Source organism: Drosophila persimilis, unplaced genomic scaffold (assembly GCF_003286085.1).
Source record: "Drosophila persimilis strain 14011-0111.01,24,50 unplaced genomic scaffold, DperRS2 tig00000732-arrow-arrow-pilon, whole genome shotgun sequence".
Lineage (NCBI taxonomy): Eukaryota > Metazoa > Arthropoda > Insecta > Diptera > Drosophilidae > Drosophila > Drosophila persimilis.
Genome location: NW_020825345.1, coordinates 153,275 through 264,645, shown reverse-complemented (window position 1 = coordinate 264,645; position 111,371 = coordinate 153,275). Strand labels below are relative to the sequence as shown.

The 111,371-nt window shown below is 49.3% G+C and overlaps 4 protein-coding genes across 4 annotated transcripts; 1 reads left to right on the top strand and 3 right to left on the bottom strand.

Annotated features, from left to right (window-relative positions):
- Positions 1 to 24,229: 24,229 nt before the first annotated feature.
- Positions 24,230 to 24,502, bottom strand: LOC113566505 (NADH dehydrogenase [ubiquinone] 1 alpha subcomplex subunit 7; the record flags this gene model as incomplete). Its single annotated transcript, XM_026992414.1, has 1 exon — positions 24,230 to 24,502. A coding segment is annotated over exon 1 (273 nt), but the record flags the coding sequence as incomplete, so codon positions are not given.
- A 22,555-nt stretch (positions 24,503 to 47,057) lies between these two features.
- On the top strand, positions 47,058 to 109,805 carry LOC6603267 (myb-like protein AA). The gene is made up of 3 exons (XM_026992390.1): positions 47,058 to 47,154; positions 52,232 to 52,582; positions 109,770 to 109,805. Exons 1-3 carry the CDS (start codon positions 47,058 to 47,060, stop codon positions 109,784 to 109,786), a joined length of 465 nt encoding a protein of 154 aa, XP_026848191.1. The 3' UTR covers positions 109,787 to 109,805.
- LOC6603262 (thioredoxin reductase 2, mitochondrial) lies at positions 73,573 to 75,168 on the bottom strand. Its single transcript, XM_002028200.2, has one exon. The coding sequence runs from the start codon at positions 75,156 to 75,158 to the stop codon at positions 73,620 to 73,622; it is 1,539 nt and encodes a 512-aa protein (XP_002028236.1). The 5' UTR covers positions 75,159 to 75,168; the 3' UTR covers positions 73,573 to 73,619.
- Positions 76,524 to 77,198, bottom strand: LOC6603263. The gene is made up of 3 exons (XM_026992372.1): positions 77,056 to 77,198; positions 76,835 to 76,995; positions 76,524 to 76,769 (listed from the first exon to the last, which is right to left on the bottom strand). The coding sequence occupies exons 1-3, from the start codon at positions 77,135 to 77,137 to the stop codon at positions 76,554 to 76,556; spliced, it is 459 nt and encodes a 152-aa protein (XP_026848173.1). The 5' UTR covers positions 77,138 to 77,198; the 3' UTR covers positions 76,524 to 76,553.
- Positions 109,806 to 111,371: the final 1,566 nt, after the last annotated feature.

Here is a 111,371-nt window from a genome sequence, read left to right as displayed (position 1 = left end):
TCCTGTTTTCTGTTTTTTTTTTTTTTGGGCCAGCCCGCCTCTTGGGATGTCTGTAATTGCTGGTGTCTTTTGTCGAGGATGTGCTCACCGTGAAGAGAGAGCCACTGAATCCCGAGTGAAGCGAGAACTTTATTTGTATTCCCTTTACAGCCCCTGGACTCCAGGATGTGGAGTGTGGCGCGTTTTAGGGGGCAGGATTCCCCTTGCCATTCCCATTCCCATTCCCATATGCAGCCCCCTCGATCAATTTGTCATTGCAATTGCCTTTCCTAATTAACAATTTAAATAAATCGCACGGCGTTGCCAGCTTTTCCGTCGAACCAAAATGTTGCAAAGTGAATGCAATTTAATTGGAAATTTAATTGCTTTTGTGGTTGGAATGTGACATGAGCGCCCAGCTTTTTCTACCTGTGCATGGGCCCCTCTTTACACTCCTACACTCCTACACTCCACTCTCCATCCTCCAGCCTCCACTCTCCACCACTCCACGTGGATTTTTTACCGCCGTTGAGGCTCTTAATTTAGACGTGTCCATTGCTGTCCATTGCTGTCGCTTGGCTTTTGTTGTTTTAATTATTTGCGGTTATATTTATTTAAATATTTACCAATTCAATTAGGGTGACAGTTTTTGTGCCTGCCCCCAGCGACTGGCCCAGCGACTGGCCCAGCGACTGGCCCAGCGTTGTTGCATGCCACACATCATCATAATGGAGCTTTCTCTGGGATTGAGCTGCTTTGAAGCGGGCCCCACAAATAATTTCAATTAATATAATGTCATATCTGACAAATAGTATCTGCAGACATCGCTCCCAGAGATCTGTTGGGGGGTGGAGGGTGGTGGGCAGGGGGCAAAACCTTGCAGACAGTTTGAGCTTTTCTTTTTCTATCTTTCTCTTTGGAAGGTAGTTTTTCTTTTGGCTGGCTGCGTGCCAATTATAAAAGTGATTTCGCTGTAAGCTGCACGACCCAAGGCGCAGACACAAGACTGAGGCCAGGACCCAAACTCAGACTCAGACTGAGACTGAGACTGAGACTGAGACCCCGACCCCGACGTGGGGCACACATGAAGCTCACTTCCGTCAACGGGAAGTCATAAGACGTATGAACTTGTCGCCATTGCCAGGAGAAAGAAGCCAAAAGCAGAGCTGGAGCTGGAGCTAAAACTGGAGTTACAGCCAAGATGAAGTTGAAGTCTCTCCCTCTCGCTCTCCCTCTCGCTGTCTCTGGCTGTCTCTCTGACAGATTCCTCTGTTTGGTTTGGGCCAAAGAAATGCGATAAATTGAATGACTGACGACGCAGTAAATACTTTTCAGACATGCCCGGGATGGGTAGGAAAATCACTTGGATCAATTTCCACTTCCACATCCACATCCACGTCCACAGCCACGTCCACGTCCACACACGACGCGACACGACAAATTGCGCGTGGTTAGATTTTTCTTTCTCAGCTCTCGTCCTCTATATCCTTTCTAGTTTGACATGTGTACCCATCCCTGCCCCCGCGAGAGGGCGGGATCCGGGGAGAACCGGATCCCTGACGAGGTGTGAATGGCTAAGCTGTCAGCTTGGCTGGCAGGGAAGGGCAAATCATGTCTCGATTACCGGGACAGTGCAGCCCTCAAAAGCGCCTCTCAAATCCCAAATTTGGCTTCCTCAAAAGAACAACATAATTACGCCTATCTCTGGAGAGCTGCCTCCTCGTTCTCTTGTGTGCCACACACACATTTCAATTTGCCGCAGATCCGCTGCACTCATCCGCTTATGGACGCACCGCGGCGGCCTGTCTGCACAAGGAACACACTAATTTAAATGCATAAAAACTTACTCAAGCGTTGATTGTGTTTGCCCAGAGTCTCGTTTCATAATTTTTGCACAAATTGCGGTTTTGCAGGCAACGAAAAGCGAACGGCAGCACCAGCACCAGCAACCGCCAAATGCTTTGCCAACTAATAACATATGGGAGTTCCCTGGGTCGGTGTTCCAACACGACCTTAAGATACCCCTTGCCCTGTAACCTCCATTTATTGTGCCTAATGATCCGTGGGGTCCTTCAAAACAGCACAGACTCTTTGGAAACTAGCGGGAATCGCTATAGATTTTTTTGGTGGATTGGTTTATAATATTTCCATCTATAATTAGAAAAATGGCTTACTTAAGACTAACACATCCACATTTAAATTTAACGTTTGGTTTTTAAATACAAGCATTGGGAAATTAAACATAATTTACTTTATTTTTATATTTATACATTTTTTCTATATTATATTCTATATTTCAATATAAGTGCATTAAAAGTGCATTATTTTTAAATACGACCCATATTCAATCTATCAGCCTTGCTCTGGTTATCGAAAATCCCAAAAAGTTGCGAATTGGCTGTGGAATCCAATCCCAAAAGTGCGTGCTTCGGTTTTCGCAAATCTTAAGCCTGCGATAGCACAAAAATAAACATTTTTATTAGCGGATAATAAATATAAACATATTCGCTGGTGTTTTGAGTTTATATGTTTGGAATTTTATTTATTGGAAATTTAAATTCAATTTCTTAATACGTTCAAAGTATTTATTTCTAATCACATCTCAAATAAACCAAAACCATAACAACTGAAATATTTTAATTTTCAAAAGAAAAATCAGATTTTTTCATCAAGTGAAATATTGCCAAACAATTCGGGAATGAAACATTATAGATAGAAAAGAGTTTCGAGGCCAGGAACGTACAGATTTCAGTTCGTATGAATTTTTTGAAAATCGCAACAAAAGCGGATCATGGCATATACAGCCATAGAACACTGTAAAATAAATATAATACAATATTATTTGCAGATTAATATTTTTTATATTTTTTTTAAAATTATTTTGCTTTGTATATTGAATATGAATTGAATTACCAAATATATTAATGTCGGTGCAAATGCATTGTTATAAATATATAAATCCAAGAGTCTCTATTGGGCCTTTTATGGCGTCGAAGTGGCTTATGAGGCGATATACCCGCATGCTCTCCACGGGGGTACCGGGTATCGAAATGAGCAACTCTAGCCCCGCACTGCCCCTGGCAGCTCTCAACTTCTATACATGTGTAAAATTTTACACCACATCGAGGGGGCCAGTGGGGCGGGGGGATGCGCGTCATTCGTTAGCCAGACGAGGAGGCTGCAGAGTGCAGGGAGATGCGGGAGCGGGAGCGGGTCAGTCGTTGGCCATTTTTGTTGCCAACTCGACATATTTCAATCACGTAAATATATTACGTAAACATTTGCTTTGCTTTTCGCACACAATTACGGAGGGCGTCGACGGCAAAGGGGGGCAGGGCGGGGCCAGCCACCGCAGGAGCGCCAGGGGCAGCAGCAGCAACAGTGGCAGGAACACAAATTTCAATTTCAATCTTTTTATGCATCACACACTCCACGGTCCAGGGTCCACGGTCCATAGTCCACTCCCTAACCCTGATCCTGGCCCTGGGTAGGCGAAGGGCCAACACCACCCCGCCCCAACCGCCTGCCGCACTGCCTTTTACTCTCCCGTAATATTCATAATGGATTTACCAATATGGTGAGCAATTTTTATTAATGCAACCGACGGAGGCAGCCTGTGCCGAGTGGTCAGCGGTGGCGACCCCATCTACTCGGATGGAGACCTCTCTATCAACACGAAAGGAGGCGGCGGCTGTTTGACCATGGCCCGAACACATGTCTGCATGAGTGTCTATCCATGTGTGTGTGGGTGTGTGTGTGTGTGTGTGTGTAGGTGTGTGTGGGTGTGCTTGGGTGTGTGTGGGTTAAATGGGCTTTTGGCTTTTTGATCTTTAAATGTTTGTACAACGCTTTGATGTTCATATGGTGACCTGCAATCTGCTTTCGGCCTTCTCTGCTCTCTGCTTTTTACGCTTCTCTTTTTTTTTTTTGCCTTCTTTCTGCTTTTCCTGTGTACAATTTTCTTTGGTTTTCCTGCGGGCTGCTGGTTGCAACAGTTGGGGTGAAGGCAGCTTTAAAATAGACACAAAATCCATTGAAAACTCGTAGAGACGGGGGGACGGGGGGACGGGGGACGGGGAATGGCGGAATCTTTGCCAACAATATTTACACCTCCATTACACCCAATCAACGGGGATGCCGGGGAGGGAAACAGCAAGGCATTCAGCAAAACTGAATAATGATCAATTGATGGCGTCAAACTTTGCCCACAGCATCCGCACGGCATCCCGACAGAATCCTCACAGAATCCTCACAAAGGAGGCTAAGGACTGGCTTTTGAAATTAAGTGGATTTCTTGGGCCCCGCTGACAGCTAGACTTCATAATAATCAATGCGGGGACAGATAAGGCGATAATAAGTTTGCCGTGACGCTTACGCAGACGCTGACGGGGATAAGGACGAGCACCTGCCCGGCCGCAGGATGGCCTCGCCTTGATGTGGGTTGGCAGGCGCTGAAATTTGCCCGGCAAGCGCCAGGCCGGGGCATTAAAGAGCAAATTGGAGAGCGACTGTCCCGTTCCGGCATTTAATAATTGAAATATTTGCATAATTATTAAGAGAGTTCCAGGAGAAATTTCATTAAATTTTCGGATTGGATCCACGAAATTCTATAAAAATCAGACAGGCGTATAATCTCCCTGGAAAGCGGGAAAATGAAAAGTTTCTAGCTCTTGAGAGCCCCGGGAGAGGGGTGTACGGGCATGGGAAAAAGAAATAAATAAAACTATAAAAGAAGGAGCAGAGCTGTCGGATGGTTTCGTGTGGGAGTCGCCACGGACTCCTCGTAGACCCAGAGCCAGCGCCAGAGCCAAAGCCATAGCCAGACCCAGACCCAGAGTCGGGAGTCAAGAGCAACGTCGTCGGCGTCGGCAAGGCATATGAACATACAAAATATTCCCTACAAAGGAGTTGATTACACAAAGGAAAATTACGACGAATCATTTCCGCTGCTTGGCTGCTTACACGCCCAGCGAGTGTACCGTCCGGACCCCTTTTCCCCCCTTTCCCTCCTTTGCCTTCGTTTCCTCCGTTTCCTCGTTTCGTTTCCCCGCCACCCACTTCCCTGTCGGGCGGAGTAGGGTCGAGCCATTTGTTAAACGGCTGCAAAAACAAAGCCCCCAACAGTCGCAGCCGAAAGTGAGATAGCTGAAAAAAAGAAGGCCCAGAAGAAAAGCCTAGCTTCAGGGGCCGAGGCTTTAGATACCTTTTAACGATGGCATTCGGCCCCAAAAGTCCCAGGATAAGCGTAAGCGATTAGTATTAGCAGATTATCCCACGTCCCAGTGTTTTCTCCGAAGAGGTTCCACGGGGAAAAGAGGGGAACTGACTCCGAAATATCATACAGAAATGTTTCAACTTTATATGGAATGCCTCTTTACTGTTGGATTTTGTGTAGTTTAACTAACAGATCACATAGTGGCTGCAGGAAGCGCTTTAAGCGATAGCTCGGTCATCGGCTATCGTGGTGTTCCAGCTCCTCGATATTTGGCCTCCCGCCAGGGGGCTGGTAGTCCAACGACAGCCAACAAAATGGCAGACAAAAAGAGAAAAGAGTCAAGCGCGCAGGAGTAGGGCCCCATTGGTTTTGGCCAAAGCACACCGAGCAGCGTACTGTGCCCCAGAACCAGATCGAGGCCGCGACTTCTACAGTTCCCAAAGAGTCAGTCATGGAAGTCGGGCGACTTGAAGACCTCAGTGATCATCGGGCTCTCGCACTGAGGGCCGAGAGAGCGTAGCAGCCAGGCCTGTTGGACGGGCTCCAGTCCTAGGAGACAGGCGAAGAAGACTGCCCTCCCGCCATTCCGCGAGGCAACTAGAGGTGTCCCATCTAGAGCTGTGGGTGTGTAACGTGCAAATTAATGGTCCAGGAATGCACTCAAATGCAGGCTTACCTGGTCCCGGTGATCGTTTTCTCGGGCAGAGGCAAAGAGTCCCGACTCATTGATGTCCCTGCAACTTGCAACTTCTGGACTCCCGCGACAGGTTGAAAACTTACCCAGCCGACACTGAGAGCTCTTCGTCTGGATTTGGCCACAGGACCTCCTAGTCGCGATTGGTGATCGGTGGCCCTTGTGTTTCTGAGTGTCTCTGGGTCTTGTTTCGCCTCTTCAGACCTCTGGCTTTCTGGGAAGTCCAGGATGGGGCTTCACTCTTTCGCTTCCTGGCCTGCCATTGGGTTGGCTTTCTTCGGGCCACCAGCAGGGGCCTAGACTAGGTCTAACTTTCACCAAATGTTATCCAAAAATGAACTGAGTTTTTGACGAATATTTTCCCTCAAACTCAAATCAACTAAAATATATTGTAAATGTGACAAAAATCTCTTTCAGTTCAGCTGGAATGTACTAGTATTTTCTCCAGTTACTTTTCTTTATTCCATTTTTTTTCGGTCCAGGTCGGCCGGACTTAAAGTCGGTCTTGGTCTTTGCTCCTGCGGCTTCTGCGTGGCGTCACATCAACGTTGACAACATTTTGGGGCCCACATAAATTATATTTAATTGAAATTCTTTCGGAAGCCAGCGAGAGGGGTGTGGGGTGGGTGGTGGGAGGGGAAAATTAGCGGCAGAGAGGCCGAAACAGACAGCGCACAACTTTCTTAAACTCATAAATTGCTCGGGTGTCAGGGCATTAGCAGGAGGAGAAGGAGGAGGAGGAGGGGGAGGAGGTCGGTCGGCGGGTCAGGCTCCAACGTTCGCGGACTTGTAAACGTCAACGATCGTCTAATGTTTCCATGCGTCATAAATTTCATTGAAAAGCGCTTCCGTTGCGCCATTTTCAGACGTTTTCCACCTGTCCTGTCCTGTCCTGTCCTGTCCCGCCCCAGTCCGCCGTGGCTTCGTGCCTGCCTTTGGCTTTTCCTTCTGGGGCGCACACATCCTTGTACTCGTACTATAAAATGCATAAGGGAAATGAATTGCTTTACGAGCAACCGCAGTCCCAAACGACGCTTCGTCGAGTAGGAGCCTTCGTCTCCGTCTCAGTCTCCGTCTCAGTCTCCGTCTCCGTCTAAGGAATATGCCACTGTAAATCAACACCCAGGACACACACACACACACATACACACAGCTACTCGAGCACACACCCACACGTACATAAATAGTTGCGGGCGTCCGTGTCGGTGTCCGTGTACGGGTCTGGGTCTGAGTCTGGGTACGGGTCCGGGTCCGGGTCCGGGCCTCGCATTCCGTAGGCGTTTATAAGCTGTCGAAAGTAGTTAAGCGTTTTTCATAATTTATTTATGACCGCCCCCGTGGAAAAGGGAATCGCATTTAAGCATGTTTCATATTAAGTGCGCACAGTTTATGGCTCAGTCGGCCATAAAGAGGGATTAGGCCAGCGATGGAGCCCAGCAGTGGCACACTATGCAAATCGGGGCCGGGACCCATAAAGAGCCTCTCACACGAGACTCTCTCTCCGATGAGACTTTGGCCGGAGTTTTCCCTGAGATTTCGCACACAATTAGAGCACTGCAGCGCCACTCATTGGCAAACAGTGATCCACAATCCGCAATCCACAATCCACAGTCCGCAACTTTTGGCTACTAACACGATTATAACATTTGCTGCAAATAAAACTCCGGCAGAAACAAACTTGCCCCGAAAACGGAAAACTTTAGCCGGGAAACTACTTACGGGTGCGAGTACGGGTATGGGTACGGGTATTGGTGGAAACTTCCACCTAACCGACTGCCAATTGGAGTTGTTAATGAAATAATTTCTTACAAGTTGCCCACGAAAGTGAAACTCAGCGTTTAAGTTGTGCGGCTGCCAGGGTTGCCAGGGCGCCCAGGGCAGCCGATAATTTTGGCATAGATTCGTACTCGAGCCGTGCCTGGACTCCACCTAGAGAACAACACTCGAGAGCTTTTGGCCACATTTATTGTGTAAAATGTAGCCTGGCCCCCGGTCGCCCGCTCTCTTGGAGTCCTTGGAGTCCTTTGTGCATTTGTGCTTCATTATGCGCAACTCGTTTTTGTTTGACTTGGCCAGAGACGGGGGACTGGGCTTGGGCGGGCTCGGGCTCCGGCTCGGGCCAGAAAGTCTAAACAAATTTTCTTTTCTTGCCCTGCACTCAGGCTGTCCGTCCGTCCGTCCGTCCGTCCGTCCGTCCATTCGCACTCATCAGTAGGGCAGGGACTGGGAAAGGGACAGGGACAGGGACAGGGGCTCTCAAGTCTGCCGTTTCGTGCCATTGTGCGCTTTGTTTAATGTTATGTAAACTTTTGCTCTATGGACGCCACTTCTTCCCTGGTGTTTCTATCTATTCAGCCATTCATTTCAGCTCTGACTGCTCCTTTTTTTGGGCCGTAGCTGGAGCCGTAGCCGGAGCAGGACCTTCGGTACATCACTCCAAAAACCACCTACACTTAAAGGCTCTTAAAGTTGTCTGCAAATTGAGTCATTTGCCTGCACTTGTGGACCCCAAACCGAACCGAACGGGGCGGGGACATGGGAATGGGAATGGGAGATCCTGTTGTCAGGCTTCAAGCCTCCGCAATTTCTGCCAAACTGACAAATTTTTCAGTCCGCTGATTCCGCCAGGCCAAATGATTGATGACTTTTCAATATGGCAACCGCATCAGCCACAAATGTAAATATTTCCCCCTGGGGAACACGGCCCCTTATCGCGTTCCGGGCCGTGGTCCTGGTCCTGGCCCTCGTCCTGGCCCTCGTCCTGGCCCTCGTCCTGGCCCCAGTACTGGCATCAACTTGAGCACTCAATCGTGGATTACATGCGTTTTATTTATGATTTTCTTCGCTGGTATTACAGAATGTTTTCCCTTTGGCTTATTTTTATTGTCATTTACTGTTGGTTTTTGGATCAGGATGAGAGGGGGAGAGATTCCCCCCTCCTTTGGGGTGGGATTTCGGTTTCGATTTTGTTGCCTTTACTTTTTCCCCGCTCCTCGCTCCTCCTTTCTCCTTTCTCCTTCCGCCTGACGTATTTTTCGTTCCAACTTTCCGTTGGGGCAACTTTTCTATGCGCAACTTTTGGCTGCTGCCGCTGCCGCTGCCGCTGCCGAGTGGCAACATTTAATTGCTCAGAAAAATATTCTCCGAAAAAAAAGAGAAAAGAAAAAACGATGGAGACGAAATACATAATAAAAATGTTGTCAATTGTTGTATTTTATGATGTTGCTTAAAAGTTCTGGCCAGGGAGGGAGAGAGCTCAGAGCTCGGACCCAGCACTTGAACAATTTGTTGTATTTTCCATTTTGTTGTCAGCTGAAGTTTAGTTGAAAACTTTTTACACTTTCCAGGGACCGTGGGGGGGGCTTTTCAGAGGAGTCTGCGATGGAGCAGAGCGGGAGAGCAGGGCTCTGATCGGATGAGATGTACATACTTTGCATAAGCCGCCCAAAATTAAAGCATTCATTCGGAATGCAGGTCACCGATGAAAGCATGTGTTGGCTCTAGGCCTTCTGCACTTTCCTTTTGTGCACAGTTTATCCAACCACCGGCCAAAAAAGAATGTATACCAGTGCTGTGGATAAGTGCCTCGACAGCCAGATACCCAGTAGCACAGTGGCGGAGCTGCAGGGCCAGAGAGAGAGCTGCTCAGACTGTGTCTGGGATCTGGGATCTGCCTCTAGGCAGGCATAATGAACATCAAATGAAATGGAATGCTTTGTGAACAAAAATTACCATTTGACCCAACGCTCCCTGGCATGTGTGCCAGACAATCTGCGGGCACAAAAAACGCGGAGAAAAACTCCTTATGGCCGCTTAAAGCGCATTAAAGCCCATTCCATTCTCATTTTCATTTTCATTTTCATTTTCAGTCGCGCTTTCCCGGAGAAAGAGCGCGCCCGCTGCTTTAGATTCTCATTTGTTGTCGCTGTCTGTTTTCGCGGACGGCGATTGCTACACTGATATTTGTTGTTTGCTCGCTGCACTTAATGTAATTAATTTTAATTAAAATCCAACGGGAGCATGCAACAAAAAAATTCCCCACAGTAATGAGCACAAAAGTCTCTCTTCTCTGTGGGTGCCTGTCTGTCTATCCGTCTATCCGTCTGTCCGTCTGTTTGTCCCTCCGTCCGTCCGTCTGTCGAATGGTGAACTTGCCACTGCCTCTCGCTTTGCCCCTGCATCTTGCTTTGCTACCCTCTCCTTTGGTGGCATATCTTTTCGCGCCTGCAACGGAGTCGCGGGATAAAAAACGTAGAGTTCCTTTCAGCGTGCGCCCGCCTGCCCGCCTTCCCGCCCGCCTGCCTGCCTGCCTGCCTGCCCGTCGGTGGGCTAGGCGCAAATAGAAACAGACACAGATGGGGAGTCCTAGTGTGAGAGTGTGAGAGTGTGTTTGGTTAGCTGCTGGCCCGTAAACTCCCGTTACAACTACGATGAAGCGTTTGGCAAACATTTTAAAGTTGCCATTTAAATGATGTAGCACTCGGCTCTCGGAGCGCCCTCCGGAGCGGCCTGCATCCGGGGGCCAGATCGAGAGCAGCCGGCCAAACACAGGCAAATGTATGCAAATAGTTGAGCAAATATGATTGCGGATTATGAAACACTGTCAATATGGCCAATAATTGTGGAAAATAATTTCCCAACAAGAGCTAAATCAATGAGACTCGAGGAAAATCCCATCTAGCGAAGAATAAATGCAATTTCATTCATTTCAAATGTCATTAAAGCCATATCCACTGGTCCTACATATTGTACATACACTCAAGGAATGGAAATTCCAAATAGTTGATCAAATATAAATTATCTCTGGTTTATCAGCCATAAAAATAATACTTCTGAGGGAACACTTTCACGTAGAAACAAATTAGACTTTCAGAAAAAAAAACCGCCACGAATAGGCAATAATTTTTCTTCTTGGGAAAATTCAGGATTTGTTTAGTAATGTCCTTGAAAATGCACTTAAGGAATAATTGTTTTTTTTTTATTTATCTATTTTTGTATTTATTTATTTTTTTATTTATTAGTTTTTTATTATTTTTCTTATTTTTATTTTTTTTAAATTTATTTTTTTGAAATGGTCTTTTTGATTGGATATTTTTAAACACACTGCCTTGTTCCGACACCAAGATTGAAAACATTTCTCTATTCTGAAATTCTGTTGAGTGCAGATATCAATCGGCGTTAAAGTATTGTAGGTTTTGCCCACCGTCTGGAAAATAGTGAGCTATCAAATTCAAAATTAATCATAAATTACAATATATATTGTATCGAAGTTGTGGCTTTAAAACCCCCTTATATTGTTTTTGCACTCTCGTTCCCGCGTCGGGGTCACATACCCTGTATGGTGTGTCTAGGCGCCAGTTGTCCCGTTAGAACTGTCGGAGCCACGATTCCCACAGATCTAACCTCTGCTTGCCTTCTGAAACTACAGGTTCTAAAGGGTTCCTAGAGGGTTCTAAGAGAAGCTTATAAAGTTCAGCCCAGATTTCAACCAGCAGTACTCCAAGGCCACCTTTAAGAATACAAACGAATTCTTGGAGGAATGGTAATACTTTTCCATTGCATTTTCCCCTCGGGACAAAAGCGCAACAAATTCTTTTCACTTTTTACACAATTTACGGCAAGGAAAACTGATTACAAGGACCCCAAAGACACACACACACACACACATGCACAGAGGCGCCCACATGTGCGACAGACAGAGAAAGAGACAGAGAGAAAGAGAGACAGACACACAATAGAGACTTTTTCTACGCCCTATTTTGACAATGAGGCAGGTCCTAAAATCCAGCCTCTTCTTTCGCTTCTTTCGCTTCTTTTAGCCGGCAGCTGCGTTGCACTTTTGAGCGCCGCTTTCTGTGCTATAAACAAATAAAAAGCTGCCTGCCCCGCCCCTGACGCCCGCCTGCCGCCCCAACCTGGACCGGTATATGCACATATATACTGGGAGCCTTTATTTTTCAGTGTGTTTGCCTAGACATTGCATTTTTACCTCCCATATACCGATTCACGCGCTGTTGCACAAAGCAAAGTCGGCGTTTCCTGCCTCAGAAGGAGGCAACCTTCTGTTGGGGCCTCAATTGCTGGGCCACGTTTCGCTGGCTTCTCGAGTTTTTCCCCATTTCGCCATGTGGGTAGAAGCGGCGCGTCAAATAAATAGAAAAATGTTGCACGTGGCTGGTAAAAATTTAAATAAATCAGAGCCGGAGCGAGCGAGTGTGCCAGACAAAGGCGGGGCAGGCAGGAGAGGCCAAGAAAAAGTTGAAAAAGATTCAAGTCTGCATTTTGGTGCAGTTTTTAAAGCAGCAACCGGCAATGGCTACGAGGACAGAGAAGCCGCAACAGAGGCGACAGCTAAAGCGACTCCTCAAATCCTGTTAACGAGACAGCAACAGCACAAACACAGATACAGATACAGATACAGACAGACACACACAAATGGAGGGCAGAAGGAGCAAACGCACATCACATCCGTCACAGCGCAGACACAAACCCACCGCAGGCGTTAACTAGCGTGGACACAAACACGCAGCAGCACACCACCAACAACGAGGGCCAGGAGCCCGGAGCCCGGAGCCGGCCACGTCCTTCGAGTACCCTGGACGTCCCAGCAGGAAGGGCTCTGGGCTCTGCAGAGTCATCATACCCTGCCCGCCTGCAGGGTACCACAACAACGGGAATAGTTTAAGCTGCCGCTGCCGTTGCAGCTGTGGCGAGAGATGATAGGTGGAGGAGGTCTAAAAACTGAAGAGTTTATAAAATTAACATCGTCATGACATTCAAGCAGACGTCGGCACCGGCTCTGGCACTGGCTCTGCACACGACGCCGCTTGGCAGGAGTCCTGGAAAATCCTTTGAGCACGTTGTTGCTGCTGTTGCTGCTGTTGTCGCTTTGCATTTGCATGGGAGCTGGTCTGATTTGTGTGTATGTCTCGTGTCGTGTTGGCATTTGTCGTTACAAACTTAATTAATGTTATGCAGAGGAGGAGGCCACCCTCCACCCCCCAGCCTCCACTCCGGCTTGGGTGCTCTTGACTTTTGTCAAGCCAGGCAAAAATGTGCAGCCACGATGAGGCCACTGCCAACTGCAGTTCTAAGGACACGCTGTCAGCATCAGCTGACGTTTGGGGCTGGGTTTCCCTTTTTGGGACGGGACGGGGGACGGTGGGGAGGGGGATTGGGGGGTGGCGATTAATCGGTGGTGGAACCACAATTGATGTATCATTTTACATCGTTTTCGATCGGCTCCAAAATCCATCGCCTGGCAACGCCACGGCAGTCGCCCCTTGGCAATCCTCTGCAGCTTATGACAACTTCAGGGCCTTCGCAAAGTTCACTCCAGAGCCGGGAAGAGCCTCTTTGGGCTGCAATTTCGTTAATGCTCATGCTGCTTGCCCGATTTTCAGTTTACAGTTTACAGTTTACGGTTATTGTTGACAGGACTCTCAGGAAAGAGCCAGCCAGCTTGCCAGCCTGCAAGCCTTGATTGTTTACCCGTGCCGGTGCTCGTGCTCGTGCTCTTGCTCTTGCTCTGCTCCTATCCACTTGTTTGCTATTTGACTTAATTTAATGAAAATGTTGCAACCTGCAATTTACAAAACTAACGCCAACAAAACTTGAGATTGTTTACCCGGAGGGTCCCTCGTTCTTCGTCTTGATGATGATGATGATGATGCTTCTGGCACTAGAACGTCTTCGGCAGCTTCTTCGACTGGGCTTCTGGGATGCGGGCTCTCAGTTCTAAGTACACATTCCATCCGGAATGCTGCTGCTGCTGGCTGGCAGGATGAAGAGAAGTCAAACAAACGAATGCAAAAGGTTTTTTAACTGCCCCAAGTAGTCGTCGAAAAATGTGCTTAAGTGGCAAAAGACCAAGACGGAGGCGGACCCTTAATTATGCTGATTGCATTGCAGGAATATACATACATATGTCCTTGAGTGGCTCGTATATCAAACGCATAACACAACTCAATCGACAATCGTCAATCGTTCAATCGTCAATCGTAAAGCTGATCATTCATTCCCTTCCTCTTTCAGGTCTCCCTGCCGGTGGTCGTTGCGCTGCTTCACTGAAGCGCTGGGCTCTCATCCCCCACATCCTACATATATGCGTCACTAATTTGCAATGATGAGTTATCAGAAGGGTAAGTTACCTGTGCCTGTCCAGGACACATGCCAAATGGCTGGCCATTTGCTGTAGAACCTTCCAGGACCACCACCACCACCACCACCACCACCACCCGCACAAATGCAAGGCCTGCCCCTGGGCCTTCGGGTCAATCAATTTATAAAATATAGTATATACCATAGTATGTGTGTGTGTCTACACTCTATGCTCGATGGCCGGTAATTCTTTATGGGATTGGCCCCAAACCAAATCTCTGCCACAATACAATTTACAGTAAATCAAGTAGAAAGCGAATTTACGCGGGTCATTCTCAAACAATTTGCTAGAGCTGCCCGGACAACGGACAACCGACAACAAAAGATAAAAGTGCGTTCAAGCATTAAAAAAAAGAGCCCAAAACAGACCGAAATACAGATACAGATACTACAGACAGACACAGCAGTCGGGTAGTCGGGAAAAGTTGCACTAACAAGCTGAGGAAACATTTAGAGGGTTCATGGAGCGATAGAATCGAACAAAGGAAAATGCTGCATACTTTTTGGGGGTTGGCCAGTCTGCCGCCTAATGAGCTGCCATGAATCGGCATGAATTGGCGGCACCATTGAGCCCGGAGAATGGGGCATGGGGCATGGGGCATGGGGCATGGGGCATGGGCTCGGGATTGGGCTTGGGCTCGAGCTTGGGCGGATGCGGGAGATGATGCCCTGCCAACTAGTTTCAAAATTAATTGCCACCAGTTTTTGTGTGTTGTGTTGGCCAGTCGAAAAACGCGGCCAGTGGCTTAGGCCAGGCGTTGAGTTGACTGTCGGAACAATGTTGTTTTGCTGCTGCTGTTGCGCCGTTCAATTAACTTGTGCGACAATCCAATCAAAAGTGTATTAAAGGCCCGTTTACGGCCATTGCCGGATCCGAGATGCGGCCACGAGGCCATTTTCCAGAGCCCGTTGCTGTCGATAACAGCAATTACATAAATGTTTTTATGGCAATAGGCGTGTGGGGGAGGTGTGGAGGTTCGGAGCTGGCTTGCACTGCCTACAGAGCCCCATCCATGCCCACAATCGGCTAACCAAATGCGATTTAATGGGCCTCCGTCGAAACAGCTGCAGTTCATTGTGGCGGGGCAAGCGGCAGGCGGCAAGCGGCAAGCGGGTGTAGTGGTATTTTTCCCATCGAAATATCCGCTGTAAAGGACTTTGCAATTAAGGCATAAATTCACATTATCACGCATACGACATGTCGGACAGAGCCCTGCGGAAAAGAGGGCCAAGTGGGATAGAAACCAGCAGGAACCGATGAAAACTGTGGACAGAATTCAACTCGCTGTAAATGCACCAAAATTGGCAATGAAGGCCCTTTCTTTATTAATCGATTAGTCGGAAACCTTTGAATGACTTCAAAACCCAAAAAGTAAACGCTGAATGTTTCTTGCCAGCTCCAGAAACTGATTGAGATCTTCTTCCCAGCATTCCTGCCATAAACATCTCCAGGCAACGCTGCCTTATTCCTGGTCTAATTTATTTATCTACTTGTAATATTTAATAAAAATGCCCCAATTGGTTCTGGAGACACACATACGCATGGCTGGAGCACAGGTCCTTCGCCTCGATTCGGGCAATCAGAATTTTTATTTACATGATTGTGCGAAGCCTAGGGCCACGCCTCGTCTCCGTCTTCGGGCGGGACACGTGCTTGGCTGGCAGCCCCTCGACACGAACTATATAAATAAAGAAATCCCATCCTCCGTCGCCATTCCCCTTTCCCCCTTCGGAGACTGGTAAAACTTTTCCAATTTTCCCCTTTTTATCGTAAATTACGCACAATTCAATATTTGGCCTTTTTACTGGTGGTTCCCCGTCTCCCCCTCTCCCAGGTCTCTTGTGCCATGTCTCTGCTGTTGTCTGCCTTTTTTCTGCCTGAATGGTTCCACCGTCTGGCAAGAGGGGGATTACCGGGTGGATGGGGATGGGGATGGGGCAAGACAATTTCTTTTCTTTGTTTTTGCTATTTTGCTATTTTTTGTGTGTCTCTTTATCGTAAATAAGAAATCTCATACGTGCCTAGGCCTGGGCACAGAGAGGGAGAGAAAGAGAGACCTCCAACCACCTCCCCCTTGGCCGCCACTCATTTGCTTTATGAATGGAGCAAAAGTTAGTTTCACTTTTGTTCCCTGCCTAATCGAAATTGGTTTCCTTGGCCCGGCCCGGCTCACAAGTGTAATGATTGTTTTTCTATGCGTGTGGTAATTTATTTAGCATTATTTATACTCGAATCCAGAGAAAGGGATGCGATGCGATGCGATGGCCAGGGAAAGTTTTCGCAAAACTATTGTGCTCGTATTTATCATGGCTCAGCGAAAGTTGTGCCTGAGTTCAGTGAGGTCGAAAGGTATTTAGCTGGATTGGCAATGGCAATGGAACAAAGGAGCCAAGGAGCAAAGGGAGTGTAGTCAAAGATGGGAAATTGATTTGAAAATGGATCTTCAATTGATCTAAGCTGAAGGACTGCAGGGATGCAGGACTGCAGGGCTGCAAGATTGTCATGGCTGTTGCATACAAAATCAGTGCCTGACAACGACCTCAACACGTCTCTGCAGCACAGACAACCCTAGAGCGAGGGTCTGTGTGCGCCCAATTGTATGCAACGGCCCGGCCTTTGTGTCAAGATTTTTATGCCGTTCATGGCACGCAAACGTGTTCACAAAAAAAAGGAAGATAGGAAGGAAGGAAGGAAAAGCGAGAGTCTAGAGTAGACCCGAAAAAACACAGGCACGAAGGGCACGGGAGGGGGGGGGCTAGTAAATTGAAAGACACCGAGGCCACACAGAGACGACAGAGGCGTACTCTACTCGTCCTAGACGGACCAAACTGATTCAATTAAATCAGTCCAATTGAAGCCACTGACGAAATGTGCGGAGAGAGCCGATGCGATGTGTGCGTGTGTGCATGGAATACTTAAGCTGCAGACAGGCCGCATTTACTGCAGTGTGTTGTCCCCAGACTCTTGTTTAAATTTCAGCTTAAAGACTGGGCGAAACTTCATCATTATCGTCTGAAGGGGGGCGGGGTGGCGGCTCCAACCTCCAACTCCAAACTCTTTACGGCCAAATGTTGCCCTGCTTGCGCGCAAAAAGTTGTCGCAACGCATTTTATACAAATAACTGAACATTTTGTTTGTGCCACACTTGCGCGCACACAATTTTTTAATGTCTCGACGGTTTTTGCCACATGTTCGCATCGAATCGGAGTGGAATCAGCGAACCGGCCAACAACACCAGCAGCAGGGGCAGTGGCAGGGGCAGCAGGAGGGGCAGCAGGGGCAGCAGTGGCAGAGGCATCAGCGGCAGGGGCAATTGGAGCTTTTCCCTGCCGGGATCCCGGATCCTGTGACTTTTGTCGCGTATCGTATTAATATCTCAATTTATAGCAATTTATAAAAATATGAAAAACGTTCAAGCGGGTGGAAAAATCTGTATGCGATTGTGGGCTGCCCGGAAATACAATTTAAATGAGCCTTTTTTTTTTTTTTTTTTTTGGTTTTTGTTGTTTTTGGTTTTTGTTGTTTTTGCCAACGATGCTAACGAAGCCAATGGTCGAAGCGGTTACACCCGGGGGAGTGCATCGGCTCGCTCCCAATTTAAATGGGGTTTCAACTTTAATATAGATTGCCATTCAAATAACGTTAGATACTCCACATTTTAGGAAATTATTCAGCCTGGTGCGGGCCGGGGCGGGACGGGGGCGGGGCCGGGGCCCACTGTGCGGAAGAGGGAAAACTTTTTGGCACCCAAGCATTTTGCTCTGTGTGAAAATCACTCAAAATTGTGTTTAACTAAGCGTAAAAATTATAAGCAAATTAATTTGCACAAATCACAGCAACAACAACAGCAACAACAACAACAACAACAATAGTTGCCTGCCTTGCTGCAGAAAAGTTTTATGAAACAATCAGGCAAAGGCAGCTCTCTCCGACACTCTGGTTAGGTCTGGCCCCGGATCCGGTCCGGCTCCATCTCCATCGCCATCGCCATCGCCATCTCGTGTTCCTCCTCCTAAGCCCTTGGCCTGGCCCAAAACAACTGACGCGGCAGCAAAGGCAACCAAACGAAACGTTCAGGAGGTTTGCAGGGGGGAACGGTTCTGGTTCCTGGTTCCTGGGTCTGGTTCCTCGGTCTGGGTCTGGGTCTGGGCCTGGGCCTGGTTCGGGGGCGAGAATATAACCGACAATTTATCTGCATAAAAGCGCAGTGTGCAACTTTGACGTGGATGTCTGTCCTGATGGGGATTGATGGGTGTGGGCTCGGAAAAACTTTGCTGCCTCCTCCCCCCTCTCCCCCATCTGTGTCGCCCTGGTGGGAAATTTAATGCCCGTCGAGATACGTATTCGAATTAAAGACTCGACGATCAGCCGACACGGGGTGCCACTTGCAGCAAATAAATATTTCAATCAATTATTTTATTAAGTTGGGCAAATCGCCAAGTCCCCGCCAAGTCAACCGCAATATTTCCAACCCCTCACCATCGGACAGACACAATTAAAACTTAGAAACAACACAAATGAAACACCCTCCACCCTCCAGTGCACGAAACAAAGGCCTGTCGACCCCAAAGATATCCCTCACTTGGATGGGGTCTAGCCTTAAAGACAGGTCTGAAATGTGGCTGTAGAGCTCCAAAGGTTCCAAAGGATTTTCTTTAATGGGTAGCATCTTTCTCTCTCTCTCTCTCTGTCTTTTTGGTATCACTGTTGGCCAAAGGTATAGATTGATTTGTTGGGTATTTTGGTCATCTCTTTCAACTTTTTCTGGCTTTTTTTGAGGAGAGTTGGAAAGATCCTCTTTCCTTTCTTTTTTTAATGAGAATTTAATAATATTTTCTAGCTATTTCCATGCCGCACCGCTCTCTCTCTCTCTATCTCCCTCTCTGTACAAACCGTTTTGGAACCCAAAACTCCCCCGATATTCTGCGATTGCTGGGCATACTTAATCATTGCCGTCATTAATTTGCATACAACAAAAGGCGCTAACGGCAAGAGATGTCCTCTTGAAAAGGGTCTCTCTCTCTCTCTCTCTCTCTCTCTCTTGCTCTCTCTCTCTCGGTCAGCCCCTGGGGGTGGTGCCGCGGCTACTGCCAGACTGCAGAGAGGTGGAGAATCTTTTGGAAATTTTTAATTGCCATCAAACGAGTAACATTCGAAGGAAAACTTGCTGGATTTTCCAAGTCAATTGTTGGTTTTCCATTTAGAAAAATCAACAATGAGGCGCTGGAGGAAGTCACATGTGGCAGGGATTTCTGACGGATGGACGGACAGAAGCGCCCCAGGCGTAGGCAGAAGCACCCAAAATTTCCCAAATTTCTGAAATTTCACAAATTTATGCCTTGACTTGGCAGCAGCCTCATTAGAGGCAGGAAAGGGGGGGAAGTGGGGTGGGGGGGCTGGGGCGGAAGCGTTGCCATTTGCATTTTGTAAATTGTTGCCAACACAGGGCTGAAATATTTGACAAGGGAGGCGTGGCCGGCGCACAATGCCGCCTGGCATTGTCTGCGTTTAATTATGGGCACAAATAAATGTCTATCATTTTGGGTTGTGTGGTCCAGATGCCCCCTGGCCCGTCTTGAGTTATGCGGAGAGTTTTAATGAGCTATTGACATTGCGGGTGGGCGGATGGGGCGGTGGGGCGGTGGGTGTCGGTTGGGTTATCCTCTGGAATCTTTGACAGTTCTGCAACTAATCAAAGCTTGGCTATAAGTTCCAGGACCTGCTTGGGCATCGATTAATCTGGCTTTAACGAGGGCTTAGCCCAGCCCGCCCTTGAATTGGGTGGAGGGCCACCCCAATTAACGCCCCAATAATTAAACTCAATTAATGACCGAATGACCAGTCATCTGGAGCAGTGAGAACACATCAAAGCCAACAGCCAGGCAACTGCATCTGTCTCTAGCTCTCTCTGGGGCCGCCACCCGCTAACAACTTCATTTGTCTCCTGTTAAGTCCCCGTCTCCGTCTCCGCCTCCGTCCACGTCTCCGTCCACGTCCACGTCCACGGGCTTAGCAACGCAAAACTCCACTCCCTGACAAACTCCTTTTCCGCCTCTGAGAAGAACCCTTATCCAAGGATGAGGAGGAGCAACCACACGCTGTGTTGTCCTTATCTTGACAGCAAACATTTACAAAAAGAAAACACGGTGGGAGACCCAACCAACAGCCAGCACCCAACGCCAAACAACACGTCTTTATCGCACCCAAACAACGCATTTTCCAATTTTCCTTTTGGCTTGCTTCTCTGTCTCCGTCCCCGTCCCCGTCTCCTTCTCCGTCTCCGTCTGGGAGTAGTACTGGCTTTTAAATACTCCCGAGGTAGATTAATCATTCCCTGACTCAATCTTCAACTCCGAAGGATCGAAGGAAGGACTTCTTGTGGCGCTACCTGCCCGCAACATGCGATGGCAACTTCCTCCAAATCCAATTATAATTGCGCTTATCAAAAATAAGTTTTCGATACTTGCCGGAGGAGAGAGAGCGAGCCCTGGAGAGTCCTGGAGAGCCGGTGAGCCGGAGTGGAGCGAAGCGGAGTCGCACTGTACTTCTACAGGGGGGGAGTACAGAATGGAGTGACGCCGTGTCTCTGCCAATTTCGCCAATATGGCAATTTAATCCACACAATCAGTTTAAGGCATCGCCATTTATCTCTTCAGAGACTAGTCGGGAAGGGGGGGGGAGGGGGGAGGGGGCTGGGACTTCCCCACCTTCCGCACTCACCCTGTGGTTACCCGAATGGGGATTTCCTTCCCTGTCAATTACCTCAAGTTTAATTGAAGGTGAAATTATGTCAGAGCGGAAAAGTTGATGTGGTCAACGGTGCACCGTTTCGGGGCAGAAGTTCTCCCAATGAAAGATGATATTTGACAGAAATCAGAGGGTGGATTAGTGCAGATACTAAATAGTTTGGAAGTCACTCCACCGATGGACTCTGAATATTAAGTACTGGCCGTGATAGACTGTGCTCTGGAAGGGTCCAGAAGGAGTCTCCTGCTTAAAGAATTATTCATTATTATTTATATTAAATAGTAGCTTTTGGAACTCATTTTTAGAACATTTATTTCGGGTCGTATCTGTTCAAGTCGCAGTGGAAATATTCCGGTAACCCATTTGGTTTGGTGCCATGGTTCTATGCCATGGATCATCAGAACTGGGCCTCGTGCCGGCAATATTCGTTCGCTGATAAGCATAATTGGCACTTTCCTCCTTTGAGGGATCTCTGGCAGTGTCCCGCTTAATTATATTCGAAGGACTGGGGAACACTTTTCATTTCATTTTAGGGCAAAATAATAATAAATTCTCTCTTAAAATTCATTTCATTAAACACTCGCCATGAGCTACTTGCCAGCCAGGAGGAGGACAAAAGCCGGGGCCGTGGCAAGGAAGTCTTTTGTTTATACTCGAGTTCCGTTGCCCCCGCCACTCTGCGCCCCGTGGCACGCACCCCGGACTTGGCCAAATTAAGCAAGCTGACAATTTTCTCTCTCTAAACTGTACAACAACTTAATGAGCCTGCATAACTTTGCGACAGCAGAGAGAGAGGGAGGGAGGGAGGGTAGAGAGGGAGAGAGTGGAAAGGAAACCAAAAGCTAAGGACCTTCCCCCGAATTCCGAGAGGGCGACAGATAAAAAAGCACGTAAACTTGGCCCGGAGGCAGCTCACTCACACAGTCCTTAGTCGGCAGTCCGTGGTCCGTAGTCCCCAGTCCGTGGCCCGACGAACGGTGGCAAAAGTCATTATTCACTGTACCAGCGGCAAGGTGGCCCCACACCCCACACCACCCCCCGTTCCGATCTCTACTGCTGAAAAATAATCAACTTTTACACGACTGTCACACGCTCCCCATACCCGACCCCATTCCGACACTCGTTGGTGGCAAGTTTGGCGCAAAGTTTCGGGCCCAGCGTGGAGACAACTTCCGTGTTGCCTCCGGGCCAATGTTGCATATGGCCAAAGTCCTGGTCAGGCTCGGCTTCCCTTACAAATGACGCATTAATGAAGTGATTTTTCCATGGAGCATTTGAATTTTTAGATTTTCCTACTCCCCTTCCCTCCCCCCACCAAAAGCGAACGAAACGGAGATGAACGCGTGACACGCTTCGGACTCACACGAGGGGTTTGCCAACCCTTAAGAGACAGATCTTTCGTTTAGCTGGCCGATAGTCGCGGCTTCGGTATCCCTGGGGTAGTGTCACGCACTCATCTCCAGACGCCCCAGCCAGCGCTCATTAACTTCCGCTTGAAGCTCTCGGTGGTCGGTCCCCCTTCCCGGCTTCGGCTTGGGCTTGGGGCCCCTTCCCTGTTTGTTGCTTTATGCAAATGTTTTTCTTGTTATTATTGCCCGAACGCGATTCCCGCTGATGTTGTTGTTTGTTGCTTTGGTTTTGGTTTTGCTTTTGGTTTTGCTTTTGGTTTTATAGGAAAACACGCAAAGCAAACAGAGCTCGGGCTGCTCCGCTCTTCCCCTGTTCCCCTGTTCCCCTCTCTGTTTTTCTTACATGAGAGTTTTTCCCCCGTCACGGGGCTCCGGTCTGTTTGTACATATTTTAATTACGCGTCTCTGATTGGGAAACATTTTGCGGAGAGAGGAGAGCGTTGACATTCGACGACTCCGCGGCACAGCTGTCGCCATATCCCAAGCAATTTTTCGGCGACTCCTAGGGCACCACCGGGCGAGGGGTGGGTTGAAAGGGTGCTGCGAAAGTGTTTGCTTGGCGGGCATCAGTTTTGTGTGTTTTTGAATATTTATTTTTTAAAGTGGTTCGCCTCCCCCCCCCCGGCCTGTCCCCCCCTGGCCACTTGGGCGGGCGTAATTGTAGCCAAGAAATTAGCATTTCTGATTGCCAATCTTGACCAGAACGGAGTCCCATACATAAATTGGCCAGAGTATTCATACTATTCATATGAGGTAATAACACAAATCAGCTCAAGCACCCACGCACATTCTGCCACACACACACACACACACACACACACACACACACACACACACACACACACGCGTGTATACTTGAAATATGAAATGCGGATAAGAGACGCAGAAAAGTGTGCTACAGTCTCATATTTCGCCAACTGCTGGCTGCCTGGCTGCTGGCGGATGAAGAGCCCGGCAACATGTTGACTTGACAGCCCCCACCCCCCATACCCCTCCCCTCCCCCATTGCCCATGAGTTTCCAGGCAATTGACACCCTTTTTCAATCTGACACTCCAGCTGCGGGAAACGGGGCTGGGGGCAGGGGCAGGGGCAGGGGGGAACAGGCCAAGTCAACCCTCCGCTTCGATCTGGGTCTCTCTGGGCTCTTCTCGAGTATAAGGGTAATTTCAATACTCGTAAATTGAGCGAGGGATATTTCTTTTTCTTTTTCCTTCTTTTTTTTTTGCATAACACCCAAAATCTGATTATGTTTTCTTTTCTGTTTGAATGATGGCGGCATGGCCTCGACTGAGAGAAGGGATCAAAACTTCAATCAATAAATCGATGGGCGAAAGTCATCAGCATAAATTTCGCAGCCTCCCAGACGACAGACGACAGACGACAGTCGACAGACGACAATTAACAATCGACCTGCAATCATCATTAACAATTTCCCATAATCCACTCAACGTCCAGCAAATTGCCTCGCTTTAAATTGTAAATATACATTTTGATGGCATTAAATGTTATTAAGTTCGCATATTTATTGTTATGGCTTTACGTCCGTCCGTCCGTCCGTCCGTACCCTTTTGGCCCTCACTGTCCCTCCGGCCGTCCGCCCGTCCGCCGCTTCGTCCGATAATTGTGTGTGCGCTTAATTAAATTTTCATGCAGGTGCAATAAATGATTTTCCAGAGCGGACATTTAATTAGATTTACATTTTTTATGACCCGCCGCATTGTGAGCCGATTGTCCCGTCGATTCCGTCTCCCCCAGCGCCTAAGATTCCGTAATTAAGTCCGAGTGGAGACGGGAACTCAATTAGATTTCAGCAGGAATTTCTATAGTTTGCCGATCTGTCCCAGGCATGCATCTTTCCGGGTGTGGGGGGGGTCTTGAAAGCGGAGTCGGAATCGCCACCTGCCTTTGGTGGGCTTGGGGGCTTCGGCGGTGGGGGTGTGGGTGTGGGTGGCGGAGGCTTCCCTCCCGGCTGTGCTGGCGCTGCCTTGGGTGCCTCGGCCGCTGCCTCGGCCGCTGCTTTGGCCGCAGCCTTGGCCTTTGCCTTGGCTGCCAGCATGTCCTTTCGCTGCTGGACAACATCGATGGTGGGCCTCACGCCACTCCGTGCATCCCTCGTGTAGTAATAGTTGCCGAACAGACGTCGAAACGGGCCGGACGGAATGTCCGGCTGGGGCTGAGTGCGCGGCGATATCGTGTCCGCGAAGCGGTGGGCCGTCTTGTGTCTGCGGCCCAGGAGAAAGTCACGAATCTTGCTCAGAAACTGGGCCACATCGCGGTGCTTGGGGCTGGGAGGCATTTCCTATGAATTTATGTAGTTCGAGAGTGTCTGAGAGCTGAGAATTTGGATAGAGTGTGAGGTATTTTGGAGTGACAACAGAGTCAAAAGCTGTTATACTCGTCGTTTCTCCCACTGCCAAAACGCTCTTTCCTTCCGCTTCTTCCACACGAGTTGGTGCAACAGTTGCTGCGTCAGATTTTGAGTGGTGCCACCCTCTGGATGGGCGGATGGATGGCTGGATGGATGATCAGTGGATGAGTCAATTCAATAAGCGTCAATCTCTCCACGCGCTCGGCTGTCAATCAATTTGGCAACGAAATCTGCCAGCGATGAATTTCAATTATGGCCACAGAAACGAAACAAAGCAGCGGAAATACCCTCCACCCCCGCCGGGGCCACGGGCCGGCCCGAACTTGACCAGAAATGAAACATTCGCAATACCATCGAAGACAGTGCAAAAAGTCGACTTTGGAATTAATAAAAACACTTCAATTTCCGATGCCAATCAGTGCGGAGATCCCTGTCTCCCAGTCTCTCCGTCTCTCCGTCTCCCTGCCCCAACTGCCTCTGCGAGTGTGACAGGAGCACGCGTCGGGCCTTACTGTACTTAGAGTGGTTCAGCACGTTTCCTTCTGACGCCCGCGCTGTCATCCTGACAGGACAGGCCCATGCAACGGCCCAGCCCCTGCCCAGGCCGGATGTCTGCTCTGTGAACATGAGCGAAAGATGTTAATCATGGACGGAGATCCTTGCAACTCTGCTCACATTTCATCAGATAAGCAGCTTGTCGAGATTTACGAAATCGAGCTGATTATGTCTTTGTGAGTGCCAGGACCAGGACCCGGACCAGGACCCAGACCCAGACCCGGACCCGGACCTGGACCTGGGACGCGTGTCAAAGGGTGAGCCGGGCCGAGCGCCGCTCCTGACGTGTTTACCTTTTGGCTTTTCGGGCGGGGGCTGGGGGGTTGTTATGCCCGTGTTGAGCACAACTGAGGGATCTGCACGGGCTGGCTGGCTGGCCATACTTATAGGAAATGCATAAATCAGCTTGACTCTCTCCCAATTTGATTATAATTTACGGCGCACGCGGAAATCGTTTGCGATAAGCCGTAAGAGCTAAATATCAGGTTAACATTTATGGAAAGCGGAGCAAAACGGGGAAAATTGATTCAATGTGTGAGAAAAAAAACTGGTTCGTTCTGACGATGAAAACAGTTTTGTTCGGGACTGGATTGAATGCGAGATAAGATTCAAATGAGAATTCCAAACAAAGCCCAAGAAATGCTCGTGGGAGAGGTGATTGGGGCACATTCGGGGTGTCTCAAGAAAAAACAGCAGATCGTGAAGGAAAGAGACACATTCGAAGGGTCATTTGTTCGAAGAAAAGACAGGCATCCCGTACTCCAATTCGATCACAGCCTGCCTAGGGATAAAGCCTACTCGCTTACCCTTCTGTAGGTGGAACCTGAACCATTTAGGGTATATAAATATGGTATTTATCTTGATCTGTAAAACTGTATACTTTTCCTTTCTACCGCTGGTTCAAAGTAAATTAGAAACTAATAAATAAATCAATTAGAAACAAAGAAATGTATGCGAGTTTGTGTTCTACAGATAGGGGAGAGATAGGACTCTACCAAGATATCGTTTCGTTCTCTTTTCCTACATTTTTGGGTATTTGTCCCACTTTTTTGTTGATCCTTTAGGTTGTTTTTGACACGAAACAGGGAGAAGATGGGAAGTGGGCTCGTATATAGATCGTTTGGAATTGGTTTTAATGTGTGTTTGCGATGATCAATCTGTTGAGGGTTAACTGCAACACTGTCTAAGGGCCAGCCAAGTGGTTGGCCGCCAGCGGCAGCCTTTTGAACGCCCCTGCCCATCCAGTGCGAATCAATATCCTTCAACTTTTCCATTTCGAACACGAAACCCGAGACGAGTTCATCTACGCGTATTTACCTAAGCTGTTGCCCAAATTTTTCACCCAGGCGTCATATTGCAGGGACCTGGGACCTGGGACCCTGACCCCCGACCCCCGACCCACGACCCACACACACGCACAATACATCAAACTAATTGATATAATTTTTTAAAAAACTGTGGGGCGGAGGGTGGCTGCTTCGGTTTGCTTTGGTTTACCTTGTTTCCTTTGCTGATTGTATTTTTGTGTCGCTTTCGTTGGTGGAAAACAGCGGACGCGAGCCGGGAAAACCTTTAAAATGAGAGCTCAGGGGTGGGTGCGAGGCCTGGGGGTTGCTACGCCAGGGGGTGGCACATGCGGTTGATGTGTGTTCGCCTTCTGATTGAACTAATTGACACATACGAGAAGGAATCCACCAAAATATCGGTTTGGGATTTGGTAATACGAGCCAAGGCCAAGACCAGAGACCAGAGGAGGCCCGACCTGGCCTGGCATGGCATGGCCTGGCTCCCTGAACTTTCTCTCTCTCTCGAGCATGCTCCTCGCTTGTAATGCGATATGTCAACAGTGTCCTGGGGTCGCAGGAAAGTTTAAAAGAAGCAGCCGAAGGGAGCTCCTTGGGCGGCGGCTGGCTCTGCGGAGGATGAAAGTAAAAGTAGCGAAGGTCAACATCATCAAAATGTCTGTCTGGCCAAAGAGGACAAACATCTGAAGCACACACATGCTGCCAGGATCTCCAGCAGGATGGCCGCCTGCCCGTCGTCGCCCCATCGTCCCATCGTACCGTCTCGTAGTGAAAATGATAATGTTAAAGTTTTACAACTTAAGTCGTCAAAGTCAAACACACTCTAGGGAAATTACAAACACATTCGAGACAGGAATGTGAAGCACGAAAGAGTCGTTCGTTGGATGTTGGCTAGGTGGTGGTGGCACGGTGGCACGGTGGCACGACTGATGGGGGATGCGGGATGGGGATGGGGATGGGGAGGTCAAGAGCTGCTCGAACTTTCGGGTCCTGTGTGATGAAATATACTTACATTGCACATCCTTGGAAGTTTACCTGCTCCAATCTTAAGCTCAGTATCCCTTGTTGTTTGGCTTTCAATGCTTTTACAGTGCTTCGGGGTAGAATTAGCGGCAAGCACCACTGCCTGCCCCCGGCCCCGCCCCCACCGCCATTAGCATAAATAAACGCTTCTAAGTACGCCCCATAAAGGTGTAAATGCCCTGGTATTATTAGCCAAAGGCGAGCCAGCAGACAGCGGAGAGGGCAGAAGGCAGAAGCTCTTTGGAGACTTTTGCTAGCGCTAAAATTGTATAGCCTCCAACACACACACACACACACACACACATAAAATGTGTGCTCCACCGCTCCAACAAGGAAAGCGAGTGAGATTGCGAGTATTTCATAAAATTTTGTTGCAGCTCTTGGAACGGACTCTGGCCAGGATGATGCTTTGATGCGCGACTTTTGTTGTCTTTCCTCACGGGCAGGAATGAAATTTTATTAAACGACTCTCAAGCTTTTGGCTCTTGAAATTATCACCGATTGGGGGGCGTCTCCACCGATTTTTGGCTGACTGGGCAAATGGGTCAGGCTTAAAGAGTGGCCATGGGGGGTAGCCCTGATGCAGCTCATATTTCAGCCTCAGCTAGGGGACTCCTGGGTTAACCGAGTCCTTACCCAGTTACGAGTATCTTTTGGGGAAAAGTTTTGCTCTTTGGAATACTTGAAATTGTTTTTTCGGGGACAAAAGTTTGCACCTCTCCGGCAGTCGAGTGGGGTGGAACCTATCAATGAGTCAGTGACTCCCCCAAAAAACACTCATTAAAATGTGGCAAACGTTCTGTTTATGCACCACTCCTGGGGGGTAGGGGGTAGGGGGAGCAGATACAGCCAGCCAGCCAGCCACCGCCTATCTATCCATTCATTTCACTGTTAACTGAACAAAAATGTACGTTCGTTCGTTCGTTTTATTCGTTTTATTCGTTTCATGCCCACGTTTATTGTTTTCCAAGTCATTTTCAGCATCTTATCAATTTGACTCTGAGGCACAGGCAATAAAAGAGTAACCATTGTTTGCAGCCCTTCCCCACCGTCCCACCGACCCGCCCCCCCTCTCTTTTCCGTTTGTTCCTGTCATTGATAATGAAGACAGCAACAACATTGTCTTTGCCACACCCACCAGCCCCAGCCCCAGCCCCGGCCCCGGCCACGGCCACGGCTGGCACCAGAACGTGACTCTCTTATCAATGCGATTCGTATTGCCAAGACGCAGCCGCCTGCCTGCCTGCCTCGAGTCCTGTGCGTCCTGCCACGCCCCGAGTCCTCCTTCGCTATCGCTGAAGCAATTAAAATTTGTAGCCATCGAAGGAGTCGAGTAGAATTCGATTTCTTTGGCCTCGTCGTCCTTGCAAATCATTTCACAATTGCTTAAGAATGGGCACACTCTCCCTTCCCCCATCCCCCATGCCCTGGAATGGAATGGGGTATTCCTCTGTGGGTGCCCCGCCCCTTGGCTCATTTTTCATACTGACAGCCCCCAATGGGCGTTAATTGCGTGGGTTTGGTTAAGGTTACGGCCGCGCCAGATAAGCGCGCGTGATTTTTCCACGAATTCCATGCCCAACGGGCACCCTGTCCACCCCTCTGAGGGGTACGTCGCGGCCTTCGGGGGGGATGAAATTTTGACTTGTTATTTGGCGCAATTCATATTTCTCCCCCATTCGACGGTTTAAATGGGGGATTTCTTCGACTTGGTTTGCATTTTGCGGCCCATTCGATGTGGCAGGCGGCGATAAGAAGAAGACGCTGTGCCTTGGTGGGGGCGGGGGGGGGTGGGTGGGCCGAAGAGTATACATTTCTTTTTTTTGAATTGGAAAAACGTGCAGCAAATGGCTTAATTACGTCTGGAGAGATGAGCTTTGATCTTGAGGGCTTCTTCCAGCCGAGCAGCAGATAGACAGCCGCACAAAAGTGCACACGAGTGTGCGCCCTGCAATCAATATGCCTCCAGGTGTGCCTACCCCCCTCCCGCCTCCCCGCTACCCTCCGCTTTCATTCACATTTAAATGCGCATATTTCACAGTTAACATGACTTCACAACAACATGGCTTGTTGGCTCTCTTCTTTGGCCTGGTCTAAATATGCAAACAAATAGTTTTGGCAATTGCCAAGTGGGGCATGTCAGACGCCACCGAATCGCTCCAGCCCCCCCCTCACCGCCAGCACAGGTCACCCTGCCCTCCCACAGCCCTGCCGTCCAGTACTGCATGTTGTGGCATGCGGTTGTGCAACGGCAACAACTTTTGCAACATGCAACCAACGAACCAGACGAGCTCTGGCTCCCGCTCCAGCTCCTATTCCGTTCCACCTCTGCTGCGTGGATGGCAAAATAAACGAGGCCTTAAATCGAACTCTGGACACGGGTTGGGGTCCGGGTCCGGGTCCAGGTCCAGGTCCGGGTCCGGGTCCAGGTCGGGCTGGGTCGCAGGGCCCGGGATCGTCCCGTCTCGTTTGAGGTTAACATAATTTAAGGCAGCAGGAGTGGGGGCCACGGCCAGGACTAGGCCCAGGACCAGCAGCAGGAGCAGGACCTCGGCTGTCCATTTAACATGCTGCCAACATGCGTGCGTGTGGCAATTTCGCAAATTATAAATTTTCCACCTGCACAATATGCTGGGCGCCTGCTACTGCTCCTCCCACCTTCCTGTTGTGCTTCCGGTGCTCCCAGTCAACAATCCGACAATTGATCGCTGTTTCCGGCTCTCCAGCTCTCCTGTGCCCCTCTGCTTATGCGTGTTGCAGCCTGCTCCTGGTTCTGTGGAAATTAAGTCGACACCGAACACAAGCCCTCACAAGTCAGATAGTTTCGGCACCGACCGACATCCCCCGCTTGAGGGGGGGTAAACGAGGGGGGGGGGCCTCGTTTGGCATAAATTCCCGACTTGAGGGGCAACTTTGTTTGGGGAACTTGGTTTTCTTCAGCCAGAGCCAGGCGGAGAGTCATAAATTGTAAAGTTCTCGTCGATTCGTCGATTAGGGAAAGTGAAGGAAAACAAATTGAAAAAATTCCACCTAAATTCCATGCGATTTAAAGTGCGGCAAAAGAAATTTAACAAAAACGAAATCGCAAAAATAAACGAATTTTCAGCTTTTTATGGAGTATGGTGTACACAAACCAATTTACTTTACTCTCGTATTTACTTAAAATTTCAATTTAAAATATACTACACATATTTATGGAGTGGCAGGAGAGCAGAGGAGAGGAGAGGAGAGGAGAGTAGTGGCATGTTGTGCAGCCGACAAAAAGAGTGCGTGTCCGAGGGGACGGGACACAGACACAGACACAGCTGAGAAAATTTGCATAGAACAAAACGTAAATGGCAACAATTTGTGTAAGAGCAAATTAAATATTGTAACTGGGAAATGAATTCGATATGGATGCGGATGCGAGGAGGCTCCAAAAGGTCAACAGAGGCAGAGAGCAGGCAGCCAGTGTCTCTGCCGATTGCATATCCAAAAGACAGCAAAAGCATGACCTCTGGGTCGATTGTGTTGATACTCTTGTAGATCCAGGGACATACGGATCGATACACGGGTATTTGGCTCAATGGGAGGCCAAAATATAGTCAAAATTCATGGAAACCATTGCAAGGGTATAAAAAACACAGGCTGAAACCGAAGTAGAAGCAGAGCCAGAAGCAAAAATAGAAACAGAAACAGGGACTGGAAAAGAAATAAACAATATGCAAAACACGACGAAGGCGTGCAGAGATTGCATATCAAGTATACGCAGTGGAGAGCTCCAGCTACATGGCTTTGCATATTGGCGAGGAGACAACCCCCCCAATCCGCCCGAAGAAGCACCCAATACAACAAGGTCAGTCCGCATCATTTCGACATCAAATGTCCATAAATCCCTGGCCCCCGCATCAGAGCTCACTTTGTGCATAAATGTTCAAATAAATGTCGCAGGATAAATATTTAATAAACATAAGCGAGAGACGCAAATATCGAGCAAGGAATACACTGATAAATATTGAAATAAAATGGGGGGCAATAAAGCAGCTCTCTCCTCTCCTCTCCTCTCCATCTCCCCCTTGCCCTCTCCCCAATCCACCCCCCAAGTTTATGTCTCAATTGCGTCATCAATTTGCATTTGATGGGGGAAAAAAGAGCGAAATTAGAGCGACGAGGCTGCTGTGGCTCCTCTGCTTTATTGATCGCCCGATTGACATTGCATCAATATCGTGAAAAAGTTAACAAGCAGCAGGCAATATACATATATACATACATATGTACATATATACTTCAATATATACGTATATCAACTTTATATTTAAAAGCTTTTCTGTGCTTCTCCTTCGCCGTTTGTTTGTCTTTCGCCCTCTGTTTGTCTTCACGTCGCAGCTCTGCAGACAAATTGAAATGTTGCATTCATTATGCTACCCTTGAGGGGGGTATCCCGATTGCTTCGACATTCTAACCAGGCTAAGAAGGAACCTACACGAATGCCGGAATGCCGCTGGATCATTCTTGATCAGCAGAAAAGGCCCTTTTTTGTCGGTAATTTGCACTAATTTGTTCCACAAAATCTTTATTTTTTCGGAATTTATTATTTAAATTAATAATTAATTAAGATTTTGTGGCCCTAAGGTGAGGAAAGATCGTGTTAGTGTACGAAAGATCCCCTGGGATGGGTTTAAAAATGGTTTTGGGGTTGGAACTATGCAAAAAAGGAAGATGGATAGGAATAGCTGCCAAAAAGCCAATTCTGAATAGTCGAATGCAGAAAGTAAGGAAAGATTTGGTCAGATTTGCTTGCCTTCTCGGTCTCCAGCCATAGAGGATTCCTGTATATCCAATCAGAAGATTTCTTTGCTTTTATTGAAACCGAATTCGATGGACAGTTTCCCGGGGAATTGCCTTCCCATCAGGCATTTATCATGTACGCCATTAATATCCAATTAATATTCTATATTTTGAGCAACTTTTCTATACAATTAATTTAATTTCCGCCACCGCCAGCGCCCTCGCCTCCGCCCCCGCCTCCGCCTCCGCCTCGACCCGGGGGTAACACATTTTTGTGTCACATCAGCGCAAATTGCCATCCATCGATGCTGCCTATGCACACTCATTAACACAACAATGCTCGTACTCGTATTCGTACTCGTAAAATGCAAACCGAACCCCGATCTGCCCCTGCCACCGCCACTGCCACTGCCACTGCCCCTGCCACTGCCGCTGGGGGGCGTGGACAATTAATGTGACTGACACACATGCAGATTTTGCCGACGCTCGTTCGCGTTGTCATATTTGATTTACAGTTGCAATTTACGCACTTTCCCAGGGAGGAGGCCGGGAGGACTCCGATCGGGAGAGTAGGAGTAGGCCGGCCGACAGCTGTCCACGTCAGCATCCGGCCTCTGTTTGATGTTGTTAATTGATTTTCAAAGTCAACTGCTCGGGGACGAGCTCTACAGAGAGAGAGGGGGTGATGGGGAGGGGCCGCTTTCGCTTTCGCCCCACTCGGAGATTAGCAGGGCAGTGTAAAATGCATCTCCATTGAGGCGCAAGCGACATAAAACCAATTCCCAATCCGCATTCGCTGGACAATTTACAGACTCTGGATATCCTGTGGCTCCCCAGCAGCCAGCCCCCAAGCCCCCAATCACCCAATCCCTTGCCCCGCCCCCCCGCACACTCTCTGATGTGCATTGTAAGTGCAACGAAGCGCATTTGCAGCTGCAATGTTCAAGTGGATTTCGGAGTTGTTCCGTGCATCCAGATGGGGCAGGGAGTGCGAGTGCGAGTGCCACCAGGGAGAAGGGAGCGGAGTGGGATTGGGCAACGTGTTTGTTTTATGTGTGGCCATTGTCCAGTGTCCCCCGGACGGGGCGACTGTACTGTATTTGTTGTCTGCCCGTCCGGGCATGCGGTTCAATCAAAGCGATTTCCAATGTCCACAAAATTGCGCAAAAGGACATTTTGGTAATTTCAACGATGTCGCCCACCCCCGGTCCAGGAGCGGATTCGTAAGAGCATCCACCTCTCCGCAAACAGAGAGAGAGTCCTGCGAGAAGGTCCTCCAATCTCTTGGGAACGACGGAAGTCAGGCGCCCAATGCCCTCTCGCTGGCCGGTCCGCTCCTGCGCTTGTTGTTGGTAATGAGTTTGGTTTTACTGTTTAAATTTAAACGTGTCCATCAGCCAGGAGGAGGACCAGCAGCAGATGCAGGAGCAGGGGGAGGGGCAGGGGCAGGGCCAGGAGGCAGCGGCTGCGGTCGGCTACAGTTCTAAAGTGTATTTGCATTTAACGCTAAATGCATTCCGACAGGGTTGGGCAGCGGGCAGGGGGAAGGGGGCCAGAGGAGTGGAGTCCTGGCCTGCCTGCGGGAGGAAAAACATGACAGTTGCATTAATTTTGATTGCGTAAATATTTCAAGTGTGCGAATTGAGAGGGAGAGGGAGAGGGAGGGAGAGAGCAAAAATGTTTGCCCAGGGCCCATGGTCCATGATCCGTGGCACGGCGGGCGGTGGGCGGAGGGCGGTGGGCGGAGTGCGGCGGGGGGGCCAAGAGCAGCAAGTGGCAGCGAATTAAGTGATTGCCATTGAGATGAGCTGATTGCAGCACTGGCTCCTAGTGGCTCCTCTGATTCCTGGGAGGGCAATGCATATTTAAAGTTTGTTGAAGGACCTGCAGCTAATGGCGGAGCCCCTCACAGCCCCCGCCACAGTTCAATGAACCCCACTCAGACTCTGAAGAGAGCGAGAGAGAGAGTGCCGCGGCAACTTTTCTAATTAAAGCAACAACAACCAGAGTAAGAGAAAGAAGCACTCCATTTCCCCAGTCCCCAGTCCCAATCCCAATCCCAATCCCAGTCCCAGTCCCACTCCTAGTCCCAGTCCCACTCCCAATCCCACTCCTAGTCCCACTCCTAGTCCCATTCGCAGGCCCAAAGCCAGGGCTAATTTTAGAGGCCAGTAAAATGATTCAACCCACAAATGTTTCAGTGCGAAAAGTGCATCGAAATTTATGAGCACGTAGCTGTCATAAAACTTTCGGCGCTCCACTCCACTCCCCCCAGGCCTTCCCGCATGACGTGATAATTTACTTAACTGCCTATCCCCCCCTATCCCCTATCCCCCCGCACCAACAACTACATAACTCGATCCGGGGACCATTTACAAGATGCAAACATCAAATTTTATGACGTCTAGGCCATAATTATGCGAGATTTGTTGTCGTGCGGCTGCAGATGATAAGAGATGAAAGAGGGTTAGGCCTAGAGCTCGTTAACTCCAACAGTTTTGTGTGTCGCTGAATATTTATGGCCAGAGTTCATAAAAGTTTATCAAATCTCCGAGATTAGGCATTCGAATCGTGATTTCTGGTGACAATCAAACAGTTTGTTGGCTTCATTCCGCAACTGAAGCTCCTTTAGTGTATTAAATTCTCCTTTTAAGTGTTTGGGAGCTGGTCCTCCTCCCTCCTGCCCCCTCCCTCCTGCCCCCTGCCGTCTGACCTCAGCAGCTCGACTGCAATTAAACCCTAACCGCATTATCGCCGTCTGTGCCCCATCCGAGCAGCTACTGCTCATCAGAAGTGCTCTGTTTTTGGGCTACCAATACCGCAATGTCTGCGGCATGTGGAGAATTTTCCCATAAGACTGCAATTTTATCCTTGTATACGCTTTCCAAAGGGCATAGGACCCTTGGAGCTCCGCCAGGGGTACTCCTCTACTGCCACACGTTCTGCAGGGCATTCATTGCCTCCACAAGCCCCGCTTGGACGTGGGTTTTTTCCTCTCCAACGGCTAGACATCATTTAGACCATCAAGAGCACAGAGAGGGAACAAAGAGCCGAGCTGTCGACTGCTTTGCGGTGATAACTGGGAATTAATTAAATGTCGCGGCGAATGAAATTAAAATAAAAATACCAAAAGCTTCCTTTGGGACTACTTAAGGCGCATGGCGGGAGGAGGTTGGGGGGGAGAGGACTCCAGAAGGCCTCTGCTTATCAGCGGCCCATTAATAAGGGACTAAGCCAAAGATGTATGCATCGAGGCAGGACTTCTGGCAGAGCGACTTTTAGTTTAAGCAACTCTTTGGCCCGTTCTTCCTCTCCGTCCGACGTTCGTTTCCGGCCCCGGGCCCGGCCCCGGCCCCGGCCCCGGTTGGGGTTGCTCTTGTTGCATAAACAATAAATGCTTGCAACAATGACAGGGCACGGCACGGGCGGGGGGCACTTCCTTTCGCTGCAAAACAATTGCAGCAGAAAAATTGCAACTTTTGACTTCCGCTCTAAAAGTTTAAATTCATTTCCGGCCCCAAGCTTAGATTTGAGATTTGAGGCGAGAAATTAATTAGAAGTTTGCTCAGACACGCGACCGGGCCCCTATCACCCCTATTTCCCCGCTCGTCCCTCCCGTCGCAGGACAGTGCGGTGGGGTGCTATCTGCGCCTTTCGATCCGATCCGATACGTTGTTTGTTCGCCCTTGCCTTTGTCCTGCCTCTGCCCCTCATTTCCTGCGATTTATTGGCCAATTGGCAGACATTTTCCTTTGCTTTTCTTTGTTTTTCTTTGTTTTTTTTCGGCAATTTCCAGCTATTTGCTGCAAGTGTTTCCGTTGGCAGATCGGAGCAGGATTTATGATATATTTTTCGATGCAGCTTTGAACTGCAATTAGTGGCAATTAATTTCGGTTAACATTTGATGGGTGCCCCCCCGGAGGAATGCAACGTGTGGGCGGGGGAATGGGGATAGACAGACAAACAGCTTGCACTCGGAAGGGAGTGACAGAGATTAATGGGAACCGAACAGAGCGGAGCAGAGAAGCTGGCTTCTAATCGAATTACCCTCTGTCTTTGCAGGCCTCAAGGATCCAAACGTGGACAGGCATACCACCAAAGGTAAGTCCTTCCGCCAGTACGATACGATCCAATCCGATCCAATCCGATCAAAAATTAATTAAGAAGCCACTAGAAATGTAAATTGTCTGGAATGATTTCAAACCGTAAACCGAAAACCGAATATTCTCCAAAGCACAAAGTAACCAAAACAAAGGGTTATCCAACTACAACTACAAGGCACAGACGCCACCACAGCACCCCCTCCCAAGCCCTCCCCCCCAGTTTCCACCACAATAACTATAAATTTCTCGGGCCCAAGGCAACCACAGGGCCTTTTCGGATCCCCTTCTCCGACGAGGCATAAACCAAGCGGCTCTTTAAAACGCAATCAAGCTGAAAATTAATTAAAATTTTCAAGCGGCAAGCGGGATATGAAATTAATGCGCCATGCCCCCGCATTTCGGGAAGGTAAAGGCAAGGTTTAAATTAAAACACACTTGTTACTGTCTAAGACGATGGCTGTTTGGGATCGTCGTCGTCGTCGTCGTCGTCGTCGTCTCCGTTGGAAGTCGTCTCAATTTCATTAAAAATGTTTTTATGCTCGCATTATCCTTTCACTGTGGCTCTGACTGAGACTTGGGCAGGGTTTGCCCTGCCCCCCCCCGTTCAGGTAGCAATTTAATTTGACTATGAAACGCTTGCCGCATCCTTGACACTTTCACTTTCGCCCACCCTGCCACCCAAAAATCACCTTGGCTTACCACGTTCCACGTTCCACGTTCCACGCTCCGCCACCCTACCCCTTTCTCCACGGGGAAATGGCTTGTTTTAAGCAGCTTAAGCTTGTCGTTGACGTTGTCGCTTGTCGTTTGTCGTGTTGTTGTTGGTGCTGTAAAGGTGCTCATAATTTCACGGTAACTGAACACACACGCGTCCTCTTAGCCAGCCATTCGTGCCGTGCCGTGCCTTGCCTGCTCTTGGCCCACACTTGAAGCCTTTCCCACCAGCTCTCCGTTTGGCTCTGAATCAGTGGCCTCAAACGCGGAGTCGGAGAGCAGACAAGACATCTCCGGCAAATCCAATAAAGTTGAGTGCGGCGGAGTCGCTGAAAGCCTCGGATGTATCAGATGTATCGGGTGTGTGGCTTTTGGTCATTGCTTTTATAGAACTTTACCATTGTTTGGATAGTTTTTAAAAGGGGGGAGAAGTTTTTTTAATAGTGAAGAATCGAGCAACTTCGATCCGTGCCCCATCCCACATACAGGGTCCGCCAGAGTTGTCTTTATTAGATTTTGATGAATGTTTTTGATGACTGGAAAAAAATCAAGTAAAAATGATATACTCATTGCATGCTCGGCAACCATTGAATGGATTCATTTCGGTGTATTCATATGCTTTTAAGCGAATTAGTCTGGACAGCAAATGTGATAAATGGGGAGAGCTACACAGAGAGAGAGATAGGGAGGAGGGAGAGAGCAGAGCAGAGCTTGCTAAAGAGTGCCTTGTCTGGTGAACCCTTCATAATTATCCTTCAGCTGCAAGTCATGCCATAGGCAGGAAAACTCATCTATTTTAGCTCTTTCCCCAAGACTGCTTCCTCCGCTCCCGCTCCCACTCCTACACCATCCAGGAAAACCCACTTTAATCTCATAAATCACAAGCCAAAAGAAAACAGAAGCATCAACTGGGTTACGGGGGGAGGCAGGGGCAAGCTAGGGGCATACCGCACATATCATAACATTTAACATATTTCACTTAGGCAAACATTTAATCCGGCAACTTGTCTGGCATCCACCTCCAACGACGGCCTCCTTTGGCTGGCACCGGCGCATAGGACGTGTTCCTTGTGGCAGGGACAGGGACTGGGTCGGGAGAGGGGCAGGGGGAGGGGGGACGAGGCCACATTTTCATTTCCGTTGGCGTTTTTATTTTTATTTCATATTGCACGTTATCAAATAATGAATATCAAATGTAATGCTTATCATTTATTTGCAAAGAGCCGAAACCGAAACCAAGCGGCTAGATGGGGAGAGCTCCCCCTCAGCCCAGCCCGCCTGCCTGCCAGGTGGCAACATATTATAATATTTACTTAATTTTCATTTCTAATTCGGTCTCTCTTTGGGTGGGGTGGGGGAGGGGGGAGGCAGAAGCAGGAACCGAACCACGAGCGGACCAAGACCGAGACCTTGGCCCTGGTCCTAGCATAAGGAAAACTCGAAGAAAGAACGAATGAAAGCAGCCTGCATAATCAGCGAGTCTCATAGCCAAAACTTTGTTGTTTGTGGGCGGCAGAGTCAAGTGATTGGGTGGGTGGGTCGGTGGGTGGTCGCGAGTCGTTCTGTTGGTGCTTCTAGTGGCTTTGGCTGGGGGGCATGGGAGGCGATGTTGATGCTTGCAGGTGGCTTAAGCTGCGTCTAAAGCGATAACGTCAAGTATTTGAATTTTTAATAAAATGAAATGCGAATCCCTCTTTCCGTGAACGGCAGCCCCGCCGAATGCCAGGTACTCTATCCCGGCAGAACCTTCTGTTGCTGCGCAAAGTCTGGATACCCGGAGAGCAGGGCAGGGCAGGGCAGGGCAGAGCAGGGCAGAGCAGAGCAGTAGATGTATTCAAATACGATTCGTGGCCGCCATTTTCCTGTCACTGGCTGTGAAAATTCACAGCTTTTCCTCGCTGGCTTTCCCCGGGCTAATCTTTTGGTCAGCTAGCCACTCCGGTCGCCCTCCCGCCCCTCGGATGTCTGTCGCCTTGTTGTCTATTCGTTTTTGAAATTCCAATTTGAATGCTTCGTGGTTTCTTTCTCTGGCGTCTGGGAGTGGGGCCAGGAGGGACCAGCAACCAATATTATATTATTCAAGCCATCGCATTTGTCTGTTCCACCGTTCCCCGTTCCCCGTTCCCTGCTCCCTCTCTCTTTGCTGTACTTGAAAATCGTAATTAGAATTGGTAATGTATTCAAATTGACTTTCATTTCCGCTCGTTCGTTTGCTCGCTCGTTGATTCCTTCATTTGTTTTACGTTTTGTGTGGATTTCTTCATCAGGCAGATGAGATTTTTGCGCTTTTCGCGGCCTGCCCTGTCGAGAGATGAGATGAGATGAGAGGAGAGAAGATACCGCCACTAGGATATCCACTTTAAATGCCACTGCCACCGAATGATCAACTGCCCAGACAACGGACCCCGGCCGCACAAAGGAACTTTCGATTATCGAGACCCAAAGACTCGCTCGCTTACTTTTTCATCCATATTTCAAAATCTCTGAACGTGAAAGTTTTCTCTTCAGTGGGTGTGGTGGGCGGAGGGAGGGGCGTGGGGCGTGGGCAAAGAAACTGAAACTTTTACTGGCTGGAACGCAGTGAAACCGTAAAGAATTCAACTAATAAAAATCAGGCATTCAAGTGCGAAAAAATCGCGAAAAGCATCATCAAATAATGTGCCACTCAAACTGAACCCCGTCCACGCCCATGCCCCATGCCGCATGCCTCCATTGGAGTTGAATCCACCGAAAGACAAATAGGAAAAGAAAAGAAAAGTAAAAGGCAACTTTGGAACAAAATAAAACTATGCGAAGATGCAGAGAACGAGAGGGAGAAGGAGGAGGAGAAGGAGAGAGAGAGATACAGATAAAGGAAGAAGTGCAAAAGTTTCTCTAACCCGAAAACCGAAAATAATAGAGGACTCTAGAGATGGCAGCGTGCGGATGAGGCGCACTATAATGTCAGCTGTTTGCCGCTGGAATTCGAATGTAATTCCAGATCTGCGGGGGAGGAAGTCGTGGCACGAGCCCATGCCTCGCCCAGCCCCGGACCAGGGCGAGGGCGAGGGCCATACGTCATCGGGGAAAACTTCGATAGGTGGCCCGAGAAGGCGGCGTGTCTGGGCGAGGATTGGATGCGTCTTTGCCGGCCACATATTTCCTCTGCCACGAAGCGTGCGAAGTATTTTCCCTCTCCTGTGTGCCTGTGTGAGTGTGTGTGTCTGCGTAGCGGAAAAGCAATTTTCCTTTGTGTCGTGCACAGGTTTTCACTTGGCATTGTCTTCCTTCCGCACTGAGCTGGCAAATTTGTTGCAACCGAAATAAACACTTTATTAAATGCATTGGAATAAGCGCCAGGCATTTGAGAAGCCAAAGGAAAGGAAAACTCTTCGCGATTTTCCTTTATTTTTTTTTTGTTCTGCCCGCACATGTGACTCCAGTGGCTCCAAAAAGGATAAAGGATAAACTTTGAGCCAAGTGTATTTGGTGCTAAGCCAGAGCAGGAGCAGGGGCAAGGGCAGGAGCAGGGGCAGTGGCAGGGGTCTCGATGTGAGCAGAAAGTGGATTGCTAATGCACTCGAAAGGGGGTAAATGCCCAAAGAAAAAAGAAAAGATCCGACATAAGTATCCCATTTGAACAGGCAAAGGCCCTTACAAATTATTACTTATTTATTTTCTGGTTTCTTTGCATCTCCCTCTCCCTCTCTCTCTCTCTCTCTCTCTCTGTCTCTCTCTTCATTTTGCCCCCCAGTTCCTGTTTCGTGGAGTCGGGAAAACCTCGCTCGGATAATCGAAGCCAGGAATCAAATTATGCTAGAATTGAGATTGATTTTTTATTCAATTTTAATGCGACAAATGCAGGCAGATAAACAGACGAGGACTCGCACACACACACACATGGCCCGAAGCTCCTGGCCCTAAACAGGGCTGGGGCTGGGGGGTGGGGGTGGGGCACCAAACCTCAGCAAACACGTGGATGGATCCTGGCCTGGCCTGGCTTTGTGGCGGGGGCGGGGGCGGCAGAAATTATAACAACGATGGCACACGGGGGAGTCGCACTGGATTAGGTCGTCCTTCGAGATCCTTATGGGGAACTTTTTGAATATTACAACATAAATCGATTAGCTTCTAGCAGTCTGTGCTTCATCTCACCCTCATGCAAGCACATACACGTGTGTGTGTGTGTGTGTGTGTATCTATGTGTGTGCCTGTGTGGGAGGAGGGTGTCTGTGTTGTCACTGATTGACACTTGAAGCGAAATTTTTTTGCTTGCTGCTGTTTGCTGTTTGCTGTTCCTCTTCTACCATATCTCGCCATTGATATGCGTCCCATCCACTTGACTCTGTGCAACGACAGCGACGGCGACGGCGACGGCGACAAGGATACGAGGACCAGGATGAACGTCGAGGCCAGGCTTCATCTAATAAGCATCCCCACACATAACACATATCTCCACTCTGGCGGTGCTCCAGCGACGAGTTGGCAGCTCATCAATACACAGCTTCATCATCAGCTCCGGATCGGGGCTGGCAAATTGGCTTTCAGCTCCTGGCCCTGGCCTGGCCCGGCCCTGCCCTGGCTTGGCTTGGCTTGGCTTGGCCCGATTTCTAGCATAAATTGAAAGGAAATTAAACATTGAGTGGGCGGGGGAATCTTGCTCGCTTTGAGCTCCAGGGGAAATTGTTATGTGATAATTGTTTGGGTCTTCTTCCCCACCGGGGATTGCATTTTTGTTATCGATTTGCACCCAAAACACGGTGGGAAAGTGGAAGTGTGTCAAAGGTAAGGACATCTATGGGTCCAAAGTTTAGCTGTTTGTCGAATGGCTTATGGCGTTTCCTGTTTGTGCAGTAAATTACATTTCAATTTAGATCATCAACTGAAACGGGAATGGGAATGGGAATGGGAACGGGATCTGGACCAGTCGAAGGCCGACACAAATCTGCTGAGCAAATACTCAACGCCTTAACCTCAGAATCGGGCCAAACACAACTGAACAAACTGCAATTAGCGCACACAAGGGTAAATATGACAAATTTCAAACACAGTAGAGGGGAGGGGCGGTGCGACTAGCTAGGGGTGGATTCAGATTCGGGTTCGACACGAGCGGAGCATAAGGTATAATTTAACACAAATCAAAGGGAAAATGCGTCGCGAATTCGGAATCGGAATCGGAATCGAACTCATAGATACTCGGTACCACACGTGAGAGGCAAAGGGGTTCGTCCTGGGCGATAGATGAGTTATGGGGCAGATGAAATCAATTGTCTTGGCAACAGACGTGGCAGGCAGGCAGGCAGGCAGCCATCCTGCCATCCTGCCATTCCGGCAGGGCTTTAAAGCGAAAGAATTCCGCAATGCCACTCCTCCGCCTCTTGCTGCTTTGTAGTCCAATTAAAAGGGTTTGTCGTTTGTCGTTTGCCGTTTGTCGTTTGTCGTTTGTCGCTGAAAGGATTCACTTTATTATCATTGAGGGGATTTGGCTTAGGGGATATTCCATTTTTGTAGTTGCTCTGCCAGCCATCCTCCCATCCTCCCATCCTCCATTCAGCCTCCACTCTGTCCCCTCGGCTAGTACCTGAAGATACATCCGAGTCGAGTTTCATGCTTCGGTCGTTCGGCAATTTGTTGTCGCGGCTGTTGACTTTGTCATTTCACTTTTTCCCTTTTCATTTTCCGCTTTCGGACCGCTTTTCGACCTTAAGCTTTAGTTGCATGACTTTCCCCTGCAGGGGTGTGGCGGGGGGGGTGCCATGATTTTCCGTAGCTGCTTGCAACGCAGACAAAAGCCAACTTATGCCATGGGAAACGAAGGATCTGCCAGGGTATCCACTACGTCGGCTATCCTAATTTGCTGTTTTTTTCCTTTTTTTTTTTGTTGTTTTTGTTGTTCTGTTATTCAGGAGCCACCCACTCATCGTGACAAAGTGGGTTTGGCTTTGTTTTTGAAGCTCCTTCTCGTGGGAAACTTTTCCAAGAACATGTCAAGTTCTCATCATCATCATCGTCGTCGTGGCCTCATCCCGCGCTCTTTTTGCTGCCCGAGCAGCGTTGTCTGGTTGTAATTATCACGCTAATGAATCAAGTGTACTCGCTTGTAACTAATTGATATGAGAAAATGACATTGGCTTTTCATTGTTCACAGAACTGGTCCACAGAGAGCGCTGAGCGTGGAGAGCGGAGCACGGAGCAGGGGTTGGTTCGATGGAAATCACAGCGAAAGAAAACTTCTGCCGCGTGTGTGCTTTAGGGTCAGGGGCGGGGGTTGTGCATTGCCCAAGCGGGTGGTGCGGTGTTCCCCATTGATTTGCATGTGAATTTTCCATATTAGCGGGAAAACTAATGATCAAACGAATCCACATCCCATCCCCCAGCTACACTCAGAGAAAAGTGTTTAATATTTGGATTACATATGCGGTTTTTAAGCACAAAATTAAATAGAATTTAGTTTTATTTAATATACAATATTTTATTACAAAATATAAATATATAGCACATTAAAATATATCTAATATATTCAATTTGTAACTTATTGGGTTTCATATTTCTATGAAATATTTAATTTAAATGTGGAAAATATTTTAAATTGATTTTAAATATATTTCATATTTATATTAAATGAATTAATTAATATGAATTAATAAAATATTAATGAATTAATATGAAAACTATTTTTAATTGATTTTGAATATATTTCATATTTATATTAAATTATTATTATTATTTTGTTTTTGTTATTTATTATATTTTATTATATTATTATTATTATTATTATTGCTATTTTTATTATTATATTATATTTTAAATATATTTAACATAAATATGAAATATTTTCGTATTGATATAAAAAATGGAAGTCCACTCTCTGGCCAAATCCATTGGTGCTGTTTTCTCTGGTTGTAACCGCTGGAGTGTTTGAGTAAAGGAAACAAAAAAAACGGGAGACTTGATTAGAAATAAAAATGCTGCTTCGGTAATTGTCTTGAACTTTAGTGCCTGAAATATGTAAACTTTTCCAAATGAATTTTCACGATTTCATTGCTTGACTTTCTCCGTTTTACTTTTGTGCGCCGGCCCCGCGCAACTCTCCGGGGATTTCCCGCCGGGAGCTTGTTAAGCGATTTTCCCTTCAGGTGAAGCTTGGCATGGCGATGGCGATGGCGATGGTGATGATGATGGGTTCTGTGCCTCCGTTGATGACTTTCGGCTCCCTGGAGTATTTTGCGCCCCCAGTAATAACTGCGATTGTATTTATATTTATTGTTATTTAGCATAAACAACTTTCCTCAAATTGCACAAGGAGAACCTCACAGGACGGGCATGGGATGGAGGCGGGGGGGAGGGGGTTGGGGGGCAAAAACTTTGCATAAGCCGAACCGAGCCGAGCTGCGGCGGCAATCAATTTCAATTTTTAAGCCCTTTACCGAGGACAACATTTTTAATTAATCGTCGGATTACCAGGAGCTGCAGGACTATGGACGTGGCTGCAGCCCTGGCCAGCGGTTTACTGTTCCTCGTCCTTCCACATCCCATCGCATCGCATCGCATCCCGTCCTACCGCATCACATTTCATCCCATCCAGCTGTCCATTTTTTTCCATTATCTGTGCCATTTATTCTATTTTTGTCGCACAACTCAACTAAACGAGCGACAAATTGCCAGCGAACGTCGACCAAGTGCCCGGCAGCGGCATTGGCATCGGCATCATCCTGGGTCCTGGGTCCTGCTCCGTTTGCCGTTCTCCGTCCTGCGGCCATGATGAACTTTCATTGTCTACTTCTCTGCGCTCCTCTCCGCTCCGCTCCGCTCCGCGGCGGCTTAATCCTTCCACGCTTTGTGTCATCAATGCGTCCGTGCCACTTGTGATGGATTTCGGAGCGATAGTTGGGCATTGGGCATTCCGGCCATATGGTCAGAAGTGTCATGGCAACATTCAGAGCGGATTGCGGATTGGCGATTGCGGAGGAGGGCTGCAAAAAGATTGCATTCACTTCGTTTTACTCGCATTGTGGTTTTGGTCTCTGGCGCCCCGAAAATCTGTTTTGAAAACCAATAAATCTGATTTATTGGCTGCCTCTCCGTCCCTCCGTATCTCCGTCTCTCGACTCCATCTATCCCTGTGTCCCTTCATTTGTGATTTAAGCTGCAGCTCTCTCTCTGTTTTTGCGATGTGGGCAATGATGAAGTGTTGTAGGAAGGTTAACACTGGGGCTGTGTCAATAGCTCACGAGAATTTACCGAAAAGCTGATGATTAAAAGCTGATCAAAACAGACAAAAGCTAATGCATAGCCCCAAAACTGTGGCCGGAGCCCCATTAGCTGGCATCCAGGCATAGGCATCCTCCCCCCCACCCAATTATCATCATCAAAGTCCGTCAGAGCAGAAGAAGCTAAGGTCGTAAATTACAGAAGGTGCCATGAGCCAAACAGCACGGAAAAATTGTTAAAAATAATGACACATTTCCCACATCTCTCCATTGGGTCATCATTGATGGGAGGGAAATGGCCATGGCTTTGAGGGTGGGGGGCGGTGGCGGTGGCGGTGGCAGTAACCCGTCGACGTTGTCATCATCATCGTTAGAGAGGCGCAAATCTGCGCTCTGGGCAATGTTATTGTTACAATCGACACCCGACGCGTTAAAAACACACACCACACGATACACACAGACACACAGGCAGACACACAGATACACACACACAGAGAGAGATATCCCCGTAAACGAGCCAACGAGTGGGAATGGGAGTGGTTCGGCGTATGACCCGTGGCGTATTTCGGTTTTGACCAACGCTATATTCCCAATCCCCTGTGCAGTCCCCTGCCCACACACTCATGCCATTCGCATTGCCACATCTCTCAACGGGGGTGTTGACAATTCAAACGCAATAATTGCGACTGCGAACCGCACGACGCTCGACGCTCGACGTTCGACGTTCGACGTTCGACGCTCGACGGGATTCGGCAGTCGGGATTCGGTTTTGGCGAAAGGTGTGGCTCTCGCTGCTCTCGTCCGCTCGTTATGCCGTGTTTGACACAATGTCAACTTTTTGTAATAAGTTTTTGCCCTGCCCAGCCCTGCTTTGGCCATAAAAAGCGGAATACGATGTAGCATTTCGATGTAGTACGTACGTACGAGGCGATGCTAATGGCAGTTGCAGTTTGCTTTGATCTCCGCACCCGGGGGTAGTTCAATCTTCAGTCTGCACCCCGTGTCAGACGAGACGCAGTTTTAATGAACCCTCTAGCCCTCTGCTGGGTCTGCGCCTGGACCTGGGCCCGGACCTGGGTCTGGGTCTGGGTTGTTCTCTTGTTGCTGATTTTTGATCCTGTTACCCATTGTGGCCATTGTTCTCGCACTCTAGCATTCATCATTCGCCCTGGTCCTGGGCCTGTCCCTCGTCCTGGCTTCTTTTTGTCGGTTATTTTCTCTCGTTTTTTTTTGTTGTTGTTGTTGTTGTTGACTGGGTGTTTATTATTAGCCTGGCAAATACATCCGCACGGCAGCCGGCGATCCTTTTTTGCCTTTTCAGCTCCGTTCTATTCAGTTGAGTTCCCCGGCATTGTGTCGCGGGCACAGCGCTGAATGTTGGTTTAATGAGTTGAATATGTCAATGGTCTCGTCTCCCCTCGGTGGCAGGCTGTGCGGCAACGGCAGGGGCAGGCAAATGTAGTCATTAGCATTTGAATATTACGCAAAATATTTTCGGGAAAAATGGAAACATGCAAAGAAAACGCATTTTTAGTGGTGCGGCAGCCCCAGGCGGGATTTCAAGTAAATGTGACTGAAGAATACAAGCACAATAAATGTCAAAGTATTGGTGAGCTTTGGAAGCTCTGTCTGATCTCCGTAGATAAAGCTTTTCCCTGCATCCGTGAGCTGTGTGCATGTGAAAGCTTGCCCCTGATTTGCATTCACTTTCAATTTTAAACGACACATTTAATTGTGGCATATGTTCAAGGACCTGAGCCCGGGTCCCGCAGAGCTCAGCCATTGAATGCCCACAGAAGCCGCCAGAAACACGGTGACATATTGCGCAATGGAAGTGGTGGAAGCGGTGGAAGCGGTGGACGTGGTGGATCAGGATGAGTACCGAGCGGGACTCTACTTATCGGAGCGTTATCTTTACGCTGGCGGTGCTCAGCAAACCGCGAAATCGAATCCATAGATCAAGCGAGCGAACGAGCGAGCGAGCGGGTGAAAAAGTAAAACCGATTCAGCTCTCGCGATTCATCTGATAAATGAATGGCAGCCCCCGAATGTTTGCAATTGCTTTGACATGTTGGACAACAATGGAGGAGAGCAGACGGTGGGCAGACGGAGGGCAGACGGAGAGGGCACGGCCGCCTCGGGGAGCGGCTGATGGGTGGCGCAGCGCGACTTAAGCCGCTGACAAATGCGATTGCCTATTGAAATTGAAAAAGACCCGAAATGGAAGCAGTACGAGCAGTAGAGCAACCCTTGAGGTCCAGATATCCTTTTGTGGGCATCCTGCTCTGGGCATTTGCATTGATTTCAATTAATTTGCTTGTTGTTGTCCCTGATCCGTCGCCGTGTTGTTCCGATTGCGTGATTGTAATTGATATTTGGTTTGGGTTGGGTTTTTGGGCTGGTGCGAGTCAAGTGCTTGCAACCCCCTCCCCTCCCCTGCCCTCCCCTCCCCTGCCCGTCCATCGGTCCGCCCGTCCAATGGGAATTATGTAAATGCCAAACATGCATTAGAGAACGGACGGGAGCTGGCTCCTTGGCCCACCTCTAAGCCTTCCCGGAATTATTCAGGCAGATAACTTCTGTCCCTTCTTCATCAGTCCTCAGCTGTGCGAATTTTCCATTCCATTCCGTGGAGAGACGCCCGTACTGCTGGTCCTGGGGCGAGGGTGACAACAGCCAACTGTCATTGACAGCTTCGTTGGCTTCATCTTCATCCTTCAGCCAGGGACAACAAGGTGTTGTCCCCCCTACGCCCGTAGTCCGTGCTCCGTCCTTTGGCTTTGTCTTTTCCGGAAGAGAATGAGTCAGCGGCATTTCGCATTTCACATTTCCTATTTTCCTATCCCCATTTGCTTTTAGTTTTGTGAATTTCAAATGCCAGGACATCTGTTCAAGTGTTCCAGGTCTCAGGCCCAATCCTGCCACGATGCTAATGCGTTTAGTCCATCTCGAGGAGTTGACGGTGGAGGGGGAGGGGAATGGAATCGTGTGGACTGGGGAAGAGCTTAAAGAACCCGTAACCCTCTTATGCAGCTCGTCTCAGCACTTAATTTCGCCCCTAATTGCTGCAATTTGAATGTTTAATGCAATCCAAAATTATAGAGGGTAATTATTATTAGTTGTGCCCGACCCCCTGCCCCCTGCCTCCTGCCCCCACGTTTGAATCGTGCGTGTGAAAACCAATTGGTTCCATCGCCTGCTGCCTGCTGCCTGCTGCCTGACGGACATAAATAGTTGATTTGGGGATCGATGGGGGTGTGTCCTTGGAATATGTATATTTGGAGGCTTTCAAATATTTATGGGGGATTTAGCATTTATTTATAAAATTTGTTCAGCTCGGGTGAATCGCGGGTGGTAACTTTTCCCTCGCTGTACAAAGTTTTCCCCACCAAGCAACCAAGCAACTTTCCCTGCCCTCCCCCCTTTTTCGAGGGGTGGGGCTTTCCTTTAATTGTTAATTGGCTGCATCGATTGTTAATTGTTCCGGAGACCTGATTGCGGGCATTGTGAGTGGAAACTTTTTCAAGTGCTTTCGTCTGGGCAAAGTTTGGAAAGCGAAACAAAAGGTGCGCTGCTCCTCCGATTGCGGATTGCCCGATTGATTGGTTGCTGAATTAATTACGTGGATTACATAATCCTCCCCCCATCCACCACCCCACCCTAGCGGCAGTCCATCATCCTCCCCCCCGCCCCATGAGCCCATCGCCAGTTGAACTTTAAGTTTTCTCCGTGACGAGGCTTCGTTGATGGGCCGTTGATAATTCGGTAGCATAACAGCCCATTCCAAGTGTCGCCAGATCCATTCCCAGTCCCATTACCATTTTCACTTCTATTTCCAGCCATTGCCCATTTTTTATTTATTTTATTATTATTTTTTTTTTTTTTTTGAACAAAATTTTGGCAAATTTACACTTGGCTAACAAAAGCGGTAACAGCAGCAACAACAACAAAAGGCACACAACTAACAATACCCCCCACCCGATGCCAATCCCCCCATTTTCCATTTTCTAGGGTTGCCTGATTGCGCAATGGTGCCCCCAAATGCCTCCCGGGGTACAGTCCCAGTCCCAGTCCCAGCCAGTGCCATAAATAAGGGCCACATTCAATGCAAATTGGACTATTTACGCAAATTTTATTGCCACACAATTTTTATATATTTATCTTCTTTCTGTTGTTGCTAGTTTTCTTACACACACACACACACACACACACACACTCGTGTATATAGAATGCTTTATTCCTTTGTTGTTGCTAATATTTTTCCATCCCCTCCGTGGAGATTTGGCTGCTGCCCCCAAGCGTCTACTAAATCAGGCAATTTGAATGTTGCTTCCTTGACTTTCACTTTGACATTTTGGCACTTTGGTTTTCTGTTTCCCCAATAGCCTCCGCATCGGTGCGGGAAAACCCTTTTCCCGCTCGTCGAATTATGCGATTTTGTGTCATTATTTCGTCGCTAAACGAAGCGAATTTCTCCCCATGCTCCCGAAAATCCAGAAAATCGTTGGGTAGCCGAATGTGTTTTTTATTGACATTTAGACGCGTCGCAGATTTGGCCCCGGCATCAACGGGTTGAGTCTGAGCTTCCTGTCCGGACGTGGGCCTTAGTCTGGGCCTGGTCCTGGTCCTGGCCCTGGTCCTGGGCCTGGGCATGGCCTTGCCTATGGCGGCTCTGTGTCATAAAGCGGGGGGGGATTTACCAATAAATTCGTTCTAGTGAAAATTTATTGACATTGCTTTTTAAACCGCGACGCGTGTTGTGCCTCCGCACTTTTATCGCCGGGAAATTGACATTGAAGTCTTGTTTTGGGCCTGAATGGAACTGACCTTTAAAGCGGAAGATATTGGAATATCGATAGGCAAATCGAGCAGAGGTAATGGCAGGATAACGGGGAGGAGTGGATGAGCAAAGAGGGATGCCCCTTGGACGCCAAAAGCATCATAGCCGCGTAATTTGTTTTCCATCGGAAGGCATATATCTCGATCGGGAAAAATCAGTTGAGACTTGGAGCTGCGGGCCGACAGATAGGTGTGGAGGCCATCCTGCTCCCAATCGCTGCCGCCAGGGTCCCGGCTCATTAATGTCCCTGGAACTTGGCCACCTCGAAGAAGGGTATCAGTTCTTGGCCAATACGCAAACAGAAAACAATCGACGGGAAGGAACTGTGACTCTCCGGGTCGTCGAACCAATAACTACAGATCGTCGGCAATGTCAAAGGGATTCGAATGATTCTGGACTGCCGCGGCAAGTGAAAAACTTATCCAGCTGTCACTGAGAGCTCTTCATCTGGATTTGGGCACATGAAATCCTTTCAAACTGCCACAGAACCTCATAGTCGTGAATGGTGGTCGGTGGCTCTTGTGTTTCTGAGTGTGTCTGGGTCTTGTTAAGCCGCTTTCCTCCTTTGGCTTCCTTGGAAGGAGGTAAAGTCTGATTTGGTCTGTTAAGGAGACTTCCTTCTCCCTGATGTCCTGCCAAAAGGCATCCCTGAGTTCTAGATACATACATACGCCGGCGTGTATCTTATTTTTTCATTGAATTGCTCAAGATCTATCTCTAAAGGCACAATAAGACGAAAGCTGTCTTTAATTGGTTCGTATCTTTCTGGTGGGATCCTCCTTGGAGATCCCTGAATGTTTGTGCAGGGGACAACAGTCTGCGAACTTCTGGGGCCGATCAGTTGATAGATGCCACTGGGGGTCGCCGCCAACTGGTGACTCCATTCTGTGGCATGATAGCCGCACGCTTGTACATTGCCGGCTGCTGTCATGACGGATATTTTGATCAAATCGGGCCATTATTGTAGGCGGATCTCAGTCTCTTCCTGGCGGATTGAGCGTGATATAAAGGAATGGAAACAGATCCCCCCGTCACGACTGGTTTTCGGCTGTTTTCAGCGAACAGATCGCATTATTTCCACCGCCCTCTGCCGTTCCTGCCGCTCCCTGCCCGCTTCCTCTTTGATCCTATCCGATCCGGGCCAAAGCCACATTCAGGCAGACACAAAAGAGCCAAAAATTAAGTGAGTTATTAGCTCGTTATCTTTCGCACTTAATATTTACACAGTTGGGGCTACTGCCGAACAAATCGGAGTGTGAAAGGCCCCAAAGGGAGACTGTGGACTCCACCTCCGTTCGCTGGCAGTCAGTTTACCCCTAATTTTGTCGCTTGTGTTGCTTAAAATTCAAACAATGTGTTGATGCCTTCACACCAACCGAAAACATGCATAATTAATATGCAAAAAGCGGTAGCAGGCAGCATCAACAACAACAACAACAACAGCAACAGCAACCTCGTTCTCGGAAAGGCAAGGAGCAACTTTTCCGAGCGGGCTGCTTGTGGAAAATTGAAAGGGTTAGCATAATTTTTTCGGGCATGAGGGGAGCAGAGGGAGAGCGAGAGAGAGCGAGAGAGAGAGAGGTGACATTTTGCTTTTTGCCTGCTTCATTATCACAGCTTTCGCGTCAACATTATTTCCGCAGAACGGGAGGAGCGAGGGCATCGGGTGTATACCCTCAAAGAGGGTACTGCGACTTCAGCAGCGAAGTGAGCACTTCCAAGGGTCTTCCTCTGCCATAGATCGGGCGAATTCAATCCGCATTGGAGTGGAGCTGCCAGGGTATCAAGAGCTTCGGCTGCATGCGGCTCGGGCTGTCAGTGCCATGCATAATTCATATGAGAAAAGCAACAATAGGCGGCTACGATGAGCGGAGGAAATGTGAAAGCCCCAAACCTTTCCGAGCAGAGCAGCGAAAATGCTTTAATTGAAGCAAACGAAGACAGACACACACAGCCACACATGCCACATGCCGCATGCCCCTTGGACTCATTTGCATATTTCAATGCATGCAATTAGGCGTAAGGAGTGGCTGGCGAGGGGCACGGTGTGGCACGGAGCGGGTACCAACTGTGATGACAAGAAAAAAAAGTTTTCTTTTGCTTTTTCTTTTGTAAGCTTCCATTTTTTAACCGTATTCTCTCTGCCGTGCTCTTCTTTTCAGCCAAATCACGGCATTTTACGGTGAACGGTCTGAGCGCCAATAACACGCTTCAGCAACAGCAACAATACAACCTGCAACCATCGAACGACACTCGCAACATCTACAACAATCCCTATATACCACCCCAACAGCAACAGCAACAACAGCAACAGCAACAACAGCAGCAGCAGACCCAACAGCAACGCACTGCTCACCTGTTCAAGGCCCTGGCCGCCTCTACTGCCGGCGGAAGTAATAGTCTAAGCCATCCCTACGACTTCTCCAACTCATCCTCGTCGTCGAACGCCAATAATGAGCACCAAGGATCATCGTCTTCGGAGGCAGAGAACGCTTTTCTAACTCATAATAACGGTAAGTGCGGGCCATGCTATATGGGAGGAGGGGAGCCGATGGAGCCTGTGGTCAATATTCAACCATAAACAGTAGTCTTCTGCTCCGCCGCAGAGTGGCTTCCGGTCGGGGAAGATGCATAAAATGCATAGCCGGAAATTGAATTAAAACTCGAGCAATTAAAAACACAACTTTCCGGGTCCTAAGTAATATTTCCTCTTCCGCAATGAACCAGGAAAACAACGGGGCAAAAAAAACTTGCCCACCTGCCACCGGTTGGCTGGCAGCTTGCCATAATTTGCACGCAATTTGCATTTCAAGTGGCCAATTCCCTGCCGTAGCAGCCGTAACAGCCGTAGTCCTGCTCTCCCATCATCTTAAGTTGGTGGCCAGTAGCCCAGACTCCTTCCTCCCGTGCTCCTCTCTGTGATTTCCCTTCTAATTACGAGCTCACAAAAAGGTGCTCATAGCTCACAGTCCCCGAGTCTCCGAGTCTCCGAGTCTCTGGCTCAGACTGGCAGCCAAACTTGGCTTGGCACCCACTGGGACGGCAGCGGCGGCGGCAGCGACGGCAGCAGTAAGTGAAATTTATGTGAGTGCTTATAATTTGTAAAAGTAAACGAACCAGGTAGAGCTACAGCATTGTCGAGGGGCGGGTAAATGAGAGTTTGCTTAGCAACAAATTACAACGAGGATCGCTCGGCAAGGGGTGGTGTGGTGGCAGATACACAGAGACATGGGAATCCCAACTATTGAGGGAGCTACTATGACGGAATCACAGTATTTGTGGGGAGATGGACCTGTCCCCGCACGGGGATTACAGCCGGAACCAGGGATAACAGAGGGAAATGTAGAACTGATCCGATCCTAGTCTATTCTTAAAGCTCTTCCTGGAGCGCTTCTCCTGTCTGGCCCTGCCTTGCCAAGCCCAACGGGCAGTAACAACAAATCACGACTCTGGCTTTTCTTTGCTCCATTGTTGGCTTCCTTCTTGGGGGGGCTGGCCATAAAATGTGGCAAAGTGCAATTGCCTGGCCGGGGTCGTGGTCGTGGTCGTGCCCGGCCCGCCCGGTCCTTATTGGGCGTAGGTCGAGAAGGACGCCGCCAGTTATGCAATAAAAATCATTAAAAATATAAAAATGAAAGCGGGAAACTTAACAAGCAGTCAGGCTCCTGGCTCCTGCCTCCCGCCAGCCTCCTGCAGACGCTGCGGCTGATGAAGCCATGAGAAAGGAATTGAAAAAAATCCTCAGACGCTGCAAGGAGATGCATCGTTGTTGTAGCAAGTAACAGGAAACTAAACGAGCACCCAGCGCCATAAACTTAAATCACGATTAAAAGTGTGATTATCCTTGTGGCGCTACAAATCGCCGCTGCAGCTGACAACACACACACACACACACACACAGACAGAGGACGAGGACGAGGACATAACAACCGCCTGTCCTGCCGTCTTGCTATCCTGTCCTGTCCTGCTCCGCACTGCCTCCTCCTTCGGGGGCCTCTTGTAGTTCTGTTGTTGCAGTTGTCTGATTTTATATCTTTACAACCAGGCGCGGCTGTGGATGAGTAGACAGAGTGGCAGTGGCAGTGGCAGTGGCAGTGGCAGTGGCAGTGCCGGTCGCCGTCGATGTTGTAGTCTGGGTCTGGGTCTCGGTCTGGAGTCCCAGCAGGTCCCGAGGTCGGAGGAGTCCTTTGTGTGTTGGGTTCTGTTTTGTTTTGACTTGTGTATGGCCCGTGGCTACATAGTTTCGCCCCAGCCCCCCTCCTGATATCGGCGTAGATGCACGCAAGATGCTGAGAGCTAACTACACACGTACGTAGTGCCTGCTGGCGAGTGTTGCTCTGGCTTAAAGAGTTGCATCGAAATAGTTTCCATATTTAATTGCCCTTCAATACATTGAGAAGCCCAGTTCTGCAAATGAAAGTAAAGGAAATTGTGGGCCTAAAAAGACTACGGCCCAAGCCTGTGAGGAGAGATCGGGCTTGCCTCCTTTTTTCCTGTTGTTTGTAGCAGCAGATTGTGCGGGTTTGTCGAGGGTTATTCGCGAGCACTTCTAATTATTCCCCCTTACGCATGTTCCACTCGGCAAATTCATTGCCCAGCGATTGAAATGCCAAATTTTGCCATCGGACAAAGGAATTAGAGAAGGGGTGGGGGTGGTGGTGGTGGTGGGGGTGGGGGTTAACGCTTTCATTCGTTGCGAAGACCTACAAATAAAGACTACGAATAAGCTGGGAATTAAATCCTTTTTTTTTATTTTGCCCAATCTTGGCATTCGCCGGGATTCGGTCCGGCCCTTCGCATATGTCCAGAATGTCCATCCAGGCTGTCCATCAATTGCGAGGGGCTTTTTGCCGGGGCTTTCCGCCCTAAACTGTCAATTGTTCGATAGATATTTGCCAATTTTACAGTCGTCCTGCCTCGATTTCACTGCAAACAGAAACAAAGCCGAATGCAAATAAACGCAGGCGGGCCCAGAAGTGGCAGGGCCTAGAACAAAGCAGCCAGCCCCGTCCACGTCCCCATCCGGGGGTGGCCATTCGGACATTCGGCTTATCACAATTGACCCATCACACGAACGAGTAGACAGACGATGTCGGCCCTCTGTCTGTCTGTCTGGCAGTGTGGCAGTCTGGACATTGGTTTAAGCGCCCCATCTCTCTTCGGAGCGGGACAATTGACTCTCGTATTTCACTGATGAACTTAACTTATGTCAAAATATGCGATAAGTAATCCTTTTTGGCTTCGACAGTCGGCTTCCTGTGTGGGTGTGGGTCGTACACTTGTCCGCCCGTGCCTCTGTGGGTCTACGGGACCTTTCGCCTGTGTAAATATTTTCTTTCCAGTGATAATTCCGCACGCAGCAGGGCAGGAATGGTTTGGCTTTCGGCTTCGGGTCTCCGAGTTGATGGAAAATGCCATTTCTGTACATTTGTCACGAAATCTAAAACAAAAAGTTTATTTATGTTTTCTTTTGCCTCGAATTGAGAGCTCGTAATGAATTGTGACAGGAGATTGGGGGAGAAAGTGGTCAAGATTGGGCCTTGTTTGAGCTTCATTTGGTCTGCCTCAAAGGGGGTGGAGGACACAGTGGAAACAGGCGATAGTTTGTGCCCTCCTTTTAGTGGCACTTCTACCCCCCAATTTCTACCAGTGTACTCCACTTTTGATTGCGACAATTTCATGCTTCCGCCTCATCTATAGATCCTGATCCAGATCCATCCCGAGACCCCGAGACAGACATAGAGACATCTATCTATCCATTTGGGCAGTGCCCCTGTCATGGGGGCATCAACCCCAGCGCCAGCCCTTCGCAGAGGGCAGAGGGCAACGGCAACGGCAACCCCTCCAAGCTTAACGCCGAGATTCTCAATTAGGATAATCTCCGAATGACTACGCAAATATTGGCAAAATTCGAAAATTCGTTGCGGACTCTGGACTCTTCGTTCTGGACAGAACAACGGATTCGATTGGACACGAGGTGAAGTCATTGCCTGGTGCCTGGTGCCAGGTCTCAGATCCCAGTTCCTGGTCTTTGGTTCCTGGTTCCTGTAGGGCTGTTTTTCCTGGCCTCGTAAAATTTTGCGCATTGTCAGATGAAATGCGTCTCCTGGGGGTCCGTTGGCCTGCATGATTGGGCGTGTGTGTGTGTGTGTGTGGGGGGGGAGGGAGCTCTGCCGCCCTGCCAGTGCTCCGAGGGCTCCGAGGGTGCAGCCCTCTATTATATGCACATAAAAATAAATTCCAAGACTTTATTATGCCCATGTACTTGTCATTGTCGATGTGTGTGCAATGGACTGTGTTTTGTGCGGGGGGGGATGGTGGGGACCCCCACAGCAACATCCTACATATCCTGTCCTGCAATTGCAATTGTTGTTAATTCTACGAATGTACGGGTGTGGGTCAAAGTTGGGCTTCCGAGTGGATTTTGCATTTGTTTTGTGGACCGAGCGGACTGGCTGGCTGCAGACTGTGTTTAATTTTTCGCAAATGTCCAATTGAATAACATGGGATAAGCGAACGCTTCATTGCATTCGCAGTGCGCTGTAACGAAGGACCAAACCCTCACCCCCACTGCCTCTCGCACCCCCTTCATCCATGTTCTCCTCCGTTTTGTCATGCTATTGTGTGTGATTTCTATTTGGTTAGTCAATTTTGGATTATTGTGGACAGTTTGGCAGGGATTCTCCCAGAGAGAGACAGAAAGTTGGCGGACAAATTGAATTGGAAGCAAAACCTGCGATTTCTTTTTGTTAAAGTTTCCCCCGAAAACTTGCGAAAGGCAATCTCCAATCATGTGTTACCTACGCCAGCGTTTTTGCTCTGTCGATTCGGCAAAGTTTATTGGAGCACAGCCGATCGGCCCCACGGCGGAGTCCCGCAAACAAAATGACAGTTTGATGCACTCGAGGCGGGTAATGGACAAAAAGTGCAGCCGCCTTTTAGGCGCTACGAAAGAAGACGTGGGAGTCTGCATAGAACGGCAGGGAATGCCAGGGAATGCCAGGGAATGCCAGGGAATGGCAGCCAAAGTGCCAGCCATGAAAAAGTTTCCCCTCCAGCGCCAGCGCCAGCGCCAGCGCCATAGTTTGGTTATTGATAACCCGAAAGCGACTTCTGGCCCTAAGTGCGCCTAAGTGTATGCCTTGAATGTTGTGCAACTGTAATTTGGTAATCTCAAGTATGCCACAAACACACACATACATGGAGATAGAAAGCGGGGGGCATCGAGAGTGGGGGAGACCCTTGCACAAAGTGAGTTTTCAATCTCCATTGAGATGACAAAATTTTCCTTTCAACTGCTGCCCAGGCGAGCACTTGAGCATGTCTTTTGGCCATTGTCGAGTGGGAAATTGTGGTCAGGCCATTATAACTTATAACTGGAGCTGCTCTCCGCCCTGTCCGCCCTGTCCGCTCTGTCCCCTTTTTGGGCATTCCATTTTGCAAATGAAATTCAAACTGACTTCGTATCAATTTAAATCAAATGAAGTGCACTTTTTGCCAGGCATTCTTCCAAGAAAGAGACGAGAGTGGAGCCAGCACTCGAGACCCACTGAAATATTGAGGGCTTCAAAGAGTTGAAAGTGCTTAGGGCAAAGCAATCGAGCGTTAAGTCGAGTTCCGGCCCAAAAGCCTCCCCCCCCCTACCCCACCCCCACAACAAACTTTAGCACAGTTTCTAAGCCCCGACTTTTGGACTCCGGGATGGTTACATTTCGACTGCAGTTGACATAGTTACGGCGGGACACGGCCAGACACGGCCAGGACACGGGCACAGCTCGGGCACGTGCTGGTGCGAAAGTTGTCCATTGCTCGTTACGTGGTCAGCAGGTTAAACGAGGTGAGAAGTTGTCTGCAAATTAGAATTTTTGCCCCGAAATAGTTTAAGTAGGCGGCAAGCAGAAAGCCCTTGAACGGAGTCGCACAGGACTCGCCCGTGAAAGATGAGTGCGTGGAAAGGGGGGCTCCAGCACACGCACACACCTGGCCAATTTACGCTCTTGGCAGCTGAAAACGATGCCAGCAATTTAATGAGCTGCCATTTATATAAAAAGCAGCAAAGTAGCCAAGTGGCGTGAGCCGTAACAGGGCCAAGAAGGAGGCCGGGAAGGGGCCCAGGAAGGTAGACAAATATTTAGCAACGTTGGCGGACAGACACACGCATGGCGAGGGATTTGGGGGCACTCCTCACATGGACACAGGCACATCGGATGCCGACTGTGATTCATGCAACAGCAGCAACAGCGGCGGCAGCGGCAGCTTCTGCCCATAAAAATGGCTTAAAATGATCATCATAAACGTTGAGTGAGCAAATATTGCAATAAAAGTAAATGACTGAAGGACGTCGTAAAATATTTATACGTGAGATGCTCGCACGGCCACCACCTGCGGGGCGACGCAGGAGAGTCGAGTCTGCGGCATAGAGTCATGAATATCATAAAAATGGCAAGCGAGTGCGAGTGCCGGGAAATTAAGGAGCTGACGATGGCGAAGAAAAGTGCTATGCATGCAGAAAAGTAAGCATCTGACCCACTGATGAACAGGTAACCAAACTGTAGTCGAGTCCCCCTCTGTCCCCCCCTGTCTATCGAAGATCCCTCCTCTAAGGCAGCCCGGCCCCATGAAAATTTCATTGCAGTGCAGTTTATGGTGCAAGTCCCAGCTATAAAACGAGCACTTTATGATAGTTGCAACTGGGGGCTTACGGATGGGGCTCTCCTCCCAAAGCTCTCATGCCACTGGCTGTTGTTGAAAAAGCTAAGACGGAAAAGCCTGAAAGCCAGGCTTGAGCAGCTACTGGCCAGAGCAGCTGGCAGTTGGCAGTTGAGTTTGAATTCAGAAACTCGAGTTCTTTATGGGGGGGTGGGGGGATAATTTTAAATCTCGATTTATTATTCACTTGACAAATAATCCCCGACAATTGCCTGAAATTCCTCTGCCCGCACAGCGTTCATTTGATTTGCAACGTTGCAAAGCGTTTTACCGTTTGGGGAAACTAACCGTTCTGCCCGTTTTCTACCCCTAACGGATGCTCTCTCTCTCTGCGCCCTCTCTCTCGCTCTCCTACTACCCCTCCCTTATCTGTTGTTACTTTGCCAAAGTTTCGTTAAGATACATTATCTACTCGCTCCAGGGAGGGGTGGTTAGATAATGTTAGCTTACAGTACTACCCCTTCGCGACAACCCCTGTTATGGGCTATGTTAAGACTCCCATCTGTTGTTGGAAGCTTTGGGTCTGCTAAGGGGATTCGAGCCGAAATGTTAATGGTCCTCTTTTCCAAAAATGCTAAGCTTCAAAAGCCCCTATTAATTCTCAAGGGAATCTTGCACCGTCGGCGTACATTTCTCTGTTAAAACAACATTCTGTTAGGTCCGCCCCTAGAAAGCTTTCGGGTTTCACCAACAGCTTAAAGCTTTGTCCCTCTGCTCTGTTACTGAACAGTGGCTCCAACGATGGCCATTGGTCCCCTCGCAGGCGATGTTGTTGTTGATTTTGATGTAGGGGAAGGGCACCTAACAGTGAAAGCTCTCCGGCGAGGAAGCTCTCCCTCAAGTATGCAACAATTTGAGAGATTTACTTCAATTGCTGTTGCTTTGCCGCTGCCGCTGCCGCTGCCGCCTCTAGTGCTGATGCTCATTAATGGCTGCTGCGACGCAGACGCTGAAGCCCGAGCTGCAGTCGCCGTCGCCGTTGACGTCGCTGTCGCTGTCGCCGTCGCTGTTGGCAGCGAAGTGAGTGCCGATGCTGCCGCTGCGGCTGTTACATTCGTGCTGCATACTTTTAGGTGCTGCGCCGCTATTTCGGCTTTTGCATAACTTTTATTGTTGAAAACACAGCTGCTGGCCGAATTTGGAGCCAAGTGGAGAGGCAGTGACACCGACACCGACACCGACAACGACAACGACGGCACCGACAACGAGAACGACAACGACGACAACGAAGACACGACGAGAGCAATACGGAAGTTAAGGTCGCTCGTTCAGTCGCTGCCAGTGCCGACTGTTGCTCATCTCCCGACGATTCTCTCTGTAGGTGTGTGTGTGTGGGCGTGTGTGTGTGTGTGCGATTGTTGGAGAGTGCACTAGTGTGTGCGTGTGTGTGTGTGTGTGTGTGTGTGTGTGTGTGGCAAATGCGGCCGGTAGTCGCATCGTCGCATCTGGCTAACGCCGCCATAAAACGCAACGCATTCAATGTGGCAAGCGCAACAATGAGCTGCTGTTGCTGTCGATGCTCCTGCTGCTGCCGCTGCTGTTGTTACTCCTGCTCATCGGAATCATCGGCATAATCATCGTTCACGTCGTCGTTGTCGGATCGTGTGAATGCAATTTTGCATGAATTTTTTTGTTTGGTGTCTTAACTGCAGTTTGGTGAACAGTTCCAGCCAGCTCGGCTCGCCGATTGACGAGCAAACCCGTGCAAAAACTAAACTCAACTCGACCTCCAGCCACAGTGTTCAAAAGCGGGTAAATAAAACGCAAATTATCCAGTTTTGGCGCCAAAAAACCCTTCGAGTGTGTGTGTATGTGTGTGTGTAACAAGTTGGACAAACATGTGGCCAAAAAGAAGTCAATTCCCCGGCTGCTGACCCTACTCACAGCTGTTCCCTAGAGCCGAGAGTAGTGTCAAGCGACATGCCGCTGCACAGAAAACTAGAGATACGTTAGGCCTCTGCCTTTATCCCCTTCAAATGTGTGATACCCCGAACCGACTCTTCCGCCTCCACTTTCCTGCCAAAAGTCACTTTCCGTTTAGTTGAGAGCTCATTTCCCGGCTGCCGGCTGCCAGCTCGTTTTGCGTATACGCAATGCGCCCTGTTTTGTGGGAGATTCACACTTGCAGGGATAATGCCACACGCAAACTGTAAATTAAATTTACACTCAAACAAACCCGAATCCCACTCAGTATAAATCGCTTCGCGGTAATAGAATAGAGGCGGCCGCAGGCAGTGAGGCAGCCATAAATTCTAGCACTCCTTGGCATTGGGCATGGGGCATGGGGCACGGGGCATGTGGCATGCGGCAGGGTGAATGGGAAAATACTTGAAAACTAAAACAATACAAACACTTTGCCAAAATAGCCGTCGGCGCATCGCTTCGCTTCGCGAATATTTGGCCAAAATTCGAATTAATAAACAAACAGAGGGCGGAGGCCATGTGTGTGCGTGTGTGTGTGTGTGTGTGTAGGGGGGGAGGGTGAGGCGTGGCAGGCGACGGTATTGGCATAGAATCAGATAGATAGAAGCCAGAGCTAGATAATTTGCCGTGCAAACAAGCGCCAATCGATTGCCCAAATCGAATATTGGCAAAAAACTAATCAACCATCAAAGGCAGCGCTAGCGCCAGAGTAGACCCGGCCAGAGTACCACGAGTATCATTCCTTCAATTACCATTTCGCCACAACAACAGCAGCAGCCAGCAGCCAGCAGCCAGCAGCCGGCAGCCGGCAATCAAAAATCAAAAATCAAAAATAACGAACAATCAACAACGAACAAACGAAACAATTTCGATGCGAAAATGCACTTAAAATCCGCGCTGATCTGATATATCTTAACCGCTTGAATTGGTGCAAAAATTTGTAAACGATAGACGATACACAGCAACGAGTTTTCCCATCAATTTGTGCTTTGGCAATCAGTAGCTCATCGGTTTCATCGCGTATTGATGGTATTGATTAAATGTACAATGAAATTGACTGTCCAGAAGGTAAGCCAAAAGCAAACTGAATAAGTATTATCCTAAGTTCCTTGTTAATCGCAGGCTCTGGCGCTCACTTGTTGCATAGTCGTGTGCCCTGTGCTGTGTGCCGTGTGCCCTGTGCCCTGTGCCGTGTGCCGTGAGCCGTATTCCCATATGAATAAGCAAATAAATTATAAGATTCCATCGCATACAGTACTTATCCGTAGGAGTCGACGAAAGAAAAGGCTTTTAACGCCACAGAATGAATGCAGCTGCTGGATTCCTGGGGCTTCGCAGGAGCCCGCTTTGGCTTTGCCACTCCCCCTCGCACTCCCACTCGCTTTCCCCATTACATATTAAAAGAAAATACGAGAAAATGCTTGCAAATATTTTATCAATAATGCAGCTGAAGACAAAAAGAAAGCAACTCAAGAACGAACGAAAGAAAACATCCGGGAAAAACCATAGAAAAGCCTGGCATCGGCAATGGGCCTGGGCTTGGGCCTGGGTCTGGGAATGGGGTTTCTGGTTTTGGTCTCGGTTTCGGTCTCGGTCTCGGTCTAGTGGCAATGGGTTTCCTGGCTGCTGGGCGGAGGAAATACGTAGTCGTACAATAAATTCAAGAAACCATGCAGCAAACGACTGGAGACTGGAGAGACGTTATGATAATCATATTACACATACGCCCCGTCCGCCGCAAACAATATACACAGGAACTGCACACACGAGTGCGAGTGCGAGTGCGAGTGCGAGTACGAGTGCAGACGCTGCTTCCGAAGGCGCTTTCCATTTTGTATGCAATTTACATATTTTCCTCTATTGTTTTGAAAAGCCTCATGCCGCACATTACTTATCAATGATGATGCCTCCACCTCTGATTGGATGGGCCACTAGATTCGATTCTTGGGCAGGTCTGCGTCCGGTGATGCTCTTTTCCAATGGATCAGCGGATCAATGGCACGAGCTGCAGGTATCGTAGAGTCGGAATGTCGCCTATAGCTTTCGGGCTTGCTCAATTTTTGTTGGTCCGTACATCTGGGTTTTATTTCATTCGCTCTTACATGCGAAACATCCATGAAGATGTATTCATACGCACGCCTAATGCTGCCACGGGGAGGGGTGGCAGTGGCAGTGGCAGTGGCAGGAACCACACAGATGCGATTTGCATAGAGAAAAAGAATATCCCCAACTGGCAGGAGGGAGGTAACAAGATAGCGATAGAGCGAGAGAGCGAGGGAAAGGGGGAGAGGGAGAGGGAGAGGGATACAGGGAGGGAGCCACGAATGAGATGTTGCTTTAGTGATTGTCTCTTCTTCCTGCCGCCATTTGCCTTTTCTTTGTGTGCGCCCGTGTCGTCTGCCTTGCAGTTTGCTCCTCCTTTGGCGCTCCTGGTGCTCCTCCTGCTCCTTCCTGCGTAGGACCGGGTGTTCATGTGTTCACCCCCACAGCCCCACTGCCACCCACACCCACACCCACACTCGCGCTCTATCTTTCACCCCGCTCGCATTTAAATATACATTTGAATTCCGTTTCAAGTTAGCGGCTACGAAAATAAAGCCAACGGAAGAATGTCGAGAAAATTATTTTTTAAAGGTAAGAAAAATATGTAAAAATTGTATCCATTTGTACACATTCGCTTGTGTGTGTGTGTGTGGGTGTGCGTGTGTGCGTGTGAGGGGGGTATAAAAAATTGAAAAAGGCAGGCGCTAAGGCGTGGCACGAGCAGAGGCCAAAAGACGCTTACAAAAGGCGTCGTGAAAATAAAATAAAAATGTTGAAATACGAAAAGAAAGGAAATAAAAAAAAAGAAGGCAGCAACAGGAGCAGCAGCGGCAGCAGCAGCAGCAGCAGCAGCAGGAGCAGGACGAGGAGGAGGAGGAGCAGCATCTGCCGTCGGGCAAAAAGGATTTGCATGCGTGGATCTGTGTCTGTGTGTGTGTGTGTGCGGGAGAGCTCCATTTGCCTTTTTGCCAGGACCTCCCTGGGGAACTATTGTTCTTATTGTTGCCTTGGATATTTTCTACGCTGTTAAGTTGACGCAAAAGGATCTCCAGGATCTGCCTGCAGGCGTGTGTGTGTGTCCGTGTGTGTCTGTGTGTGTGTGTGTGTGTGGAAAGGTACTAAGTCGGAACAAAGCTCAAAATTATGCAACATATTTTTTATTTTATTTCCGTTTTCTCTCTCTGTCTCCCTGGATTGCAGAGGCCTTGCGGCTTACCCCAACCCCACATTCATCCCCATGCCCATGCCCATGCCCCGCCCCGTCTACGCCTTTGTCTCATTGGCTTCTCTCATAGACCAAGTAATGGAATTACATGTCGCAAGGAGACACACACTCTCTCCATCTTTATATCTCTCTCGCTCTCTCTCGCTCTCTCTCTCTCCCTCTTTATCTCGTTCGTTGAGCTGATTATGGAAATGAGAATGGGAAGAGTGGAAATTTTCCTTTTCTTTTTTATTCCAGCAACGCATTATGCAGCTCCTAATGATCTCTGACGGTTGAGAGTGAGTTAATTAGATTGTAAATGCTGGTGGTGGGAGCTATCTTCCATGTCTTCCATCAAATCGGGGTCACCATGCCATCCATCCAGTGACTGTCTCGCATTTCGCTGGCAGGTAATTGTGCTATATGAAAATCATTTCTGTTTATATGACATTTTCCCGGCCTCCCATCATCCCATTGAGGACTTCTTTTGCAAAATATTTGCGCTTTGTGCAGACTCTAGAATTAATATCTCAGTGGGAAAATTTAGAACTATCTCTGGCCTGCTTTGGCCTGCTCTGGCCTGGCTACAATTTCTTGATTATGTAGCTGCAAAACCAAACTGTCCAAAAAATTTAATTAAAATTGTCTAAGTTAATTTCGGGCAGAGTCCGGCAGCAGCATCATCCGCACTGGGAGGTGGAGCGGTGAGGCGGGGAGCGGCAAGCGGCAAGCGGCAAGCGGGAACAGCAGCAAATATGCAACAGTAAAAACAGAAAGCTGCAACTGAGAGAAGCGTAAAATATCCAAATATTCATGCAACAACAGAACATGAGGAATAACACGAGATGCGGCTGTGGATAGAGCTGGAAGCTAAAAGCCAAAGCTCTGGTCCAACTTTTGCTGTTGGCTAAAGGGAAAATCAGGCCGGCAGTGGGGGAGTGAGGGGTGGTGGAGTGGGCCGGAGTGTGTTCTCTGAAACTTTAGTTTTCGGAGACTTTGCTTGGCGTTTTCAAATAAATTTAATGCAATGTCTCTTCAGTCAGTCACACAATGGACACACACACACATGCCGTCCTCCGTCCGCCGTCCGCTGTCCGCCGTCCTCTGTCCTTTGTCCGTTGTGCTGTGGCATTGTCCCGTCGTTGAGCTGCAAGGTTGAGCTGAGCTCCATGTGCGATCCATTCAAGCATCGCTCTTTGGCTTTCATTGGCTTTTCATGCGAGCGGAAACTTGTGCTGCTGCTGCTGCTGCTGCTCCTCGATGTATGCAAATTGTTTGGCGCCCAGCAAAAGGGAAAACTAAACAGAGTATAGGGTACAAGGAAAAAGGGAAATGGGGAAATGGGAAATGGGGAAATGGGAAATGCCCAAAAGCAAAACTTTTCAACACTTAATGAATCGCCTGAATGCGACTGAGGAGGAAGAGGATTGAGCTTGTTTCAGGGATTGCTGCTTGATTGGCCCCAGCCCCCAGCAGCCGGCAGTAGAAAGTGGAAGTGGAATTGGCATTGGCAGGCGCTTTCTATGCGAGCACATGTTTACTTTGACATACTTCTAATTGGGGAAGGGAGGGGAGGGAAGCAGAGAGGAGAGGCTGGGAAACTTTAAAGGGAAATCAAGGCTACCCAAGCCCCCAAGTTCGACTCAAAGGACTCTGCCAGGCCTTTGTCCAGAGACAGAGCTTAGTCCATACAGATGTACGTACTCCGTAAAAGGAGCCCGGCCCCACTCGAGGCACACGGTCATGCATATTAACAGCCTACTTTCCACGTAATGCCAGACGAACCAAACTGACCAGAACGGGACCGGATCGGACCAGACCGGACTGGAGCCAGCCAAGGAGATCCAAGGAAACGGCCTCCGCCCGTGACTTACTCAAATGCACATTGGCCGGGGCGGCCGAGGCGGTGGGAGGTAAGGAAAAGGAAATGAACTCATCGACCCCCCCCCCACCAGCCACCCACACACGGTGCGGGGATGACACGACTCGCAACGCCCGAATTCTGGCTCAAGTGGCCGGACATTTAAATTCAATCGTCGCCATTTTTTATGCGTTTCCTCTTCCTTTTTAATTTGCTCGCTCCATTTCTCGTTGTTTTTTTTTTGGAGCTCCTTTCGAGGGGAGTGTCCGGGCGTGTTAGTTCTCTTATGTGCCCCCCCCTGCTCTCCTCTCCCTCACCGTCTCCGTCTCCCTGGCATGCCATGGCATGCCATTCTTCGACTTCCGTTCTGTGAATGTGTGTGCGTGTGTGTTTCCATGTGGGTGTGTCCCCGCTTCCTGTCTCTCCTTCTGTCAGGGGGGGGATGGCGGGGAATGGGAATGTCCTGCGGATGTAATAATTGTCAGCAGCAGTTTGTGGCACTAGTTTAAACGCGATCCACGCAAAAATGGCCAGCCATCGGAAATGCTAAAGTGAATTTTATGCTAACCGACCACTCGAACCGCCCGCTCCTCCCCTATGCAAATCGCTTTGCTGGTCCTCCGTCCGCCATCCTTTATCCTTTTTATACTGTTTTCTGCATACGTTTCGGCACTGGCCTCGCCCCGTGGGGGGTACTCTCTTGTTCGATTATCCTTTTTAAGCTATCGCCACACCATACGTTTTCCACCGACGATTCAGAGCTGCAGCTTGCCTCCAATTAAGCCGGCAGCTCCTTCGACGAACCAACCAGCTTCAGCTGCTGCCCCTGATGCCCCTGCTGCCCCTGCTGCTGTTGCAACTCTTCGTCCTAATGATGTTGCATCGCTGTACATTAAATTACCGGCTGCCAATTACCCAACGCACCGCAACGGACACAAACACAAACACAAACACAACAAACACACAGCCATAGATAAGCAGATACTCACACCGACACCCACACAAATGAACGCATTAAAAACATTACCGCTATGCGCGACACAGCCACAGCAACAGCAGCAACAACAACAACAGGAAGAGGACGAGGACGAGGACGAGGAGAAGTGTGTGTGGGGGGCGACTAATAAAAATTCAAGGCGGGGTAGCTGGTGGCCCACCAGCACAGAGGGCGGTAAAAATTGCACAACATGACAGCAAAATGCATATTATGCATAATTAACTGTTTATGCGAATGAGTGACAGGCGAGAGGACATGGAGACGCCGCACAACGTGGCGCAACGTGGCCGCCGGAGTGGGTGCCGTGCCGTGCCCGCCTATGACAATGACAATAATCATAATCATAATCATAATGATGATGACGACGTCGACGACGACGACGACGATGATGATGATTGCATTTGGCTGAAAGTGAAACAATGCTAGAGCATTCTGCCACACTGCCACTGCCAGTGATTCCTCTCTTCGGGATCTGCTGCTGCCACTGATTCCTTTCTTCTGGGGGCTGCTGGGGCTTCTGGCTTCTGGCTGCTGCTTCCTGCTAATTTAGACGTTGTGCTCTGTGGCTTTTAATAATTCACACCACGAAAGACAAAGGCAGAGGCGGCAACGACAGCAGGAGCAGCAGGAGCAGCAAAAAATGGGTTAAAAAAAATGGAAAGCAGACACCGGGGGAGAACCCATGGGCGTGGCTGGCCATCGGAGGGGCTGGCTGGCTGGCTGCCGGGCTGACGTCGCTTTCACTTCGCAGGCCGTCAATTTGACATGTTTACCATGTGTCTGGGGCCCAGTAGCAGGACCAGGACGAGGACCAGGACGAGGACCAGGACCAGGACCAGGCTTCTCATATAACAAAAGGCTTGTTTGCGATGAGAAAGAAGAAGTGCAAAAAAAGCCGAGTGTAGGACACATTCCAGGGCAGAACTTTTTTAGACTGTTTGATGGCATTTTTTGTTGGGTTTTGTGGTTGTCTCAAAATGAAAATAGAGAAAGAAAAGAAAAGAAAAGCAGAAAATGATTTTCCCAGATGTATGGAGCAAGTTCTGATGACATGACAACAGGAATCATTGTCTACGGTTGGCAGGAGTGCGACTTAATAGGTTGTTGACTTACGGATAGGCCCAAGCGGGAGACGAGCGACGAGGCGACGAGGAGACAGGACAAGACATTCAATTAGAACTCAATTTACCTTTAGAATTGATTAAATTATGCATAACCAATGGGCGGTGGGCGGTGGGCGGTGGTAGGTGGGCGGTGGTAGGTGGGCGGTGCGGTCACTGCTCATTCTGGCCTAAAAAACTCTCTCTCTCTCTCTCTTTGTCATACGCCTCGGCGAGTTGTCTCGACCCTGCCATGCATGATTCAATGAACGATGCGATGCCATGGCAATGGCAATGGCCATGGCAAATTATGCAGAATTGCAGCCAAAACAGCCAAACAACTATTCAATTTCACTCATGTGCAAAATATGTATTGCCCACACGGACAGAACAGACAGACAGACAGAGAGACAGAGAGACAGAGAGACATTCGGTCGGCCAAATTAATTAATAAACGCAATGGCAACAATGACAAATTTTCCGCTTGGAAAACTGCAACCAGCATCGGCAGCGGCAGCGGCAGCACCACCGCACAAAAACCAAACCAAAGTCAAAGGGAAAGCCCCCGGAAAAAGAAAAGCGTAAATTAGAAAATTTCGAGAGAATCATACGAGATCGGGCAGCCATCGAATGCAAGGAGCTCCTTCCTCCTTCTTTTGGTGGCCTTCTTCCCTGCTGATTATGACACGACACGTGCCCCAGAACAATGGGAGTTCTCTTCCCAAAGGCAGGGACGACCACCACTGGGGAGTACGTGAATTATTGATAAAGGTTAAGATTGCTTTAATCGGGAATCACGGAGCGGCTGATGGTTGTATCCATATTTCATCTGAAACCTTTTGCACAACCGGCAACAACTTGAGAATGCAACTTTTATGCGGCTTTTGTCTAGGCCCCCTCCCCCCCCCCCCCCCCCCGTCCACCGCCTGCGCTCCTTGCAGGACCGTCGCCAACCGCCAGCCGCCTCTTCAAATAATCAAAAGGAACTAAAAGTGCTCAAGCATCAGAAAAACTTCAAAGGCGGCTTTTCCATTTCCATTCCATGCCAACGTTTTATTCGTTTTTTCCTTCTTCTTTTTTTTGTCTTTGCCCCCCAACTTTCCGTTGGATTTTCCTGCTCTGCTTTCCCTCTTTGGCGGCGCTTTTCCTTCGTTCTTTATCTGGCGGTTTTCACGTTTTGTTGGTGCCATTTTTAATTTAATTTGAAAATGCTTAAAACGCGAATTCTTTTTGTCTCTGCGTCTACTTTTGTTTCTACAATTCCATGGCATTGTTGCACTCGTTCGCATGTGTGCCGCATCTCCGTATCTCTTGCCTGCCACCGATTTCCACACCACCACACCCCCAGCCCCCTAAAAGGCAGTCGCTAGTCGCGACTTGCAACTTTGCTGCAGCATTTGTTGTAAGCAAAGTTGGCAACGTTTGTGCATAAATGATGTGTCTCTGTCTTCCCTGGGCCCTGCACCGTGCACCCTGCACCCTGTACCCTGCACCGTGCACCCTCTACCCTGTACGTGTGAGTCTCTCTTTCCATCTGGCTTTGGCTCTGGCACTGCCTCTGGCAGTTGTATTTACCACACGTTGCACATACGCCGTGTGTGTTGACTCCACGCACACACAAAAATACAAAAAAATTTGACAAAAAGAAGAGAGAAATCAACGCGCACACACACACAGCCACACACACACACACACACACAGAGTAAACACTCGCAATTATGTGTCGCGATTGTATCTGTGTGTTTGCCGGCCGGCTTGCCAGAGTTGCCAGCCATTTGTGATGTTTTGGCTGGCACGCTATCGGAGCGCACACAAGTCCAATGTCAAATATGCGACTCTCGCTCGTCGCTGGCTGGCAAACAAGACAATGAAAATACTTCCCCATCTGTCTCCTGTCTCCTGTCCCCTGTCCCCTGTCCCCTCTTCCCTCTCTGTTGGCGGCGGCGGCCCTTGGCGTTGGCATTAAAAAACAAAATAAATACACTCGTCCTGGCCCTGGCCACAGAGATGGGAGCCTGCCCGAGCACGAGCCAGCGATAGCCCTGCCTCGCAGTCACGCGGCCATCCCTGCAACGCACTCTCGCTGCTAGTTGAGTTCTTGCCACATTCCTCCTGGCCACCACATCGTTTTGTCATTCTGTGAATGCGAGCAAACTTTGTGGCGAGGCAGGACTGGAGAGGAGGAGATGCAGGAGGAGGAGCAAGAGCAGAAGTACAATTGCTTTTATGAAATTAAATTACGGCACACACGATTTAAACACTCGCTGAAGTGCACTTGAGAAGAAAACTGGCAACTTTTGTGGTTTCCGTGCGTTAATAGACCCCACCACGTGGGATTGGGCTTGAAGCCTGACCAGCAAAACGCTGCCAAAGAGCAGAGACCGGCCACGCCGAATGGCCGAAAGTAATCAATTAATGTCCACAGCAATCGATAAGCAATTTTCATTTGAATTACTCTGTTTTAATTGAATAAAAATATCATATGGAATTATCATCAAGTGCAAGTGTCTATCGCATAAGGCCAGAGCCTCCACAGCCATGATATGGAGATGTAATGCAATCAACACAGACAGAAATGCCTCGCTTTGACTTGGGTTCCCTGGTTTCTTCAATCTCCGGACAAGAAGAATGACAAACTGACCGCAAAATACAATAGACAGATGGCCACTGCCACTGCCACTGCGACTGCCAGTGCCACGTTAAAGCTGAAAATGTAATTAAATAATGGCAATTGAAGGAAGAGCTTGCAAAATTACCTAAATACATCAAATAATCAACACATTACCAACTTTTGTGTAATTACATATGCACGAGGCATACAGATTTCAGATGCAGATGCAGATGGAGATGGAGATGGAGCTGGAGATGGAGATAAAGTTAGATCTGAGCAGATGCATTTGCGAAGCCGGGAAGAACAATGGCAAACAGAACAGAAGGACCAACAGACAGACAGGCAGGCGGATGGACAGACGGACGGACAGAACAACAATTGTGGCACTCGTATAATTTGGTAAATGGAAATGGATACATTTAATAACTAAACTAAATAGAAAGCCATTCCTGTTCCTGCTCCTGGCCTTTCTGCTTCCTGCCCTTCAAAGCCCTTCATCTCCCATTCGGGCACGGGTATCGGCACTAGAATCTGTATCTGTAACTGTATCTAATGGATATTTGTTTATTTGCATGGAAATTCGAAATTAAACTATTGAATCATTGAAAGCCCTTTGACTTGGCCAATGTGTGGAACGTGTCCGAGTCCGAGTACGAGTACGAGACCGAGTTGGTGCCAGAGTCTCTGGCACCACCTGCCAGGCCCTGCCCGGCTCCGTCCTGGCCAAGGCAAACAAATCGATTGGTGATTGCAAAATTTAATAGGATTTAAAAATTCTAAATTGCTGAACAAGACTTAAGCTGGGTATATGTATGTGTGTGTATATGTATACGAGTACACGAGTATGCCACCATGCAACAAACCACAAGCTGCTGTGGCTGCGTGCCTTAAGTGGAATTGTTTGTAATGCGTTGATGAGAACGACAACAGCAGAGTGCAGAAGTGGAGACAGGGACAGGGACCACGTCGATGAAGAGAGAGAGAGAGAGCGGCGCAGGCCAGTCCCAAGTACCCTCAATGAGGATTAATTTAAATGAGATTCTTAATTTACTTTAGTCTATTGGCACAGCGAGCGAGGCAAGGCAGGGAAGTGGGCTACAGAGGCTTTTGTTCCGGCGCTGATTGCACAATTTTGTAAGCCAACGAGGGGCGGCCGGAAGGCTCGCCTGCCATTGTCCCGAAACGAGATTTGCTTTCCATATCGCATCCGATTAACTGGCCAATGTCTCAGCTACAGCTACAGCTACAGCTCCCGAAAACATTTCCTGTACAGTTTCGCACTCGAGAGCACTCAATCAAGCCGTGTGGCAGTTGGCCACAAAGTGAGCAACGACTCGGCACTGGCCCTGGCCCTGGCCCAGCCACTTGGACACGCAATCAGAGAGAAAACTTTCCGCACTTGCAGTGTATTGTAATTCAAGACTTTTCTCCAGCTCCAGCTCCAGCTCCAGCTCCTGGCACTCCGGAACAGGTCAAGCTGACAAGAACCGAAAACCCGGAGAACAATAATGGGAGCAACAATGCAATTGCCAAATGCCAGAACGATGGGGAAAGATGGTACCCGATGCTGGCTGCTGGCTGCTGGATGCTGGATGCTGGCTGCTGGGGTGCAACAGAAGATGAAAATAGTTTAAGTGCAAAATTTTACGCTTTATCGAATTACCCGCGGGTGCTTTAACTTACAGCCCAACTTTTGGAAGAGCAGAGCAAAACTTTCACTGGCCCGTGCACCGTGCCCCGATCCCCATGCCCGTGCCCGTGCCCGTGCCCTTCCATGTCCAGCAGCTGCAGCTGATGCTGGAGCTTCAGCTGGATCTCGGGGCGGTCAGGTCAGGTCACAATTTATGATTCCAAGGTGTTGCAATGGAAACTACGAGCACGAGTGCAGGCGATTCTCTTCTTTTCTCGGGGATAGAATTTGTTATATTTTCTTACTGTCAGCCAGAAAGACCATTTGTTAAATGAGTTGGCAAAGCTAATCGAAAAGTTATGGCTGTAACACTAAAGCGGCGACTGTACTGCCATCCACTGCACTGGCGCCTTGACCCGGATACGAGAACCACCTGGTCACCTGGCTGCCAGGCGGTGGCCACTCCTGATGACCGGCACAAACAAACGAATAAATAACGCCGAGGCAAACAATTTAACCGGGGACCATACGGTCCTTCGTCCTTCGTGCTTCGTCCTTCGCCCTCCGACGAGACGGAGCTGGATGCTGCAATAAAAAAATAATTTATAACAAAGCAACGGCCGAAAGAAAGAGGCCGAAAGGGAGAGAGCAGTCGAAATTGGCCCCAAAAAATGCTAAAGCAAGATTTATGCAAATCGGAAGTAAACATTAATCAAAATTTTTTCTATACCGAGATCCCCTGTGTTGTTGCATGCCACGAGCAGCCCGGGAAAGTGTTTTCCTCTGTGTGTGTGTGTGTGGGAGTGTGTTTTTGTGGCACAGTTTATGGCGCCATTCTGGGTCAAAGATACGAATCGGATATGAAAACGGGGACCACCTCCAAAAGTAGCACAGAACGGCGTTTTTTTTCCCTTCTTGAAGAACTTCATAAATTAAAACTTCATATGTCAAAAATGCAAACGCCCTGAGAATTGCCAGCCATTCGCCCCCAGATCTCTCCTCTCTCTCCGCTCTCTCTCTGCTTTTCCGGGGTGTCATTTATATTGAAGTGTCAAATCAGCAGAACGTGTGTTTCGGGTGCTGTCCATCAGCGAGAGAGAGGGAGGGAGAGCGACGTGGTCTAGGTCCAGTCCTGGGCCCTGTGGGTGCTCCTCAAGCAGTGCGTGAAGTGTGCCAGTCAAGTGCCAGACAATTAGTCTTCGTTTTGCGCAAAATTGTCAGTTTGAGTTCGCTTTTTGTGGCAGTGCCCGGTGGGTCCTCCCCAGAGCGGGTCCGGCCCTGACCGGAGCCGAAACAGAGCATGTGTTACGTGTTACATGGCCTGGAGAGTGTCGGGCACAGGACCCACAGGGTGCACGCACTCTGACTCTGCCATCTGTAATGAGGTGGGGGCAGTCCCTGGAAACTGTAAAGTTTTTTGGACTTGTTTATTCCACTCTTTGTGAAATCATTGTAAAATACTAGGGTAAAATCTAGCTGCAGCAGGAGGCCGGCGTGGGATCCCGACCCGAGCGCTTGGTAATCGAGAGGCGCGTGAACTCCTCGGCGGTGGTCGGGTGAATGCCCACCGTGTTCAGCAGGGTCTTCACCGTCAGACCCGACTTCAGGGCCGCAGCGAAGCCCTGTATGACCTCGCCAGCCACGGGGCCAATGTAGTGCAGCCCGAGGATCTTCTGGTCGCCGGTGATCTCGGCCACGGCCTTGAGGTAGCAGTGACGCACGCTCTTACGGGGAATGAAGAACTCCGTGGGCTTGTAGTAGCCGTGGAAGACCTCGATGTTGTCGGGGCCGTGCGTCTGGATGGCCATCTCCTCGGACATGCCCACGCAGGAGTACTCCAGCGGCGTGAACACTGTGGTGGCCACGTCCGCGTAGTCCATCAGCTGCTTGGAGCCGGCAAAGAGGCGACGGGCCAGCAGGCGGCCCGACAGGATGGCCACCGGGGAGAGCTCCGGACGGCCGTGGATAATGTCGCCCACGGCGAAGATGTGCGGCACGTTGGTGGCCTCTGTGCTGTCCACCACGATCTTGTCGTTTTTGGTCTCCACGCCAGCTGCCGGCAGGTTGAGGTCCTCGATGAGGCCCTTGCGCCCAATGGCCCAGAGAACGGTGTCGAAGACGTCGCTGTCCTCCTTCTCAGTCGTCGTGTTGCGGTACTTGACCAGCAGTCGCCCGTCCCCCTGGCGCTCCACTGAGCTGGGGATCGTCGTGTGGAGGAACTGGACGCCGCGCTCGGACATCATGGCCTCCAGCAGCTCGGACATCTGGCGGTCGAAGCCGCGCAGGACGATGGAGCGCACCATCACCGTGGGATCGTAGCCCAGGCCCTTGAGAAAGCAGGCGCACTCCAGGCCCACATAGCCAGCGCCCACCACGAGGGTGCGGCCGGGCTCCCTGTCGTAGCTGAAGATGTCGTCGCTGGTGATGCCGAACTCAGTGGCTCCGAGGATCGGTGGGTACCGCGGACGTCCGCCCACAGCCACCACCACATACTCGGCGGTCGCCTGCTGCTTGGGGCCGCCCTTGACGGAGTACTCGATGGTGTGCGGGTCGACGAAGGCGCCCATGGAGTTGACGTACTCCACCTTCTTGTCGCGCAGGTCCACGCGCGTCACCCAATTGACGGACTTGATGTGGTTCTGCACGGACTTGACCAGCTTCTGCCAGTCGGGCTTGATGTTCTGGTCGTTCACGTTCCAGCCGTAGGCCACCGCCTCGTGCACCGCCTCGCCGAGCAGCGAGGCCTGGTGCATCAGCTTCTTGGGGATGCAGCCGACGTTCACGCAGGTCCCGCCCAGGCCCCACTTGGTGCCCACGGGCGTCGGCTTCACGTAGTCGAAGCAGAGCACACGGGCGCCATTGTCAACGGCCTCCTTGGCGCAGGCCAGTCCCGCGGAGCCGCCGCCCAGCACCACCAGATCGTAGTCGTACTTCACTTTGCCCAGATACGAGGCTGATCGCGCGCTGGACCGGATGGCGCTCGACACTTGAAGCAGTTTCCACAGCGACATTTTGTTTTACGGTGTTACGGAAAGTTATGGAAAAGCACAAACTATGAAATGAAATGTGACAAATCAGCTGACAGCTGGACAGCAGACAGTCCTGCCAACTCTTTAAGAATGCTTCGCCTCGATTGCTGCGTTAGCCAACACTTGCCCGCCACAAAAAGAGTTGGCAGCTCCGATAGACGCCGGACGCTGAACGCAGGCTTTTAGCTAGCATTTAACCCGATTAGCGTTCGACTGACCCACTTGCGAGTAGAACACCAGGAACAGCCCACACCACACCACACCACTCCCAGCCAAATCGAAATGCCTCTCCACCCGCTGCTGTCGACTGTCCACTGTCGACTTTTTGCTACGGTCCACAGTCATAGGCCCAGCGCCCTCCTCCACTTTGGTCGGACGTCCGTCAGCGTCGTTCGCATTCAATTGCAAAATGATTTATGTGGCTCAGTTTTTGTGTGTTGCGGTGCCCCTGCCCCGCGGCCACTGGACTAGGGATGGCGCCGTGCGGAACTAATAGAGCGCGCTCACAGAACTAGTTCTTCCACTTGAGAGCTGGGCCTGCCGTTTGAGGAAATCGACAAATCTCTTAGGCAAATTTCTCTCCCCTCGCCCGACCCCACATGAGAACGAGGGACCTGGACGTCTTTCAGCCCCCGATTCTGGGTACTTGGACAACCTTTAGCATATATACAAATCCAGTGAAATGGTGAAATGTCAGTTCCAATGATTTATGCATCTCGCCCATGGACCAGGCCCATTTGGAATTTTTGGCAGGCCGTTGGGTAACTGGTTTCCTGCTCGTGTTTCCACCCCCACCCCCAGCATGCTCAAGTAAATGGCGTTCTGGTCTGCTGCCTGCCCATCCCCATCCCCTATCCAAATCCCAGCCCCAATTCCTGTCCATGTCCTTGGCTATCCTAATTTCTAATCTAATATTTTTGCGTACAAGAGTAGAGCAAAGGAAATTCCTTGGCATGTCCGATGTCTACTCTGGATATGATTTACTTGTGCGGTTTGTTTTTGGTGCGTTTAACCGCAAATATTTAATGGTTTTATTTCCCCATTGCCCTGCCCCAGCCCCAGCCCCAGCCCCAGCCCCAGCCCCTGCCCCTGCCCCTGTCCCTGCTCCAGCCTCTGCCACAGTTCAGCTGCGATTCATTTGTCCATGTTCGTGCAAGTATCTGTGTGTGTGTGTGTGTGTGTGCCTGTATCTGAGGATACCTCTGTGCGTTCTCTGGGATATTTATTAGTTGAACCGATGGCCCAGTATTTGTAGCTGTGGCAAGGCTAAGCCGGTGACGGATGTCGGATGCGGGGCAACTGGAACGGGCACGGGCACGGGCACGGTAACCCACTTAAAGACGGTCATTTGATCATAGGTCAGGACTTGTTCAGGATTTATTCCACCACGGCGAACTTCATGGACCTACAGATCAGGGCCAAGTGAAGACAAGTCATGCACAGGCTGCAGACGATTAGCATTGAGAAACTATTGTACATCTCCTGCCGCCAGAGTGTCAAAGCCGCTAGCAGGCAATACACCAGCAGGCGGTGCAAGACGAACAAGTTACAGATATAGACCATTGGCACTATCCAGGTTCGGAGTCCGAGGTGCTGTTGATGGGGGAAGAGGCCCTTGAATCAGTGGCTCTTTGATCAGTGAAATTCCTGTGAAATACCTGGACAAAAGTCGGCACTAGTAGCAGTAGGTTTACCCCAGCGTTTATGGTCCAAAACATGTCCCCGAACTCGCTGGATGTCTCATCCATTGTGCCATTCATCATCCACTTTCCCACGGTCTTTATGAGGTGGACAATGGTATACTGGCTGTCGCCCTCATCTGGAAACGAGAGGGGGTTTTCAGAGCCCGAAACCTTTGGGAATAAAATGTAGCACTTACCTCCTACATTTGCCTTGATATCCGATGCCACCAAATAGAGGAGTACATTGTACAGGACCAAGGCAAGAGCAGATGGAGACATTTTGTTTGAGCACAATAAGATTTCGACCGACAATACGATTTGAACTAAAGCTGAACGCTGAATGCGAACGTCTCGAATGTGGGGCTCTATGAGACGATATGCACAGCCAACTAATTTCCACTTTTTCCTTGTGAATGACAATTATTCAGGGTTGCATTTGAAAACAATCGGCTAACTATCGCACAGAAACGTGTGGCTTAGGAACATCCAAAATGGATGGTGGACTAACTGGGAAATACGGACCATCCCCGAAATGGATGGTCGTGGCGTTATCTGCGACTTGGAGTCGGACAAATTTAAATAAACGAATTAATATCTGAATTTCTCCAACAATGAAACTTTGCCATGGCAACGCGGGAAAAAGTCTCCAAATTGATGCGATAAAAGTTTAATTCGAAGTAAGGCTTCTCTCTCCTTCCATTTAGGCCTAATGTGCTGACAATCGCTGGATTCCAGGCACTCAGCCCATACACTCTCTATCTCTATCTTTCTCTGGGTATAATTTAAACTTCAAAATGACCAGGAGACCAGGGCCTAGGCAACAACAGGGCGACAGACAGACAGACAGACAGACCGACAGAGAATTACGAGGGAAACTTTTTGTAAAAGTTGTAAAAAATGCAAAAGTTTCGCCAATAAACATTAGAAAAAACTTTTGCGCCTCGTCTCACCTTACCGTTTTATGATTTGAATTGCACCGCACCGCAGCGCACCGCAGCGCACCATGCCGCGTGCCGCATGCCGCATTCCGCATGCCGCACTCCCCGCACCCATAGGTATAATTTTGTGTCCTTTTGGTGGTGCCCCCAACCTGCCTAGCGACAAGCTTATCATAGCCTCTCCTCTCGGCCAAATGAAGCACAATTTTAGAGAAATCCTTAAAAAGTTTTTCTTTATTTATCTGTCTGTCTGTTCTGTCTTTCTGGCTGGTCGTTCGGTCGGTCGGTTGTCAGGGCCAATGTCGAGGGCCACTTCCAGAGGTTGTGCGGTGCCTTTTGCTCTTCTTTCGAGCAGCCATGGTAATCAGACAAAAGGTCAAATAATTCATCAAATATTAATTAAGTTTGCGCCTAATTAGTTTGATTCAACGCCGCGCAGCCGCTGTCCCTGTCCCTGCCCCCTGCCCTTGCCCTTGCCGCCGCCTTTCCCATCATGGGGCGGACATCAATAAGGTGTTGGCTGTGGGCCCGAGGCGGGGACTTGCCAAAAGATGCCTCAAAGATGCTTACAATTGCCCAATTAACATCTAATGAGCGTCAAACATTTGAGCGAGGAAAGAGTTCCGAGTTGGGGTCAAAAGTTAAACAATTTTCCAAACAAAATATTTGACAAATGCCGAGGGGAAGTGGCAGGTGGCGAGTGGCAAATAGCAAATAGCCAGAGAGTGTGGCTTAGAGAACTTACCAGGCGATGACCGCAATATAAAAATATCTACAAATCTACCAAAAAGCCAAAAATTTTTGAAAAAAAAAACAATCCCGACAATAATGGAAAATTAATATTGTATATTTGCGTTGACTTGCTGAAATATTTGCAGATGGCAAACTTTCTGCAGCACTTATTTAATTTGTTGCCGATTCGAGGCATAAAATGTTCGATTCTTTTTCAATTTCCCCCGGCCCGGCCCGGCCCGGCTCTGGCCCGATCAAAATGTTTCTTTCCATGCACAAATATTTAATTTCGTTTATTGAAGTATTTGCTATTTGGTTTGGCTTTCAACCGGCTTTCTGGCAGCCAGTCTTGAGGGTTCACTGTCGAGGGCCGAGGGTTGAGGGATGGACATCACACACACGTGCCGGGCCGCCTTGGCACACGCAACTTCTTGACCAAAATTCCGTACGGGGCCAAGACTTCTCCCAGGGTCTCCTCTATTTGCAGTTTGCTGTTTGTTTGAAAGCAAAAATTTTATTAATTAATTTGAAATTGTTGCTGCTGCGGCTGCTGCTGCTGCTGCTGCTGCTGCTGCTGATGTGGCGGTATCCAGGTCCAAGTCCAGGAATCGAGGAATAAACGAAAGGGGGCCTAGGGCCGGGGCTCGGCCAGGGACCGGGCTCGAAAGCAAAGAGGATTTCATTTCGACTTTACACACAAATTCGATTAGTTTTCATAGGCAAAGTGTTTCGAACTAAACTAAATGTTTGGGCTTAGATTGGGCTTCGGCCTGGGCTCTTGGGGTTTTATTTATTGAGGGCCAGGCATTTGCTTTTAATTGATTTTCCCAGGCACATTCTGCTGGAAGGGTTGGCGTCGGGCCGTCCGCATGGATTTCCCTCCAATTAACTGGATTTCTATATTCCGGACTAATCTCAGTATTAACTATATTCATTTACCCCCCGAATCCTCTTGTTTTTAATATTCATAAACCAATTTGGGATCTCTGACCCGCCACCCGCCACCCGTCATGCCATCCTCCTGTTACTCCGCAGGCCATAAAAGTAGGCCATAAAAATTCCAATAAATGCATAAACCCAAATCCACAAAATTGGTCAGCAATTGCCAGCAAAAGCCAACAGATTTTCCCCTCCCCCCCGCCCCACCCCCCTGCTCACACCTCTCTCGAGCGAGCGAGCGAGAGTAAACGACTTGAAAATGTTTTTAATTGCAGACGAATATTTTGGCCAGAATACATAACTAGCATTTGAGAGCGGGGATTGCGGCTGGGAAGGGGCCAGCCGTAAAATCCCTAGCCCCGTCCCTGGCCCTGGCCCTGGCACACACCAAAAAGGGAGGGATATCTGGGCCATAATGCCACATAAACCGTTTCATATCCTGCATATATGTACATATTTTTCAGCTATGAGCCAACAGACAACAAAAGCAACCACAATTAAAACCAAGGCTAGCACAGCAGAATGTTGTGCGTAGATATCATCCTGCTCCTCCCCTTCGATATCAAGTATACGAAGTGATAGCCGCAGTGTGTTTTGGGGCCATGTGCGTGTGTGTGTGGCAAAGTGCGAATTACAACACTTCCTGCTGGGCTCACTCTCTCTCCCTCCCTCTCTCTCTGCAGTGTGGCTTTCTTTTACGAGCACAGCACTCAACAAGGGACAACGTTAGAGCCGAGAACATCGACGAAGGGATACCTGGTACGGGACTGGAGGATAGTCCGTTGTCCGAGGGACAGGAACTGGCTTCCTTTTGGTCACCACATCAGTAGTATTCACTCGATCTAGGTTTATGCTCTGCAGATGGGGTATTTCTTGACTCGATTGCGGGCCCGCGTAGACCCTTTACTCCGCAGAGCATCTACGGAGTCGACATGGCTGCTTCTAACAATAATTTCCTTTCGAATGGCCGCTTTTGGGCCTGCAGTATGGCAGTATGGAAATCACATCAAGTTGAAATGCCGTACAATGCGTTTAATTGCTGGCAACTGACCAAAAAGTGTCCCAGTCCCAGGCACAACAGAGATTCTTGAGTGCTTGCCACAGATGCCGCAGTTTGTTGCCGTCCAATCAAGCGCAATCATTTGCACTGACCGAATGTGAAATGTGAAATGTTTGTGCAAGCAAATGCAAAATGCAAAATCGAACGGATAGGAAAGGAATCGAAACGAAACGAAACGAATCGTATCGTATAATCGTATAGCATCGCATCGCATCGCAACGCAATTGAATTGCATTTTTTAAGCCACATTCTCATTAGCAATTAGAGCCGGAGAACGGAACCGCATTCAATCGATAATTGCTCCTGCTGCTGTTCCTGCAGCTGATTGATGCCTCGGGGCTCGGGGATCGGGGGGGACTTATGCGGAAAAATGTTTTGGCTGCCATTTAATTGTCCCATTTTTCTATGTCTGTCCGCCATTATGATTGTAATGGAAAAAACGATGCTCTAATTACGCATTTAATGCCTTTAACTGCCACAAAATTCGAAAATTCGAAAATTCGAATGCATTTCTTCCATTTTCGCCCACAAAATACCAATTCATCTAATCGCATAATCGGATTAGGCTTGGCAGGTCAATTGAAATGAATAAATCATAATGGGACGCCCTTGCCCAGACCAGAGCTCCCTTTTGAGCTCTTTAATAATTTCCATCTATGCACATCAGTAACGACATTCGGCAGCGGCATGCGGCAGCGGCATGTGGCATCGTAAAACTTGAAAAAGTTTTGGTTGTCGGAAAAGATTCGACATGGAAAAGTTTTCCATGTAAATGGCAGAGAGTGCGATGTGTAGTAGAGTGTTTCATCTCGCCTCATCTCATCTCATCTCATCTCTCCTCCTTTGGAGGGGTAGGGGAGTGAGGAGCGAGGATTTGGTAAGCATTTTACCTATTTGCCGAATTACCTGGCTGGGCAAAAGTTGAAATGCTTTTTGCATGTTTCTGTGGTTATCAAATTTTGTGCCAAGTGGAATGCCGGATTGGTGGCTGGGATAATGGACAGGTGTGAAATGTTGAATACTACTACTACAGTATGCGACGCACATGGAAAAGATGAGCCCATATCAATGGAGTGACACTTCAAGACCGTAGAGAAGGATCGGATCCTGCGCCTCTGGCGGTGGGCTGCCATGGTTGCGGGGCCGCAGGGCTAATTACATTACAGAGGAGCGGAGACCGCTCAATTGAGTGGTTCGCCGGGCGGAAAGTATCTCAAGCATGCACATGATTAAGTAGAAAGATACGTATCTGAGTATCTCTTGTGGCTCTGCTCAAACGAGCGGGTAAATACTTCATTTAGAGACGTGGAACAGCAACACTCCACCAATTCCCTCACTTAATCACACAAAACCCATGTCAGAGAGGCAGCCCCCAGTCCCTGGATTCGGTGTCCACTTGAACTTAACTACAATTTGATCGCCCCTTCCTTCATCCTCCCCCTCCGACCACCGACCATTCATGCATATTGATAATCTTGAACGCTTCAATGCTCATTTACTCAACTTGAAAGGTGCACTCCTGCCACCCCGTCCTGTCGTAGTCCTGGCCCAAATTCCGGTTTTTAATCATGCGTGGGCGGGCGGTCAGTTAGCCTTTGATTCTTTTCTCCCTTCCCGTTCCCGTTCCCCTTCCCAATCCCCTTCCCCTGCGCTATCCCCATCAATATCATCATCTGCTCAGAACCCATCTCCAATCCCCGTTCCCTCCGAAGGGATGCGATGCTACATCATTTATGGGCTTCTTCGTCCCAAGTATCGTTCGGGCACTTTTCCAATCAACTTGAGTGTGTGTTTCTGTCCGTCTGTGTGTGTGTTTGTGTGTGTGTGTGTGTGAGTCCTTTTCCATTTGGCTCATAAGTTGTCCCTGGACTTGGCCTTTTTCCTGCTGATTCTGACTTTGTGCCGATTTCATATTTTTCATTCGGTAAAATAGATATTTTTTAATGCCTTTTATTAAATCGGCTTAGATTTATTGTACATGTATATGTGCGTGTGCATGTGCGTGTTTGTGTGTGTGTGTGTTAGTCCTTTTCTTTGGAAAATGGAGAAAATTCCTTTATGGGTCTTAAGGCAAATTTTTTTTTTTGGCTTTCAATAGAGCTTAAATTGGTTTTCCGAGAGGAAAGCAGGATAATCATACTAAATCGAATGAAGAAGAAAATTTTGATGAGCGGGGTGGCAAACCGGGGCAAACCGAAGTAGGAATTGATCTGAAGAACTTTCGAGCATGCCGTAAGTATTATGCAAGGCATTTCCATATGTCACTCACTAAACGCTCACAAAATTGACACAATTTTCTATGAATTTTCATTGTGGCTCTCCCGCACACACACACACAGGGACACACACACACACAGATGGACTTACACGAGGACATTCCGGTCACTAATTGTGATTGATGCACTTTAAAATTGTTGGCAAATTATTATTGCCAAAAGGCACGATGAGGGGGTCCTGCATGCTGCATCCTACAGCCTGCTTTCCGTCTGCCCCTGCCCCGGCCCCTCTCCCCTAGTCCAACTCAATTAGTCAACCTGACTGGCTGCTGCTGCTGCTGCTGCTCCTGCTCCTGACGTTGACGTTCCCTGACTTCGGGCCGGGCGTCCTGCCGTCCTGCTGTCCTGCCGTCCTGCTGTCCTGCCAGCCAACTGTTGCAACGAAATTACCACAAAGTTTTCTGTTTGCTGCATAATTAAAAAGTTTGAAAAGCTTTTGCCGAAACCAGGCAACAGCCAGGACCCTCTGCTCCGGCCTGCCGCTCCGCTCCACTCCGCTCCACTCCGCTCGGTCTCGTCCTTCGTCCTGGCTAACTATTATAAACCAGCGGTTATGCGGCGGTTGCAGTTTTTGCATGATTGACAGCCCAACAGCCCCGAAACGAGTGTAGAAGCAGCAGCAGCAAAAGCAGGCAAAAAATGAGGACGACGTCGGGGACATGCCGTTCGTGGCACCAAAAGCTAGTCAAGGACATGCCAACGCATGTGCCTCCAGCCACACACTCTCTTTCTGCATGTGTGTGTGTGTGTGTGTGGCATAGTGAAAATATTTTGCATTTTTCTACAAGTTTCCCCGCACTCACTCCCACAAAACTGTTTACATTTTCCATCAAATGAGTTTTTGATAATTAATTTCACTCGCAAAATGAGAATAAAAATCATTTTTATTTTTTGCCCGCTTTTTCTATATTTTTCCGGGTTTAAGAGTTTTGTAATTAGAATTTCGCGCGTAATTATGCAGGGGGGGGGGGGGGGGGGGGGGGGGGGTGGGGCGGTAAATGTGAAATGGGGCTACGGGTACGAGACCAAGGTCGGCCACAGGGCCAACAGAAAGTTATTCCAAAATTGGGACTATCATCCGCATTGCTGTTACACGATGCGTTTTCCACCGACCGATACACGTTTTGCTTTCGGTATCTGCGGCTCTCCCCCCCCCGGAGACACCTGGATCGCTGGCCCACAAATGACAACTCATTAGGGTTCTCTGCTTTGTTGTGTTGCCCGAAAGAAGCAACTTTTTGCCAAGAAACTATTTATGCGGGTGATCCCCCCCCCATCCCCTGCACGGTACACACCTGTGCATATCTGTTACCCCTCCATATGTGTGTGTGTGTGTGGGGGGGGGGGAAATGCCACAAAGTGTCAACTTACCAGCAGTGGAGGCACAAGCAGAATAACTAGGGAGCACACCGCCCCACCCCCCACCAGTAATGGGGCAGGTGGAAGGGCGGAATGGCGGAATAGGGGATGTTGTGGGAGCAAACGCCGCTTGTCTCATTAATCATTTAAGGTAAAACAAACAAACGCAAGTGGAACGCAATTTGTTTTATCGTGAGTCGTAGTTCTACCGACTACCGAACCTCCCCAACCGCCTCCCCATCCCCATCCACGTGTGGGGCATGTGTAGCTGTTAATGTGGGGAAGTCCTCTGCACAGATTTCACGCAATACACAGACACAGACACAGACACCTGACCGCATGACATTAAACAATTAAAATAATTACGCAAATCTCTCATAGGATTTGTCTCACTTCACCGCGAGTTCCGTTCTCAATGCCCTGCCCAGTGGGGCCCTTTTTTTTTGGGTGTATGCGATCTCCAAAGGAGTTTGCCTTGAATGGAAATAGAAAGGAAACCAAGAACATGCGAGGCATCAGACAGAGACGAGATTGTAGGCTGGGAGGAGGAGATTCGACGGGTTGGAGGAAGAATGGTAGGATCTTTCACAGGGGCTTTTGAGGCGTGGATATGGAGCGTAAGAAAGGGGGGGTATCTGTATAGAGTATCCAGGCTTCGGTTTTATTTAATCCCCTTTGCATCTCTTGGCACCCAGACTCTTTTTATCGCTGATTTAATTTGTTTGTTTGATTGGCCCGGCTCTCCCGTCTGTATCTGTCTCTTTCTCCACATATAGCCCTCTCTCTTTCACTCGCACTCCGTGTGTGTGTGTGTGTGTGTGTGCGGCAAATTAATTAAAGTTTTAATTGACACGCCATTTGTTTGGCCATTTGCCGCGCTGCGCCGCGCCACGCCCCGCCACGCCCCGCCGTGCGGCGCCACTCACCTTTTCTCCTTCGTTTTTCCGCTGTTTCTGTTGGCATTCTGCTCTCGTTTTCTGATTGATGTCAATTATTGTTATTAATTAAACAATTATTTATTTAATCATTGCTAGTAAATATGGCCGGCGAGCATTAGAGAGTTTTGTTTCGGGTGCTCTCTGTTTTCGTTTCGACCTGCTGTTCGACTGTTTTAATGTAAATTATATGCAAATTCATTGATTACTTCAATTGCTTTGCTAATGTAATTGACTGCAGGCATTTAGTTATTCAAGCACTTTAATTGCCTAATTAATGATTTTGAATTGCATGTTTTTCCGGGGCCCTGTCACCTGTTCCATTCTTCAATTAGTTTCTGGCGGCCCGGCACCGGCCGTACTTAATCATGGGATGTGTTGTTTAAGGATCGCCGGGATCACGCGTTAATCATGACATATATCGTGGTAGCAACGGTGGCCTCTGCCTGTGCCTGGGCCTGGACTGCGGCAAACTTTAAATGTCTTAATCCCCCGTTCCGGCCCCGACCTGGGGGCAAATTAATCTGCAGCGTCCGAGACACTTTTAAACTAAAGCCAAAAGGCTTAACTACCCCTACATGCTGGGTGGGGTGGGGGGGGGCAGTAGCAGTGGGTGGGAGCCGTAGCCGTAGCCACAGCCACAGCCATGGCCATGGTCCTAGTACTATTCCAATCCGTATTGCGCCCTCTCAGTTGCTCCTGTCTCCTACCGCCTGCCGCCCGCCACCCGGTCTCAGCATGCTGCATTACTTGCCAAGGCAACCTGCAAAATGCCTGATAATGGATTATTCCATGCCATAAATGCAAATGCAGGCCAGGGCGCATAACTTCTCTCTTACCAAGCCAGCAGCAGGGGCAGAGCGGAGGGCCGGTGGCCCGGTGGCACGGTGGCACGGTGGGCTGGAGAGGCAGCCAAGAGCTCAGCAAAGAATTGCCAACGATGACGCCATTTTGTGTAGCAACAGTTATATGGCTAGGAAAAAGGAAACAACAAAGAGCAATGGTTGTACGAGTGGAGCCGTGGGGGGCGGAGGGGGGCCGTGGCTGTGGCAAGCGGCAGGTTTTTATGGCCACGGCAACTGCAGTCAACAAAGACGCGTAAATTATTTTAGATTTACATTTCTGCATTTCATTTGTGCTCTCTTTCTACAGCTATCTCTTACTCTGCCACGCCTTGCAACCTCCCTCGCCCCCTCGCCCCCCCCTTCCGGTTTGTTGTCTGCCACTGCCGACTGCCGCCTGCCGCCGCAGGCAGGCGTTAAGCAAGACGGCGTCGGCACATAATTTATGCAATTTTTATGATTATTCATTATGAGCCAGGAAGCGCCTGGCAAAGCGACAGTGGGCCGAAGGAGACCCTCCTGATGGCTACAATTTCAACCGCCAATAGCCCCTGCCACAACCACTGTGGCACGGGCTACTGCCTGTCATGTCTGCGCCGCATTTGTTTCATATTTTATGCATTTATACAAATTTTTTCCTTCAGCACCAAACGGAAATGCAACAAAACGTTGGCATTTTTTCCTCCTGCCTCCCCTCCCACCCGACTGGAGGCTCCTGGCAAACGACTCTCATATATTTGTTAGCTAATTAGCATTAATTCAACCAACTGATAATCCCCGCGGCTTAATCCCGCCCCCACTCTAGACCCAGTCGCAGTTTCAGGTCCCGTTTCATTTCTTTTTGTGGCCCCACTTTCCTGGTCATGTGAATGAATGTTAAGTGCTTGGTTCTTGGTCCTTCTGGGCCTGGGTCCCGGCGCTTTATTGTTGATTGCGTTATGGCCAAAGTTAATAAAGTCATTTGCATCTCGGCTTTAAGTGGATCAGTTGCACGTTGCCCAGGACTCGAAGGAGAAGAAAGCGGCGAGTATTTCTGATTATAGAGCGATCCTGAGGCTGGCACTGGGACCCCAGTCTGAGTCTGGGGTCTGAGCGTAATCCCAAGAAATGCTGACGCAACTTTTCAAATGAAAGAGAATCAAAAATTGGAAATCCCATAAACCGATTTGGCGTTTGGAACCCCAAGACGACACCCCACGATAGCAATGGTGGAAAGCAAAATAAAATATATATATTTACGATATATAGAACCACCACAATGTATGTGTGTCGTGGCTGCACACAGAAAACACCGCGTGCAACACAAGAAAATGTCAATCTAATTGAAATTCTAGACAAAATCTTCCGCAAATTACCTTCATTGACAAAAATCTCTAATCCCCGCAGAGAGCGGAGCGGAGCGGAGCAGAGCAGAGCTGAAAGGCGAAACGAGATGAAACCTGAAGACACAACCGACTACTGTACCTGTGCCCCACCCTCGCCACCAGCCTGCCCCCCTCCAATAGGATATTCTTTGAAATGGGGAGGAAACATACTTGAAATGAAGCCGAAGCTGAAGCTGAAGCTGAAGCCAAAGCAGCCCGCCGGAAGCGGAAGTGCAGCAAGGATGTCTCCAATGTGTGTGTGTGTGTGTGTGTGTGTGTGTTTGTGTGACAATTGGGATGCAGGTGGGATCCTTGAGCTGCTTCTTTGGCGCTGCGCCCGCTGATGTCTTCATGTATGTTTGAAAGGCAACCCAACCCCTCTGCGCCGAATAGAAGCAACACCAACGGCAAAAAAAAAAAGAAAATACAACAACAAAAAAAATAGGTAAATACTTTGCGGTCTTCGTTCTTTTCGTCTTTTGTCGCCATTACGCTGAGTGCACTGTCCCCCGGCCAAGCCCTCCCCCCCCCTGGCCACAAAAGGGCTGATGCTGATGATGATGATGATGTTAGAGGAGTGGCGGGGGTGGGGAGGGGAGAGGAGGGTCTCTGTCTCTGTCTCGCTTTTTCTGGCTGCATTTTTCATAGCCTGCAGCTGCTTTAGCGATTTAATTTAATCAACTGAAAGCGCATTTGCAGCTTTTGCTAACCACACAGCACACACACACACACACACACAGATACAAAATAATAGACAGCGACACAGATACACGCACACACGCGCACGGACAGGAGTCGCGTCGTGCATTATCCTACTCCTTTCCGTTGCTGCTCCTTCGAACGTCTTCGTTTTGGGACATTGCTGTCATTCAACTCTTTCCCCCTCCCCCTTCTATATCTATCTCCCTCCCTCAGTCGATTTTCTGTGGATTTTCAGCTCATTTCCAATTCAATTTTTCCCCCTTGAGCTTTCCTTTTTTGATCTCCAAGACATTGCTTTTGGCCGCCGCCTGGCAAGTGTTTTAATTGTAATGGAAGTTGGTTTGCCCAGTGCCCCACCGCCACCGCCACCACCACCGTGCAACACCTTGCAACACACCCGTGTACATGTGTCGCCCCTGACTGATGCTCCGCCTGCAGCGGCCACAGAGCCATGCAAACAAAAAACAGGGCGACACGCAGATTTACACCTCACTACACTGCACAGCAAAGTTGGTGGGGTGGGGGGGGAGAGCGGGGAGTGGCAGCAAATTTGCCTGCACATTACCAATGACAACAAGCCCCAAAGGGTATTCCAAACTCCGTCCTGGAGTCCTCCGAGATAATAATGATCCCAAAACACCAGACACGATGCGGGGGCAAACAAAAAACTGCCAGACGGGGGAAAAACTGCAAAAACAACTTCAAAAATGTGGCAACACTTTAAAAAGCGTACGCGTGGCATGCCACTGCCCCCCCACAGCTAGCGGGGAGTTTTCATTGCGAGGGCAGCGCAAGAGAGGGGGGGGGGGGAATGTTGCTGTTGCAGAGCGCTAAAGTTGGCCTAAGGCTAGCGGAAAAAAATTCTGCATGATGGAGAGCCATGCAGACTGACAGGCAGACAGACAGACAGACCCAGAGAATGCCTCTCCTTCCCCTTCCCCTTCCCCTTGCCCCATCTCCCTGTGGGTTTATAATTTGTGCTACTATTGTTGCCGCTGCCGCTGCCGCTGCCGTTGCTGTTTCTGTAGCTGATGTTGCGGTCTGCTTACACCCGCCCCCACCCTGGCCCCCCCCCTGCGGGCTTTTCCTCGGGTATAATTTTCATTTGTAAGCGCGAGTGAAATTTGCACGCATTTTGAAGTCTAATTTGACATTAATTCGGTGCCCGCGGAGACTTGTGCGTACTCTCTTTGTGCCTATCTTTTGCCAGTACTTTTATCCCCCCCCCCCCACTCTCTCCCACAGATCTTCCAGCTTCAAGTTTTTGGGAAAGTGAACTTTTTACAGGCTACTTATTAGCTTACTATCGAAGTTTTCCACATGAAATATGGTTCCATTCATCTCGTACTCTTGCCAGCCATTTGGTGGCTCCTCCTGCTATGTGGAGATCCCCCCTTGAAAACTCATTAAAATGCAGCTGGGGAAATCGGGAAAGCAGTAAAAAACAGACAGAGAGACAGAGAGAGAGAGAGAGAGACATAACCACCAATTAAACTGGATTCGTTTCACAACAGATTTTAGATTTTCTTTTATTGCATTTTCCCTTTTTCATTTTTCGCCAACCCAGCACCACCCCAGCACCACCCCAGCCCCCTCCCCACCACCATCTGCATAACCATAACCAAATTTATTTAAAAACTTGAAACACGAAAAGGAACTAAAAGAAAAGTAGGAAAAATGATGCACAAATGCTGCCAATTTTGGGTTAGATTGGACACTGGACCGAGCCGAGGGGTGGATATGGGTATGGGGAGGGGACTGGGGGACCTTGCCCCACAAAATTTCAAACAATGAAGCTTGGAGTTGGCTCTGGTCAAAAGCAAATACCACTGATTGTGACAATCAGCGTGACAATAAAATTGGCGCCCAGGAGCAGTAGGATTCGAATGCCATGGATTGGCATGGCGATTCGGATTCAGATACGGATACGGATACGGATACGGGATTCGGATTCGGATTGAGGCTAAACGCTGGCAACAGCTGGCAGCAGGAGGAGGAGCCGGTGGGGGCGGTGGGGAGGGGGCTGTGTGCAGCTTTAAAACTTTGACAATTTCCATAGCAACGCAGAGCGAGTAGAGAATTTTAAAATTCCAACATGTCAGCCGGATGTGAGGCAGAGGGGCAGAGGGGCAGAGTGGCAGAGTTGGTGGGTGTGGCCAACAAAATGACAGCCCGGTGACACGCACAGACCAACTGTCACACCCGCTGAGCATGTGTGCTTCCGTGTGTGTGTGTGGCACTGCTGGGGGCTGCTAACCCTTGCAAAAATCTTTGCCAAAGTAAAAATTTATAAAATTGTCAGGGAAAAAACCGAAGGATGGCAAGAAAAGCAGTTGCTCTGCAAACATTAAAGGCACACAAGGCGAGAGATGATGACTCTGCTCCTCCTCCTGCTACCCCTCTGCCGCCAGGCTGTGGGTCCATTCCGTTGCTGCTTTTGTAACATTATCTAAGCTAACAAATTGTCAACACGTACAAATGCGTTCACTCAAACGTAAACGGGGTAATAACCATTTTTCGTAATAATTTTATGTCACAACAAATCTAGGTTATATAAGCGTTTCCCTACCTCCCCCCCTGCCACCCTGCCTCTCTCTCTCTTGCCCTCTTTCTATGTTCTGTTACCTAGATTCCCAGAATTTCTGTTTGCTTACGCCCCAACCCAACCTCCACCTCGAGAAGAAGCAGCCGCAGATGTGTCCTGTCAGGGCTGTGAGAAGAGGACTGTCGTCCTCTGCAATGGTAATATGACATTGAAGACACCAAACAGGCTTAGGATAGCCATCAGCATATGGGTTGGGGTTGGGGTTGGGGTTGGGGCTGGGGTTGGGGCTGGGGCTGGGGTGTTTGCCAGCTAAAAGGGTTCTGGGGATAAGCCAAAGTCTGAAGGATTTGCACCAGCCCAGCCAGAATTGCCCCCATTGAAAGACCATGGGAGTTACAGCCAGCCAGGGTTGCCATCATGGTGCATAATACACTTGAAAGAGTTGCCGTTGCTCATCGGGACAAATTGCTGGCTTCCTTCTTTCAACAGCTGCTGTTCAGAGACGGTTCGGGCCTCCTCCATTGGACCTGGACCTCCCTGGAACCTCCTTTTGTCCTGGTCCTGCGAACCCTGTCAGGCAGTCGACCAAAAGTCCTGTCTGGCCGCTGCATCGCGCTAAGATATAAACTAAAGTTGTCACGTAAGCAAAGTTTATGACCAAAAAGAAAAACGAAGCGGACGAGGGAAGAACGAAGTTTCAGAAGGACGAAGGGGACGGGGGGGGGACGGAGGAAAAGCAACTCAGATCCCGACGATTTTCCAGCTGCTTTTGGCAAATGACAGCATTTCGTTGGACACGCGCCATGCCACCAAATCATCTGCAGACTGCTCCCCGATCCACTCCCAATGCCCATTGCCAGTCCCATTGCCAGTCCTGGTCCTGTGCCCGATCCCGCCAAGACGTTTTGAGCAATTGCGTTTAACATTTAGCTGCCTCGCTGAGCTGCAGTTGCATGGCCACGGGGTGGGGGCGGTAGGAGGGAGGCGGTAGGAGGGAGGAGGCGTGGCCATGCCACTGATTGACCAAATGATAGACAGACGACACAAGACATGGACTCGCCTGGCTCCCGCTCCTGCTCCTGCCCCCGCTCCTGCCCCTGCCCCTGCCCCTGCTCCTGCCCCTTCTGGCCATTACTTACATCTTGCAGTTTTGCCTTTGATTGCAAGTTTCTTTTTGCCCATTTAGCACGTCCTGGCATTCCGTCGATTCTTGTTCGCACTCGCACTCGCACGCGCTCCTCCTGCGTCCTGCGTCCTTCCGCCTTTGTCCTTCGTCCATCGTCCGTCGTCCTTCTTCAGGCTGTTAAATGTTTCAACGACGCCTGGCAATTGCGCAATTTGTATCTTTTCTAGCAGTTGGCACTTTTGCCTCGCCTTTTCCAATGCGGAAAAACGAAGGGAAACTAGGTCGCTTGGTCGTTTGTTCTGCTCCCTCCAAGGCTCTCTGTTAATAATTCTGTAATTGTTCATTAATATTAAATGGTGGAAGACAGTAAGCGGATTGCCAGCAGAAGGGCACAAGGCGCAAGGCACAAACTGCTCCCCTTTAAGCGGATGCTCGAGAGTCTTTCGATTGACAAGATCCTCCCTCCATCTCATTGGGATCCCCGCAAGTGTGGCAGGAGCCACGCCTAATTGGATCTTTGACATGTGTGTGCGGCATTTGCGACAGCTTCGACAGCATCAAGTGCGGCCCCAATCGGCGTTTCCGAGTTTCTGCATTTGTGCACACATTTCTGCGGTGCATTCCGTGCCGGGCCTCTCCCTCTGCCACTGCCTCTGCCTCTGCCACTGCCTCTGCCTCTGGGTTTCTGCATTTTGCATTTCATTTATGAATGCGAACGCGAACGCGAATGTGCAATTTGGCAAATTAATTGCGAAATTAGCGCAAAATTTGTGCCGAAACATGAAATTAGGCAAAGTAAGTTTTACTAATTAAACGGCGTTTCAATTAAGCCTGATTGGCAGAGCCCTCAGCCGTGCCTCGGTCTCGGCCTCGGCCTCCCAGGCCTCCCAGGCCTCCCAGGGGGTCCGTCCTCGGGGCAGGGTCCAAGTCCAAGTGTCTGTTGGCAGTTCATTAAAGTGACGGCAAAGGCAAAGTGTCCCAAAAGGTTTCCCCTAATTGAAGGCCACCGCAAATGTTTGAAACCCGAAGGAAACGGCCGCTTTGTCCGAATCAATTATTAAGAACGCAATTGATGTCCCATACACCATCCACCCACCCGCTCTGCTGTGCGGGCAAGTGCAGCGCTCAGATTGCGAAAATATTTGCCCATAAACACGTGGCCCTGGAAAAACAAAGGCCCCAGCCAGTGCCTGATCCTGATTATATTTGCTCAGGCCAGGACTAAAGAGGATGGGGGCACGTGTGCGGATCTCAAGTCCCAGTCCCAGTCTGCAAAGGGTGCTGCCGGGTATCAGTTCTGCCTTTCACGGCCAGACTTCCTGGAAAACTTAAACGCCCAACCCCTGCCCCCACGCCCCGGCCAGGTAAGCGAAACAACTTGTTACGCAATCAAAGAGACATTTGTGACAGACAGAGGACCGTTTCGCAAGATCTGGATTCTGGAGGATAGGATATTCGTCTGGCTTGAAACAGAAATTACCTTTTTTCTTCTTCTTATAATTAAAATCCAATTTGTGCTAATTTAACGCGTTTGTCTCGCATTAAGCGCACGGGCCACGCCCACTGCTGGGCCAACGCCTTGACAAATATTGCTGCTGAAAGTGAATCGTGGAGACCGAAGCTGGAAGGCCCTTTTGATCCAAAGACCTCTTTTCGATCGTTTGAAAGTAGTTGTAGTCCTTCTGTGCATCCTTCAGTGTAATATGCACCTTCAAAGGGTATGCGCCTTCAAGAGATAGAGAATGAGACGACGCCTTATAACTGTAGCTAATTACGGGCCTAGAGAAAGAACAGTCGAATCGCAGATGGAGATAAAGGGAGTGACAGGTGGAGAAAGTGTGAGTGTGAGTGCGAGTGCGGGAGAAAGTTGCGACTATGAAAATTAATTGAAACGCTTAGACAAAAGTTAGGTGCGACAAGCACTTAATGCATTTAATACAACTCGTGAGAGGTGGAGAGGATGGACAGGGACGGGGACGGGGACGGGGACGGGGGAAGGACAGAGAGTGAGCGAGACAGTTTGGGGAAGTAGCGAGAAGCAATTTAAATCTTACTAATTACTTGGGCGACAAATTACGCAGGGCGACAGGATACGACACACGACTGGAGGATTGAGAGCCTGCCCAGGAGACAGGCAGAATCCAGACCCGAGACAACGAGACACCCCGACCCAAGGATCTGTCTGGCAGCCAAGGAACAGGTGTTGGGCCTCTGTCGTCGACGACTATTTTGAAAAATTAAGTGTCATTTGGTTGTCTCATGGGTTCATTGTTTTCAACGTGTCTCCGTCTAGGCAGATGCTCCTTGGGCCTCCTCTCCCTCTCCCTCTCTCTCACTCTCTCTCTCTCTCTCTCTTGCTTACTGTTCTTTTCTTTTCGTTTCTTTTCCTTTTCTTTGGGGCTTGGCTTGGGGTTGGGCTACATTTCCTTATCCTTGGGTGCCGCATGTTTAATTCAGAGTCCTTGATTCGGCTGCAACGCAGCTCCAGCTCCGGCATCGGCTCCAGCACCGGCTCCGGCTCCGGCTCCGTCTCTGGCTTCTGCTCCTGACAATGACGATAGTTAAGCGTAATTACCAAGGCGGCAAAGTGAACGAATGAGTGGGAGCGAGTGGTTGAGTGAGTGGATGAACGAGTGGATGAGTGTGAGTACCTCTATTCCGCCATCCCGGCATCCCGCCATCCCGACATCCCGCCATTCCGGGCATTAAATATTAATTTTCCTCCTTTTTCATTACTATCCCGCATCGGCGGACAAATTGAGTTGCGACCTTCGCCTTTGTGAATCGAAATGGGATTATGAATCCATAAGAAGGGACGGTAGCCCCTTGGAGCAGCAAGCATCATCCCCCTCTATGCCCAGGGGGATTTCCTCTAACTGGAGATCAGATCCTTTGGCGTCGCGATGCCTGCCACTTGTATGGGCCATGTTTGGTCTATAAATTCTTGGGCCAACTATGTCAGCGGGGTGGCGGTCTGGCCGGGGCGGGGCGGGGGGGCAGGTGGCCATAAATTTCTAGTTTGTCGCAACAAAAGTTCATTATTTCTGCAGTTTTGGGGGCAAGTTGTGCTCTGGCTGGAGAAAATAAACAGCAGCCGTTGCCCAGACCGTCTCCTCGGAGAACAATTGAAAATCTTTTTAAGTAATTTCCCCACGTAATCCAACCTTATTGCAGTTTTTCCAGTCGGGCTTGAGCCAGGAAGGGAAGGCGCAACTGAACCCGAAAAAATATGGCAAGCGGCGGCAAGAATGGCGAATGCAATGTCGGTACTCCTTCTCCCTTTCTCTGTGGTCCTGCCCGCTCCCGCTCCTGCTCCCTTCCACGTCCTTGTCTTTGGTTGTCGTAACAAATTGCAGATGGCGCATGTTTTTAATTCATTTCAACAGTTACTCGAGAGGATTCCATTCCATTCCATTCCGCTTCGTTTTTGTTGTTTGTTATTCATTCCTCTGCCTCCTGCCTCCTGCCTCCTGCCTCTGCCTCTGTCTCTCTCTCTCTTGATTTTTCTTCACGATTTTCTTTATTTTTCCAGTAAAACAATAAATGCTGTGGGTGGGCCGGCCTGGTCCGGATAAGCCGGGTATTCATATTGAGTAATGTGTGTGCTTATATGAATGAATGCCGAGAATTGCATAATTGGAATCGCTTGAGATGGGGGGGTGGATCGATCGAATCGAATCGAATCGAGTCCCTGCCAGGGCTAGGGACAATGCCTCTCCTTCGACCGTATCGGATTCGGAGTCGGAGTCGCCTGTCCGGCGACTGAAATCAATTGGAAACATTTAGTTGCCTTTGAATAAATGATTGGGCAAATAAGCCCCGTCGACGATTGGAAACAATTTCCACAACAATTACGCGGCCAAAGTGAGCGGCAAATTTACGCGCAAAAGGGCCCGCGACGTCCTCCTCAATAATTGATGAAAAATAATTTTGAAATATTCGCCCCCGACGTGCGGCTGCAAATTGAATTCATTCGGGGGCCTTCAGAACCTTCGCAAGCACTCTGCCGGAATTATTGGGTTGGAAAGCAGGACTAAGCCGCCTCATTATGAGCTGCTTATTGCATCCCATAAATATCCAAAAGCCTGGCAATAACTCGCCCCCACTCCTGTCCCTCCCTGGAGCAACAGTTTTTCTTCCCCATTTTTTTCTTCTTTTTTTTTTTTTAATTATGCGCTAAAATCCGCGAAAATTAAAACATAAATCCCGTGCGCTCACAGAGAAAGTAAAAAAAAGGAAGGAAATTCCTGAGCACCAAATGGCGATGAAAATTATGCCAAACGCATGCCAGAGTGGGCGGGGCGTGGCGGGGCGGTGGTGGTGGTGGTGTCGGTGGTGGGGAAAACTGCAAACAACAGCAAAATGTGTTGGACGGATGATGGAGCCGGGGGGGAGTGGGTGCCGTTGCCCCAGCCAGCTCATTTTAGCCAAGTTAAGCTGCATTCATTAAATTCTAAACTATGCTTTATTTGCTCAACTGTACGGGTCTTCCTGCCTCCTGCCGCCTGCTTCATTTCGAGGTTGTACAACATTTATTGATGCTTGGCCTGGCATTATAGTCGGAACAGAGCAGCGAGGGGCGGGGATTTGCACTCGGGATTAATAAGCGACGATGCAGCATTTCCACAGAATAAAGTCGAGAGTCTAGCTCCAGAATGATCCGAATCCGGATCACCAGACTGCAGACTCCAGAGCCAGAGCCAGAGCCAGAACCAGACGATGACGATGACGACCACTTGCAACTTTATTAACTGCGCTTTATACCTTTATAATGCTCGAGGGGGGTGGGGTGGGGTGGGTGAACAGAGGGACAGACCACTCCATGGGCTTATTAGTTTTGTCCTCCGTATTGCCTCCGAAGTTGCTGCTTTAAAATGCAGTCGGCGCTCGTTCGACTGCATTGCCAAGTGGCTCAAGAACCGCTCAAGGACTGCTCCACGCTCCATGCTCCACGCTCCACGGTCCTGCAGAGCCTGCAGAGTAGGGTCTCCGCCTCCGTCCTCCCCTCTCCTTTCCTCCTCCCTGTACCCCTTTGCGATTGCAGGCAGCAAAGCACCGAAAAAGTGAGGGAAAACGGCAAAAAGGGAAAAGTTTTGCCGCTTGTTTGTTTGCCCGCTCGCTGTTTGTCGTTTATTATTATTATTTCGGTTTTCTTTCCCCAGTTTTGCCGTGGCCGAGCGGCGCTTTATTTAACTTTGGGCAGTTTGATGGCAGGAAATAGAATTTTAATGGATTTTGTAATATCCTCCGCAACGTCGACGACAGCGAAAACTTTACTTTGCGTCTTCCTTCGTAGTTTTTCGCATATTTTCTGCCATTTGCCTCGTCGCAAGTCGCAAGTCGCAAGCCGCGAGTGGCAAGCCGCGAGTGGCAAGTCGCGAGTGGCAAGTCGCGAGTCGCGAGTTTTGTGCTATTGACATTTTCACAGAGGAAAAACCGGAAGAAAAGCGAAAAGTGGGCGGATTAATTAAGTTGTGGGCAAAAATGTTATGCATTTGGTATTTGTCTGCATTTGGCAGAGTTGGTTAAGTAGTTGTCGAGTTGGCCAAAAGCGAGACAGAGACAGAGGCGGAGGCAGAGACAGGGAGAGACAGTGAGCCCCTTGGCCATGTTGGGCCAGAAAGTCCATTATCCCCGTCACTTATCGGACCCACACACATCCTTTAGGACTGTCTCTCTTTGGGACTTGGTCAGCAATTTAACGTTTCATTAAATTGTTGTCCGAGCAGATTCGTTTCCACTTGTCGCTGTCCATCCATCGAGTGGGGACTCGACTCCCTGCCTTATCCAACGGCCACATCGATTGTGTGGTGGAGGGTTGGGGGGGCGGCGACTGTCGGTAAGAAAAGGAAGACAGGACTTAAATTTTATTAGCGCAATTTCTCAACTTTTTACGAAGCAAAGTGCAGGAATCGGAAGACGTAACTGTTCCATTGACAGGCCCTGAGCGAAGGACGGAGGACGAACGACGAAGGACGAAGGACGATCGGAGGCAACTGTCAATGAACAGTTAATATTTTTGTGATGACGCGCAATATGTCAATGACAGACGGGGCCCTCTGGGGCTGGGGCTGGGGAAGACGCAATTTAGTTTATAAATTACACGGACGCACTCATGTCAAAGGTCGCCGTCGCCGTCGCCGTCGCCGTCGCCGCCACCGTCTGACACGGCACTTTCTGTGAAAGTCTACCCACTAATCGTCTCAATTAGACATGGATCTCCCGCACTCCCGCCCTCTTGCCTCCCTCTGGATGCCTTAAAAAATTATCAATAAATGTGAAATGGGAAAATCAGAAGCGCTGGAGCTGGGGACAAAGCTGGGGGCACTGCGAATGTGGGGAATAGATAAAATTGGCAAAAGACCCGCAGCAATTTTCCGGTTTCAATGTCGGCATTGACATTGTCATCGTCTCGTCGTCTCATCGTCTCATCGTTGCGTTTCGTCTATGTCCCCGTCCGTCATTCATCAAGGTGGGGACTGGGTGTGGCAGGACTCCTCTTCCGCCCTCACAGGATGGTGGAGTTTGCCCGCAGCTTGTGGACTGCCTTTGATCGTTCAGCGCTGTTTTTTTTTTGTTTTCTAGCTCATATTTTGTCCGTCGCCCCCGCCCCAAGACGCACTGTCAGCGGCTCCACCCACTGTGCCTTCTTCGGCTCCCCTAAAAAAATTGTTTGCTACTGTGTTTTATTTTTTTTTCTTTGCCCTTACAAACGCCGCTGTGGGGCGGCGGAAGGCGAGGGAGTGTGTGGGTGACGTTGATGATTTTTCATTGCTCGAGTTTTAATTTTACACTTGAGTTGCGTCCGACGCCGCACCTCCTCCGCCTCCGCCTCCGCCTCCACCTCCGCCAGCGCCACCGCCTGAGCCCCAAGAAGCAGAACAAGAGTTAAATGCATGAAAGTCCTGCCCAGATATGGCAATCTGTAAATCTGTAAATTAAAGCGTACTTATCGGGCCATCGAATCGATATGCGGAGCAGTGTTTTGAAGGTGGCTTTAAAGGGGCTTTTGCCGGCTGGCAGTTTCGGGTTCGCTGAACCTTAAAGTCCTCTGGCCAAAGCGGAGGGCTCCGGCTCCACTTTAAAGTTTCCTCTGCTGCCAGGGCCGGACTGGCGGCTGGTGATTTATGGCCTCGTCGCGAGCTGCTCTGACACCGTCCGACATTTGACAAAAGCTGTGCGAGGACCAGAGCCAGGCCCGGCCCGGACCCAGACCCAGACCCGGACCCAGACCAGGACCCACTCGGCGGCCGGCGTTCGGGCAAAGTTATGTAAATGGCTCAAAGGCTGTCCTGTCCCGTTTTTGCCTCGCTTGTTTAGCAGGTTGCAGATAATTCATCGCTGACATTGCGTACCAATTTAAGGGTTGAATGATTCGCCCAGCAGAGAGCCAGAGCCAGAGCCAGAGCCAGAGCCAGTCGAGGGAGGGGTGGAGCAGTGGGGCCCCAGGACTGTGGCTGGGGCTGTCTAACTAGGAGCGTCGTCTGCGTCTGGCCCTTATTCCAGCCAAGGGCACTGACAGTGGCCCTGAGAGCCCTGGGAGTCCTGGCTTTGTGGCTAGTGATTTAGAAAAAAAAGGTCATCCGGCAAAAGTTGTCCGGCGAGCTTCACATGTGACATGTGCCACCTTTGACCCTTTCCTGGGCTGCTTAATTAGACACGTGAACGGGGTGGGGGTGGGGTTTTGTCTCTCTCTCTCTTTCTCTGTCTGTTTCGGTCTCTGTCTCTCTCTCTCTCTGTGTCTCGGAGTTGAACTTTTTAAAGCATATTTATGGGCGCCATCCACTCATGTGGGCTGTTCTTAATTGCAGCAATTGAAATTAAGTGTTTGTCCTTTTTGGCCAACGGTGGAGGGGGTTAACGTTAACACTGCACGGACATGGGGCTGGGGCTGGGGCCTGGGGCTGGGGCTGGGGCCGGGCCTTAGGGCTTTATTAGTTGGGAGACAATCGCTGGAAACGTTTATTACCTCGTTTCGAGCTGTCAGAGGTTGCAGGAGCAGGAGCACAGCGCTGACTGGACTGAATGGAGAGGGATTACAAGAGTTTTGCTCTGTCTCTCGCAAATAGTCAACTGCTTTGAATGCTAATGAGGCCTTCTTGGGAGATGGAAGATGGGAGATTCGAGCAGTTAAATATTCAATGGATTATGGGATTAGAGCACGGACATAGACGGGGACATTCATTTGGCGAGATGGCAACAACTGTCTTCCGCCATTACTTTCAATTCTCAACTTTCTGTGGCACTTCCTTGGGCTCCGAAACTTTTCGCATACCAGCTGCATCCATTTCCGGGAACTGTAAACCATGCCTGGCAATCACCTGACCCCCATCCCCAAGAGGGCTCTCCGGCCCGCCGGCCAAGTCGGATCCGAGCATTATGTTAGTTTATTCAACTGCCGGCCATTGTGTGCAGGAAGCTCGCTGAGAGCCAAGTCAAATGCGTTCTGACAGGCCACCACCAGCCGCCCACCAACCACCACCCACCACCCACCCCGGCATTCCAAGGAAGCTGAACCTAAATCCGGTCGGACGGTGGGAAGGGGGGAGTGGGGGGGCCCATTAAAGATTGACACGTGACCGTGCAATGATTTCCAGTTTAACGTTGTCACATGCGCCGCCCGGAGAAGTTGCTCTGCTCTGTGTGTGACATAACCGAAGCTCTCATCCGAGGATGCGGCACTGCGCTGGTCAGCCAGCCAGTCAGTGTCCTCTCCACCTCCCCCCTCCTGGCAGAGTGTGTGTGTGTGTGTGTCTTTGGTTTCAGCAGACGTGCAAAGCTGCCGTTGATCCTTTTTTCCTCCTTAACATTTTCTTTACTTTTCCTTGGGGTTGCCCCAGCTCCCAGCTACCAGCTTCTCTTTCTCTATCCCCAACTCCATCCGCATTCGCATCCTCGGCTGCTGTGGCATTTGTTGTGTGGCTCGGATTACGCGCTTCACTTAAGTGTGCTCAGTGCTTCCTTTGCGTTTCCTTTGTCTCCATCTCTCCAGTCGGAGTCGGAGTCGGCGCCGGAGTCTTCCCGTGTGTCCCTGCCTGCCGCTTTGTTGTGCATCCTTGGGTTTCGCCGCCTTGGTGCGTATGGATTTCCACGCAAAAGAGGACATCGCGACGGAGGACGAAGGACGGAGGACGGGAATGTCTTCATTAATGAGGGGTTCGCTTCGCTGCTTCCCTGCTCTCCTGCCTCTCGTATACCCCTATATGACAATTTAAATTGCTCCACCTTGATTGAAGCTGACGCACAATGGCAGATCGTTCCGGGATTGATTCCAGTTTTCCGACTCACTTTCGTTGCTTTGCCCCCATGCCAGCGTTTATCGGAAAATCCCCCGACGTATGCCTCTAATCACTGGCATCACGATGCCACACGCCTTGTTAATGCGTCTTTCCCACCCACCAACTCCACCCCATCCCCCCTCCCACTCCTCAATCGTGGCAGCTAACGAAGCTCTTCAAATGTTTAACAAGGCTAGCGGCCACTGGACGTCCACGTTTCGCTCTCCCTCTCTCTCTCTCTCTCTCTCTCTCTCTCTCTCTCTCTCTGTGTGTGTGCTCTGCCCTGGTCCGGGCTGGTTTGCTCGTCCATCCGTTTGGACATGTGCGACTCATTAAAATGGCGTTGGCACAAAAAAAAAAAAAAAGGAGAGAAAAAATTTGTTGTGCGAAACTGGCAATTGCAGAGCTGGCTGGCCATGCCACCGGAGGAGTGCAGCACTAGCACGGTAGCACGGGAACACAAATTCCGGGGTTGCAACGTAATTTTGTGTCGAGAGAAAGAAAACTAATTTCAGCGCAAATTAGTTTCGCACCTCATAGAACGACGACACGACAAAGCAATTGAATGGCAAACTGAATGCCCCCCCAAAACGGATTGACGGCTGGCCTGGGCTCTGGCTGGGTTCGGGATGGGTTCAGGATGGGTTCGGGATGTGCTCGGGATGTGTGTTGGTGAGGAGGAGGAGCCTGCCACGCTGTATGCGTGTGTGCACTTAATAACCTGATCGAATCGCCAACACACAAAAACCCATTGAAATGCCATAATCAACAAGGCACTGTGCTTCACTCACTCCACTCTTGGCGTCTCTGCTCGGCTCGGCTCGCCTCTCCACTCCACTCCTGTCGAGGCCACTCCAGTGCCGGCCACTACGTCGGATTCGAGTCGGCAGCGGCCACGGCCACGGCGACTGGCGACTGGCGACTGGCGAAAGAGCAAATTCAGTGAATCACAATAATGCCTCAATTTCCGTTGGTCCGATGCGATGAGTGCGATGGAGCAAAGGGGCAGGCGCGCAGGGGCAATCGCAGGGGCAATCGCTGGGTTCTCGACTCCGTTCAATCATGGAGGCGGCTTGTGCGGCGATTGCCAGTGCGGAGCATCGGCGTAATGAAATCGGATTCAATTAAACATAACACAAGCGGGAGAAGAGTGGAGTTGGGGCTGACTTTGAAGCACCTTAGCCAGGGACCAGCCATGGATCTTCCCTGCCCACCCGCACATCTATGCGTCCCCTTCCTGTTGCACTCGTCGAAGCGGCTCCTTTGCTGCCCCTGGGGCATGTGGGGCAGGAGAATGACGTTTTATTTTCGCACGTTTACTTTCAATCTCCTTTTTTCAATGGACACCGACTTGATGGCCCGCCAGCCCACAAAGAAAACCGGCCAAAGCAGACAGAGAAAAGATGAAAAACGATGGGGCCAAAAGGGCTGCACAGCCAGATAGGTTTCGTTTTTTGGCACCTCAACTGTTTCACCCTCCCCCCAGGTGGGGGGCTGAGATTGTCTTCTATTGCCCTCGATTCGAGACGAGAATCGGGGACGTGGGGAGGCTGGGGCTGCGATTGGGGCTGGGGCCAGTCGAAGGCAGGGATTGACAGTCTTAAATGGTTGTGGGTCAGAAGAGGACTGACAGTGGCACAACTGGATGATTGATCCTTCAGGAGGAGCTTCAACATTTCCCAAGCAACTGCTTTAAGCCGGCTCGCTCTGAGTGTCTTTTCTTGGGGCCTTGGGGCGGAAAATTCTGGTGATTTCATTCGCGCGAAAACTCATAAATATTAAAATGGGAAATTTTACGTTTTATTAATTTAACGGTGGCTCTCCTCCGAAAAGGTAACTGTGTAAGTGTAACGGTAGTTTGGCCGTCAGCCATCTTGTGCTGCCTCAGCTTCCGCATCCGCATCCGCAGCCGTTTCCATGTCTGCCCGGACCCGTCCCGGCCCGGACCCGTTCCGGACCCGTCATTCTGTTAGGTGCAAATTATGCATAAAAACAATGACACAAAATGGCGTCGCCCACCCACTGAAGGCCGAAGGCAACTACTGTTCTACCAGCGGAGGGGAGAGCTGCAGGGGGAGGTAGCGGTGGAGGTGTCCATGTTCTATGCGGATGTTGCTTAGTTTTTGGCCAAGGATTTGCATAAATTTGCATTTGTGCCGCCTTAATTGAAAAACAGTTGCGCGTTCCCTCGACTTGTGACACTTTAAAGAGAATCGCATAAATTATGCAGACACGTTGGGGGCACGGTACAGGGGCACGGGGCAGGGGCACGGGGCAGGGGCAGGATCGGATGGGATCGGACTGCCTGGCTTATGATTTACTCGACGCCTGGCTGCAACTAAATCATTGGCAAATCTGTTGCATGGTCGCCAGCCATCGAAGGCGAGTGGGGAGGGCCCGCAGATGATTCCTACTTTTAGCCACTCAATGGTCCCCCTCCTGCCTCCTGCCGTGGTTCTGCTGGGAATGCCACCAACTGGCTGCCACAGCGAGATGTCGTCTTGGCATTAATGAGCTGATGTTGCTGTTGCAGTTGCAGTTGCAGTTTTTCTTCTTCTGGCTCCCGGCTGCCGGCTCCCTGCTCCCTGCTCTGGCGGAATGTAATTTTAGTTCGGCAGCAGCGACGACGCGTCGTCCCTCTGATGTCTGAGAAATTGCAGTTTTCACACGTGCTTCCCATTAAATGAAACGATTACAGCGCGATACCCAGTCATAAGTGAAATTTATTTGCAACGCGCTACATGCCCCTTGCCAGTCGCCAGAGTGCACTGCCAGCACTGCCAGCTCTGCCCGTTCGTATGGGGTTCATGGTTTTACGAGGCAAGTTTCGCCCCTGCCCGCACCGCGGAGCTATTTGTGGCAGCGACTCCAATCTGTGGCACTTCACATAAAGAAGTTTGACATAAATTATGGATACTAATGAGCTCTGTGTGCAGTCATAAAGCATCTTCTGTGCTGTCTGTGATTTCTATAAACTCGGCTATCCGCCGCGCCATTTCCCATTTCCCAGGCACCCAGGCACCCAGGCTCCCAGGCTATGATATGCGATGATGGTGCTCTGCTCTGCTCCTCTTCTGCTCTTCTGCTCTGGGAAAGTGCTCTGAAAGCTGGAGGAACAATTTTAATTGGCTGAGCCGGCAGACGGTGATTCGAATGGATATTTATGGCCGGGAAATCAAACTGTTCCTCCCATTCCGATCGGATCGGATCGGCTCTCGTGTTCGCGTCTGGCTTTGAGCCAGCAAGTAGTCGCTGGCTTTGTTTCGGCCAGCCGTGGTCGTAGCAGGCCCAGTTTCTGGCTAATTAACAGTTAACAGCTATCGAGAGTGGCACCCCCACCCAGGCACTCTCTCCCCCTCTCTCTCCCTCTGTCGGGGGCTGGTTGAACGGGTTCAAATAGTTCAAACTGAGAATCGGTCTGAAGTCGGGGCCAAAGGCAAACACAGGACGGACCCCGAAAACAGAGAGAAAGCCAAATTAATTATGCATTTATGTCGTTGCAATATGTTCCCCACAAGCACACACCCACACCGTTGCACACACACGAACACACACACTCACCCACGCATACCCACGCATACAGAAATTACAACAATGAGGCCTTCGTTCTGGCCGCAGGACCAAAAGACAATGGACGCCCATACTGCCCGGCACATTTGACCGCAAACAATAAATGCATGCAACTAAATGCACTTTAGGGGGTCGCTCTCTGCTCCACAGATGTGTGCGTGTGTGTGCTGTGCTGTGCTGTGCTGGACGCAAATTAAGCACGACGAAAACACAGAATTCACCCCACTGCCCCACCCCACCCTACCCTGCCACCCTGCCACCGTGCACCTCCCTTAGCTACTCGACTCGAGACATCAGCCCAACCAAAACGTGTCATGAGTGATGTTGTTTCAATTGCTGATTTAATGCGGCGCCCCCAACGAAGGGTCGGTGGGGGGGGGATAGGGGAACACATGAGGCTTGTGGGGATGAGACTGAGACTCTGAGGCTGGAAGCTGGAGGCTGGAAGCCTGCACTTTTGGCAAGACAAGCAACATGCATCTTCTTGACAATGCGACAAACGATGACGACGACGACAGGGACAAGTAACATGGAATACTCGTACGTACCACCAGGGGCGGACGGCGATGGCGGGGGCAAGAGCGTGCGAGAGGCAAGCGGGAGGGGAAGACAAACAAACAAGCAAGCCCAGCGACATATATCAACGGGTATGCCCTCCCTTCCGCCCACCTTTCCCCCCTCCCCAGCAGCATCGATGCATCCCACTGCCAAAGCAAAGTCAAGCAGCCCATCGTACATCAGACCATTTGCTCGTCTGTCATTCTTGACTGCACTTGTTGTGGCCCCACGGGCAGGCGATGGCGATGGCGAAGGCGATGCTGGTGGTGGCGGCGACGACCACTGCACAGTGGGACGAAACACTGAAATTGGTCATCAATTAAGCGAGCGAATTGTGGCAAAAGAAATATTCCTATAATCGGCTCCTATATTTCCAGATCTTTGGACCAGTTCCAAACAGTTCAAGGGCTCTCGGTGCTTGGGCCATGCCAACCACTGTACTGGGGCTTTGTTTTAAGTTAACGATAATGCAGCGACGTCGGAAAGGGTTAACCTGATGTTTATGTTTTAGTTGTAGTTGTAGTTGTTGCTGTAGTTGTTGCTGTAGTTGTAGTTGTTGTTGTTGCTGGCTGTAGTGGATTCTGGATGCCCTGTCTTTTGTTTAAAGATGATTAATAGCCAATGTCGCTGGCTGCAGAGCTCGATGCATTTCCATTATCATCATCATCATCGTCGTCGTCGTCCTCAGGGGTAGAGAGGCGGAGGGCGGAGAATCATCATCATCATCATTATCTTGGTCTTCAGTTTTAGGGTAAATTACTCAACACTCCACTAAAAACTGTGCAGCAGGCAAGAAGCACTTTCGCAGGGACTCGCAAAGAGGCAGTAGTTGTGGGGAGGCATCCTCCAGTCGGTAGCCAAGTCAAAGTCGTTTGCTATTCATTAATACCCTTAGTTTTTGCCAGCCCTTCTGCTGGGGTATGTGTGCCATGGGGGTATGGGGTGTGGGGTGTGGGGCATTGTCTGTTTGCCCTGGCCAGAGAGTTGTCGAGTTCTTGTTCTTGTTGCCTGATAATTAGCTGCACTGTCTGTTGTTTCTCTCGTTTCGACCCTTCTTTGCCAGGGGTTTGTACTCGTTCTCGTTCCCGTTCTCGTTCCCGTTCTCGTTCTTTTACTTCAACTTCTACTTCTACGAGTACTTCTGGGTCTTGTTGCAGCTTGTTTTATGTATTTTGTGGCTGCATTACTTCCGTTGATGTTTATTCTTAGAGCTGTTTGCATTTGACAAATGACATTTTTGGCATTGTGCAACGACAACGCCGAGTTGCCACAATCTTTTTTTCCTACCCTGCTCTGCCCCACCCCGCTCTACTCCTCGACTTTTCTGCATTTCCTCTCTGGGAACTTGTAAAGGAAATCTAAATTATTTTTTGAGTTATTGCTGTTTTGCCAGGGGAAACTTTTTGCCGGCTCCAAAACCCAAACGACAGATCTTGATGTCTGTCTCTCGAGTGGCTCTGGCAATTTGTTGTGTCCTGACAGAGGACACGTGTAATAATTAATTTCGCAATTTCCAAAGAGAGAACACGGATCGTCGTCTACCACCACACACTAGAGATTCCAGAGATTGCCCACGGTACATCCACGAGTGCGCCTGTAACTATAGTATTTTCGAGTGTAGCCGAAAGCATCCGCAAAAATTATTTATAAAGCCATCCAAGTGGAGTCGAAAAGTTTTCGCCTTGTGCTTCTACTTAGAAAACTTAACTCATAATTTGCTGTTATTTAAAACCATTCATTTCCGCTCATTTTACTATGACTTCCTGCGGAGTAGCGGAGTGGCGGAGTAGCGGAGTATCGGAGTAGCAGCCACCCAAAATCCTCCCCCACCATCCCCTCACAAATTGGTGTCTATTTTTTGACGCGCTTTCGCTCCCCGCACTATCGAACGGCGGGGAGCTCCGTGGTGCCGTCTACCCGCTGCCGCTACCCGGGTCCTGCTGAATTCCATTAAAAGTTTTACACGAAAAATAGTTGCACACTAAAAAGCTATAACTGTAAAATTACAGTGCTCCAGACCCAGCCCCAGCCCCCTGTCCAAGTCCCAGCAAAGTTCTCTGCAGCAGCAGCAAATAGCAACTGCAATAAACTATCAAATGGGAGGCGGGAGTCCTTGGCTCTGCTCTGCTCTGCTCTGCTCGGGTCCTCTTTCGGTCTTTCGCTGGTCGCTGGCTTATTAATAATTTTTAATTTCCTTGATGACTTCCAAGCTATTAACAACTGCAGGACCCGACCGGAATGCGGCAAATGTTGGGTGTGCGGAGTGCGGAGTGCGGAGTGGGGGACTGCGACCAGTCCAAGTTTCTGCCACTAACTTGCCGTTGGGTACAGTTGTGCTCGCCGTGACTGCCGCTGACTGGGAAACTTCTCACTTGATGATGACTTTTATGCGTATTTCGCTTATTTCTATAATTATGCATCGACCCAACAGCAACAGCAACAGCAACAACAACTGCAATCGGAGATGGCGATTGCCTTCTGGCCCTGTGGGTCCTTCGCTCCTTCGCTTGTTTGTTTGGCCTCGGCCATGTGCCTCGTCCTGTCTGCTCCTGTCGCCGTTATGTTTTAATGACAGCTGTCAGTACTTTGCGCCGAAGTTGCCGTGCAATAATTGCGCGTAATTTGATTGATTGGCACCGAGTGCGGGCCGGTCAGGTGGGGCCCAGCCCCTAGATTTTAAGCCGACGACAGGCTAATATGCATAAATGCCCCGGCCGGCAGCAGGAGGTTCCCGGAGGACTGGGACAGGAGCAGGCCCTGGCGGGAGTGTGTTGATTCGCACTGATAGCGAATGATTGATACTCAGCACTGAAACCACCCTCGTCGAGAACCAGAACCAGAACATCTGGAAATGAGTCCAAAAGCAACCCAGAGCCCCGGGCCGCAATGAAGAAATGAATAAAATGCAGTTAATAAATAAACAAATAAATTTAAAATACATAAACGGCCGCCACACCGCTCTGCCAGGGTTGCCAAATGCATATTTGACCCGGCTGTTGCCCAAAAAAAACAGGAGAGCACCGGAAAAAAAAAGTGTACGGGGACTGGGACTGGGAGTGGGCCAGGGATCTGCAGGGAGAGCTGTTTATACACACAGTCGGTCTATAGCTTGAGGCAATGTTTATTTTTGCAAAATATGTTGGGCACATATTTACACAGAATACATATGTAAGCCGCCCCTTCGCCCGCACTGAGACCCCAGACCCCAGCCATCCATACACGAGTATAGAGCCATCATATGTTGCCTTCCGTTCCATTTTGGGGGGGGGATGGGGAGGACTTTCCCTCTGTCTTCTGGCCCCCCTGTTTCCTGTCTCCTTTCTCTGTGCGGAGTAAATTCGTTTTGGCATTTTGGCCTCGGCTTTAAATTGCTTTGGCACTTAAGTGGTTTGTGCTCTGTCGCATCCCTTGGCCGGTCCCTGCCTCTGCCTCTCCCTCTGCCTCTGCGGATCACCCTGTGGACCACGTGTCGTCGTTTTGCCGTTAAACGAAAATTACAAAATGTTTGTTTAATTAGAACTTGTGCGTGTGTGCTACATCCATCCAGCCATCCATTCATCCCCTGACCTGACCTGCGCACAGTTCAAGCTCCAGCGCCAGCTCCAGCTCCACATCGAGCTCGAGTGATTATTTTAAGCTATTGAAAATATGAGCAAGCAATCCGTACTTTACCGTGCTCGTTATACACACACATCTCAGTCCTCAATCACAGATACACACACTGCCATACTGCCACACTCGCACACTGCTGCAATCCTGCTGAAGAGGTCGGACCGGCAAAGCCCATTAAATACGGTCAACTTAACCGAAGAGTGGCCTCTTGTGCGGTTTTTCCACGTGCATATTTCACCCGTAGCCCACTCCTACTCCCACTCCCACTCGCATTCGTATTCAGATTCAGATTTCGTTGCTGTACACGTACATATTTGTATAATTCAATTCGTGTTTTAATTTAGTCCGATCGAAATCTGGTGGCAGGGGTGGCAGGGGTGGCAGGGGCGGCATGTAGCTGGAGTGTGGTCCTGCGGTCGTGGCTTGGCCCGGCCAGAAGTGTTGTGTGGCTTTTCGAGTGCTGTGAATAAAGCTGAGAACGGATCGGCAAGGGCCGCCTCGAATGGCATTAGGTGAGCTTCGATGGCACTCGAGCACACCGAAGTACGAGCATTTCTCCCCGGCAAACAAAAAAATTTGCATTGATTAATTAATCGTTTTGAAGTGCCTGCCTGAATTAGATGTGCGGTCTGTTGGTAATTTGGAGCTGCTTTTCCCCGGTTTGCCGCCACTTCAATCGAGTCTCTCAGCGTTGCACCTGCGGCTGTTGCTGCTGTTGCTAATGTGGCGCCGATTTCCGGCGGCCAGTGTCAACAGGCAAGGGGAGGCAAATGCCGATACTGTCCTGTCCTGCCCCTTCCATCCGTCCGTCCGTCCGTGGCTGGAAACTTTTCGCACAGAGTCCGCAAACATTGAACAAGTTTTGATATACTTCCAAGGACCAGAACAGCAGGTCCCGCACTGTATTTTTTTGTTGGCTCGTAGCGCTAAAAAAGTTGACCGACTTTCACGGGCTTCATGGGTTGCAGGACGGACTCCAGAGCTTCTTTTCTTTGCTTCGGGGACTTGTCTGTTTAATTGTGGATAATGTGCCGGCTCTTGCTAATGATTATCTTTGTATTTTGTGTCTTTTCAGGTGAGTTCAACCGATAAATACGATACGTTCGATTGGGTGTATGCTTGAGGGTAATGTATGAGGATTCCAATGCACACTTTTGCATGCTACTTCCCTGTAGGATTTTCATTTGGCACGTCTGTTTTGTTGTAGACCCCACCATGCTGCCAATAAGTGTACGAAAACAAAGTGCCTCCACGAACCGATACCGAACCGATACCGATACCGATCCCTGCAAAAGAAAAACAACCCACCAGAATATACTGTCCACAATGGACCTTAGTTTTCGACGTGTTTTGGTGTGCTGGGGAGTTGATATTCCGATTGAAACCGTCCAAAACTGAGGCCAACTGTGCGGCATGAGCATCTAACCAAAAAAAAATATTAATAATAATAAGAAAGAAACCAAAAAAAAAAAGAGAAAGAACAACGAACAACGAAACGCGTTCGATCGCATTTGATTAACTTATAATTTAATTTTGTTTTGGTTCTGGCTCTGGCTCTGGCTCTGGTATCCAAAAGTGCTTATTTTCCCTTTTGCATTTTCCATTTTCCATTCGATATTTATTTGATTCATCACGCAGTCCAAAGATATTTACAACAATATTCCACCACAACCACAACAAGTATACAAATGAAACATGGCACAAAACAAAACAAAACAGAACGAATACGAATATGAATACGAATACGAATACGAAAACAATCCACAAGATACCACAGAGATTCAACAGAAAACTGAGAACAGCAACAGCAAAAAAAAAAAAAAAATACTAATTTAATTTCGAAAATAGAAAACAACACTGCAAACAAATTTTCGAAATATTTCGATTTATTTTTTTTTTTTTTTTTGGTATCGGAACTACTGTATGGGCTATCGTTTTGTTTTATGATTTATCCACGTCATTCCAGCTACGAACCATTTACTTTGTTTGCCAGCGCTTAAATTAGCGTGTCAACAGTGTCCGGATTCCGCACCGTGCCGTACCGTAAAAAAGACCCTACTCCGCCGTACAATTGACAGCAAAAAAGTGTGTTTTGTTCGAGTGTTTGTGGAAAGTGATGATAAATTGGCAGTGCATAAGTGTACAGAGTGTGTACAGAGTGTGTACTGTGTACTGTGAGGTGTAGTACAGTGGGTTCACGCATGAACCGAACCAAAGCCGATGGGCGATGGGCTAACGGGTAATAAAAGACAAACCCATTAACGCTCTGATTTATGCATTTTACAAGCTATTTACTTTAATTTATATGCATTCGATTTATCAAAATGTTTCTGTTTTCCTTTCATATGGCCCGTCCTGCATTCTTTTCAAATGGGTTTTTCTTCTTTTTTTTTTTTGTCCTGCATGATTTCTGTGTGTGTGTTTTGTCCCCGTTTTGGTTTGCAGTCTGTTCGAAAATCCTTTGCATCTCCGGCATCGATGATTGAAATTGCGGCAAACAAGGCTTCGGGGCAAGAACGAAAATAAAAACAAAAACAAAAATAAAACATAGATTACAAAAAAAAATTCCTATGATTTTGTGCTTTAGTGCTGTGCTTTCATTTGTCTACTAGTTCGATCTGCAACGATAAGTATCGCCATCTATCACTTCTTATGCGAGTACTCGTATCTTCTCCCC

Coding starts and splice junctions, on each gene's coding strand:
- LOC6603267 (XM_026992390.1), top strand. CDS start 47,058: ATGGAAGTGGTGGAAGCGGTGGAAGCGGTGGACGTGGTGGATCAGGAT. Junction 47,155..52,231: donor GCGTTATCTTTACGCTGGCG/GTGCTCAGCAAA, acceptor TCTTCTTTTCAG/CCAAATCACGGCATTTTACG.
- LOC6603262 (XM_002028200.2), bottom strand. CDS start 75,158: ATGTCGCTGTGGAAACTGCTTCAAGTGTCGAGCGCCATCCGGTCCAGC.
- LOC6603263 (XM_026992372.1), bottom strand. CDS start 77,137: ATGTCTCCATCTGCTCTTGCCTTGGTCCTGTACAATGTACTCCTCTAT. Junction 76,996..77,055: donor TATCAAGGCAAATGTAGGAG/GTAAGTGCTACA, acceptor TCTCGTTTCCAG/ATGAGGGCGACAGCCAGTAT. Junction 76,770..76,834: donor TAGTGCCGACTTTTGTCCAG/GTATTTCACAGG, acceptor CCCCATCAACAG/CACCTCGGACTCCGAACCTG.